Source organism: Rutilus rutilus (genome assembly GCF_951802725.1).
Source record: "Rutilus rutilus genome assembly, chromosome: 3".
NCBI classification, from domain to species: Eukaryota; Metazoa; Chordata; class Actinopteri; order Cypriniformes; family Leuciscidae; genus Rutilus; species Rutilus rutilus.
In genome coordinates this window covers 19,644,927-19,789,105 of record NC_140211.1, presented here as the reverse complement: position 1 = coordinate 19,789,105, position 144,179 = coordinate 19,644,927, and the positions used below count along the sequence as shown (strand labels likewise).

General features: G+C 37.2%; 2 protein-coding genes across 8 annotated transcripts; one reads left to right on the top strand and one right to left on the bottom strand.

The window, feature by feature from the left end:
- The first annotated feature begins 51,114 nt into the window (after positions 1-51,114).
- Positions 51,115-58,127, top strand: ric3a (RIC3 acetylcholine receptor chaperone a). 2 transcript variants are annotated; one of them, XM_084406145.1, is made up of 6 exons: positions 51,115-51,334; positions 53,650-53,858; positions 54,642-54,720; positions 55,320-55,407; positions 56,510-56,670; positions 56,761-58,127. In XM_084406145.1, the coding sequence occupies exons 1-6, from the start codon at positions 51,217-51,219 to the stop codon at positions 57,570-57,572; spliced, it is 1,467 nt and encodes a 488-aa protein (XP_084262271.1). In that variant the 5' UTR covers positions 51,115-51,216; the 3' UTR covers positions 57,573-58,127. The 2 variants fall into 2 exon arrangements, with proteins under 2 accessions (XP_084262271.1, XP_084262272.1); XM_084406146.1 differs by having other exon boundaries at positions 51,126-51,334; positions 56,525-56,670.
- Positions 58,128-61,188: 3,061 nt separating this feature from the next.
- Positions 61,189-143,968, bottom strand: tub (TUB bipartite transcription factor). 6 transcript variants are annotated; one of them, XM_084405327.1, is made up of 12 exons: positions 143,800-143,968; positions 93,101-93,152; positions 83,122-83,284; positions 75,716-75,850; positions 70,656-70,832; positions 69,977-70,098; positions 64,246-64,437; positions 63,636-63,748; positions 63,052-63,166; positions 62,686-62,784; positions 61,676-61,847; positions 61,189-61,545 (listed from the first exon to the last, which is right to left on the bottom strand). In XM_084405327.1, the coding sequence occupies exons 1-12, from the start codon at positions 143,859-143,861 to the stop codon at positions 61,412-61,414; spliced, it is 1,536 nt and encodes a 511-aa protein (XP_084261453.1). In that variant the 5' UTR covers positions 143,862-143,968; the 3' UTR covers positions 61,189-61,411. The 6 variants fall into 6 exon arrangements, with proteins under 6 accessions (XP_084261453.1, XP_084261454.1, XP_084261456.1 ...); XM_084405328.1 differs by lacking the exon at positions 143,800-143,968 and adding an exon at positions 100,481-101,009; XM_084405330.1 differs by lacking the exon at positions 143,800-143,968 and adding an exon at positions 100,465-100,575.
- Positions 143,969-144,179: the final 211 nt, after the last annotated feature.

The following is a 144,179-nucleotide window of genomic DNA, read 5'->3' as shown; positions in this document are numbered from 1 at the left end:
GAGTAGAGCGAGCATTTTCAATTTATTCCTATGGATGTAGGAATTAACTAAAACATTTTATTTATGTTTTTGTGTCCACTGTTCAACCGCAACCGCGTCACACACACACACACACATTCCAGAATTGCAATCTTGACATCGCAGCCTGTTCATTATAGCCCTAATACAATATAATAATAAAAATAGTCAACCTAACATAAACGAATTACACTGCTCTGTTTAAATAGTCAGTAGTACAATCTGTACCATTCACAGTAAGCAGAGCTCCACTGTGATGTTTCCAAGAACATTTTTGCGCGTGTGAAGAGGATGATTTTTTCCATCGATATTGGAACACGAGTGAAGTACAAAGCCTATAATAAAGAATAGTTTAGCATCCAAATACATCGCAAATATTGAAACATTTTGATTCTAATGAGAGGGTTACGTGAGACCAACACTGCTTACTTTCGTTTTTATTTTTACATTAAATTTAAAGGATTTGTTGTGGAATATTTTGGGTGTATCATAAAATCAGAATAAGGTAAAACAAGTAAAATTTTCTGTCTTATATTTATTTATATATATATATATATACGTATATATATATATAAGTATATATATATATATATATATATATATATATATATATATATATATATATATATATGTGTATGTGTGTGTGTGTGTGTGTGTATATATAGATATTTATATACATATATATATATGTATATATATAGATATTTATATATATATATATATATATATATATATATATATATAGATATTTATATACATATATATATATGTATATATATAGATATTTATATATATATATATATATATATATATATATATATATATATATATATATATATATATATATAAATATAGCTGCGAGCAGCGATGGAGGGCCAAAGCCGGTGGCACCGCCATCCCCGGTGCCTTTAGGTAACTAAAGGCACCGGGGTGGCGGTGCCACCGGCTTGGGCCCGCAATCGCTGCTCGCAGCTATATTTATTAGGGCCCAAGCCCTGAAGGGGCGAAGGCCCTATTGTTTTCGTTAGGATTATTAGGGCCCAAGCCCTGAAAGGGCGAAGGCCCTATTGTTTTCGTTAGGATTATTATTATTATTAGGGCCCAAGCCCTGAAAGGGCGAAGGCCCTATTGTTTCCGGTAGGATTATTTATTATTATTATTATTATTATTATTATTATTATTTTGTCAACCTTTCGGGCACTTTTGGGGCTCTTAACATGCTCGAAAACTCTTGAAATTTTGCACACACGTCAGAACCCGCGGCCATCAGGTCCGGACTGAAGCTGGTACCCGGGCGTGGCAGGGGGGCTCGACAGCGCCCCCTGGAACGGGATCCGAACACGTGTCCATAAATCAAACACGCTTGCATGTAATAATATGAAACTCGGTACACATATAGATCTCATCGGGCCGAACAACTTTCATGCTCTAAGTTTTACGCCAGCCAAACAGGAAGTTGGCTATTTAGCGTTGTTTGGAAACGCATGCTGTGGAATTTAATGTACTCCTCCTAGGGAATTCATCGATTCGCCTCCAAACTCGGTGTGCATGAAGTCAAGACATTGAGGATGCTAAATTGCGGACGGATTTTTGATATCTCGAACGGTTTGGCCGTGGCGAGGAAACAAATTTATGGCGAAAAAATGAAACAGGAAGTGTGTTATAACTTCTGCATACATTAACTGATCTTGATGAAACTTCAGCAGTGTGTTCGTTGTAAGAGGCCGATCGCACAGATGTGACTATTGTGAGTCAAAGTTATAGCGCCACCAACTGGCAGCAGGAATATGTCACTTTCAAAATGCTTTGAAATCACCCTCTTATTTTTACCCGATTTGCTTCAAACTTTATGTGTACAATGTAGACACACGGCAGATGTAAACCTGTGAAAGGATTATTGATATCTTAGATACTGTTGCCGTGGCAACGCATCAAACTTTAATATTCTTTTTTGATGCTTTTGAGACTCTTAACATACTTGAAATTGCATGAAACTCGACAGACACATCACATTTATTAGCCAGTAGACATGTGCAAAGTTTCAGAAACGGGCGTGGTGAGGGGCTCAGTAGCGCCACCTTTAGTCAAAAATGGGGGCTTAGTTTTACATAGAGTCACTAAACTCGCTATGTATATTGTTCTCATTAAACCGGACAACTTTCTAATTCACACTTATTAGCTGAGAGCAACAGGAAGTCAGATATTTTGGTTTGAATGTGATTTTTTGGAGAATTTTCTCTCTCTCTCTCTCTGTCTCTGTGTGTGTGAGGGGTGGGAGGGAATTTCCAATTGATTTCAGTGTGTTTCAAGGTTTCAGGGGCTTTTGGGGCCCTTAACGTGCTCGAAAACTCTTGAAACTTTGCACACAGGTCAGAACCTGCGGCCATCAGGGCCGGGCTGAAGCTGGTACCCGGGCGTGGCAGCGGGGCTCAACAGCGCCCCCTGGAACGGGATCCGAACACTTGTCCATAAATCAAACACACTTGCATGTAATGATATGAAACTCGGTACACATATAGATCTCATCGGGCCGAACAACTTTCATGCTCTAAGTTTTACGCCAGCCAAACAGGAAGTTGGCTATTTAGCGTTGTTTGGAAACGCATGCTGTGGAATTTAATGTACTCCTCCTAGGGAATTCATCGATTCGCCTCCAAGCTCGGTGTGCATGAAGTCAAGACATTGAGGATGCTAAATTGCGGACGGATTTTTGATATCTCGAACGGTTTGGCCGTGGCGAGGAAACAAATTTATGGCGAAAAAATGAAACAGGAAGTGTGTTATAACTTCTGCATACATTAACTGATCTTGATGAAACTTCAGCAGTGTGTTCGTTGTAAGAGGCCGATCGCACAGATGTGACTATTGTGAGTCAAAGTTATAGCGCCACCAACAGGCAGCAGGAAGTACATCACTTTCAAAATGCTTTGAAATCAGTGTCTTATTTTTACCCGATTTGCTTCAAACTTTATGTGTACAATGTAGACACACGGCAGATGTAAACCTGTGAAAGGATTATTGATATCTTAGATACTGTTGCCGTGGCAACGCATCAAACTTTAATATTCTTTTTTGATGCTTTTGAGACTCTTAACATACTTGAAATTGCATGAAACTCAACAGACACATCACATTTATTAGCCAGTAGACATGTGCAAAGTTTCAGAAACGGGGGTGGTGGAATGGCTCAGTAGCGCCACCTTTAGTCAAAAATGGGGGTTTAGTTTTTCCTAGAATCACAAAACTTGGTATGTGTATTGTTCTCATCAAGACGGACAACTTTCTAATTTACATGAACCATCTCTGACCAACAGGAAGAGAGATATTTTGGTTTGAATGTGGATTTTCTGAAGAATTTTCTCTCCCTCTCTCTGTGTCTGTGTGTGTGAGAGGGGAGGGGGGGATTTGACTATTGCTTTTATATTGTTAATCAAGGTTTCAGGGGCTTTTGGGGTCCTTAACGTGCTCAAAAACTCTTGAAACTTTGCACACAGGTCAGAACGCACGGCCATCAGGGCCGGGCTGAAGCTGGTACCCGGGCGTGGCTGGGGGGCTCAACAGCGCCCCCTTGAACGGGGTTCTAAAACTTGATCCATATATCAAACACGCTCGCATGAATTAATATGAAACTCGGTACACATATAGATCTCATCGGGCTGAACAACTTTACCCCGGTCAAGTTTTACCCCAGCCCAACAGGAAGTCGGCTATTATGGGTTGTTTGGAAAACGCTTGCTGTGGAATGTGAAATACTCCTCCTAGAAAATTCACCGTGTCCCCTTCAAACTCGGTGGGCATGTAGTCAAGACTTTGAGGATGCTAAATTGCGGACAGATTTTTGATATCTCGAACGGTTTGGCTGTGGCGAGGAATCGAATTTATGGCGAGAAAAGAGAAACACGGAAGTGGAATAACTTCTGCATACATTAACTGATCTTGATGAAACTTCAGCAGTGTGTTCGTGGTAAGAGGCCGATCAGATGGATGTAGCTATTGTGAGTCAAAGTTATAGCGCCACCAACTGGCAGCAGGAAGTGTGTCACTTTCAACATGCTTTTGACAAAAGTGGGGGGGTTACTTTTAACTACAGTAAAGAAAAAATTGTTTCTATATTGTTCTCATCAAGCCGGACAACTTTCTAATTTACATTCAATAGCTCTGGCCATCAGGAAGTCAGATATTTTGGTCTGAATGTGAATTTTTTTGCAAAATCAGCCTCTGAATTTTTAGCCACTCCTCTTAAACTATTTATTTTATTCGTACCAAACTTTTTCAACATGATGAAACTACATTAAATATGCTAAATTGTGAATGGATAATAAATATCTCAAACGGTTTTGCTATGGCGAGGGATTAAAGTAAAAATCTTCTAAAAATGTAATTATATACCATTTATTTCTATATAAAAGTATACAAATATCACAACTAAACCCATTTTATTCTGTTTTTGCAATTCAAGAAGAATGAAAAAGTTAAAAACAGGCTATTTAGTGCTATTTGGTTCAACAAAAAAGCAAACATAGGGCTATACTGCCCTCTTGTGTCCAAAAGGACATCAAAATAGTATATTAAACTTTTTACCAGGTAGGCCAATATTGTATTTAAATATACATTTATTAGGTATGTGTCTGAGGATATTTTCCCACCGGTTAATCGACGTGTGACACGAGTGGGTGCTTTTAAATCGCTAATATAATAGTGAAAGAAAAATAATGATAATGTTGCACACACAAATCACACACATGTGGGAAAGAATGATGCTTTTAAACAACACTAAACCGCCATTAGGTGTCGCCAGGCATCCATCTTAATAAGCGAGTCATTGATTCATTCGTTCAAACGATTCGTTCGAATGAGTCGATCATGATTAAGACAGATGTTTATGGATTGATCATTCAATCTTTGAGTCAACCGATTTGTTAAAAATGCTGAATCGTTCAGCTATGAGAAAACACGTGATGCGTGATGGTTCTGCCGTGATCTTTGTTTAACTATTTTCGCTGCTGAAACAGAACAAAAACAGTCAACATTGCATCTAAAATGTAAGTGACTTAATTGTAACTGTTTATTAACCTGTTGTATGAAATCTAGGGGTGGGAGAAAAAATTGATTCTTAGATGCATCGCGATGCGGACGTGGACGATTCTGAATCGATTCACAAATGTCAAAAAATCGATTCTCTAAAAAAATATTTTTCTAATAACGTAATATTGACGGAAGGCAAAAGGCGGAACTCTAAGCGGACGTGCGTGCAGTCTGTGGCGCGCACATAACAGAGAAGTTTCTTCTGCTCACCAAGGCTGCATTTATTTGATTAAAAATACAAACAAAAACAGTAATATTGTAAAATAGTATTCCAATTTAAAACAGCTGCTTTCTATTTTAATATATTTTAAAATGTTATTTATTCCTGTGATCAAAGCTGAGTTTTCAGCATCATTACTCCAGTCGTCACTGTCACATGATCCTTGAGAAATTATTCTAATATGATGATTGATGCTCAAGAAACATTCATTATTATTTTAAATGTCGAAAACAGTTGTGTACAGTCTTTGATGAATAGAAAGTTCAAAAGAACAGCATTTATCTGAAATCTAAAGCTTTTGTAACATTAAACACTACCGTTCAGAAGTTTGGGGTCAATAATAATTTTAATTTTAATTATGGGGGAAAGAAATAAAATAAATCAGTACTTTTATTTATGAAGGATGAGTTAAACTGATCAACAGTTACAGTACAGACATTTATAATGTTAAAAAATATATATATTTGAAATAAATGCTGTTCTTTTGAACTTTACATTCATCAACGCATTTTGAAAAAAAATCTGTACACAACTGTTTTCAACATTGAAAATAATAATTAATATTTATTGACCATCAATCATCATATTAGAATGGTTTCTGAAGGATCATGTGACACTGAAGACGGGAGTAATGATGCTGAAAACTCAGCTTTGATCACATAAATTAATTACAGTGTAAAATATTTTAAAATAGAAAACAGCTGTTTTAAATTGGAATAATATTTCACAATATTACTGTTTTTGTTTGTATTTTTAATCAAATAAATGCAGCCTTGGTGAGCAGAAGAGACTTCTCCTAAAAACATTAAAAATCTTCCTTACCCCAAACTTTTGAACGGTATATATATATATATATATATATATATATATATATATGTTTGTATAATATTATATATGTTTGTATAATATATATATATATATATATATATATATATATATATATAAATATATAAATATATAAATATAGCTGCGAGCAGCGATGGAGGGCCAAAGCCGGCGGTACCGCCACCCCGGTGCCTTTAGGTAACTAAAGGCACCGGGGTTGCGGTGCCACCGGCTTGGGCCCGTAATCGCTGCTCGCAGCTATATTTATTATTATTATTATTGTTCAAGGGTTCGGGGGCTTTTGGGGCCTTTAACGTGCTCAAAAACTCATGAAACTTTGCACACAGGTCAGAAGCTGCGGCCATTAGGGCCGGGCTGAAGATGGTCCCTGGGCGTGGCAGGGGGGCTCGACAGCGCCCCCTTGAATGGGGTCCGAGTGCGGTCCGAAAACTTGGTCCATATACCAAACATTCTTGCATGAATTAATATGAAACTCGGTACACATATAGATCTTATTGGGCTGAACAACTTTCGTGCTCTAAGTTTTACGCCAGCCCAACAGGAAGTCGGCTATTATGGGTTGTTTGGAAAACGCATGCTGTGGAATTTGATGTACTCCTCCTAGGAAATTCATCCATTCGCCTCAAAACTCGGTGTGCATGAAGTCAAGACATTGAGGATGATAAATTGCGGACGGATTTTTGATATCTCGAACGGTTTGGCCAAGGCGAGGAAACGAATTTATGGCGAATAATGGGACACAGGAAGTGTATTATAACTTCTGCATACATTGACTGATCTTGATAAAACTTCAGCAGTGTGTTCGTGGTCAGAGGCCGATCACATTGATGTGACTATTGTGAGTCAAAGTTATAGCGCCACCAACTGGCAGCAGGAAGTGTGTCACTTTCAAAATGCTTTGAAATCACCCTCTTATTTTTACCCGATTTGCTTCAAACTTTATGTGTATAATGTAAACACACGGCAGATGTAGACCTGTGAAAGGATTTTTGATATCTTTAATACTGTTGCCATGGCAACGCTTCAAACTTTAATATTCTTTTTTGATGCTTTTGAGACTATTAACATACTTGAAATTGGATGAAACTCGACAGACACATCACATTTATTAGCCCGTAGACATGTGCAAAGTTTCAGAAACGGGCGTGGTGAGGGGCTCAGTAGCGCCACCTTTAGTCATAAATGGGGCGGTTAGTTTTATCAACAGCAACAAAACTTTGTATGTGTATTGTTCTCATCAAGACGGACAACTTTCTAATTGACATTAACCATCTCCGACCAACAGGAAGAGAGATATTTTGGTTTGAATGTGGATTTTCTGAAGAATTTTCTCTCCCTCTCTCTGTGTCTGTGAGGGGAGGGGGGATTTGAATATTGCTTTTATATTGTTAATCAAGGTTTCAGGGGCTTTTGGGGTCCTTAACGTGCTCAAAAACTCTTGAAACTTTGCACACAAGTCAGAACCCACGGCCATCAGGGCCGGGCTGAAGCTGGTACCCGGGCGTGGCTGGGGGGCTCAACAGCGCCCCCTTGAACGGGGTTCTAAAACTTGATCCATATATCAAACACGCTCGCATGAATTAATATGAAACTCGGTACACATATAGATCTCATCGGGCCGAACAACTTTACCCCGGTCAAGTTTTACGCCAGCCCAACAGGAAGTCGGCTATTATGGGTTGTTTGGAAAACGCTTGCTGTGGAATGTGAAATACTCCTCCTAGAAAATTCACCGTGTCCCCTTCAAACTCGGTGTGCATGTAGTCAAGACTTTGAGGATGCTAAATTGCGGACGGATTTTTGATATCTCGAACGGTTTGGCTGTGGCGAGGAATCGAATTTATGGCGAGAAAAGAGAAACACGGAAGTGGAATAACTTCTGCATACATTAACTGATCTTGATGAAACTTCAGCAGTGTGTTCGTGGTAAGAGGCCGATCAGATGGATGTAGCTATTGTGAGTCAAAGTTATAGCGCCACCAACTGGCAGCAGGAAGTGTGTCACTTTCAACATGCTTTTGACAAAAGTGGGGGGGTTACTTTTAACTACAGTAAAGAAAAAATAGTTTCTATATTGTACTCATCAAGCCGGACAACTTTCTAATTTACATTCAATAGCTCTGGCCATCAGGAAGTCAGATATTTTGGTCTGAATGTGAATTTTTTTGCAAAATCAGCCTCTGAATTTTTAGCCACTCCTCTTAAACTATTTATTTTATTCGTACCAAACTTTTTCAACATGATGAAACTACATTAAATATGCTAAATTGTGAATGGATAATAAATATCTCAAACGGTTTTGCTATGGCGAGGGATTAAAGTAAAAATCTTCTAAAAATGTAATTATATACCATTTATTTCTATATAAAAGTATACAAATATCACAACTAAACCCATTTTATTCTGTTTTTGCAATTCAAGAAGAATGAAAAAGTTAAAAACAGGCTATTTAGTGCTATTTGGTTCAACAAAAAAGCAAACATAGGGCTATACTGCCCTCTTGTGTCCAAAAGGACATCAAAATAGTATATAAAACTTTTTACCAGGTAGGCCAATATTGTATTTAAATATACATTTATTAGGTATGTGTCTGAAGATATTTTCCCACCGGTTAATCGACGTGTGACACGAGTGGGTGCTTTTAAATCGCTAATATAATAGTGAAAGAAAAATAATGATAATGTTGCACACACAAATCACACACATGTGGGAAAGAATGATGCTTTTAAACAACACTAAACCGCCATTAGGTGTCGCCAGGCATCCATCTTAATAAGCGAGTCATTGATTCGTTCGTTCAAACGATTCGTTCGAATGAGTCGATCATGATTAAGACAGATGTTTATGGATTGATCATTCAATCTTTGAGTCAACCGATTCGTTAAAAATGCTGAATCGTTCAGTTATGAGAAAACACGTGATGCTGAAACAGAACAAAAACAGTCAACATTGCATCCAAAATGTAAGTGACTTAATTGTAACTGTTTATTAACCTGTTGTATGAAATCTAGGGGTGGGAGAAAAAATTGATTCTTAGATGCATCGCGATGCGGACGTGGACGATTCTGAATCGATTCACAAATGTAAAAAAATCGATTCTCTAAAAAAATATTTTTTCTAATAACGTAATATTGACGGAAGGCAAAAGGCGGAACTCTAAGCGGACGTGCGTGCAGTCTGTGGCGCGCACATAACAGAGAAGTTTCTTCTGCTCACCAAGGCTGCATTTATTTGATTAAAAATACAAACAAAAACAGTAATATTGTAAAATAGTATTCCAATTTAAAACAGCTGCTTTCTATTTTAATATATTTTAAACTGTTATTTATTCCTGTGATCAAAGCTGAGTTTTCAGCATCATTACTCCAGTCGTCACTGTCACATGATCCTTCAGAAATTATTCTAATATGATGATTGATACTCAAGAAACATTCATTATTATTTTAAATGTCGAAAACAGTTGTGTACAGTCTTTGATGAATAGAAAGTTCAAAAGAACAGCATTTATCTGAAATCTAAAGCTTTTGTAACGTTAAACACTACCGCTCAAAAGTTTGTGGTTAGTAATATTTAAAATGTTATTTTTGGGGGAAATAAATAAAATAAATCAGTACTTTTATTTATGAAGGATGAGTTAAACTGATCAACAGTTACAGTAAAGACATTTATAATGTTAAAAATATATATATTTGAAATATATGCTGTTCTTTTGAACTTTACATTCATCAAAGCATTTTGAAAAAAAAAAAAATCTGTACACAACTGTTTTCAACATTGAAAATAATAATGAATATTTATTGAGCATCAATCATCATATTAGTATGATTTCTGAAGGATCATGTGACACTGAAGACTTGAGTAATGATGCTGAAAACTCAACTTTGATCACAGAAATGAATTACTATGTAAAATATTTTAAAATTGAAAACAGCTGTTTTAAATTGGAATAATATTTCACAATATTACTGTTTTTGTTTGTATTTTTAATCAATAAATGCAGCCTTGGTGAGCAGAAGAGACTTCTCCTAAAAACATTAAAAATCTTACTGACCCCAAACTTTTGAACAATAATATATATATATATATATATATATACATACATATATATGTATGTGTATGTATGTATGTATATATATATATATATATATATATATATATATATATATAAATATAGCTGCGAGCAGCGATGGAGGGCCAAAGCCGGCGGTACCGCCACCCCGGTGCCTTTAGGTAACTAAAGGCACCGGGGTTGCGGTGCCACCGGCTTGGGCCCGTAATCGCTGCTCGCAGCTATATTTATTATTATTATTATTATTGTTCTTCAAGGGTTCGGGGGCTTTTGGGGCCTTTAACGTGCTCAAAAACTCATGAAACTTTGCACGCAGGTCAGAACCCGCGGCCATTAGGGCCGGGCTGAAGCTGGTACCCGGGCGTGGCAGGGGGGCTCAACAGCGCCCCCTAGAACACAATCTTAAATCTTGGACACATACAAGAACGTATTAGTATGAAACTCGGTACACATATAGATCTCATCGGGCCGAACAACTTTCGCACTCTAAGTTATTAGCTCTGCCCAACAGGAAGTCAGCTATTATGGGTTGTTTGAAAAACGCATGCTGTGGAATTTAATGTACTCCTCCGAGGGAATTGATCCGATCCACACCAAACTCGGTCAGCATGAAGTCAAGCCATTGAGGATGCTAAATTGCGGACGGATTTTTGATATCTCGAACGGTTTGGCCGTGGCGATGAAACGAATTTATAGCGAGAAAAGATAAACAGGAAGTGTGTTATAACTTCTGCATACATTAACTGATCTTGATGAAACTTCCGCAGTGTGTTCGTTGTAAGAGACCGATCACATGGATGTGACTATTGTGAGTCAAAGTTATAGCGCCACCAACTGGCAGCAGGAAGTGTGTCACTTTCAAAATGCTTTGAAATCACCCTCTTATTTTTACCCGATTTGCTTCAAACTTTATGTGTATAATGTAAACACACGGCAGATGTAGACTTGTGAAAGGATTTTTGATATCTTTAATACTGTTGCCGTGGCAACGCTTCAAACTTTAATATTCTTTTTTGATGCTTTTGAGACTCTTAACATACTTGAAATTGGATGAAACTCGACAGACACATCACATTTATTAGCCAGTAGACATGTGCAAAGTTTCAGAAACGGGCATGGTGAGGGGCTCAGTAGCGCCACCTTTAGTCAAAAATGGGGGCTTAGTTTTAAGTAGAGTCACAAAAATCGTTATGTATATTGTTCTCATCAAGCCGGACAACTTTCTAATTTATAGTCATAAGCTGTGACCAACAGGAAGTGAGATATTTTGGTTTGAATGTGATTTTTTGTAGAATTCTCTCCCTCTCTCTCTCTGCCTCTGCGTCTCTGTGTGTGTGAGGGGTGGGGGGATTTGTCTTTTGAGTGAGATTTGTTTAAAATTCCTGTTTTTCAAGGTTTCAGGGGCTTTTGGGGCCTTTAACGTGCTCGAAAACTCTTGAAACTTTGCACACAGGTCAGACCCCGCGGCCATCAGGGCCGGGCTGAAGCTGGTACCCGGGCGTGGCAGGGGGGCTCAACAGCGCCCCCTGGAATGGGATCCGAACACTTGTCCATAAATCAAACACACTTGCATGTAATGATATGAAACTCGGTACACATATAGATCACATCGGGCTGAACAACTTTCGTGCTCTAAGTTTTACGCCAGCCCAACAGGAAGTCGGCAATTATGGGTTGTTTGGAGAACGCTTGCTGTGGAATGCGAAGTACTCCTCCTAGAGAATTCATCCAATCCCCACCAAACTCGGTGTTCATGAAGTCAAGACATTGAGGATTCTAAATTGCGGACGGATTTTTGATATCTCGAACGGTTTGGCCGTGGCGAGGAAACGAATTTATGGCGAGAAAAGAGAAACACGAAGTGGTATAACTTCTGCATACATTAACGGATCTTGATGAAACTTCACCAGTGTGTTCGTGGTAAGAAGCCGATCAGATGGATGTAACTATTGTGAGTCAAAGTTATAGCGCCACCAACTGGCAGCAGGAAGTGTGTCACTTTCAAAATGTTTTTGACAAAAGTGGGGGGGTTAGGTTTACCCACAATTACAAAAATCAGTAAGTATATTGGTCTCATTGAGCTGGACAACTTTCTAATTTGAGGTCATTAGCTTGGACCAACAGGAAGTCAGATATTTTGGTTTGAATGTGGATTTATTTGCAAATTCAGCCTCTGCTTTTTACCCACTCCTGCTAAGTGTTTTTTTTTTTTATTCACACCAAACTTTTTCAACATGATGAAAATACATTAAAGATGCTAAATTGAGAACGGATATTGAATATCTCAAACGGTTTTGACATGGCGAGGGATTAAAATAATGTCAAAAAAGGAATCAGAAAACATCTCATATATTCTTAAAATTTAATTATACACCATTTATTTTTATATAAAATAATACAAATATTAGAACTAAACCTATTTTATTCTGTTTTTGCAATTCAAGAAGTATGAAAAAGTTAAAAACAGGCTATTTAGTGCTATTTGTTTCAACAAAAAAGCAAACATAGGGCTATACTGCCCTCTTGTGTCCAAAAGGATATCAAAATAGTATATAAAACGTTTTACTAGGTAGGCCTATTGTATTTAAATATAAATTTATTAGGTATATGACTGTGAGGATATTTTCCCATCGGTTAAGCGACGTGTGACACGAGCGGGTGCTTTTAAATCGCTAATATAAAAGTGAAAGTAAAAAAACGGACGTCCGCACGGACATTGATAATGGTGCACGTTGGAAAGAATGATACTTTTAAACATAACACTAAACCGCCATTAGGTGTCGCCAGGCGACCATCTTAATGAGCGAGTCATTGATTCATTCGTTCAAACGATTCATTCCAATGACTGAGTCATTCATGATTGAGACAGATGTTTATGGATTGACCATTGAATCTTTGAGTCAAGCGATTCGTTTCAAAATGCTGAATCATTCAGTAATGAGAAAACAAGTTGCTGTGATCTTTGTTTAACTATTTTTGCTGCTGAAACAGAACAAAAACAGTCAATATTGCATCTAAAATGTAAGTGACTTAATTGTAACTGTTTATTAACCTGTTGTATGAAATCAATGTCACAGTTTCAATTGTGATTGTATTCAGGAAATAGTTGCCTACTCGTCAAGTGAGGTTGCTTAACTCTATCATATGTTATAAAATATATAAAAACTCCATATTTGTAATTTTTATAGTCAGTATGTTGTTAACTGGGTTGCTTTTTTGTGTGCTGCGCTCATTTGTTTACAATTCTCCTGGAGAAGCAGCATGAGCCTCAGCAGTGCAACCTTGTTACCATTGATCAGTAATACATTTATTATTAACTGCTGATTGCAACTTAAAATGAATGTAATGAAATTAGAATAATCTCTCGTTTTAGTGATTCCCAAGTTATTTTTTTGTTATTGACGTTCTAATCAGGCTATACTTTGGTCGCGCAAGTAAAATTCTCTTTCAGGTAGGCCTATTGTATTTATATATAAATATATTAGGGATGTGACTGTGATAACATTTTCCCACCGGTTAATCGACATGTGACACCGCTGAGGGCTTTTAAATCGCTAACTATAGTATACTATATACTAGTAAAATACAGATGTCCGCACAGACATTGATAATGGTGCGGAGTAGAGCGAGCATTTTCAATGTATTCCTATGGATGTAGGAATTAACTAAAACATTTTATTTATGTTTTTGTGTCCACTGCTCAACCGCAACCGCGTCACACACACATTCCAGAATTGCAATCTTGACATTCATTATAGCCCTAATACAATATAATAATAAAAATAGTCAACCTAACATAAACGAATTACACTGCTCTGTTTAAATAGTCAGTAGTACAATCTGTACCATTCACAGTAAGCAGAGCTCCACTGTGATGTTTCCAAGCACATTTTTGCGCGCGTGAAGAGGATGATTTTTTCCATCGATATTGGAACACGAGTGAAGTACAAAGCCTATAATAAAGAATAGTTTAGCATCCAAATACATCGCAAAAATTGAAACATTTTGATTCTAATGAGAGGGTTACGTGAGACCAACACTGCTTACTTTCGTTTTTATTTTTACATTAAATTTAAAGGATTTGTTGTGGAATATTTTGAGTGTATCATAAAATCAGAATAAGGTAATACAAGTAATATTTTCTGTCTTATAAATATATATATATATATATATATATATATATATATATATATATATATATATATATGTGTGTGTGTGTGTGTGTGTGTGTGTGTGTGTGTGTATATATATATATATATATAAATATAGCTGCGAGCAGCGATGGAGGGCCAAAGCCGGTGGCACCGCCATCCCCGGTGCCTTTAGGTAACTAAAGGCACCGGGGTGGCGGTGCCACCGGCTTGGGCCCGCAATCGCTGCTCGCAGCTATATTTATTATTATTATTATTATTGTTCTTCAAGGGTTCGGGGGCTTTTGGGGCCTTTAACGTGCTCAAAAACTCATGAAACTTTGCACACAGGTCAGAAGCTGCGGCCATTAGGGCCGGGCTGAAGATGGTACCTGGGCGTGGCAGGGGGGCTCGACAGCGCCCCCTTGAATGGGGTCCGAGTGCGGTCCGAAAACTTGGTCCATATACCAAACACTCTTGCATGAATTAATATGAAACTCGGTACACATATAGATCTTATTGGGCTGAACAACTTTCGTGCTCTAAGTTTTACGCCAGCCCAACAGGAAGTCGGCTATTATGGGTTGTTTGGAAAACGCATGCTGTGGAATTTGATGTACTCCTCCTAGGAAATGCATCCATTCGCCTCCAAACTCGGTGTGCATGAAGTCAAGACATTGAGGATGATAAATTGCGGACGGATTTTTGATATCTCGAACGGTTTGGCCGAGGCGAGGAAACGAATTTATGGCGAATAATGGGACACAGGAAGTGTATTATAACTTCTGCATACATTGACTGATCTTGATAAAACTTCAGCAGTGTGTTCGTGGTCAGAGGCCGATCACATGGATGTGACTATTGTGAGTCAAAGTTATAGCGCCACCAACTGGCAGCAGGAAGTGTGTCACTTTCAAAATGCTTTGAAATCACCCTCTTATTTTTACCCGATTTGCTTCAAACTTTATGTGTATAATGTAAACACACGGCAGATGTAGACCTGTGAAAGGATTTTTGATATCTTTAATACTGTTGCCATGGCAACGCTTCAAACTTTAATATTCTTTTTTGATGCTTTTGAGACTCTTAACATACTTGAAATTGCATGAAACTCGACAGACACATCACATTTATTTGCACGTAGACATGTGCAAAGTTTCAGAAACGGGTGTGGTGAGGGGCTCAGTAGCGCCACCTTTAGTCATAAGGGGGGCGGTTAGTTTTATCAACAGTAACAAAACTTGGTATGTGTATTGTTCTCATCAAGACGGACAACTTTCTAATTGACATTAACCATCTCCGACCAACAGGAAGAGAGATATTTTGGTTTGAATGTGGATTTTCTGAAGAATTTTCTCTCCCTCTCTCTGTGTCTCTGTGTGTGTGAGGGGAGGGGGGGATTTGACTATTGCTTTTATATTGTTAATCAAGGTTTCAGGGGCTTTTGGGGTCCTTAACATGCTCAAAAACTCTTGAAACTTTGCACACAGGTCAGAACCCACGGCCATCAGGGCCGGGCTGAAGCTGGTACCCGGGCGTGGCTGGGGGGCTCAACAGCGCCCCCTTGAACGGGGTTCTAAAACTTGGTCCATATATCAAACACGCTTGCATGAATTAATTTGAAACTCGGTACACATATAGATCTCATCGTGCCGAACAACTTTCCCCTGGTCAAGTTTTACGCCAGCCCAACAGGAAGTCGGCTATTATGGGTTGTTTGGAAAACGCTTGCTGTGGAATGTGAAATACTCCTCCTAGAAAATTCACCGTGTCCCCTCCAAACTCGGTGTGCATGTAGTCAAGACTTTGAGGATGCTAAATTGCGGACGGATTTTTGATATCTCGAACGGTTTGGCCATGGCGAGGAATCGAATTTATGGCGAGAAAAGAGAAACACGAAGTGGAATAACTTCTGCATACATTAACTGATCTTGATGAAACTTCAGCAGTGTGTTCGTGGTAAGAGGCCGATCAGATGGATGTAACTATTGTGATTCAAAGTTATAGCGCCACCAACTGGCAGCAGGAAGTGTGTCACTTTCAACATGCTTTTGACAAAAGCGGGGGGGTTAGTTTTAACTCCAGTAAAAAAAACTCAGTTCATATATTGATCTCATCGACCCGGACAACTTTCTAATTTAAAGTCATTAGCTCTGACCATCAGGAAGTCAGATATTTTGGTCTGAATGTGGATTTTTTTGCAAAATCAGCCTCTGAATTTTTAGCCACCTTTATCTAAGTGGTTATTTTATTCCCACCAAACTTTTTCAACATGATAAAAATATATTAATGATGCTAAATTGTGAACGGATAATAAATATCTCAAACGGTTTTGCTATGGCGAGGGATTAAAGTAATGTCAAAAAAGTAAACACTAAAAGGCTCATATATTCTAAAAATGTAATTATACACCATTTATTACTACATAAAAGTATACAAATATCAGAACTTAACTCATTTTATTCTTTTTTTTTTCAATTTAAGAATGAAGTTTAAGTTTAAAAACTGCCAGAATGGTTGTTTAGTCTAAACAATAAATAAATAAAGTCAAACATAGTGCTATACTGCCCTCTTGTGTTCAAAATCAGGTAGGCCTATTATATCTATATAAAAATATACTAGGTATGTGACGGTGAGAATATTTTACCACCGGTTAACTGACGTGTGACACTGCTGGGGGCTTTTTAATCGCTAACTTAAAAACGAAAGTAAAATATGTTCGTCCGCACGGACATTGATAATGGTGCGGAGCAGAGCGAGCGTTTTCAATAAATTCCTATGGAAGGAGGAATGACCTAAGAAACGTTGACTCTGTTCTGCTCGTTCCTCGCTGAGGACGCGCACCATTATGAATGCCTGTGCAGCCGTGAGCATTTTAGTTTCATTTTCGGGGCGGATTGCTTGAATGTATTTAAAAAAAGCACAATGTTGTGTTTTATTGCTACTGTACAAAAATATAAGTTAACACTTTGCAGTTTGAATGATGTTCTGCACAAAATGACAGAGTATGTTTTTATGTGTCCACTGTTCAATCGCGCCCTCGTTTTAGTGATTCCCAAGTTATTTTTTCATTTAAGTTTTTTTCATTATTCTAATCAGGTCAGGCAAGTAAAATGATCTGTCTTATCCCTTACATTTTTATATAATTATATAAATATATAATACACTACTGTTCAAAAATTTGGCGTCAGTAAGATTTTTAAGCTAAGTTTCTTCTGCTCACCAAGGCTGCATTTATTTGATTAAAAATACAAACAAAAACAGTAATATTGTAAAATAGTATTCCAATTTAAAACAGCTGCTTTCTATTTTAATATATTTTAAACTGTTATTTATTCCTGTGATCAAAGCTGAGTTTTCAGCATCATTATTCCAGTCGTCACTGTCACATGATCCTTCAGAAATTATTCTAATATGATGATTGATGCTCAAGAAACATTCATTATTATTTTAAATGTCGAAAACAGTTATGTACAGTCTTTGATGAATAGAAAGTTCAAAAGAACAGCATTTATCTGAAATCTAAAGCTTTTGTAACATTAAACACTACCGTTCAGAAGTTTGGGGTCAGTAATAATTTTAATTTTATTTTTGGGGGAAATAAATAAATAAATCAATACTTTTATTCATCGAGAATGAGTTAAACTGATAAAAAGTTACAGTACAGACATTTATAATGTTAAAAAAAATTATATTTGAAATAAATGCTGTTCTTTTGAACTTTACATTCATCAACGCATTTTGAAAAAAAATCTGTACACAACTGTTTTCAACATTGAAAATAATAATTAATATTTATTGACCATCAATCATCATATTAGAATGGTTTCTGAAGGATCATGTGACACTGAAGACGGGAGTAATGATGCTGCAAACTCAGCTCTGATCACATAAATTAATTACAGTGTAAAATATTTTAAAATAGAAAACAGCTGTTTTAAATTGGAATAATATTTCACAATATTACTGTTTTTGTTTGTATTTTTAATCAAATTAATGCAGCCTTGGTGAGCAGAAGAGACTTCTCCTAAAAACATTAAAAATCTTCCTTACCCCAAACTTTTGAACGGTATATATATATATATATATATATATATATATATATATATATGTTTGTATAATATATATATATATATATATATAAATATAGCTGCGAGCAGCGATGGAGGGCCAAAGCCGGCGGTACCGCCACCCCGGTGCCTTTAGGTAACTAAAGGCACCGGGGTTGCGGTGCCACCGGCTTGGGCCCGTAATCGCTGCTCGCAGCTATATTTATTATTATTATTATTATTATTATTGTTCTTCAAGGGTTCGGGGGCTTTTGGGGCCTTTAACGTGCTCAAAAACTCATGAAACTTTGCACGCAGGTCAGAACCCCCGGCCATTAGGGCCGGGCTGAAGCTGGTACCCGGGCGTGGCAGGGGGGCTCAACAGCGCCCCCTGGTACGGAATCCGAACACTTGTCCATAAATCAAACACACTTGCATGTAATAATATGAAACTCGGAACACATATAGATCTCATCGGGCCGAACAACTTTCGTGCTCTAAGTTTTACGCCAGCCCAACAGGAAGTCGGCTATTATGGGTTGTTTGGAAACGCATGCTGTGGAATTTAATGTACTCCTCCTAGGGAATTCATCCAATCGCCTCCAAACTCGGTCAGCATGAAGTCAAGACATTGAGGATGCTAAATTGCGGACGGATTTTTGATATCTCGAACGGTTTGGCTGTGGCGAGGACACGAATTTATGGCGAATAATGGAAACAGGAAGTGTGTTATAACTTCTGCATACATTAACTGATCTTGATTAAACTTCAGCAGTGTGTTCGTTGTAAGAGGCCGATCACATGGATGTGACTACTGTGAGTCAAAGTTATAGCGCCACCAACTGGCAGCAGGAAGTGTGTCCCTTTCAAAATGCTTTAAAATCACCCTCTTATTTTTACCCAATTTGCTTCAAACTTTATGTGTATAATGTAAACACACGGCAGATGTAGACCTGTGAAAGGATTTTTGATATCTTTAATAATGTTGCCATGGCAACGCTTCAAACTTTAATATTCTTTTTTGATGCTTTTGAGACTCTTAACATACTTGAAATTGCATGAAACTCGACAGACACATCACATTTATTAGCCCGTAGACATGTGCAAAGTTTCAGAAACGGGCGTGGTGAGGGGCTCAGTAGCGCCACCTTTAGTCATAAGTGGGGGGGTTAGTTTTATCAACAGCAACAAAACTTGGTATGTGTATTGTTCTCATCAAGACGGACAACTTTCTAATTTACATGAACCATCTCCGACCAACAGGAAGAGAGATATTTTGGTTTGAATGTGGATTTTCTGAAGAATTTTCTCTCCCTCTCTCTGTGTCTGTGTGTGTGTGAGGGGAGGGGGGGATTTGACTATTGCTTTTATATTGTTAATCAAGGTTTCAGGGGCTTTTGGGGTCCTTAACGTGCTCAAAAACTCTTGAAACTTTGCACACAGGTCAGAACCCACGGCCATCAGGGCCGGGCTGAAGCTGGTACCCGGGCGTGGCTGGGGTGCTCAACAGCGCCCCCTTGAACGGGGTTCTAAAACTTGATCCATATATCAAACACGCTCGCATGAATTAATATGAAACTCGGTACACATATAGATCTCATCGGGCCGAACAACTTTACCCCGCTCAAGTTTTACGCCAGCCCAACAGGAAGTCGGCTATTATGGGTTGTTTGGAAAACGCTTGCTGTGGAATGTGAAATACTCCTCCTAGAAAATTCACCGTGTCCCCTTCAAACTCGGTGTGCATGTAGTCAAGACTTTGAGGATGCTAAATTGCGGACGGATTTTTGATATCTCGAACGGTTTGGCTGTGGCGAGGAATCGAATTTATGGCGAGAAAAGAGAAACACGGAAGTGGAATAACTTCTGCATACATTAACTGATCTTGATGAAACTTCAGCAGTGTGTTCGTTGTAAGAGGCCGATCAGATGGATGTAGCTATTGTGAGTCAAAGTTATAGCGCCACCAACTGGCAGCAGGAAGTGTGTCACTTTCAACATGCTTTTGACAAAAGTGGGGGGGTTACTTTTAACTACAGTAAAGAAAAAATAGTTTCTATATTGTTCTCATCAAGCCGGACAACTTTCTAATTTACATTCAATAGCTCTGGCCATCAGGAAGTCAGATATTTTGGTCTGAATGTGAATTTTTTTGCAAAATCAGCCTCTGAATTTTTAGCCACTCCTCTTAAACTATTTATTTTATTCGTACCAAACTTTTTCAACATGATGAAACTACATTAAATATGCTAAATTGTGAATGGATAATAAATATCTCAAACGGTTTTGCTATGGCGAGGGATTAAAGTAAAAATCTTCTAAAAATGTAATTATATACCATTTATTTCTATATAAAAGTATACAAATATCACAACTAAACCATTTTATTCTGTTTTTGCAATTCAAGAAGAATGAAAAAGTTAAAAACAGGCTATTTAGTGCTATTTGGTTCAACAAAAAGCAAACATAGGGCTATACTGCCCTCTTGTGTCCAAAAGGACATCAAAATAGTATATAAAACTTTTTACCAGGTAGGCCAATATTGTATTTAAATATACATTTATTAGGTATGTGTCTGAGGATATTTTCCCACCGGTTAATCGACGTGTGACACGAGTGGGTGCTTTTAAATCGCTAATATAATAGTGAAAGAAAAATAATGATAATGTTGCACACACAAATCACACACATGTGGGAAAGAATGATGCTTTTAAACAACACTAAACCGCCATTAGGTGTCGCCAGGCATCCATCTTAATAAGCAAGTCATTGATTCATTCGTTCAAACGATTCGTTCGAATGAGTCGATCATGATTAAGACAGATGTTTATGGATTGATCATTCAATCTTTGAGTCAACCGATTCGTTAAAAATGCTGAATCGTGCAGTTATGAGAAAACACGTGATGCGTGATGGTTCTGCCATGATCTTTGTTTAACTATTTTCGCTGCTGAAACAGAACAAAAACAGTCAACATTGCATCTAAAATGTAAGTGACTTAATTGTAACTGTTTATTAACCTGTTGTATGAAATCTAGGGGTGGGAGAAAAAATTGATTCTTAGATGCATCGCGATGCGGACGTGGACGATTCTGAATCGATTCACAAATGTCAAAAAATCGATTCTCTAAAAAATTTTTTTTCTAATAACGTAATATTGACGGAAGGCAAAAGGCGGAACTCTAAGCGGACATGCGTGCAGTCTGTGGCGCGCACATAACAGAGAAGTTTCTTCTGCTCACCAAGGCTGCATTTATTTGATTAAAAATACAAACAAAAACAGTAATATTGTAAAATAGTATTCCAATTTAAAACAGCTGCTTTCTATTTTAATATATTTTAAACTGTTATTTATTCCTGTGATCAAAGCTGAGTTTTCAGCATCATTACTCCAGTCGTCACTGTCACATGATCCTTCAGAAATTATTCTAATATGATGATTGATACTCAGGAAACATTCATTATTATTTTAAATGTCGAAAACAGTTGTGTACAGTCTTTGATGAATAGAAAGTTCAAAAGAACAGCATTTATCTGAAATCTAAAGCTTTTGTAACGTTAAACACTACCGCTCAAAAGTTTGTGGTTAGTAATAATTAAAATTTTATTTTTGGGGGAAAGAAATAAAATAAATCAGTACTTTTATTTATGAAGGATGAGTTAAACTGATCAACAGTTACAGTAAAGACATTTATAATGTTAAAAATATATATATTTGAAATATATGCTGTTCTTTTGAACTTTACATTCATCAAAGCATTTAAAAAAAAAAAAATCTGTACACAACTGTTTTCAACATTGAAAATAATAATGAATATTTATTGAGCATCAATCATCATATTAGTATGATTTCTGAAGGATCATGTGACACTGAAGACTGGAGTAATGATGCTGAAAACTCAACTTTGATCACAGAAATGAATTACTATGTAAAATATTTTAAAATTGAAAACAGCTGTTTTAAATTGGAATAATATTTCACAATATTACTGTTTTTGTTTGTATTTTTAATCAATAAATGCAGCCTTGGTGAGCAGAAGAGACTTCTCCTAAAAACATTAAAAATCTTACTGACCCCAAACTTTTGAACAATAATATATATATGTGTGTGTGTATGTATATATATATATATATATATATATATATATATATAAATATAGCTGCGAGCAGCAATGGAGGGCCAAAGCCGGCGGTACCGCCACCCCGGTGCCTTTAGGTAACTAAAGGCACCGGGGTTGCGGTGCCACCGGCTTGGGCCCGTAATCGCTGCTTGCAGCTATATTTATTATTATTATTATTCTTCTCCGCATTTAATTGCATTTTTGAGGGCCTAAACATGCTCGAAAACTCACAAAACTTTGCACACGCGTCAGAACTGGCGAAAATTTACATCTGATATAGGTTTCAGAATTGGACGGGGCAAAATGGCTCGATAGCGCCACCTATAAAAGTTCAACGGAGTGCGCCTCCCGCAACGTTCCACGTACGTGCACGAAATTCGGTACATACATGTAATGACCTAATACCTACAAAAAAGTCTCTTGGAGCATAGCCCTAAACACAACAGGAAGTCAGCCATTTTGAACTTCCTCTCAGATTTTTGTGCAGTTTTTGCCATTTTCAGGCCTCGTACTTTAACGAACTCCTCCTACAGTTTTAATCTGATCATCTTCAAATTTGGTGAGTGTAATCTTAAGGCCTTTGCGACGTTAAATTGCGAAGATCTTGAGTTTTCGTCGAAGGGCGGGTCCTCGGCGGCCTGACAAATTTCGATGTTTCGCCATGAAACAGGAAGTTGCTGTAACTCAGGCATGGAATGTCCAATCTGCCCCAAACTTCACACGTTTGATAAGAGTTCTGTCCTGAACACATGACCATGCTCATATTCAGTTATAGTCATAGCGCCACCTGCTGGCAACAGGAAGTGACATGTTTAACACTGTTATGGACTCCTAATAACATATAAAAAAGTGCCAGCAAGTGCTAAACATGCTAACAACATACTAGAAGCATGCTAAAACATGCTAGCAAACTCTTAGCTAAGTGCTAAAGCATGCTATTATTGCAATTAAATAGGAATTTGCTGTAACTCAGGCATGGAATGTCCAATCTTCCCCAAACTTCACACTTTTGATAAGCGTTCTGTCCTGAACACATCTACATGAGAATATTCAGTTATAGTAATAGCGCCACCTACTGGTAACAGGAAGTGTCATGTTTAACACGTTGATGCCATTCTAGCAACATGTTAAAAATGCCATTGAGTTCTAAACATGCTAGAAACATGTTAAAACATGCTAGCAATACTTAGCTAAGTGCTAAAGCATGCTAATTCAATGAAACAGGATGTTGTTGTTACGCAAGAAGGCAATGTCCATTCTGCACCAAACTTCACACTTTTAATAAACGTTCTGTCCTGAACACATGACCATGCTCATATTCAGTTACAGTCATAGTGCCACCTGCTGGCAACAGGAAGTGACATGTTAAACACTGTTGTGGACATATAAAAACATATAAAAAAAGTGCCATCAAGTGCTAAACATGCTAACAACATACTAGAAACATGCTAAAACATGCTAGCAAACACTTAGCTAAGTGCTAAAGCATGCTATTGCTGCAATTAAATAGGAATTTGCTGTAACACAGGCATGGAATGTCCAATCTGCCCCAAACGTCACACGTTTGATAAGAGTCATGGCCTGAACACATCTACATGAGAATATTCAGTTATAGTAATAGCGCCACCTACTGGTAACAGGAAGTGTCATGTTTAACACGTTGATGCCATTCTAGCAAGATGTTAAAAATGCCATTGACTTCTAAACATGCTAGAAACATGTTAAAACATACTAGCAAAACTTAGCTGAGTGCTAAAGCATGCTAATTCAATGAAACAGGATGTTGTTGTTACTCAAGAAGGCAATGTCCAATCTGCCCCAAACTTCACACTTTTGATAAGCGTTCTGTCCTGAACACATGACCATGCTCATATTCAGTTACAGTCATAGCGCCACCTGCTGGCAACAGGAAGTGACATGTTAAACACTGTTGTGGACTCCTAATAACATATAAAAAAGTGCCAGCATGTGCTAAACATGCTAACAACATACTAGAAACATGCTAAAACATGCTATCAATCACTTAGATAAGTGCTAAATCATGATATTACTGCAATTAAATGGGAATTTGTTGTAACACAGGCATGGGATGTTCAATCTACCCCAAACTTAATATGTAACATGCAAAAAACATGCTAGCAACACTTAGCTAAGTTCTAAAGCATGCTATAAAAGCTCAAGGAAGTTGTTGTAACTTAAGCATAAAATGTCCAATCTACCCCAAACTTCACACGTTTGATAAGAGTTATCTTTTGAACACATGTCCATGCTCATATTCAGTTATAGTCATAGCGCCGCCTGCTGGCAAAAGGAAGTGACGTTTAACACTGTTCTGGACTCCTAATAACATATAAAAAAATGCCAGTAGGTGCTAAATATCCTACCAACATACTAGAGACATGCTAAAACATACTAGCAAACACTTAGCTAAGTGCTAAAGCATGATATTACTGCAATTAAATATGAATTTGCTGTAACTCAGGAATGCAATGTCCAATCTACCCCAAAATGAATATGTAAAATGCTAGAAACATCATAAAACATGCTAGAAATGCTAAAGGAAGTTGTTGTAACTCAAGCATACAATGTCCAATCTGCCCCAAACTTCACATGTTTGATAAAAGTCCTGCACTGAACACATCTACATAGCAATATTCAGATATAGACATAGCCCCAACTACTGGCAACAGAAACTGACATGGTTAACACAGTTATGCAGTACTAACAACATAATTATTGTGTACTAAGCATGCTAGAAACATACTAAACATGCTAGCAACACTTAGCTGAGTCATGAAGCATGCTATTATCACCATTATACAAAACATTTTGTAACTGACTTTGACATACTCTTACTATATATACCTCCTTAAATGTACATTGCCCAACCATGCTCTGTCTTCCTAAAGCCACCGAGTGTTGATGGCACGGGTGCGAGGGCCCTTTCATCGCTGCTTGCAGCTTTAATTTAAGATGTTTTTTTCACCATGGAGTCCTTGCTCCGAATGACAGGGCCACCCTGACGTTAGCATGGGGCAACGGGTCCAGACTCAAGGGTCCACACAGCTGCTGTTTTACAACATATCCATCTCTATCCCTGCTCCAGGCCTCATGTCCACATTCATTACCCTCACTTTTATAATCCTTTAAACATACTTCATGGTGTTTTCGTGGAAATTTAATTACTTTTACAAGGTGACAAGACTTTCCAAAGTAGTTTGATTACCTGGATATACGAGATATACAGGAGCTGCAAGATGGCAAAAATATGGTAGAAACATTGTCGCCATATGAGGGCCCACAACAATACCTCCACATCAGCTTCCAACCAGGTCAGTCAACTGCAAATAAAGCCTGTAAAGCAATAAGACACATGCACTCCTTAAAACTCAAGATAGATTAGATAGATAGAAAATAGATTCAGACTTCTCCATCTCATTTTCCAGAAGTCTCCAGATTAAAAAAAAATGGATATGGTTAATATGGAGAGTTTGTGAGATCTTTAAAAAGAGTTGACATTTTCCTATTTTCCCTCAAAAATGCAGTTCATCAAAAAGCTCAACAAACCAGAGATGGAAAAGTCTGTTGACAGGCGCTTTTGCATTGATATTCTCGCCGTCAGTGAATTTTACAGGCTAATTATAAAATAATGTTTGCTTTGAAGCAGATATGCCTTTCATTTTTTTTCTTACAGAGAGACGCACACATAATGTGCATATCTTCTGTTTTTATATCCCTCAGGTACACGACTAACGGGCCTAAAATGAAATTCAAGCCATACATCTAGGGTAAGCACCAGCAATGTTATTCAATAAGAGCCAAGTCAAATGAGAATCTGTCAGTCAGAGGGGGATAAGGAGGTTCAAAGGCTGCACGCTGCCACAACTTTTACAATACAGTTTACCAAGCACTAACTACGCTTGGCACTTTTCGCACAAATGAAAGAAGTTTTTTAACTGCAGGTCTTTTTTCTGTAGACAAATACTGAGGTACATCGAGATCCAAATTAGATCTCGGTAGCACTGACATACTTTCCGCTCACAGGTACTGGATGCTTCATATATGATTAATTAATCGAGGCAGGCTGCCATCTGTGTTTTAACTGATTAAATAGTGCACAAAGTGGGATGCACCTTTTGATGTGATCCTTTGGGGAACCTGTGCCGGCTTTGTGTTTCTACCTTGATTAAGCACAATACTCCAGCATCTTCCTCAGCCAGTTCAAAGTCTCTTTAATTTGCGAAGAAAGGGCACAGAGGCATTAGATGTGCTTTAAAATCCTGCCCATCTCCATCGGCTCTGGTGGAATCCTTTTATGAGAGCATTTTTCACAAAGATCCAGGCTATTCTTTCACTCGCTCATGCATTCATTCACTTGCTCACTCGCTCATTTGTTCGTTCATTTCCTTTTTTGTGCGGGGGCCTCAATCTGTCTGAGTATAAAAAATTGATTCCAGTAAAATCTCACCTGAGATCTGTAATGGGGAAAGGCTTTTAAAGGTCACACGTGTAATAAGTTCCGACGGTCTCACTCACTCAGATAATGGCTCTTTAGTCCATCTTGCATTGCTGCTGTCCTGAAATAATGGAGCAATCTGTGGACCAATCAGTACAGGAGTGCTCGAGCTGTAAGGCAGGCAAGCATACAAGTTGGCTTGTGCTTGGGGAATGGTAACCCCAAGAGGAAGCAGAGCTCTGGCCCAACACTTCCCTCTGCATAGCTATGGTTCACGTATATTCAGTGGCTTTACATGAGCCTCATTCAGTCCCCGCACTCCGACTGAGTGAACAAAATTAGGATAAAGGGGGGAGAAAAAGCTTCCAGTACAGTGCTAAATGATGAGCTCCCCGATAATTGTCCTCACTGCAAATTAATTAGCTTTCAATAGGCGCCCAGTATAGTCGTAAACCATGTTCATAATCGAATGGAAATTGCACTCTGATTGCTCTAAAATAGAATCACTGTGTGATGATATATTCCATTTTATGTTAATTATGAGGGATAAGCTACCATTCTTGATGAAGTCCGTAATTGAAATGTTAGCCCTAAATCCAAGTGTATTGCTTTCTTCCCCCTCCCTGATACTTACAAGGCAATGACAGAGCAACGATTGTGTTGCAATTCCAAATAACGTTTTGGATCACATTTAGTGATGCACCAATCATGATTTTTCATGGCCAATTCCGATTTTTTTTTAAAGCAAATTGGCCGAATGGCTGATTGGCAATTCTCATACCGGTTGCCGTTTTTTTTTTATTTAAGCTAATTTATTTGTTGTTTATTTGCTCTATTACTGGCCTTAAAGGGGTCATATAATGCCATTTTTGTACAAGTTAGTATGATTCTTTAGGGTCTAAATGAAAAATTTGTAATACACTTTAATTAAAAATTTTACCTGGTCAAAAACAGCTCTGTTTTCAGCACGCCATTTAAGTGCATGTGTCTTTAAATGATAATGAGCTTTGCTCACCCCGCCCCTCTGTTCTGTGCGTACACAGTTTGTAATAACACAATAACCATAACACGTTGTTCATTATAAACTTGGAATTATGAATTATATTGAGAACGTTGTACATAGAAAACATGGCGTAATGTACCCTGAGTGTAAACCTTAGCTGCATTCATCGTGAAGCGTGCAAACGATTTGCAAAGATTAATATAAAGGTTAATAAAACGTTACACTCTACTTCTTCTGGAGGTGCATCAGGAACACGAATAGTTGGTACCGATCCTTTTTTCAGGAGCAGCTTCTTAGCAAAACCAGCTTTATACTGACCCTCGTTTGTAAAGCAGTCTGGTGAGAAATGAGTTGCGCAAACATGAAAGCATTGACATTGATCGTGGGGAATATTCCCTTCGAAAACAAAACTCAGCCACTGCGTCTTCAGCGGTTCGGATTTAGGAACATCAAAATGACTGCTGTGTTCGTTATTACACCCAAGAACAGAACACCACGATCGCTTAGACGCCATTCTGCTCCAGCGTATCAACAATGTCCGTGCGTACTATGATGACAGCTCGCTCAGGGCGGGTCTGTGTTGAAACGCAGTTGAACCAATCGTGGGAGGGGCGTCCGACCGTGTGACGTCACACGGTCAGACGGCTCGATTTGAGACAGGGGAAAACATATAAGGAGATTAAAAAAAGACCACTGGATGGATTTTTATCATTTTATGATGGTTGAGTACAGGCACTGCCAACACACATTTCAGTACAATCAACTTGTAAAAGTGCATGTACCATTATATGACCCCTTTAAAAAAATATCTGTAGCCATTTGACATTAGAGGCAATCACTGCATTTTAATCACGATCCAAATAAAGATGCTACACACGTGTAGCATAAGCAGTTGTTTATGATTTGAATTAGATTGCATAATTTCAAGCAAGCAAAAACAGAATAGTTTATTTTTATTTTGGCCGATCTCTATTGTGGAATTGCACACAAACTGCATTGCACAGATGCACCAGCAGAGCAATACTATACCAAGCACATTACAATACACGAAGATCAGTCGCTACTTCTGCGACTTTAAAATACTCAAAGAGTAGTATAGTCACATGACATTGAAAATGTGTGTTAACATGATTTTAGTGAGAAAAGAAAAAAATCCTGGTAACACCATTTTAAGGTGACAGTTACACGTAACTACCAAATTTAGGTAACACTTTATTTTTCTGTGTCCTTGTTACCATAGTAATAATAAGAGTAAATTATGCATAATTACATGCAACTAATATATATCTAAACTTCTTACTATCTTACTAACTATTAAGGAGTTTAGGAGTTTATTGAGGCAAAAGTAACAGTTAATAGTTAGTTAATAGTGGGAATTGGACCCTAATATAAAGTGTGACCAAAATAATTTTACATAAAAAAAATTGTTTTATGTTAAATATAAGTTTTAACAAAAGAATGAATGTGCTTTTATAGAATTATAAGCCCATTTACTTATATTGTAAGTGCCTCAGTCAAACTTTTGCGGTAGTCAAAATTATGCCACAAATCCTATCGATTGAGCTAAATTGTATTGAATTTGGAATATTCCTTTAGAACTGAAGGCCTTAGAACTGAATCTCTGCACCAACGTCCACTGATTACATTTAACATAACAGCTGTTTGAATTAATCCTAAAATTTAATTTAATATAGGAGTGTGGGCTCATAATTGGTGCATCCAAAGGCATAATTTCCAGGGTCTAATATTAACCCAAAAGTTGTGCCAGAACACTGTGGCATGGTGAAGTCAGGAATTTACTGGTCCCAGCAATACATTTGGCAAGACATTCTTGAGTTCGCATTGCAAATTAGTGGTGGAACGTTCCAATGTCAGCCAACCAGCACAGAGAGCATGAAACTGCCTTATATAGCTCTATTTGCCTTCAGACTACAATCATGACCTTAGCCAGAGTATGGACATTTCTTTGAGAGAGGACCAGAGCCACAACAGACATCTTAAAAAAAGTAATTCAAAAATAACAAAAGTAATAAAAAAAAACACATAGTAATTCATTCTGCATAATGGGACCAAAAAGCCCTGTTTTATCCTCATTTCCTCTATTGTGAGGAAGCCTGCATTATAATCACAACTTTGAAGCTCAACTACTCCATGTTTCAATGTTCCCTATGAATATATTGTATGATATTTGAAAGAGGGTTGTTTAGCAGACTGTACAGAATGTGAAAAACTAACAAAAAGGGGAAATGTATTGTAATTGATTGTTACCAAAGATTACTTTCTGTGAGACAACACACAATGATTGCAGAACTGCATCTGGCTGCTGGGAGTGCTGTGTGGAAGAAAGCATTGCTTTTAGCATCACACATTCCCGCTGGCATTCAGCTCGAAAAACAATTATTGCACTTTGTTGTTTTGTCTCCAACTCTTGACTTGCCAAGGTACAGCTTTAGTAGCTCTTCTTTCCAGACACATGCTTAAACTCTCTCCTAACTCTGGCAATTACAGCCAAATTTTTCGACACCTTCTTCAAGCGATTTCACATCAACAACAGATGCATGTCATCGCTCTCACTATCCGCTCCTCACCACCCAACACAAAGAACTATGACAAACTGTCAAGAACCAAGCAGCCTGCTACATGGAAATGAAGCAATTAAAATAATGCCACATTACAGTTTTCACTGAGGACCAACATCTGGCGTTTTAATAGACATTAGCTTACATGAGCAGGGGTGGTTCTAAACCCTTTGTCTGTCATCTCAGCCCGCCTAAAACTATAATCACCTATCTGAACGATCAGGTCAGTGATGCTTCCTCCAGAAATTTTGCAATTTTAATTTTTATCGTTTTTTAAGTCTTGTTATTTTAAAGCCAATTCATGCGCTGTGGTAGATCCTTTCTGTGCGCGCACACATCGGAAGCGTGCACACAGAAAGCCGCCTCTCAGACAGCACGTGAGTACCAAATTAAGTTAATCTTCTTGAATCTTGAGCAAATACATACAAAATAATGTCAGAATTAGGGCTGTGCCAGTAAACTTGACAACCGCACCACAGCAGTGGCTGAGTAGCACTGGTGGTGATACACTTATTTTGATTGTGAATGCTGTTTTACGTGAATATTACCACACGGGTGAAGCACAAAGCTTTTACAAAAGAAATTAATTCAGGAACTTACTACAAGTAATCTTGTAATCTATGTCCATATACAAACGGTCAACACAGAAACTGTTCAAAAGTTTGAGATCAGTAAGATTTTTTTAAATAAATAAATTTTTAGACAGATTTTTTAATTGAATTTTAATTTAAACTGATGAAAACAGAGTAAATAAATGTATAATGTTACAAAAGATTTCTATTTTTATCAACTTACTATTCATCAAAGAATTCTGGAAAAAATTTATTGCGGTTTCCACAAAAACTATTAAAGCAGCACCAACTGTTTTCAACATTGAAAAAATGTAACCCAGTTCATTGATAAGGGAAGGAGGAGGTGGTCACCGGCGAACCGAAGTCGGTCCTTTTGACAACACTAATGTGTGTACAAACAGCATTTTACAATGATTTCTGAAGGATCATGTGACTGAAGACTGGAGTAATGATGCTGAAATTTCAGCTTTGCCATCACAGGAATGAATTACATTTTAAATGATATTAAAATAGAAAACAGCTCTTTAAAATTGTAATAATATTTTACAATATTATAGCTTTTTCTGTGTTTTTGATCAAATAAATGCAGCCTTGGTGAGCATAAGTGACTTCTTTCAAAAACATAAAACAAATTAAAAAGATTGTGTATACATATGTATTGAATTGATGGGGTCTAGAGAATTAGACGAGAGAAAGACTACTGTTATAGTTGATGGAAAAGAAAAGGGCTACCACTGAAATTCAGGTTTAACAGAAGCAAGCTAGAAACCCTAATGTCTATGGAAATCATGAACAATCAGAAATGATTTTTTTAATCAGCTTCTTCTATATGGTTGATTCATCAGAGACTCCTTTTTTAGAGGAGACATGTGAAGCCACAGGGCTGGCTTCTGCAACTTCTCAACCTTTTTGGTGACAGGTTTTATGAGCCTAATGCAGTTTGTGATGTATAGCATAATAACCTCTCTGACTGTAGGGCCCGGCTCCTAATATCAGCTGGCTTGTGTATCAGGCAAAATTATTGTAATGAGACCCTATTTCCATATAACAGTGAAATGAGTTCATTATTCTAAGTTATATTGGTGGAGTATTCGAAAGAAATTGATGCTTTTATTTGGGCGAAATTGGATTCTGGGCATAAATAGAATTAAGTAAAGTTGCAGATAGAAAAAAAAATGCAATAATAATTATACTGTAGTTATCAAAAGGTCATCACCGGCGGCCCCCCTCCCTCGCATGTCCCTCCAATCTCTCCCCGCATATTTCAAACGGAGGTGCGCTTGTCAGAACATTTGCGATTATTCCGGTCGCTATGCCCGTACAGTTATTGAAATTCTGTTGCATGTCAATTTCAACACAAAAAAAAGCAATTGTTAGACTGTGTCCTTGCATCGAACACCATTTCAAACATCTCCTTTGAAACACAAAACATTCGCATGAGTATGCCATCCATCACCGACATGCCGACATGAGCAAGATTTGGTGGATTCCACGGAAGGCTTGCGGTCCCCCTTTATCACCCGTGTTGATCATTCGCATTCCTAATTGCATTTATTTCTTTCAAGGTAACCTTTACATCAACCCGGTGTGTGGCTGCAGCAGCACAATTCAAAAAGCCAGTCGAGAGCAGCGCTGCAGTGTATCCTCTTCATCAGCTGATTATGCTATCTATCAGCCACAGCTGTCAATGCTCATTTAAGAGCCCTGCCAGACCCTCCGAGTGATGCAGTCGAGTGTAACCCTGCTGATTGCTGTTTTGTAATCCAACACCTCACCCTGTTCCTTCCTGGAACAAACATCGTAGCCCCTTTAAATATAAAATTCATAGGCCTAAGCTCTGCTGTAGAAGATGGGGGGTGCAGGGGGTAAAGCCTAATTACAAACACATTGCCATCGAAGAAAACATTGTTTTTGTTGTTGTTGGGGAAAGAACAGAGTAGTGGAGGTGAAGAGAGAGAGAGGGAGGGAGGGAGGGAGAGAGAGAGAAACACAAGTCCAAATTCTTTTCTGTGTTGCCAAGGCACGCTTGGGATGCTGGCAGCTACAAAGATTCAATTATACAAAGTGCAAAAAATAATTAGAAAAAAATAATAGCACTTAAAAAAACAGGCCCCTCCAGAAATTGCGTAGAACAATAAATCTGTTAATTAGCTCATTAATATTCAATTGGGGTCAGTGGACTTAATGGAACCTTTTTCATGGGCCAAGGAAATGTTTAACACTCAGTTCTTCCTCCGCTGGCTCCTATTATCAACTATGCACAGGCGAGTCTTATCAGCGCTCCAGATGGTGGAGAACAATGCCGACTCATTATCGTCCCACCGCAGCGTGTGTGCCTTGTAACCGGTGTGTGGTTGAGACAGTGAAGTATAGATACTGAGGCATTTAGTGTAATTGATATGTGGTATATATCGTATTGTTTAGGCCCTGTTTGTTTGCTCCACCGCTATTCGAGGCGAAAAGGGAAGGCAAAGATGGATTCTCAGCGCTGCAGTTTCAGGGGGTTCTCTCTACAGGTCACAGATAACTTGTCAACATCGAGGCTTGTGTAAAATGCATCAAAGCTAAAACTCCTGGGCGCAGAAAAGAGTGAAAACGAGAGAGACAGAGTAAGGTTTTGTTTGTGCAAAACAGAGAAGCCATTGTCAGCCATTAGCATGCGCTCAAGCCTGATGTTTTATTCAACAAGTGTGATGAGGAAAGTTGTCTAGGCGCAGATTGAGCTCCTCAGCGCTGTTGAACTGTTTTAAAGGCTATTATGAGCGTATTGTCTGCCTTCCTCTTAGTCAATCGCATTGCGCACCAACGGCAAAAGGTCAAAGAAAAAGTAATAACGGTGCCAAAGTGACGTGAAACGTTCGAATGCTTCGAAAAGTAATATTTTTCATACTCTCTGCTTATGAAAGCTCTCCTGATGTCTCCAGCATGGAGACAAATCTTTGAGAAAACGCAAGCTAAATGAATCAATAAGGGCCGAGAACACAACCGGGTTAGATGACACGTATTAATAGCAACTGGTTATTTGGTGTAGGACATAAAAAAGTCAAACTTTTGCACAGCTCAATAAACAGCAAATGTAGTAACAGAGCATCGTGTTCATTATTTCTGATGTGAGAATATGAGAAGACCATGAATTTTCTTAGAAACACAGCGGCTTCTTTCAATCGGCTCCGTTTCTCACTCAGAACAGAGAGACATTTTTATCATTGGCTCTTGACACTAAAGAGAGAAGGCACCATCATCAAATCTTCTATCTTGCCACCAGATAACTAGTCTTTGATGAGGTCACTTTCTGTGTCAGGTGCTCTGAACTCATGAGGACCTTCACTTCACTTTCACTTATTAAGAGCTGACAGACTCACAGCACTTGAAGTGTATTTGCAGAAACCTTTGTGATCCCATTTCATATTGAGCTGGGAGAGTAAGCATCTAATGTTTGGTATTCTGTCATGTTTGATTAGACATGTAACCACCTTACACCACTAACTGTACTGCCATTAACTAAATGCACTGAAAGAGTGTTGTAACACAAGGCGATTTCTCTAATTTGATGTGTAACATCGTCCACAAAATGAAATATCATGGCTGACTATTTGGAGAGGATTGTAATGCTTTCTAATGTACTGGGTCAAAAACATCAATCGGTAGAGAGTGCTACAACGGTGGAAACAGTTATAAGTTCATGGTGCTCTAAGGAGAGGTCACAAGGGATAAAAAAAGACCACCATACACAAAAGCCTTTCGGGAAAAAAACGTTATTTAGGGAAGCTGAAACCAGAATAGTGCGCTAGCATACTACTCTTACTATTTATGCCTTTTATCCATAGATGCCACCTACGTCACTACAAATAGAACGCCGCCATATTTGCGACCGACTCGCCCGGTATGGCCGCCCAAACTGCCCATTTGAATGAGAGAGAGAGACAGAGATACCTGGAGAAAATTTCTATTTAGGCTCCTCCGATCCTTATTTGTTACCGCCAGTTTTCTTTATTATCTCCCCCAGGCTTGCCCCAATTGGCCTTTCATGATGTAGAAAGTCATAAAAAAGTCTTAAAGTCATAGAGCTTCATGGCGCGCGTTCATGAGAGTCGAGGCAATGTCATGAATGAATCTATGAATCTGCAGCTGTTCGGCATGAATTAATCTATCTAATCCGTCCATCAGCACAGCCAGAGACATCAGCCGAATATCATAAAAGACTGCCATATCTGTCCGAAAGAACAGATGTTCAATTACAGAGAGAAGGTTTAATACACACAAATATCGAAAGAATCTTTTGAGTCGAATCTTTTTGAATGATTCGGCTGCGATTAAAAGCTATCAAGAGGTAAGCTCACCAGTGATTATAATATAACGACTTAAATTGCAGTTTGTTCGTCACATAAAGCTATCATATGAATAAATAACGCTATTAATATAACGGACGAGTCGTATTAGATCACTTTTATGATACTTTAGTGATGTTTTTTTGTCTTTTATTATTATAATTTTTTGCGTGACAGCCCCCAGTAGGCTAATGTTACTCATTCACTTTCATTACATCGACAAGAAGAGTCTCCATTAGGCTACATATTCAAAAATGTCCCTTTGTCTTCCACGGAAAGTAAACAAGGATTTGCGCATGAAGGCGAGTAAATGACGGCAGAATTATCATTTTTGGAAGAACTAGTCCTTTAATATGCATTTCAAGGCTGAGATTATGCATCGTCTGCAGAGCTAACGTTAACGTTACTTACACAAAATAACATCTAAAGCGCATGTGACGAAGACAATTTATGAACTTCATAAAAATATTTATTAGATTTAGGTAGGTATTAACTAACAGACAGACAGACAGACAGACAGACAGACAGTTATATTCAAAACAACCCCAAATCTTACTAACTTACCATGATAAAATGCATTTAAACAGATCCAACAATAAAATGAAGACAAAACATTATCTGTCGATATCTGTCTGTATAATGTTGGCCACTGAGAGTATAATGGAAATATAATTAACCACAAACCAACATGAGACTTCAAGTCTTTTAAATAAATTATTCTCTCTTCTCTCTTATTTTGGTATAGAATAAAATACCAGTTCAGGGTTCCTCTTTCGGCTGTTGTTGCAGCCAACTGCACAACATATTGCAGGCATTACTGAGATCGGTCGCAAAGACGGCGGCGCAAAGCTACAGTGACGTCACGTGAACCGAATGAATAGATAAGACGTATAGTAATAGTAAGAATAGTAAAATAGTAAGAGTAGTATAATGGCAGTATACTATTTCAAATTCAGCCATACAGTCTCACAACACAATTCACACAGCTGACATTAAGAAACATCATCAACCGGATCACATGATCACTTTCCAAAGTCAAAACCTAAAACTGAAACAAAAATAAATTAAAGATAAATTTAAATTAAAATTGAAAAGAAAAGAGACAAAAAGCACATTACAAAATGTGACATTTGACACAATTGTGAGTGACAAACGTGCACACACAAACAAACACATTGTCTGCTGGATGTATTTCTATACTCGTTTCCAATTTAATTTGGCTGTTTTAAATGGAAAAGTTTCCTATTTGTGTACCTTTTTAATTAAAATGTTTGAAATGAAATGAAGGTCGGGAGTGGTGATCAGAATGGAATAACAATGATTTTCAACAGATGAATAACACAATAAATTCATGCAAAAAATGAAAGCACCTATGTTTCCCCTTTCAAGTCATTAGGAACATTATTAAAAGTAAAACTGACCTGAATCAAATTAAACTCGAAATATAAATAATATAACATATCTTTAACTTTTTTTGCTTCGTCTTTTTTAAGTTGAACAAATTTTTTTTTAAAGCATTTAACGCTCTTAATTATAAGCTAAATACATAAATGCGCATCCATTCCTGCCACGAGATTATAGTTGTCCTGCCGAGTGAATAAACTGTCTGCTCTGTAAGATTAGCATGGCGCTTACTCTCTATTAACTTTCTCTTTCCTCCATCCCTCACATGTGCAAGATAAATGTCAACCATAAGAAGGCATGCCTCTCAAATCCCAAATGGGGTCTCACTTTTGAGAAAAACAAGGTGAAACATAAAAGCAACAACCACTTTACCTCTGTCTCAGCTTGAAGTAAAGACTTTATGGATTTTTCACCGAGATAAAAGCGGGAGCATTTTGTTCTAAGCATGCTTGTTTATTGACACCGTTCAGCATGCACAGTAAGATTATTTCAAACTGTATTATCTTTTTAGTCGCTTGTAAAATTTCAATTTTACTTTGCTTTATCTCTGTGGAGAATATCTATGAGGGTTGCGCAGAAGGTGAAGGACTTAGTGGAGATTTTCGCTCACCCTTTTGCTCAGGCAGCTTAGTGAAATGAAATACAAAAACAACAACAGGGAGTCAGTGGGCATGGCAGTGACCAGTAATGCCGAAGCTTCTCTGAGGAAGATTGAAGTGGCCTGCCATTGCTTTATAACTCAGATATGATGGAGAGATATCGCTCACACACAATGTGTTCGATCTAGTGTTAGCATTGGAAAAAAAACGTTTACTCGGCCCAGTGGATTTAATATGAAAAGTCTTTCACAAGCCAAAGTAATATTCTGAAACATATATACAGTTGCAATCGAAATGATTCAACCCCCATTGCAAATCAGGTTTATTGGCAAAATGTACAGACTTTCAGCTGTTTGCAGTGAACAAATCAAACAAAAGTAATTGAAATAGCTCAATACAACAAATGTTTCAAGTGGTTTCCCCAAATTAAACTGAAAATTTAACTTCTAATGACTTCCGCAGTTTAAAAATTATTCAACCCCTTCATGGTGAGCATCTTCAGTACTTGGTAGAACACCCTTTTGCTGTTATGACCTGCTGCATGACCAGACACCAGCTTCTGGCAGCGATTCTGAGGAATCTTAGCCCATTCCTCAAGAGCAATGGCCTCCAGTTCAGTAATATTCTTGGGTTTGCGTGCTGCAACCGCCTTCTTCAAATCCCACCAGAGATTTTCTATGGGGTTCAAGCCAAATGACTGTAATGGCCACTGTGGAATATTCCAGGACTTCTTCTGAAACGAAGGTGGAATTTGAGGAATGCTTGGGATCATTGTCCTGTTGGAAGGTCCAATGACGCCCGAAGCTTCAGCTTCCTCACTGACAGCATGCAAAGCAGCCGCAGAGCATCACCGAGCACCACAATGCGGAACTGTAGACAGTGTTCTTTTCAGAATATGCTTAATTCTTCTTCCTCCAGACATACCGCTGATCCATAAGGCCGAAAAGTTCCAGTTTTGTTTCATCGCTAAACAGAACAGAATCCCAACACTTATTTATATGATTTTGAGCAAATTGGAGCCAAATTTACTTGTACTTTTGTAGGTTGCAGAAATTGATAGCTGCCTTTTTCTGCCCCGTCCAAGTAGTGTAACCACTGTTCCTTTAACTTTGAACTTGATTATGCTTCCAACTGTGTCTCAAGGAACATTTAGTGCCTTCGCTATATTTTTGTATCCCGTTCCTTGTTTGTGAAGGGCGATGAAATCTTCTCTTAACTTTTTGGACCATTCTTTTGACTTCCAACATGCAGTCAAACGTGACCCTCAACAAACCTAGCCAGTTCAGATAGCCTATTTCATGTGTTCTAGCTCAAGCACACCTGGTGCAACTAATGAAGCCCTTGATTAGTTGCATCAGGTGTGCTTGAGACAACACCTTTTTTGCAGATGTGCTGTTGTGAAGGATTCTATTTAAGAGGTTGAATAACTTTGAAATGGCAGAAGTCATTAAAAGTTGCATTTTCAGTTAAATTTGGGGAAACCACCTGAAATATTTGTTGTGTTGAGCTATTTCAATTACTTTTGTTTAATTTGTTCATTGCAAACAGCTGAAAGTCTGTACATTTTGCCAATAAACCTGATTTGCAATGGGGGTTGAATAATTTTGATTGCAACTGTATAAATAAAAATATTGCATGTCTATGGATTATTTAATTGTTCAAATTAGTTAAGTATGAAATTCAGTAATTCCACATATAATATGCAATTTCGACTTCTCACATTCCAATATCTCACTTGCAATTGTGACTTTGTTTCCCAAAACTTCATCTGTATCATACAATGTAACTTAAATACTGCCTTGAAGTGCACCTCTAAATTAGGCACTTGTTATCATGACATTTCCCAGATTCAGATGGAAACATCTTAAACAAAATTATATCCTGTAACATTTAATCTAGGATCTATGTCTGAAAATTATGACATAGATTTCTATCACTTATTTTTTTGCATATTTGCATCAAGCAAACTGTGAAAGGTGATTTGTATATAGCTACCTAATATAATTGAAATATCACATAGGAAATGAAAGTAAGTAACTTTGCAAAACATTCATTAGCCTACCATTAAACAGACATGTTTGCCACCATGTTTCACATCAACACACAATGTCACCAGTCGGGTATAATCTAAAAATGTCCTATTTTACAAGTTGCCTATGCAACTTCGCTTGGTAATTAATGTGCTCGGAACAATATTTCCCACTACAGTTTAAGGCTGAAAATATATATAACTGTTGAATAAAACAGAGCCAATCCTTCCGTCATTACCCGAGCACCTATGAGTTTTCTTGAGCTTAAGGATCATTAAAGCTGTGTTTTCGGTTTCTCTTCATGTCCTAGCTCACTTTCACCTCTCTGACAGCAGAGCCATTATCCAATCAATCCTCTAGTGCTCCGACCCCTAACATACACACACATTTAGGATCCAGACACAGGAGCAACCTAGAGAGCAGAGCTGTAGGCAAAAAAGGAGACCCCCTCCTGCTGAGTGCAATTGGGATTTGAGAAAGTTAAACACTTCCCAAGCACAAATTCCAGCCTGGGCAGCAGTGTGGAGATCCCATTCTCCTCACAGCACACTTCAGCCTATCAGAGGTCATCTCCATCACCAGCACTCCTCTCAAACACACACTAACATATACAGACTTCTCCTTCTCCTGCTGGTGTGGTGGTCCTGAGCCCTCAAACACTGCTGTCAACACTTTTACAGCCGCCCTTGACTTTCACACGACTTGCAGATGCTGAAGGAGTTGAAGGACAGAGACATCAAAAGTGAAAAGGTGATATCAGACAGAACGAATGGCAGAAAAGGGATGCATCTAGTGTTATTACTTTGGGAATGACTATAATTAGAGGGTACAGGTGATTTTTATGGCAGAACAAGTCTAGCCTATGTTACATCAATTGTGCATGTCAATCACCTCTTCATTTTAAAACAAGGTATAGAGAGACTGGTAGTCTGGAGAATCACAGTTTGTGAAATAAGGTAAATATATAGAATCAAAAGATGGATTAAAATCTGTTTCTAAAGGTCAGGCAGATGCTAGCAAGTTTTCAGTGGCTACCTTCACTGTAAAAATGTTAACCTAAAAATGTGCTTCATGTGGGAACATCTAAATCAATATTTTTGAAGTTAATTTAAGTAAAAAAAATAGATCAATCCTAGACTACAGTTAAAACGTTTGTGGTCAGTAAGTAACAGAAAGTTACAATGATTTCTATTTCAAATCAATGCTGTCCTTTTGGACTTTCTATTCGTCAAACAATCTTAATTTATTTCTCCATTTACACAAAATTACATGTGAATATGTACATGTGATGTGTACAGCGAAGACTGGAGTAATGCTGCAGAAAAGTATCTTTTTCATCACAGGATTAAATTATATTTTAAATATATATCAAAATAGAAAACAGTTATTTTAAATTGCAATAATATTTCACAATATTACTGTTTTTACTGTATTTTGATCAAATAAATGCAGCCTTGGTAAGCATAAACTTTTGAATGGAAGTGTGTTCACAGTCAGAGATTGACAATTTGACATCCATGTTTGCTAAAAGGTGTGACTGGTCATTTGGGTGGGACAGTCTTAGGACAACTCAACATAGTCAAGCCCCATTTCTATTTTCTTTTCTAGCAATAGCTGTGAATAATAACTTAATATGTATCAAATATGGCAACTTCCATTACACTGGCAAATCTCATCATAGTTGACACGTATTATATCCAATCCACAAAGTTCATGCATCAAATCTTAATTAACCCGACAACACCTTTAATGCTTTTTAAAATTGCACATGCACAGAGCTCAAACCTACTGGATCTAAAAGCTTTGGATATCACACAAATCTCCATCTGTGTGGGCAAACAAAAGTACAAATAGTAACACACTAGAGACAAAAACGACAAAAATTACAAGTCCTTAATGTTTTCTATAATATATGTGGCAAGCAAGGCAAGGCCGAGAGCCATGAGAACAGAGCGAGGACGGTGGCGCGAGTGTTAATGAGTGTCGCCTGCGCACCACACCGGTCTCGAGTCCCACGGAGGAGCTCCAGAAGGATGAAAGGAGGAGTGACGACAGTGAAGGAGTAGAGGGGACCAGGCCTGGACTTTATGTTGTTGTTTTGTTTTAGTTTATGCGGCAGTCATCTGCGAGGGACTGCTTTACTTTTGTTTTGTTGTTTATTTTATTATTAAAGTTTACGTTTACTGTTCGACCTCCTTCTTCCTTGAACTTGAACTTTGTTACATTATATAAACCGGGCTCTCACAATCACTTATCTGTTATCTCTTCATATACACTCAACTCATCTGAAAGATTTACACTCTGTACATCATATAGCACTTTAAAATAACCAATCAACAAACTGGTGATTTTTAATTATGAATGAAAAGCCCTTGAGAGGGCCACTGCTGAATTTTACAAAAGGCCCCACATTTTATATTGAATAATCATCATATTCAAGTATCATGGTATTTTTATCAGGTAGTACAATGCTTCTAAAAACGAAAGTACCATGGTATCACATTAAACAGAACATGTTGGTAGCATGACACAATATGTTATTAATGATATCATCAGTAGCCTCTCATTTAATGGAAGACAGAAGATTGCCTGATGCTCTACTTCGACTTCCATTGTCTGCTAGCCTCAGGCTTTCCTCTCAGGCAATCTGATCAGGTCTTGATATAAAATATCACTGTTAGCCCATCACGCCTCCGTGTGTACAAACCTGTGCTGCTCCAGCAGAAAAATCTACACAGGAAGGGGGTGGCATTACTAAAACAAAGAGAAGCGTGTTTACAAGTACAAAAACAAGCACATTACATTCAAACAATGCCACATCAGCTCCAATCCCCCTGTCAAGCTCACTCTCCCCAGCACATGCCCCTGGGGGATCCCAGACCTTCCTTCATGTTCAAAGATTATCAGTTAATCCAAAATGTGCCTGAAACACAGAAAGAAAAAAAAGCAGGAACGGGCCAAGAATCGGAGGGGGGCTCATATGGAGGCACAGGGTGTTTGGACTTTATTTATTTGTTGGCTTTCATATTAATCCATTGGAACAACACACCATTTTTTCTTTTCTTCTTTTTTTGGGGGTGGGGGGAGGGGGGATGGGGCATGTGTAAACGTTTCAGAGCCATTAAACGGGAGATGAAAGTTTCAATGGATAGCATGCGAGAGTATTAATTGTAAAGGCCATTATTTGGTGTCCATGAGGCTGAATCAGCTTACCCACTCCATTCCCCCATTTGCATACAAAATGCTTTATTTTGGCAATCAATGAAAGTGCTCCACTGTATGTGTGGCTTATCACATGCTTGCAGGGAATGGATTCCTTCGCCATCTCGTTAAATTCTGTTGATGCAGAACAATTTGAAACATGGCACAGGCTGCAATGACATTTAAAGATGCCTCGGCTTAATTATATTTTGCAAACATTTGGGTTGTTTGTCCTCGGGGATAAAGTGTCTCCACTACAAAGTTAACTTGTTAATAATTGCATGAAGAAGCACTCTCTCCTTCTTTCTCTCTCTCTTTTTTATCCGTTATTTCGTTCCCTCTTTTTTGTGAAGCACTAATCATTATCACCTATTAAAGCTGGTTAAGGCCATTCAAGGTGCCTGCCGTACACAAGGTACACACCGATGATTTTCTGTTCATGTCACTTTCAAAATAAGGGCTCGGATGACTGAGATCCATCAGGTACTGAAGCAAATCAGCTCTCCTGAGGTGCGTGACAACTGAACCACACCATATGCTAGTGCTGCACGATTAATCGTTAAAAAGATCTTGATCTCGATTCAACCACCCACATGATCTGATTCCTAAATGACAATGATTCGGCTATGTCTATTCAACTTTTGACAAGTACGATCACAGCGAACATTCAAATCTGCATTGGTGCTGCCGTTGACCGCAGTTTTAATGTTTGAAACAGCTTCACAAACACAGTATCATTATTTCTCTATTACAACAATTCAAATTATCACGGAAGTACTGGGATAAAAGTTTATAGTTTGGATATAAACACTGATATAGGGTAGCGAACAAAATAGAGTGACTCACCTTTTCAAAGTACTTGACACTGAAAATAAAGGTTGTATCACTACATCATTCCACCAGAAGGTGGCGACAATTTTATTAAATTTAATAAAATAGCCTTTTTTTTTTATTCCTCATTGTTTTTATTATTATTTTTTTATAATTTTTTGTTATTTTGTTCAGATGTCTATTCAGATTCATGGGAGAATCGTGACCTCTATTTTAAACAAAACCAAAATGTGATTATTTTACTTTTATGGTTTTAATATATTTGCTTGTTCAGTGTAGTATGTGTATCACACACTCATCTGATTCATGCGGAAATTCACTTTCTATGTACGTTGTAAACTTTTAATGCCAAAGCAATCATGTCCTGTTCTATTTATTAATTAAACATCAAACAGTATGCATGCAGGAATAGAGCTTTTACATCAGAAAGTCATAAAGTGGGTATCTTATGTAAAGCCATATGTTCAAGACAGAGTGACTCACGTTCTGTGTTTGATTTATATTGCACATTAAAACTGCCTTGAGTTGCTCAGTCAGAAAAGAAGGACATCCTCAGGACAGAGCTTGTGCAACAAACACTATTCACTTTCCTATCATTTGTTTGTGATGTTGTGTTTTGACAGCAGAAATTATCTCTCACAAACATTCAGCCAAAAATGAAAATGTGAAATTGTCAACATACAATGACAATTCATACTGACCATCGAAGACTGAAGCCCTATGATAGCTTTGTCAGAAGAGCAGACTAAAATGTCAGCAGCCTATTTCACCTGTAATCTATAAAAAAAGGTCTTTCATAAAACAATATGCATTTAATTTTTTTTTTTTTTTACTGTTAAAAACTTTCTGTGGGTATAGAAATTGGAAAACAGAATAAAAAATGAAATAATAATATAGGTAATAATATTTATTTGTGAATGAACTATTTATTTTATTTTATTAATAATGTAATTGTATCATACAATTTATAATAATTGTATCACAAGAAGTGTATTGGAATTGTAAAAACATTTTTTTATATATACATATATATAGCCTATATATATAATAAAATGGTGGGGGGGCAAATCTGTCAACTGTAAACTATGGGAACACTGTCTGGTACATTACATAAACAATTTTATATATATATATAATATATATATATATATATATATATCAAATTTTTTTTTGGGGGGGGGGGGCAAATCTGTCAACTAATACTGTAAACTATGGGAACACTGTCTGGTACATTACATAAAGGTTACAATTAACAACTCGTCAACGTCAAGGCCATTTTTATAATGTTATAATAATGACTTTTTAATGGTAAAAGTAAAAATAGAATGAATGTAATATTATTATTATTTTTTGCAAAACGCTCCCCACTACAGTTATTTTTTGTAAAATCTTATGGTCCTGAGTAAATGTAACCTAAGTTGTGACATAAGCTGTTTTATTGACGACTTTTCTCAGTTGAAACATTGATTGAGCTATTACATGAGACATGATCAATTTAAGTAAGTTGTACCGTTTCTTATAACGTAGCCTACCTTCAGATGTTCATTCGTGTTTATTTCGTGCTGTAACTAGAAGATGAAGATGAAGATGAAGAGATGATCCATTCATCTCGTGTGGCTTGAACTGAGGCACTAGAGATATGTCACGGAAGCACTCAGGTCTGCTGCACAACAAAAGCCGTCCAATTGCAGAGCTACGTTAATCAAAACTAGCACATACAAAACTAGCCCACACAGGTTCTGGGAGGGTCGTGTCCCCCAGTAAAAGTCTCTTTCCGGAGGGTACACATCGCGTTCCGAGGGTACAAAAACTCGCGACATTGACAACAGTGTAAAAGAAGCCCAATTCCGCGGGAAAACCACCAAACGGTATTGTTTGAACCAAATTTGAAAACGGAGACTTTGTTTAATATCCAAAAGCCGCTTTTCCACCGTCGGGCTGAACGGTTCTCATTTTGTAACCGTTCCATTCCATTCCATTCCGTGCCGATCCAGGCAGCTCTGGAATGTAATACAAAAGCGTCAGTCGTTGCCTTGGTAACGCAAGTGTTTATTACAGACGAAATGAGATGAATTTCGATATAAAACTGACAAAATTTGAAAACGGAGACTTTGTTTAATATCCAAAGTAACCTGCTCTGTCTAGTCTGCCTGCACATTGTCAGTGTCCTCTTTGCTCCTCGATGTGTGTGTGTGTGTGTGTGTTTGTTAATCATCTTTTGACCTTTTGGCGTTATTATACCAATTTCTGTCATTTTATTTAACATTGCTCCATTTAAGTGCAGGACGATCCAGCAAATATATTTGAAAAAACAATCAGCAATAACCTACTTAGGCTACTGATGCTTGTGCTGTTATATTTCTATCAGAAATTATGTGATCAGGGACCTGAGCACACAGGGGAAACTATCAATTGCTTGCCTAAAATGGATATTTTATCCATTAGACCTATAATGGGAATGGGATATGAAAATACCATTCCATGCAAGATCATTTGGTTTGTTTAAACGTACAGTATGGGATTTTTTCTCCACTAGGGGTCGCTAACCTATTTACAATAACAAAGGCGTAGTTTGATGACGCAACATTTGCTAAGAATTATGGATTTTGTCGTCAACGTCAAGCCGACCGATCTAATAATGTATATGGATTACTGAATACATCGATGCTTTTATCATGACTGTGATATGAAGCAGTTCGGGATTGCTAAGAGACAGCTATCAGCTCCAAACGCGATGCGAGTCCCACGGATATAAAAGGAATATGGACATTTCATTCTACCGAACTACACGCAGAATTACTACTCACAGGTCAGTTTATTAGACAAATTAAACTTGTGAGGTAACGCAGCGCTGTTTCACTTGGTCTAACATTACACTATCACACTAAACTGCATTTGAATATGTTGAAATGTATGTGTTAACGTTAGTTTGTCTGTATGAGACTAGCAGTGAGCTAGATCAACATTAGAATAACATACAGATCATATTCTAACATTTTATCATTGTTGAACTATATAACATTGATTCGTTTTATGTAAATGTGCTCACCTGTTTAATAAAGTACATGTAGGAGTTGTCGAAGTCTCGGACGTGGAGCTCTCGGCATCTCGAAAACACCGCGCTGATATTGATTCTCGGTTTAGTTCTCCTTTTTTATCCAAAGTCTGCTTGCCATGGTCCATAATGTTTGAACGAAACAACAACAGCGTTCAAATAGACATTGCGAACTACACAGTTGTCCGCGTCAGTTTGGTTACTATCAGAGGGCTCTGGTTCATAGCTCTGGTTGCCATGGCAGCACGAGCGGAAACCAGAGACAACACGGATATGACGGCATTGACGGCGACAAAACGGAAATAAAGACACGGTCCGTGTCTTCGAATTAAAATATTAATTTCTCTGGATTTAGAAGTTAATTGGAACTGTCGGGATAATGTAAATACACAACTTTAAAAAATATATAACATAGATATAGTGATTTTTTATATTTTTAAAGCAAAAAAAAATACATATTGTGCCTTTAAGTTCCTGGATTCATATTAGTATGCATGCATCTGGGGTTGGTCATTGTTACCCGTAGATTAATATATTATGCTGATGTCATGATTGTCATTACAGTGGCAAACTAAATAAATATCCAATCTAAACTTTTTCCAAGTCTGAATTCTCTTTCGTCCGTCCTAATCTTCTGAATTCATGGCCAGGCATCCACTCTGAGTGAGCCCATGTAAAAACAAACTGCTCTCTGTCACACTTGAAGGGTCCACATGTATTTGAAGCATTTACATTCCTCACAGTGAGGCATGTGTGCGCTTGTGATGCCGACTCGCCTGTGGCTGGCTTTTCTGCTAATATGCTTGTCTGTGTGTTTATGCACAAGTGTGTGTGTGTCCGGCATCTCAACCATGTGCAACTGAACCTGCAATTTCACAGAGCATCTCTCGCTGTGCTGCAGTGTCGTGCTGGTGAGGCACCTTAAATAATGTCATTTCCCCCCTGCTGTTTGAGATCAAAGCTTCTATCAGCTGAACCTCTGCACCTTCTCCACCCTCACAGTGGCCCTCTCCGCCTGCCCACACTGTCTCCACCACATACAGCGTCCACAACAAAGATGCAGCGCACTGGCAAACAACTCTAGATGTCAAACAAAGCCAATCAATTGCTTGTTTCCTGCATGTGTGAAAACACAATCGGTTATGGCTTACCTTTAAAACGATAGGCCGGGCATATAATTACCTTGCTGGGAGGAATTTGCACCACTGTTATAATATACTGACATTTGTGCCATAGACTGTATGTAGTTTGTCACTAAGCAGTTTAATGAAAACTGACACTGGCTTCATAAACAGCAATTTCAATGCAAATGCAGCACTAGCTGTGGTAATTAGTATATTTCTTTTCCTCCTTGAATAATGTTTGTAGTGTATGCAGGCACTCGCAAATATCTGAATTCCAATATAAGGGAGACCGTGGCTAGATCAATGTCATTTTTATTCCAGTGAATTTTTGAAGTCTTATATACACTAGGCTACCTTTTTTTTCTTTTTTCTTTTTTTAAGAAATTAATTTTGTTCAGCATTAAATTAATCAAAAGTGACTGTAAAGACATTTATAATCTTACAAATGTTTATATTTCAGAGGAAAGATTTTTCAACTGTGATAATCATAAAAAAAAAAAATTCTTGGGCACCAAATCTTGCATAAGAATGATTTTTGAAGGGTCATGTGACACTAAAGACTGAGGTAATGATGCTGAGAATTCAGCTTAAAATCATTACCTCAGCCTTTGGTGTCACATGACCCTTCAGAAATCAATCTTATATATATATATATATATATATATATATATATATATATATATATATATATATATATATATATATATATATATATATATATTAACAGTTATTTTAAATTGTAATAATATTTCACAATATTACTGTTTTTACTATATATTTTTACTGTTTTTACTTACCAACCCCCCAAAAAAACAATAAAAAAAAAACAATTTAAGCACAAAACAATACAAATATTGTGATTAATGTATAAAATGACAAATCAATATTGTCATGAGAACACATTTCCACCTTCCATTAACATCATCCTAATAATATAAATGAACCTGGACTGATCTCTTCTTTACTCGAGTGCTTTATTAGGTTATGATTATTGGAGGATACAATTCACAAACCAATATTCAAATACCGTACAAAACGCTTGCTAACAACCATTCATGCATTTTGACCTTTGACCCCTCACCCTCTGTCTGAGTCAGGGGCGCAGCAGCGAGTGATGTGACGTCTTGTGCTGGGATAGGACATCGGTGCTCTCTGGCCAAAACCCAAGCTGCTTTCCCACAGGCACGACACTACAGATCAGATTACTATTTACACTGCGTTTCAGCCTTAATCAGGATCCCCATCTGCTTCCTCTCTTCACCGCATAATACTGTACATCATCAGCACGTTCGCAGTACTGTCCAGTTATGTTTTACTCTTAAACACTCACACGCTTCCCCATTCCACAATAAGAAGACCTGGCAAGCATTTTAAGTCAGATTCTCAACCTTCTTTTGAGCATTCATCTGACAATATATCAGTTCCAGAAGCGCTCCAGATTATTCAAAGCCTCATATTTGCGGCCCTGCTCTCCTCATGATAATAAATGAAGGATGACAACTGGCCAGCGTCTCAAGGCCTGGCCCACACCGCCAAGCTTCCTCAGGTCCGCATTAATCCAGCACATTCACTCACCATCACTGTCTCTCCTTCATGAATATAAAGGCCCCTGGATTTGCAACAGTATGTCCTTCATGACACTCAAAGCCAGCTTCATTCCCATCAATATTAAATAAAAAAATTAAAGCCCACTCGACATATGGGAGTGTGCATTGATTTAATATTTCACCCCAGCAGTGAAAGAAGCCCTTGCTCCCGCACTCAACTTGCAATTTGGAAATAAATTGACTGATTTAGACAAAGCCAGAAAGAGAGAGAGAGATCGAAAAGGGGTTCGATGCGAACCTGGTCCGCCACCACTGAGTAAGGTGACATTGCACAACAAATCACTTGCATGAATATAGAGAAAGAAAACGATTGCTATTTCTGAAAGCAATTTTGTTTGGTGAAGGTGTGTTGATTGCCATGTATGTGAATCTATTGCTCACACGACAGGAAGGGGCACAAGCATTTCATAAGAGTCAATGGCATATTTTCCTGTTTGCATAAACAATACGAGGACTAAGACTTTCATAGAAAAGCAGACAAAATCATTTTATTTATTTGGAACAAATAACTATGCACAGGCCTTGTGTGAGGTGTCAGACACAGTGCGACTTATGTGGCAGTGCATCTGCGGTACTTAAATTGAGCCTAATGAAGAATAATTAGGTTGTTAAAACGTTGATAACAGAGCAGCTCAGTAAACAGATAAAAGATGAGCTGGCCTCGAGGAAGAGTTTGAGCTCTGCAGGAAATATCAGCTCACACACACACACACACACTCACATTACATCCACATGCCAAACTTAAGGACCAATTCACTTTTCCAATTTCCTCTAGTCCTTTGAAAACTGGAAATGCTTTTTCCACGAGCTCATTAAAGCTGCATGCGGTAAAACTCAAAACTTTAATTAGGAATTATTGAAAATGTAAATGAATTATGAATATTTATTTAGCTTAGCAACAAGGTATTTTCACATTAAGGTGGAGCATGTTATGCGCTCAAAGGTCTTAGAGAACGCCACGAACGGATTATTTTAAAAACACAGAACAGATTAACATAAAAATGGAAATGACTGTGTAGCCTTTTCATGACTGGTTCTACATAAATAGCAGGGGAAAAGAACTAGGATAGAATTAGATACTGATAATATTTTACATATCTTATTAATACATCTAATTAAATTAGATAAATATATCTATATAAGTGTATCTCTCTCTCTCTCTCTCTATATATATATATATATATATGGGGTAAGTCAGTAAAACTGTTGATATTACTGTATGCTGCTCTGATTATCAGATTGTTCTTACGATGTGGCAGAAATGCATCAGTAGATCATTGTTAGCTCAATAATATGTGGTGACATTTAATGTTTTCTTTAGGAAATACATTTTAATTTTATACAAAATAAAATGAATTGTTTTATTATTAATTGAATTACAAACTAGAATGTATGTCATAGCGAGATAGTCCACAACCAAAAGGTTCTATAAATTCCCTCATGTGTACGAGGCTTTTGATGAGTCCTCATGAGCGCTAAAATCATTACAGTACTGCCATCTACCGGACAAACAGGTGAATAACAACCAGATGAACACCAACAACATTACATTTGTGAAATTCAATTTTGAAATATTTTTACGGACAGATCCCCAGTATTCATGTAAAGACAGCAAAAATAAATAAATAAATAAATAAATAAAAATACAATAAAGAGCGAAAGACTAAATCATCTCATAAAACAGGTTAATAACAGGTCACGAATGCGATTGATGATTCTGAGTGAGCTGATTTAATGAGTCGTCAGTCTAATCTCAACCGGATGTCGGATTAATGTTTTCAGTCATTTCCGCTTCAGCGAATCAACAGGAAATTTCGTAAAAGTGATGTCGTGATGTTGACGCTTGTCAACATTTGATCTACATCATATTTTTCCTCTCACGTATCGATATGGCTGTTTCAACATGTCAGAAGATCACCTTCGTCTCTTGCATCGTCCTCTGCATGTCTTTATTCCTACCCAAATTATTTTTGCCCAGAGTGAAGAAAGAAACAGTGCAGTCGAATGGTAAGATGATGATCATGAGACATAAATATAATCCTTCACCCCTCATTGACTGTTTCAGTAATTTCAGCGCTGATTTGACCATCCCTGTGATCTCTGTGCTCAGGTCCCGTTGACCTCAACCTCCTCCTCCCCGTGTGTGGATTCATAATGTGAGGATCACTTTTCCCAATGTCATTTCCACAACAAATCTATCCTAATTTATTCCCTTATGACATCTTTGACACTTTAGCACGGTAACCATAGTGACAATCATTAAATATTATAATATTTAATGTCTTTATGAGATCATTAATCAAAACGTTAGCCAATAAGGAGCTTTCAGAATCTTTGTCAATTTGCTTAATTTCGGTTTATTTATTTATTTGGTAACACTTTAGAATACTGTATCTTACTTACTGCATAACTAATAAGGAATTATTGAGGAACTAATAGATAATTATTTATTAACACTTAAGTCACTACTGTTAACTACCAAGGAAGATGTGTTAACTAATTAGTATGTAGTAGAATTGTATGATTGTGTTAAGTTTCAGTTAGTTAATCAATAACTAATGAATTATGTCATAACTCTTGAAGACCTATTATTAATTATCTATTAATTAATGTGCAAGAAAAATAACTAAGAAGTAACTACTAATGAACAGTCATACACAGTGACAATAAACCGTTTTATTTTAGCAGTGGAGTGGTGGATGAAGTACACAAATCAAGTACTTGAGTAAAAGTACAGATAACCCAATAAAATATTACTCCAGTAAAATGATAAACTATTGGCCTATTCATTTTCAAAATTACCTTAGTAAATGTACAAAGGTAATTACTTGAAAAGTAAAAAGCACTGATCAATGTTTTTTATTTTATTTTCTAGCCAGTTTTAGTCATTCTTCAGCACTAATAAGAAAGATAAGTGCAGACATTTACTAGGCTATATATTGATCTGCAAATAAGCAAACTTTTTATTTAATTAGCAAAATGTATCATAATGTATGATAACTTATCTATTTTACAAAGGTTTAGATAATACCGTTAATAATGTGTTTTTTTCAGTAAGTTTGATTTGAGTCAGAAGTATGTGGTAATTCTGTATTAATTACTAATGAGTTTCCTATATTCTCACTTTAGAATACTGTTCCAGGTTCCAAGTAATTCCTGAAGAATTATCTAATAATTATTTGTTAATTGCCAATTAATTTCCTTATATGTTCACTTTAGAATACTGTTTCAGGTTATAAGTAGCCTAATTCCTGGATAATTATTTGATAATTCTGTATTAATTACTAATGAGTTCCCTATATTCTCACTTTAGAATACTGTTCCAGGTTCCAAGTAATTCCTGAAGAATTATCTAATAATTATTTGTTAATTACCAATTAATTTCCTTATATGTTCACTTTAGAATACTGTTTCAGGTTATAAGTAGCCTAATTCCTGGATAATTATTTGATAATTATTTATTAATTACTAATGAGTTCCCTATATTCTCACTTTAGAATACTGTTCCAGGTTCCAAGTAATTCCTGAAGAATTATCTAATAATTATTTGTTAATTACCAATTAATTTCCTTATATGTTCACTTTAGAATACTGTTTCAGGTTATAAGTAGCCTAATTCCTGGATAATTATTTATTAATTACTAATGAGTTCCCTATATTCTCACTTTAGAATACTGTTCCAGGTTCTAAGTAATTCCTGCAGAATTATTTGATAATTATTTATGAATTACAAATAAGTTCCCTATATTTTCAGTTTCCCTCAGTCATTGCCTCAAACATGAATTTACTCAATGGCATTCTATGCTGAGGAAAACAGACACACACAGTACTGTATATAAAATATAAATCTAATCTGAGGTTAGTTTTGTATGACTGTTCATTAGTAGTTACTTCTTAGTTATTTTTCTTGAACCTTAATTAGTAGATAATTAGTAGTAGTTCTTCAAGAGTTATGACAGAATTCATTATTTATTGATTAACTAACTGTTACTTAACACAATCATAAAAATATATTACATACTGATTAGTTAACACATCTTCCTTAGTAGTTAACAGTAGTGAAGAAGTAGTTAATGAATAATTACCTATTAGTTCTTCAATAATTACTTATTAGTTATGCAGTAAGTAAGATACAGTATTCTAAAGTGTTACCCATGTTTTTTTTTTTTTTTTTAATTGTGACTTTCCATGTCTGAAAAAATATATAAATTATTATACTGCATGTTAAAATTTTCAATTATGTTTCACTGACTAGAAATTGCTCTTTTTGAGTGCAGTCTCTGTAAATGTATTTTTTATTTTATTTTATTTTTGCTTTGAAGTTGGGCCAGGGCATTTTCCTCCCTCACGACACAGACATTCATTCCCTGAAGATCATGATCACTGGGACACTGACTCTCATTACATCGAGCATTACAATCCTGAGGCAATTGCCAGAGCCAAGGGTGTACGCAAGCCGAATCTGCTGGGCCAGGTCATCCCTGTCTATGGCTTTGGAATTTTCCTTTATATCATCTATCTGTTCGTCAAGGTGAGTCTTATCAGAAGCTATTTGGACATCTGCTGTGTTCAGCAGCTATCCTGTAATAATAGTTCCCCTGGGTGCAAATCTAACAGGTGCTTTAATATACACAGTACACACTTATCATATGTGCCGCTCTGCTCTTTTGAATGGTAGAGTAATTAGAGATTTTAAATGTGTGTCAGAATGTCTGTTTTTGTTTTGGTCTGTGTGATCTCACCCATTGCCAATTTATCCAATAGTATTTTGACACCACGGGTTGCCAGTTGGTGGAAAACACAGCATTTTGCAGCCATGTAATCAGGCAAATTAACTGGGTCAGAGAATGCAGATTGTATGCGACCTAAAAAGCCTCGGCATCCATCTAAAAAGCTCTGTGACCAGAGGCATATACAAAAACATGGATAAATCAACTCATCAACTTACAGTGTAAGGCTTGTTGCCTACCATTGTCGCATGCGCTCATTCCTGTTGCTTGTCCTCAATCTGGCAACCAGCGTGAGCATCGAGTCTGAAGAGGCGGGGGAAACGACTCTCTCCAATACTGCACCATTAATATATTTGAACATGTCATTTATTTCTGTGATGGCCACGCTGAATTTTCAGCAGCCATTACCCCAGTCTTCAGTGTAACATGATCCTTCAGAAATCATTCTTATCATCAGTGCTGAAAACTGTTGTGCTGCTTAATATTTTTGTGGAAACCATGATACATTTTTTTTTGCCATTATTTTTTTTTTTATGTGGTTATGAGTAGCAAAATCAGTGTAATTTACCTTGATCTTTCAACAGCTGACCTCTAAGGACAAACCTCATCAACAAGAGTGCAGATTCCCTATGCTGCAGTCAGAATGCACGTTTGAAGAGATGCGTGAGTTTGCATATACATCAACTCTAGTTGGACAACTTTATATACCTAACAAAGATGCTAGATCATCTTAATAGCAGCACCATATATTGTCAAGTTGTGACCCTTTTTAAACCACATGTCTGTTTATTCATTACATGCATTCTCAACATATCAGTAGCTTAATGACATGCAACTCCAGATAAGGTAGATTAAGATCCTGTCTAAGCTTTGTTCTCTCCCTTTTATTCGACCCGGATTAGCAATCAGAAGTAATGTTTTATAAGCCTAGCAGCTCCTAACACCAATTAACTGCATGTCTTTTGGATCAGTAGTAAGAGGTTTAGCTCTATTCATGAAATGGATGCCAAAGGGTGGAGGGAGTAACCGATTGAGCATCGGCACAGCACTCACTCCCTGTACCAGCATGTGTATAAAATGATCAAACTATTCTTACTAATTCTGTGGAGTCTAGAAAAAGTTTGTGTAAAATATTTCTCATTCTCATGCATCCCAGTTTTTGGCACATGCCACAATGAGACTGCAGAAGTGTGGCGGACACATTTGAGTGAATCTCTGTATCAAACATGATTCTAAACCTCATCCAATTGTCTCCCTGACAGCTACTTGTCAGCTGGTGCAGCTGCAGGCCAGAATGAGTGAAAAAGTCAGAGAAAAGAGAATATCTAAAGTTGTCCACCCATCTGCCAGGTATACAGATCATATTTCTCTCCTTCCACCATCCATCATCTTTTTGATCAAAGAGCTGACAGTGCACTGACATGATTTGCATGACACTCTGAAATGGAATCCTTTGAAAAGGAAAAGAGCAAATTCACAGCCTTATTCGTCTGTGATTATCCTTCAGCTACTGTTTTAGCTGTAGCTGATACCATCTTTTAAATTACATGAAAATATTATATCATTTTTTTTATACAAAACAATTGTTGCTCAGTCAGTAGAGCTTGGTGCGAGCAACGCTAGCAGGGAATGCACATTATACCAGTTTAATAATTTAATAATAACTCTAATTTAACTTTAATAATACCAGTTACAGCGCGAAATAAACATGAATGAGCATCTGAAAGTGTGTTAAAAGATAAAGTACAACTTATCGAAATCCGTATCATGTCACATGGAATCGCTTAATCAGTGTTTTATCCGTGGAAAGACGTCATTAAAACACCTTGTAAACAATGTCACATTTACCTCAAAAAACCATATCCAGTGACCATAAACTCGTTAGTCAGCTAGAAAAATGAACTCTAGGGAGGAGCATTTTGCTAAATATATGCACTATATTACATATTCATTATCATTTTTAATGTTCTTCAATATTTAATGCATGTTTGAATAAATCTGGAAAGTTTTTATGACAGCCACCATTTAAATGTTTATATTTCATATAACTTTATTATTATAAAAGTGTAATTTAAGTGTTTGTATACAAATCAGTTAATTTTTACCTTCAATATTATAGTAGGCTACAACTGACTCCCATAGTTTACAGCATTAGTTAAGAGATTTGTTTTCCTTGAGAAAATTTGCCATGTATTATACCTGAGATCCAAAATAATCAATATTGAATCGTATCGAAATCGAAACGAATTGCAAGCTTGTGAATCGAAATCGAATCGAATTGTGAAATTTGTGTCAATCAATACCCAGCCCTATTAAAAGCATCTACCAAATTGTATTTGTATATTCACAGAACATACTTCTTGCACATTTTAGATCCAATAAAGTACAATTTTGCTTCCTGATTATTGTTTGAAATGTTTTAACGGTGGTTGTGATTTGTGATTTTTATTAGTTGTTTTGATTTCAGGTCACGCCGGGGCACACGGCGGCGTGAGGAGAGAAAGCTCAAACAGTTGAAGGAGATCACTCAAATGATGAAGGAGAGACAGTTGCGAGAGGGAGCCACGCCAGAGGAGGAGGCTGAGGAGGCGCCCTATACTGCAGACTGGGAAGGTATACCTCAAGGTTTTATGTCGGGTCTGTTGCCGTTTCAATTGATCGTTCCTTGAATTTTGCGTCTAATTTTATTCACTGCTTCCCAAGGATATCCAGATGAGACCTACCCAGAGTTTGACATGACCTCCCGCAGGCGCAGATTTCCTAGTGTTATACTAGAAGAGCCAGACCAAGCCATACCCACAGCTGAGGAGCTTGCTGAAAGAATGGAGAAAGAAGAAGAGGATGAGCTTGTTGATGATGCACGTATTAACGAGGAGGTGAACATGGAGAGTAATGAAGAAGAAAAAGAAGAGGAAGACAAAGATGATGAGGAAGATGAAGAGGAAGATGATGAAGAGGAGGAGGAGGAAGATGAGGAAGATGTTGGAGAGGACCAGCCCTGCCTTCCTAAAGGAATCGATGAGGATGCTGACAGACTAGAGTGCCCAAGTGAAGGAGAAGAGAAACAGAAACCAAGCAGAAGGCGACAAATCACTTTCAGTGATCACAGACACGTTTTCCATTATCCAAAGGGTGGTGCTGTTGGCTGCAAATATGAGAAAGAGGAGGAAGAAGAACATGAAAGAGAAGAAGAGGAGGGGAATGAAGAGGAAGAAACTAGTGAGGAAGACTGTGAAGAGGAAGAAAATGGTGATGAAGAGGAGGGAGATCAACTTAATGAAGAAAGGGAGGGTGAGACGGAAGAGAAGGAGGAGGACCCACTGATGGAAGCTGAGAGCCTGGGATTTAATGATGATGTGGAATGTGATCCCGAGGAACAGGAGGTAGACCTCCTTGACTTCCTACAATCATACCAACCTGAAGTAACCGTCATCTCCAATAGGTCAGAGTCTCCCAAAGATCAAGCCTCTGGGACTCTTAGAATGCGTCACAAGAAACAAAAGGTGAAGAAGTGACCCGCCAGTCAAAATAAAACAATGGTGTTCTGTTTAGTTACCCTCTAGACCTCTATATAAACATACCTTACTGTGAATCTTTCTCACTTTGCTTAAGGAGGCTTAAAGGAATAGTTCATTTAAAAATGAAAATTCTGTCATTTACTCACCCTCAAGTTGTTTTCTTTCTTCTGCTAAACACAGGAATATATTTTGAAGAATGTCGGTAACCAGACAGTTGATGGATCCCGTTGACTTCCATAGTAAGAAAAAAAAATACTATGAAAGTCAATGGGGTCCATCAACTGTTCGGTTACTGACATTCTTCAAAATATCATCTTTTGTGTTCAGCAGGAGAAAGAAATTCATACGGGTTTGGAACAACTTGAGGGTGAGTAAATGATGACAGAATTATTTTATTTTTACTTTGAGTTTCTCTGTAATCATTTAGGCTTGTCTAGTAAAATCAAATGTAAAGTTTCTATAAAATGTTTCAAAGAACATTTTTCAGAGTATGTTATGTTATAATAAACACTTTTTTTTCTCCAAAGGAAATCTTTGCCAATAAAAAGTTTGAACAAAATGCTTGTATGGACATTATTTCATGAGCATTGAAGTACAGCAAATAAAATGATTTAATCTTAAATATTTGAGATGCGAAAATTCACGTTCAGATTTATTTTTTTCATATCTTGAGTACAAACACTGTATATTGACCAATGTACACATTTTACAAAACAGTGTGACATAACAGTTATACGTTATCACTTTAACACAAGAGTGGTGAGATTTTTTCAAACATATAAAAAATAGCAGAAAAACACATTAATTTTCAGTGTTTTTAACCATTTAGAGCAAACCCAAAACTGTTAGAGCATTACATAAAGTATAGAAAGTGCTGGAATGGTATCACGAGGCAGTTAAAAAACAAACTTTAATAACTTACACATATTTCTTTGCAATTTGGCCAAAGAATTTAATATACACTTTATATTCTTATCTAAAAAAGTAACGGTAAAAATACTTTTCTGGAGGGAAAGATATATATTTAAAAATGTGATGTCTGAAGCCACAACATTATTTATGACCAAAGAGAATAGTAACAAAAAAGGTATGCCATTTGCAGCACGTTTCTTGCCTTTATTTTGGATTGATAAGACATACAAACATTCTAAATATTAGTAGATGATTTTTAACTTAAAATGCACTGCACTGTGAAATTAAGAAGGTTTTTTTCCCGTTTGATGGACAACAAACTTGAAAGGGCACTCAACAGAGAATAAAATGATAGGATTATTTAATTTCTTGAACATTCATCCAATATTAATGTTATTATATTTTACTCAATGACCAACATTATTTGATTTATCCAATTTCCAAGACTTTGTTGTGACATTCAACTGGAATGAAAAATGGCATGATAAAAATCAACTACAAGGCATGCTAATGCGTAATGGAGCAGAGCTAGTAAATCAGTGTGGCCATCTGAAGACTTCTCCACTGCTTTATAATTTGGCTTTAAGGGCAGTTGGTACGACTGGACTTTGGATTTTGTCAGTTAAATTGCCACACTGATAATACAACTTCACTTATTTCCCTTCTTCATTCATCATCATTGTTTAGCAAAGACACAGAAGTGTACAAGCTATAGCACAATTAAGGATGATGATTTGAGTCGTGTTAATTCCACAGACACTTTGTTCAGCCGCATATTTCACAACTACTGTATCTTCATGCAGCAGGACATTTTATAGACGACTTGAACAAAATGCCTCTAAGCATGTTTACATGCACATTTATAATCCAGCTACAATCACGTTATCAAGGACTGTCAGTCTGACTTTGCAGTGTAATTTCAATTGGCAAATCATCATTTTAGGCCGGCAGAAATCGAACTTTTAAAGTGCATGTAAACATACTCGTCTCATTGTGTCAAATAAGCAGTTTCTCTGTTCTGGAAAATCATCTACTCCACAAGCAGGCAACTAAACCTGATCTATCTGGAAATGTACAGCCCAGTATACTGCAAATATACAGGTTGTTCTCAAGAACAACGACAGAAGCTTATAAGTAGCTGCATGATAAACAACACTGTCTTAAGAAAACAGTGTATCATCTCGCCAACTTCAAGCATCACAAGTGTCTCTCTCATCCAAAGGCACAATATTTACAGCTTTTCACCATTAACCTCTGAATAAAGTGCTCCATTCAGTACATTCCCCTACAGATGTAGTGGGTCAGTATGAGATGATAATGTACTTACCCTGATATTGACCCTCACATAAAAATACACATTTACTACACACTTCTGCCACTGTTTGGGTCTTTCACACTCGAGCTTACTGGTGAACCATTCATTTTGGTTGCTTCTAATGACATTACAACTGTTTTAGGATCTCATGTCCACTCAAAAACTGTAGATAAACTGTTTTAAAGTGCCCCTATTATGCTTTTTCGTATATATTTCCTTTCATGTAGTGTGTAATATAGCTGTTTGTAAATGTAATAGGTCTACAAAGTTCCAAAGATTAAAATGCACGATAAATGGAGTTGTTGTCTCCCAAAAGAAAGAACCGATTCTGAACTGCCTGAAATGAGTCGTCAGTAATTCCAATCTTACTTTCTGCACGAACCTTTGTAGGTTTGAACCAAATTTGCATAATCAACATCTATCCAAGTCTAGGGTCTTCATTGGCTGCCTGCGAACACTGACGCCATCATTAGCCTACTATTCATATCACCATGTATACAAGTGCTGAAGAAGCCTCTGGAGCTGAAATTCAAATATGGTAATGTGCGTTTTGTTGGGCGAATTGAACCATTTCAGACACTGTGAGAAATGAGGCGATGCTGCAATGCATATTATGAGAAAATTAAAGTTTTTTTTTTTTTTTTTTTTTACCCTGATTTATGTAAACCTATTGCAGGAGACCTCCAAAACAAAATTAAGAATCTTTAAAATAGCATAATTGAGGCAGCTTAAGTGCAGAAACACATTAACTGATAATGATAATGAACTATTTCGTGGAAGTGTCGCACATTCATCAGTTGAATTGTAATGAATCCGCACCAAAAGTTCAGATGTGAAGGCGCCCTGGTCAAGTTTTGTGCTTGAAGCACAGTGAATTATGGGCATGGGGTAAGACATAAGCAGAAGATGGTATGGAAATCTATAAATACATAAATAGTGGATAAATATGTTAGTCTGTCATACTTCATACTGGCTTTGGAGTCCTTGTGAAGCATGAATCGATACATTAAATGACACATATGACACAAGTGACATGTATAACTGAAGAAATGTCACATTTGAAAATCATTAAATCATTAAAAGTTCATTAAATAAAATATCCAGAAATATGTTAGTGAACATTAATTTTTTTTTTTTTTAATTACGACCATGGCAAAATTATGGTTTTGATTTTAATCTTAGGGACAAAAGTACTACTGTAAAAGATCCTTATTTTAACATTAGCAAAATGTTAGTGTTACCTTGTCGGTTAAGTAAAGAAAGCGACTAGGGGATTTTTTTTGACTGTCGATTTAAATGAATGCACCATCTTCCGAAAATCTCCACCCTCTTGAATTGTGAAGTCTTTGTGCTTTCCCCCAACTGTGATGCCCTTTTTTTTAAAAAAAAGGAAAAAGCAGAAACCTCGCTCACACACACACACACACACACACACAAACCTTGCTCACACATTCACACAAACTCTATACGCATTCATGCCTCCAAAAGGAGGATCTTGAGAGAGGGACTCTGCTGCCTTGGAGTTCACCGCAGCCCTTGACTCAGTGATTCAGCTTGTAAAGCAGTCTGGCTGGGTTCTTTCGTGGTTGTGGCTGGCAGAGAGACACGGCTACTCACAGGCTAGCTTGCTGTCAAAGCTGGACAGAGCAATAGCAAACGCCTGCAGGGCACACATGGGGTAGTTGTAATCCATTGTGAAGACATCCTCTGCTACGCGACCAAACTGCATCACAATGTAATCCGCTGTATACAGAAAAGAGCGAGAATACAGAATAATTAAATAAAATCCATCTCTAGAGTATGTGTGTGTATATATATCTCCAGATATATAGTGGAATTTATCTTTAAAAAAAAAAGGTTTTGTTTCACTCACGGTCATTGTCATGAATGATCTGAAAGTTTTTGACAGATGCTTGTGTGACTCTGCCATGGAAGTTGAGCACATATGATTGAGTGTCATCGTTCCACACAGGCGTCTTGTTGTGGAGCTCTATCACACTCTCAGTGCTTTTGTTCTGCCATCGAGCCAGTAGAGACTCATGGTCCTGCGATAGACAGATGTGGGGGAGGATAAGCTTTCCATTAGAGCATGTAACTTTGCTGCTAATACTAACATCTGTATGTAATATATAGGTCAACGACTCAACGTTTATTGGTTTCATCTGCCTATTGTTCTGCACTGGCCCAAAACAGACATTACATAATATTTTACTGCTCATGTAACATAAATGATACATAAATACTGTAATTGATTTAAGTAAAATGCAAATTAATAATAACGTCTTCAATGATATTATCATGTGCACATTTGAACTGCCTCTCCTTCTTCCTCCAAAGGTTTTTGTATTTTCATAGTGCTAGTCATTTCACATTGATGACACCAGTAAAACATTATTTTTATGTTATTCATATTATAAAAAAATAATTTTTTGCACTCGTTAGATGTAGTACTAATGCTGAGTGAATGAATAAACAAACAAACAAACAAACGCATGTCATACAAGTATTTTGCAGTATATTAAGCACCTGGCAAATTGAACAAAATATATTTTAAAATCTTTTTCATTTCTAGAATTAAGTGATTGTCACCATATTTTGAGAACTACCTTTACCCTTTTGAGATTCTGGCTCAAATACTGAAACATTGCAGTATTTTTTATAAATGATATATCTGTAGACATCTTTTTTTATTATTATTCATGTGCCCTTATAATCAATTCCCTATGGACAAAATCAAGTCCTGCCCTAGATTTTTCTTGTCCGAGAAGCCGTTTCACTCGGATATCCGTCACGACAGGGACTAAAAGACTATCACAACTTCTGTTTCAAGTTTATTTTTCATATTTATACACACAAAGGCATTCTAAACAGCCCTGCACTCACATTTCGAGGCCTGATGGAGACTCTTTCATGGTCCATGTTCATTCCAGGAATAATGACACTCATCTTTCGAGGCCCCTTGAACCCTAAAACATTAGTTTCCTGTAGAACAGAAGACAAACAATCAATCACATCTAAATTAGCCACCATGTTTACATACTTGTCATTTATCACATTTAAATAATAATAATAAATTCTTTTAACCCGGTTTCCCTTTATCAGTGGTATTGCTATGTACAAAACCAACCAGCAGAGGTCAGACTTGGCTCATCATTGCTCGTGGCTCTAAGATCTATTGGCCACTGTGCCCTTAGGGCTGGGTGATGGCTCTCTGATGGCCACTGACCAACACCATGCTCACAAACTCACATAGCAGATCGCTGCAAGCTCCTGTCGTAGATTCCCTGCTTCTAGGCTGGAGGTGGTCTTGACTGGGTTCAAACCGCTGTCATATACTGTAAACTTGGTACCCATAAGGTTTGATCTGTGGGGATGACATTGCGCTTATTAGGAAACTCTTACAATTAAGACTGCATCCTGTCACAGAAAAAGGGTGAGTCTACCAAAGACTGTCAAGACAATGTCTATCCATATTTCACCCCCAAATCAAAAGAGAAAAAAAATTAAAGCAATTTTTGTACTAATAAGAATTATGGCATTTTAACATATTTCATATTAAGTTTGTTTTTAAAAGTGCCGTATTGAGACTCAGACATCAACATGCATGCAGTTGCTCTCTCCTCATATGAATGAGGACACTCTAGCACACCAGCAATGAACCCAATTACAGTTTTAAATAGGTTCAGCAGTGCACACATGCACATGAACTCATTAAAGCTCCCTCTTGAATGTTTAGAAAGAGACACGTTTCTCTTATCTCTACAAGAACAGCATAGATTTAGGTTACGCTACCTTATGAATCACACGACACGATGAATCATCTTTAACTATACCTCAGTTTGCCAATAAAGCTCTCGCCACCTCGTGATAGGTCAGTTGGGTCGATGGAGATGAGGTAATTGGATGTTTTGCTCTTCTTTCTCTTCCTCCCGGCTAAAAGGAAAACCTAAAGTGTGACAGAATTTAATTGGGCACCGAACGGCAGCACAAAACTGACATCAAAAAGATCCATCAGAGAAAGAGACCTTATATAAACATTCTGAGAAAGCGTTATTTTTTACCCATATTTTGAGGAATGGCATAAACAACTAACACACACACACACACACACACATATATATATATATGTATATATTCTATTTGGTAAATAAGATGCATAGAACCCATTGTTTTTATGTGATTTACAAATAGCCATGATATTTTTAAGATAAACATTTGCCCAGGGAAGCAATATTATGATTAATTGTCATATATAGCTAAATATCCCTGTGGGCTAAATTTGGTTCCTTCCATCAGAATCAATCATTTCAAGCACTTCAGCAAATTGGAGGAATCGAGTATCACTGATAGGTCTTGATTGCTGGTGCACAACAATGATGAATTACAAATAAGCCAAAACTCTTTAGAAAAATTTGGAATAATCAGTGTTTCGGTGTGTCTGACCTTCTTGCCGTCCTCCCTCTCCAGATGGAGGTAGTAGGTGGGGTACATGCCCCTGTCCATGCCCTTCTTATCTCGTGTGATCCTGCATTTCACAGTCACCCCTTGGGGGGCGGGTCTGAGAATGAACTCCTCCAGGTCATCCACGTCGATGGATGGCTCATTGGCCAATGGGGTGGAAGCTGAGGTTGCCTCCTTTTGCAATGATAAAGCAGAAAGAAATCGTTCCTCATTAAAGCTCCCTCTCGAATGTTTAGAAAGAGACATGTTTCTCTTATCTCTACAAGAACAGCATAGATTTAGGTTACGCTACCTTTTTATATATATATATATATATATATATATATATATATATATATATATATATTTCTGTCAGGACCACTACCGTCAAATATGATAAATTAGCATACAGTTTGGATTGGCAGTATGGTTCCGTTCTGGGCGAGAACTCCCTGCGCATCCATGCAGCCTAGCATGGATAAGAGCAGGGAGAGCAGCAATAATCCCCCTTGGGGTAAACAGAACAGAACCAACATGAAAATTTGCAAATATATTTAATTTAAGATTTTAAAAGTACAACATATTCGATAATTATTCTGATTCAAGGGGAATCAGAATAATTGATTCCCCTCCCCTCAAAAAAAATTAAATAAAACAAAGAAAATTATAATGTAAAACAAGGAAAAAAATGGATGAATGGATACATACAATAGTCTGAAACGTCATTGAAAATGAAGACATTTGTTATATTTAACCCTGGAAGAAAGTAATGAATTTTGAAAAATGTAAAATAAAAAAAAGTTGATGTAAAATAAGGACAGAATGTAAGCCTCAAGAAAAATATTGTACTTTATTTCTAATCAAATGTTTCACAGTAAGTACATGACCTCCAGATATGCTTGCTTTTAATAAATTATAAAAATGCATAACAGAGGTATTTTCATTAGTGCACTCAGACGTTTGGACCCCACTGCAAATGAATCAAATGTCCCTGTGGTCTGAAATGTAAGCAGTGCAGCTGGGATTAAAACTGAAATGTTAAAGAGCAACACAGCAGCCCAATGACGTTAGCAAGGTCAGGCCCAGGAGACATGGATGAGCCACTACACTCAAATAAATAACAGACACATTTAGACTTGATGACTTAAGTTTACTGGAATATCTTGGAGAGCTGACAAATAACATCCTCAACATTAATACTGCAAGTTAAAATGTATGTATATGCAAAAGTAAAAAAAAATATTAGTGATCACTATGTCTTTCAAGTTTACTGTGTTAATAATATTTGTTTTTATGCATTTCTCTTTATTTGTACCAGGATTTTGTAAATACTGTACATTTTTAAAAGTGCAAATAGTCTGTCACGATTACCTTGTTTCTATTTTCACTATTTAGATTTTCTTTTGTCTTGTTGTGCCTATGTTCAGTTCCTGTGTTTTTAGTTCCTGTTTCCCATGTCTCATTTGTTATCTTGTTAGTTTCCATAGTTTGCCTGGTTTGTTACTATGTTAACTAATCACCTGTCCTTCATTTAGCCCCTTGTCATCATTTTAGGTCATCCTCTGTTCATTGTCTTGTGTTAACGTTTCGTGCTGGTGTTTCTCATTATTGTTCCTAAATGTTATTTCGAAAAGCGAGATAAAATACATAATGGCCTGGTTTCACAGCCATGGCTTAGATTAAGCCAGGATTAGGCCTTATCCACAGTTCAATTAAGGCATCTAAGTAGCTTTTATAAATGTGCCTTAGAAAAAAAAAGAAAGACAAAAAAAACATTACTGATGTGCATCTTGAGACAAAACAATGGCACTAACATATTTTGAGATATGTCAGTGCAAGTTGCTTTCAGTTAAAATGGCTCAAACATGCCTTTTCGTCTGGGATTAGTTTAAGCCTCGTCTGTGAAACCAGGGGGGAATTTGTTTTATTAATAAACTGTATACAACAATAGCAATAATTATTATACATTTCTATAAAACACCATACAGACTACAGAGAAATCACCAATGAGACATTGGCAAGAAAAGGGGCTTCAAACAGGCACGGTTTCTATCAGGTTATTTTAAGAAAGTAATCATTTCACTGTTGCCATAGGAAACAACAGGACTATGACCCTCCATTTCCAGCATTGCAGGTTTTGTGGCAAGATAGACACAAGAGAATACATCCTAGTATGACAAAACACAGACTGCTTGTGTCAGCACTGTACATGTAACACAACTGAGGAGTTCACATTTGGAGCTAACGCACAGAGACTGCTTAAAATAACAGCCAACCTTCAATTTAAATATCTCAGAAAAGACAGGAATGAACAAGCATTGACCTTCACCTTGTAAAAAAAAATTGAGAGTTGCATATTGAGTATGGCCTATCATGACTTGCTTATAGACCTTATGCGCCAGAGAAACGAACGCGCAGCCATTTTTAGAGTATTTTCTTTGACCTTCCGTTTTCGCAGTAGCTCTGTATATTTTCGATGGCATCGCTGTCAAAGAGTAAGTAGCTGTTGAAGTGGATTTACTTACTGTGGAGTTAACCGTATGGAGTACTGTGGAGTATTAAATTGGTCACATTCTGTGACCGTTGAGCAAGAAAAATAAAGATGGCGTCTGAAAGTTAAGGTTGGTGGTCAGTTTGTGTGTAAACGTTTTTCACTTTTGATGTCATTTCATGTGAGAAATTACTATTGTAGTCAGGGCCGGATCTATCATATGGGCAATCTGGGCACGTGCCCAGGGGCCCTTGCGCAGAGAGGGGCCCTCCGTGATCGGAGTTTTTTTTTTTTTTTGTGCGCCACCTACGCTGCTACATAAAAATAGTATAGCCTACACAAGGCTTGGCCTCGATCTTGATAATTATCCAATCAGAATAAAAAAAAAGTGTATATTACATTATATGATCTCTTATTCATGCAAATGCTTTTAAACAATTCATGTGCGACAAGACAAAAGTGTGACTGTGACACACACACACAGAATGACACACACACGCCAGTATCGTGCGCACAGACAGCACGCCAAAATACAGTTATCTTTCGTGCTTGAACTTACAATAACACACACAATTATGCCAAAATGTCCGTTTTGTCGAGTATCTTCATAACATAAGAGCTGTCTTATGATAAACGTGAAGAGTTGTGAGAGAATGAGGCGCGTGTGAGATCCGCGTCTCCGTCAGCTGGTCTTAAAGAGACAGCAGCCAATAAAGCTTTCTGTCAGTAAAGTTAATCAAAGAATAAAAAGAACAGAGAAAATGACTCACTGCTGTTGACTAAAGTTTTTTTTTTATTTATTTTTTTGCTATAATAAGGATTAGTCTATATTTAATTTATAATTTATGCAGTGCGGTTTGATAACTTTATTCAATTTCGGTATATGTCCTAGGTCTACCTGTTAGGCAGGCACAGGTAAATATGACATTTATTTTTAACTCTTGTATTATTGAGACAAATAACAATATTTAATTTAAAAAAATATATATTTTAATTTGAAAACACAGTGCATTTAGTTGTTGTTTCTAGTTTGAGTTGAGAAATAGGCTACAAATTTCAGCATTGTCACTAATCTGTGTGTGCATTTTACTTGAGAAATAAGCAAGTTAACTCATGAAACCATTTGTTTACTATGTCGCAATCGCATATCGCAATATTGACCCTCAATAATCACAATATGACATTTTCCCCAAATCGTGCAGCCCTACTTTTCAGAAAAATTTATTTTGTATCATTGTCTTGTGAACTAGTCATTCAGCTTTTGATCAATAGTGATTGCCATGTTAAATCCCACACCTGGTGGGCCACCTGTGTGTGCGTGTGTTCCTTTGGAGGGTGTGGTTGTCAGGTAGGGGAGGGGGGCCCATGAGCTTCAGTGCCCAGGGGCCCCTGGGGGTACTAATCCAGCCTTGATTGTAGTAATTAAATATTTGCTTAATTTTCACCAAAGCTCTCTCTATTTTGCTGTAGATCATTAAACCATTACGATGCCTCAGAAGTCTGTTCGAAATCAGTTTCGCAAGGTACCTTCATGCGCAAACCGCTGCCTTCATTGCCTCATAAGGCAACAAGTCGGCTGCCTAAGTTTTTGGACACTGCCCATGTCTTGTGCTTTCCTAGTCCAGAGATTGTCTTATTATAGGGAGATATGAGGGTCTGTGGCTCTTACCATTAGCGTAACGGCTAACTTGGATCACGTTATAGGCACCTCACCTTATCATAAAATGGCATTGATGTCAGTGGCCAGCGTTCAGAGTTTTATGATAGTCAGTTACAGTTTACATTACACACAGTTTCTTTGTGTATTAGCGCGTTTGTCTTGTGAATAATGTTCTATATTTGGTGTTATATCTCTAGTAAACGTACAGTAGGATTGCAATGTTTGTGAAATGTGCTTTACTGCGGAAAAAAAGAACACAAATTGCTCTATTAGCTGCAGATTACTGGTCACTACAGTGTGCATTAAACCACATTTAAGATTAAATTTGTATCTGTTCATTAAAAAACAGCTTTATTGGGCATACATAGCAGTGATACTAGTCACTAAAAATGTAATTGTAATTTAACTGTGGAAATCTGAAAGCCGTAGAAAGAATACTTTTTTTAACATTAAACTCTTTGCATTTTGTTGCCTTCATTCATTATAAAGTGTTATGTCATTATTAGGCATACACAGCAGTCATAAATCATTAAAATTCAATTCTAATTCATTTGTTGAAACCTTTAAGCCATAAAGAGAACACATTATTTTATTTAATTTTTAATTAAACAACAATATAATACAATATTTATAATTAAATTGTTAATTTTCTCTTTATTCATTAAAATGTGACCAAAAAAAAAAATAGTGCATGGCACTAATAGTCATTCAAGTCTTATAATTGAAAAAAATCTGAAAGCTAAAGAAAGAAAACATTGATATTGTTTTTGTTATTGTTTTGATATTGTCTTTAGAAAATATACAATATCACTAAACACTGTAAAAACGTTTCAACTTAAAAATGTAAGTGTTTGTGCCGCCTTAAAATTTTAAGTTTAGTCAACTCAAATATCCAAGTTGTCACTTAGTACAACTTCACATTTCAAGTTGACTAAACGTTAAATTAAGGCAGCACGAAAAGTTTTTAAGTTGAAAATTTTACAGTGAATATTTGCTGGTGGTAATGGCATTTATGAGTCCTACCTGTCGCGACATTCCCTACTCTGCCTTCTCTTAAAAAAACAGCCTCTTGTCTCCTTTGCTGCGTGCCACCAAAGCTGCAGTGTTAACATTAGCCATTAAGCTTTTTTGGCTAAAGGTTGCAGGCTTGCCTTCCAGTGTTTTTGCCCAAGTCTCGTGTAAATATGGAGATACAAAGTTTCTGCCTGACAGTGACGATATTTAAATGTTTTATTTTACAAAGTAATTGTCTTACAGAGTTTTAGCATTAGAATGAAATAATAATAATAATAATAATAATAATAATTGTAAAAAACATTGTAATTGGGCCATGCGAGCATAGGCACGTGCCTAGAATGCCTATGCATAAATCCGCCGGTTCTTCAAATTTGCCTTCAGTGGACATAAATATTTCTCTTTATTCGCCTCAGAGCAATGAATTGGTAACTGTGGTAACCATGATTTGTTTCCCTCCATGCCTCCTTGCTGTCTGCATCTATAGTTCACATTGTGTAAAACTGAAAAATCAACTTAATTTACTGAAGACATTAATGAACACTTCTAAATAAGCAGAGAAATGCTACCTTGCTGGACTTTTTGCTGGTGGCAGAGCCAGGTCTTGTGTTGCTGTTGAGCTGAGATGAACTTGAGCTGACCAAATCGTCTTCATCCTCCTCCTCATCGAAGTTCATGCTACTGGAGATTCCTTCGAACAAGAAAATTAGTTTGAGGTGCTAATCAAATAATGCGTTGATAACAGAACATGAGGAGAGAACAGCAGCAGGCATGAAGCAAACATCATGGAGGCATTACGCACTGCAAACAACACTGTAAATAACTGCACTCTAATGCCAAAAGAGCATATGGCATATGTACCCAAGAGTACATTTGGGTAAAAAAAACTATTCACTTTTAGTCTGTTCAACAAATTAGCAGAAAACGAGATGCAAATGATTGTCCACAGCCCAGTTCGGCTCAAACCAGCTCTAAAAAGTCATGCAGACAGTAAAGACATGATCTAATCTACAAATGTCACAGAAGGAGGAGAGAGAGGCAGACACTGAATATAAATGCTATAGCATGTAAGTAGATCTTAAAGTGTTAGTCACCATATGATGATATTACAAGAACATGTTTTTTTTTGCATGTCAGGAGAACAATCAGCGAATGTGCATGGCTTAGTCGTCATGATCATAGTGGCCTCTCCATCCGTCTCTCTCTCCACTCTCGTTTGTGTTACTCCGAGGACTATCGCTGGTGTACCTTTCTTCAGCATGGTGACCCGTAGGTCCTGTTTGCCCTGTGACTGTGTGTTGCCCACTGCCTCACCCTGGCCCTCTGCCTCGCTCTCCTGGGCAGGTGAGTGGCCCACTGTCAGGATCTGAATCTGGTTGCCCAGCTCCTGACCCTCATCCTGGAAGGCAGCGGGCCCATCAATTCCTTTGGGACCACCACAACACAGTAACACCGTTAACTCGACTATATCAACCATCCCGTTTCCAGTTTGCTGTCACAAAATAATGGTGTTTATGGAAATATGGAAACAGACATTCAAATATGAATAAATGAATCCCTCTGCATAGAATTACTTTGTGACACATACACTACCAGTCAAAAGTCAAATCTAATTATGATTTTTTTTTTAAACTGCTTTTAAAAGAAGTCTCTAATGCTCGCCAAGGCTGCATTTATTTGGTCAAAAATACAATAATATTGTGAAATATTTGAGGCGCAATAAATATCTCAAGAAATATAGCTGTCGAGATATTTCTTTGCTCTTTAACGTGTCATGATCGATCGCTCTAGTGAGCGCTTTACTAGTTATAGCACGAAATAAACATGTTTGAACATCAGAAAGTATTTTGAAAGAAACAGTACAATTAAATGAATGTATATGTCTTATGTAATCACTCAATCAATGCTTCAACCAGAAAGACGTCAATTAAACATTTACCTCAGAAAAGCCATTCAATGTCCAAAAAACTCATGTCAGCAAGAAAAAATGTACTTCAATTAAGATCAATTTGCTAAATATATGCATTGCATATTCATTGTATTTTTTTTACTTAACCTGTTCTTCAATATTTAATGTATGTTTGAATAAATCCATTTTATTACAGCCACCATTTAAATGTTTATAGATAAAAAATGCATAGAAACATCATTATTATTACGTTATTATAAAACTTCTAGCCTATGAATCAGTTAATTTGGTAACATTTTACAATAAGGTATCATTTGTTAACATTAGTTAATGTAATAACTAACATGAATTAACAATGAGCAATAGATTTGTTACAGTAATTATTAATCTTTGTTAATGCTAGTTAACAATTGTTTCGTTCAGTCGTTCATTGTTTGTTCATGTTAGTTCACAGTGCATTAACCAATGTTAACAAATACAACTTTTGATTTTAATAATGTATTAGTAAATGTAGAAATTAACATTAACAAAGATTAATAAATGCTGTAGAAGTATTGTTCATTCTCAGTTCATGACAAGTTAAAAGTTAACAAATTTTAACCTTTAAAGGTGCTCTAAGCGATGTCACGCGTTTTTTAGGCCAAAACATTTTTTGTTACATACAGCAAACATCTCCTCACTATCCGCTAGCTACCTGTCTCCTGAACACACTGTAACAAAACGTGGTCTCTGCAGACACCACAGGCTCCACAAACGGCAACAAAAACAAACTGGGCTAACCCGCACCATGAAACATAACAAACTGTTCCAGCCAATAACCGACAAGAAGGATTTGGGATGGGGTTTGGGGAGTGCGCGGATGAGGAGGAGGGAGGGTCTAGCTAGCCGCCGTTTTGTTTGACAATACTTTAAACGTCAACAAGAAGTGACGTCACCCAACATCACTTAGAGCACCTTTAATATTATGATATCTGGGGTTCCCTGAACAGTTTACAGCATTAATTGAGAGAAAAATTCTTTGAGGAAATTTACCATGTACTGAACCTGTAACAAATTGAAATAAACCAAACTTGAATCAAATTGCAAGCTTGTGAATCGAAATCAAATCTCAAATAGAATTTTTTGCTTTAAGCAAATGTTGTATTTTCCCTCTATTTTCTTGTCAGAGTGCACCAGAACGTTTTGTTTAAATGTTAAAATCACAAAAATGAAACCGAATCATGTGACACTGAAGACTGAGTAATGACTGCTGAAAATTCTGCTTTGTCACCACAAGAATAAACTACACTGCAATAAAGGAATACATTTTAAACTATTTACAAATATTACTGTTTTTCTGTATTTTTTATCAAATACATGCAGCCTTGGTGAGCATAAGAGACTTCTTTCAAAAACATTAAACAAATCTTCATTATTCCAAACTTTTGAACAATAGTGTATGCATTATAAAACCTTCTCAGTGAACATGTGCTGACGCTTTTAAGTGCCCTTGGGGTTTCAAGAATTTGCTATCATCTATTTATAGATGCTCTTATGTCAGTCTGGGTTTTATATTTCATCCAATTAGTCACTATCAGGGGAAAAACATGTTGTCCTATGTCAAACACAGCAACATGCACCCATTCAACTATCCATCCATCCATGCATCCAACCAGGCCAAATCAAATCATTATAGCAACAGAGACCCTTCACCCCCCTTCAGGGATTCGTCTGCTGAACAATGTCAGGGAATTAGCTCTGACTAGATGGCCGAGAGGCATGAGTGCTCGTGGTTGCACAATAATAACTATTGCATTTAGACTGTGATTGTCATTGAGGTTAAAGTGCCCTGTGACGGGGCTCTTTGACCAGGTGAGTAATCATCAAAGAAAGAGCCAGAGAGACAGAGAGTATCTTAATCAATCAAGAATAGTCTTCATAGCATGAACAAAACATGTGTATCAGCTTATTCTTTCAAAGCTTGGGGTCCAGAAATAGCATATTTGATTTGAAATCATCATTTGCGAGTCACAGATCTGTTTGTGTTGGTTATGTCACGTATAAACCACCATGACCTATGTCGAGGTTTGTTACATGAGTGCGGGGACATAATGATGGTTTAGCTGTCGCAGTCTCAGAAGACGACTAGCAGAATTGTAATAAAAGATAAAAAGGTGAAGAAATGGCTGTGTTCAGACAAGAAGCAAAAGCCCAACTTTTGTTTATAGCCTGACGTTAGCTTTTGGAGATTGTATTTAGTGTCAAAATTCATTAAAGTTGTGTTCATTTGTGAGGGTTCTTGATCTTGATGGACAAAATATGTAAGAATACTAAACTTTTGTTTGTCACAGAGCTTATTTTCTGAAATAATCCAAAAGCTTTTTTTGTCAAGAGAAGTGCTACCTTCTGGGTTGACCTACAAAAATATTATTCCTGCAGCACTCTATTAAACTCGACTTTACTCATTTATCGAATTGTAGGCTTGTTTATAGCGATGACAGCTGCTCAAATAGAAGTCACACCTTCAGTGAATAAAAAGCAAAAAATACATTCGCCCCCAGAAAGAAATCCAAATGCCTTGTGTGAGTCACAACGGTGCTGACGTTGAACTAAAAGCATCACTACTGCTGCTGCTTGATGGATCGAGCCCATGTGTCTAATATCCAGGGCATTATAGAGAGACAGCATTTGTCTGTTTCATGAATGTTTGTGTCTTGTAGTGATGAAGGCTGCAGTAGGTCATGGCAGGCGGACAGCAGCTGCTCCTACAGTATAAACAGTATTAGAGGGGATTTTGTTATTCCTTGAGGAAGGATTGGCAGTAGAGCAGCGGTTTGGTCTATCTCCAGGGGTACGTTCATTAACGTTGTGTGCCATGCTGTCATTGTCATTTGAGAAAGCAGTAAAAATAAAAATAAAAAAATCAACACCCTCACAAGGAGATGGACTTAGATGAGGAGGAATAGAAAAATAACAGTATGGAGAACATAAAGACATGAGAAGATTGTATATAGCTGTGGTGTAGTTTAAGCAAACACACCACATGCAAATTACATTATCTGCTGTTTGACTGGAATGATGTGCTTTTTACATGTTTACTTTTTTCCAATTAGGAAGCAAATTAACACTGTTCCATCATTTCGTGGCTTTCTTTCTTCTGTGGAACAGAAGAAGAACTTATTTTGAAAGCCAATGGGGTTCACTGTCAGCTATATATAAAAAAAAAAAAAACACTAAGAAATGTTTCAATACTATCTTCTTTTGTATTTCACAGAAGGAAGAGTCATACAAGTTTGGAACAACATGAGAGTAAGAAAACGATGACAGAAAAAGCAGTACTGTTAAGGTCATTAAGGTCAATGTCACAATTCAGCAGGAGAGCTCAAAACAATAGAAATGCTAACTGGCATTGCTGTTTTACATGTCAACAGACAAAGGGTAAGAAACACACAACCTTTACGTGCATGGCAAAAGGGCAGTGTTGAAATCGATGTGAAACTGAGTGTTGAAATTGATGTGGAAACCATAAAAAAATGTAAATAAATGAATACATTAATACTGTTTAAGTGTTTGGGGTCAGTAAGAATTTTTTCTATCTTTTTGAAAGAAGTCTCTTATGCTCAACAAATCATTTATTTGATCACAAATACAGTAATATTACAAAAAATTTATATATTTTAAATGTAATTTATTCCTGTGATGGCAAAGCTGAATTTTGAAACCATAATACATTTTTTCAGGATTAAATGAAGTTCAAAACGTAGGTTCGGGAGGAGCCTAAACATTCAGTCCTGTCAATCATCATTAAAAGCATATAAGCAGAAGACACAACGTCATTTCATTGACAAATTCTTCCGGCAGCCCTCCTCCTCCCCTTCTCCTCCAGTAAATCATCTTTATCCTCTTATGCGCAATTTCATCATGGGGGGGGTTTAACTCGGAGCTCAAGCCAAACCTCGGGTTCGAGCCTCCTCCACGGACAGCAAGCCAAGTTAGTTTACTATTAACCTTTAAGGCTGAATGGGCAGGCGAACTAGTGAATTGATAAAAAGTTCAAAAGAACAGATTTATTTTATTTTTTTTACATTATAAATGACTTTACTGTCAATTTAATGCATCTTTGCTGAATAAATTTCTATATATATATATATATATATATAAAAAAAAAATCTTACTGGCCTAAAACTTTTGAATGGTAGTGTACATTCATAAAGAGCAAACATTGCTGTCATGAAGCATGTGATCATCCTCAATCAATTTTTTTTTTTTTTTTTTTTTTTGTACAGTGCAGGTAATGCTGATCATGACACAAAATGAATCACTGGATGACACAAATGTCCTTCACACACTCAGACACAAGCGCACACACAGATTTTCGTGCACATGCTGGGCCTGACGGTTAGTAGGCTGCTCAGCTGACCTTTGTGCTTGCCCTTTTTCTCCTTCTTGGCGCTGCCAGTCTGAGGAGTGGAGGTAGGCGGCTTGGTTTTTTTAGCCGAGCGAGGGGCCTGAACCTCTGCTATGGCTTTAACTTCTTCCTGTTCCGCTTCTTGTACTAAACGAGGAGGTGCAGGAGGAGCCAGCAGGAGCAGAGAAGATAGTGTGAGAGAACACAAAAAAGGGAGGAAATAAAGAAAAGGGTTAAAATGAATGAGAGGAAAGAGAGTTAGCAAAGACACAAAGCAAAAACTAAGCTTACGTATTCAGCGCACACACAGGAGATGGCTGCAAGCTCAAAAAAACACTACATCCCACTGCTCTCGTATATGGAGATAGGTCAGTCTCATTATTATTTCACGCAAAAAACATAAAGCACACATGCGTAGCCAGTTTCACACGCAGGGAACCTAATTTTTTTCACAAAAAGCAATTCATGTGCGCAAAATACAATTATATATTCATAAAATACATTTCACAAATGCAAAACACAATTCTGTGCACAAAAAGTTTTAAATGATTAAAATGTATGAGTTTATCCTTGAATCTGAATGTGCAAATTATCATTCGCATGTGAATCGCCGTGGATTTGTGTGTGTGTGTATTTTTGAGACTTTCCTGGCAGCGCTCTCCTCCCACCTGGGTCAGTCGTACTCTTTAGCCAATCAGATTTAAGCTTAACAATCGACCAATCATAATCATGTGAGGGTATGCCAACCTGGAGTTAAAGGAACAATCAATCGCTCTTGCGTGCGGCAACACTTTGATAGCACTTAGCTTAGCCCAGTTCATTCATTAGGGACCAAACAGAGCAGAGGTATACAAGTCAATTTCTGTGTTAGAAAGTTAGAGATCAGTTAAAGCGTTTAACAGATGTAAGCAACTGCTGTGGGAATCAGATGTCCAAGATGTCCCATACTTTGTCCAAAATGAAGAGGAAATGATGTATTTTTGTTGTATTTTAGTGGCAAAGCCCCTCAGACAGCTCCCTCACTTAAAACCACTCAAATGCTATAGGGTGAGCAAAACAATAATCTTGGTGGCCAATGCCCACCTAGCTCCCTGGACTTAGTGCTGACCCTGGCCTAAATAGTGAATAGACCTATTTTTATGAGCACTCAATATTTAGTGATGACGATATTTGTACAAGCCATTTGTGCAACAGTATGCAGTGCTACATTATTATTGTTTCCTTGCATTTTTTCAGGATTAAACACCTTTGGCGTGACATCTGGATAGCAGTCACAAACATCTTAATTCATGTTGTTTCTTTATTCTCTTTTATACTTTATCTTTATATTAATGTCTTAATATAGTTAAGTGCTGTATTGTCATCTCAGAATTTTTTATGTCACAGGACAATGTTGTGAAGCATTCATTTTACTTTGCCTGGTAAAAAAAGCAGTTTTTATGCTGATCAGACAAAAGCACATCATCGAGATGCAAATAAGATCATGCAACTAAAATTACTTTGTAAACTCCATTCAATGATTTTACCATCACTTAATCTCCTGTTTCCTGCTCTTCCTCTGTCTGCACCTCTTATACTAGGTGTTTACTGCTTTAAATATAATACCAAATCTGATATGTCCTGACAGAGAAAGAGAGAGGTCCATTGATGACTGGATTCAACACATTTCATCTTTCCACCTGATGTATTGCACTTACATTTATCATTTGGCCATAAACATGTTTCAACTTTGAAAGAAAAGAAGATGGAATAGAATGGAATTGTGGTTCCCCAGTAGAATGGCCTTTGACTGAAGAACTTGTAGCCCAGCTTCAAACTGTTAGTCAGCTGATCTCACAACTATGGAGAAGACATATATTTCTCTGTACTAAATGTTGTGCTCCTTCATATTTGAGAGTGTCAGTTCATGATCTTCGTATGTAACAGGAACAATACAATTAATCTTAATTTTACATAGATTTTATTCACAAAGGATTCAGAAATGTTCAAATTAAAACTTATGTAACAAATGTATTTTTACAAAGGAACATTTAATAATTTAAGAGAACATTTAATAATGCAGGGCTTTATTCCTTGAGCGTGTACAGTACAGTACAGTACAGTGTGAATACAGTAACAATGCATGACTTTCAACCTCTTGTTAAAACAACTGTCAAAATGGATGGCTTGAAACATGACTATTAAATTACAATAGGAATGGTAAGGTCACGGTACTGGGTGTCTGCAACTTTATAACATCATCTGTCTCAGAAATCTGAAACAATAAAACTACATATATATGTAGCTTAAAACAACACAGAAATGAAACGTAAATGGTCTCCAATGTATGCACATCATTACATACATTATCATCATCCGTTGAATGTGCGGTGGACAAGACGTGACATGCAGGTACAAACACACTGCTGTGACCGCTCTTTCCTATCTTCATTAAATAAAACATCAAGAGACAGCGTGAAAAATATCCCAAAACATTATATTTTCTTAATCGTCTATTTATATAGAACATTTCTCATGTCTCTTCAGTCAAAACATTGTTATGCTTTCTATGGAGTTTATGAATCTAAAATCCTAAAGTTGTATGGTATGCACATGAATAAAAATTATTTATGAAGTAAAAATAAAATAAATGTTGATGTTCACATGTGGACTTAAGTTACTATTGTTTTAACTGATCTCTAAATTGAACTTAAAGTCCCCCTGTAGTCGATCATTTTATCCCTTAAAACTCATATTTATCAGCCAAAATGACATATTTAAAAGTTTTTCCTTGAAAAAAATTCATCATGCCTTAAAATTGCTTGAGGAACTCTACACCCTTGCATCATTTATTATACGTGGTTCTATGAATATACAAATCAGCCCCGCCTCCACACACTCACACCAGCTCAGAGATCCACTCGTTGATGTTCACACGTTGACGTTTGGTTTCTGTTTTCCTTTGTTCTGTTCCCAGCACTCGTTTGTCGTCTTAGTTAGCGGCCAAGCACTGAAAGTACGTAGGCACCTATTGAAATTGTTGGCATTCTTATTATTCTTCTTCTTCCGTTTCTTCTTCCGTATGGAAGTCTATGGCAGCCCATAGAACCGCTTGCGGAAAAGTTATGAAATTTGGCATACTGATAGAGGACAGTCTGAACAGTCACCATAGCGAATTTGGAGTCTCTAACTCAATCCCTCTAGTGCCACCAACTGTCCAAAGTTTCACTCATGTTAATGCTAATAACCGATTTAACCGTTAATCCGATTTTCACGAAAATTTAAACAGATAATCTTCAGACCAGGCCGACAAAAAGTTATGGTCTTACCATTTACAAAACTTGGTATGGGTCATCGGCACGATGCTCTGAAAGAGTCTGAGAAGTTTCGGACCAAATTATTCGGAAAAAAATTATTTACATGCTTATAACTTTGGATTTGGTTTACTTATTTTCATGGGAGTCATCTCCTTACATTCCTGAATCCTTGCCGAGTCTAGCGATACCAAACATTCTAGGTTTTGCCTTATGGTTAGCGCAATGTTGAAAATTAGCGCTTAAAAATATTTGCAAATATCTTCAAAACCGTTAGACCGATTGAGATGAAATCACTGTAGGAAGTTTGGAATCATAGGTCGTTGGCAACATGCTAATGCCCAAATGTCAAATTTTTTATAGTAAGCAGCAAAAAAATCCAATCAAAGTTGATCATGGGTCATTTGTTATGCTCTCATACATATAAATGTCTATAACTCCAAAACAAAATGAAATATTTTCACCAAATTTGACACGCACATGTATGGTCTCACTCCGAGGACACATAAAAGAAGCGGTGGAACTGCACCACGTGGTGGCGCTATAATAGAACAAAACAAGGACATTGCCATTGTAATTTCATGATATTAAATGCAACACTTTACGAATACATTGGTGTAACGTTACAAAACTCTGCATGTGTCTTGATTACCCATTAAATCATATTTTTAGTTACTGTACATATGATTTTTCAGCCATTTTGTCTAAAATCATCTTTAAATGTCTCTAATTTCTCATTGTTTCAGTTGATCTGACACTCCCAGCCATGTTGGCATGTCTTATTGTCTTCTTTGCGCTTGGCCCCAATAATTGCTGCTAGCAGCTAGATAATATGATTTGTCATTCTGTTCAGCTGTGTTCACCTTATCATCATCAGTATATAAGTTCCTGTGTTTTCAGTGTTCTTTGTCCGGTCTCGTTAATGCCCGAGTTTGCCTGCCTGTATTAGAGTTGACTCTTGTGCAGAAAGCGATGCATAAGGATGTAGTGTAACGACGAATTATAATTTTTTACGAAGTGTTGACAACTTAGTGTTAACTAATAATTGTTGCAAAATATTAGTGTTTTCCTGAAACTGGGTGTCGTTACAATACATCCTTATGCATGCCAGGACTTTTACATGCTTTTCCCAAATCACGGAAGTGACCTCGACATCCGGGTTAGCAGTAGCATGAGCCGTCAGGCAAGTGTTATTTAAATAAACTCCTGATGTGCTTACAAACTTTCCAATGCCTCGTTTTATGAGTACAGAACCTATTTGTACTACTGTAGAAGTTTGGTACCATTCTGGGCATTATTAGTGGGGTACTTTACGAGGTACATCCTTGGATCCATTAGCGCCTGCACTAAGCCATAAGGCTGATATCTCTAAATAAGCTCTAACTTTAATAATGTTTGACCAAGGGAAAAAAGGCCTCTTGGGGGGGTGGGGGGGAGTGTTTGGCTCGAGGTCATGGTGCAAAGGACCCTAGGTTGATTTTACTCTGAACCATCCTTTTAAGCAACGGATCAGGGAGGGTTCCTCTGAGTCTGTGCCCCCTGACAATACTCACAAAAGTGCATATCACTGTCAGTTCGAAGCTTGTCGATAGATGGAGTACATCACTAACACTGAAAGGCTTAAAAAGACAAGCCTGTCAGACAGAGTGAGATAAAAGTGATCAATGGTTTAGTTATTGGAAAGACACAACAGAGATGTTGCTATTTTTAAAAGACGAAGTGACTCAGAAGGAAACAATGAAGCTGTTTTTTCTTACTCATGCTTTGAGAGACAGAAGGCATCAATTCACAGGTGAGTAAAACTCTTCACTGCTCAAGCTTCACTTGTCTGCATTAAATTCTGTAAAGACGCAATGCTGCAAAAATATGCAGCTTTGACCCACCCTAGTCCCTAAATGGTTCTGATGCTGCTTTGCTTCTGTGACAACGAAACCCTCAAATGTTTTTTGCTGTCATTTCAAAATATACATGTAACTGAATCATTATCAAAGCTTAACGGGTGAAATAAAATCATGCAAATAAATATTAAAGCAAACACTGGTTGAGAGCAGGATTTTACACATGTAAGATTATAAAGTATTAGAAATTTGATAAATTCATACTAAAATAATGTTTTATCATTACATTAGAAATTATCATATTGTGTTTGCATTTTCCATGAAATGAGTGTCATCCACACAAATTACCAAACCTAATAATTACACAAAGGCCTGTTACTTAGCTTTCTTGGAACTGAATACAACATAACTATGCCTTCAATTGCGATTAAAACATTTGAATCAATTTGCCAACAAATTTAATATTTTTAGCCATCATTTTATGCAATAACATTACTTCTGCATTGATGCCCCTTTGTGCAGCAAAATTGTATCTTGTTGAGGTATGCCACTTCAGATGCAGCATCTGTGTTGCCTTTACAGTGTAAAGATGGCATAATAAATTGAAAACATCCAAATAGGGCTGACAAACACAAATGTACAAAGAAGGAAATAATATGCACAGCATAATCGATTACAGTTTTACAATTCGCTGAAGCTCAGGCTGGATGAGAGCCAAAGGTGCTCTCTCTTTGATGAGACAGCACAACACCGAGGGAAACACAGTAAATTATTCATAATACTGTAAACCGCTATCAACAGACATTCCTCTCTTTCATAACACAACACAAGCCTGTGAGGATTAGTATAGTCCCAGAGTACAGGTGATCAGTATCAACTGATTTACTGGAATGTCTTGGACTCAGTACAAGTTCAACTCTATCGACAGTATCTGTGGCATCATGTCACCTGAAAACAATCTAGTTCCTCAGCTTGTAAAAAATAAATAAAGGAAAAACTCCTTCTGGTTCTTCATTAGACAAATGTCATAGGAGCAGTCACATGCAGGAATGTGACCACAAACTTCTGACACGGTCAGAACTTCATCAGAGGCATTGGCATATCAAAACAAACATTTAAAGACTGCTTACAGTGTGCATAGAAGTGATGTTACTGTAAACTAAAATGAAAACTATTAAAAGTTTGTAGTAATTGAAAAAAAGAGCTCAAATAAAATCAAATATAAACCTTCGATGAAAAAACAAAACTTAAAAACGTACATGAAAATTAGAATGGAAATGTTGCCTTGGCAACTAACTGAAATAAAAAAAAATTAAGTTGAAGTACTAAAAATAAAAATATAGTTTTAAAAATAAAACTAAATAGAATACTAATAAAATAGCTAAATCACATAATCAAATGATTTAAACCAAATAAATAGCTGAAAATATAAAAACAAATTGGTCACACTTTAGTTTATGGTCCAATTACTACTGTTAACTGTTAACTACAACTTTTGCCTCAATAAACTCCTGATGACTGCTTATTAATAGGTAGTAAGGTGGTTGTAAGATTAGGTATTGGGTGGGAATTGGGTAGGATTAAGGGATGTAGAATATGATCATGCAGAATAAGGCATTAATATGTACTTTATAAGTACTAATAAAAAGCCAATATGCATGCTAATAAACAACTAGTTAATAGTGAGAATTGGACCCTAAGCTAAAGTGTTACCAACCAATTTTATTTCAAAATACTGGGAAATATATAAATAATTCTAAAATAGCACTGGTGCACAAGGCTTTAAACAAACAAAATATATAAGATGTTGTTAAATATATTGTTAAACTCTATAATGTAGATCCATAACACACATCACAGTTCTTTATTACTCTGCCATTTTCTCCAGAATAGGCTATTTCATTCTGTAGAGCTTAGCCATAATGCCAAACAGATGTTTTAATATAGATGATTGAGGTCTGCAGTGACATTGTAGGAAGGGTTTATCTAACACTGAGCAGTCTGGGACAGAGATCAATAGAGTAACTCAAGCCAGTACCGCTGGCAGTGCGAAGAATGGCAGCATTGTTTGCCGAACAATCAGCAAACAAGCATTTCCATTTTCAATCACCGGCCTTTGTGGGCCGCTCTGTTTGAGCAGCTTGGGTCGATATTGGCATGTCAGTGTAAAGACAGCTTGGAATAACGTCTCATGCCCTCGAGATTGAACCTGACCCTTGAGTCTCTGTGGCACTATGGTTATGTGATATTTTATGAAAGTGTTTTTTTGCTATGTGGCTATGTGTACCGTGGTAGATGGTGCTGCTGTTGCCGCTGAGGTAGCTCTCCACGAGGGGAGCCTGTTCCTCCGACTGTCGGGTCCTGCGCACCCGAGACCGCCCGTCCAGATTAGACTGCACCATCAGGGGCTCCTGACGTTTCTTTTTCTGCTTCTGTTCCAGTAAAGCTCGCTACAAACACACATTAACAGACACACAATACAGTACAATAGGTCAAAACAGTTTTGAGATTTTAGTTACAGTACTTGTGCTCAATGATACTCGATGCAATATATAATCAAAGAACATAATGATGTTCAAAAACTGTATGAACATTCAAAATATGCACAGTCTGAAGAGAAAACCGATCAATGACTACATGTAACGTCTAGGGCTTCCCCCTAATAGTGAAAGTGACATGTGAAGGCCAAGTATGGTAACCCATACTCGGAATTTGTCCCCTGCATTTAACCCATCCAAGTTAGTGCACACACTAGGAGTAATGAGTAGTGAACACACACACACACACACACTGCAAACCGTGAACAACCGGAGCAGTGGGCAGCCATTTTTGCTGTGGCGCCCAGGGAGCGATTGGGGGTATTGGGGCATAAATATGAAGAAATATTGAAATGAAATGTGAACACAAATAACTGGCACAAAATATATTTATTTCGGAGAGAACTGCCTCTTAATTCTAATTTATCCGCCAAAAAACAAACATCCGCAAAGTTGCTTAAAATGACTGCAGTATTACAGCAAGTATCTGTATTATTAAAGGGGTTTCATAGTACATAGCACTGCTTCTGTACTTCTGGCAATTTTATTCAGCTTATTTCCATGTTCTGAAAAGTTTTTGTTGTGTGTGTGGAAAAATAGAGCTGGAGATGAGGACCGGATCCACTGCATGTTTTAACCTCAGGGATGCATTTATCTGTTGTAATATTTCCACATAAATAATGCAGATCTTTCAATATCAAAAACTCACTTTCACTTTCACAAAAGGATACCACTGTGCATGGATGTGAAATGCATCTGCTGTGTTTTCTGAAAACCTAAAAAATCTATGTTAAAAATCGTAATAATAATCGTAGTATTGACCGTTTGTGTAATTAATTATCGTATTGTTACGAATATAAGACGACCCTGATGATAATATGCCCCCCCCCCCCCCCCCTTTTTTTTTTTTACATGTACCTTTTTGAGGACCAAATCTTGTCTTTTATAAAGAAAATTATTTTATTTGAAAATAATTTTCATATTGGATATTTTTCATATTAAATTTTTTATATCGAAAGTATGGTAAATACTAGTAAAATGTACCAACAATCACATTTAAAAATAAACACTTTATGGCATACTATAAAAATAACCTGTAGTTCTCATTTCCAGTAGATTTCACTTTTTTTTTTATGTACAGTGACAGATGTTGACATGTCAAAAAAAAACAAATGTGTTTGATCCTTCTCATCTCACTAATGCGCCAGTGGGCGGGGCCAAAGATGTAGGGGTGGTCTTTCGTCGCACTATTGCATCATAATGTGACCAAACTGAAAAAACAAATAGTTTTCAGAGCTTGGTTTCAGTAAAAGCTGTTTTTGGACTAACGAGGAACTTTTGAGTTCTGAAACTTACAGGATGTTTTTATAGTACAATGACCTCTTACATGTCAAAAGATCAAGGAAAATTTGATTTCTAAATTCATGATCCCTTTAAAGGGATAGTTCACTTTGAAATTAATTTTTGATATGTTTTAGCTTACCTCAAGGGCATCCAAGATGTAGGTGTCTTTGTTTCCGCAGTAGTTTCAATTTTGATATTTTTAGGTCAAACCGTTCTTGTCTGTCAGTCATATAAGGTCTATGGTCACTGGATCAAAACACAAGCACAGAGTCCAAATTAAAACAATTCCCCATCGTCCAAATGAAACAATTCCCCATCATAAGTACACATTGATGGCCTAAGACACGAAACGAGCGGTTTGTGTGAGAAAACGAACAGTATTTATATCGTTGTTATCTCTTGAAAACAGCACACGTCCAAATGATCTGACGGCGCGGGCGGGTATAGATATATACATAGATGTCGCCTTGGCTACGGTTTCGTTCCAATGAACTGCAGTAGCGAAGGCGACATCTAGTGTATACATCTATACCCGCCAGCGGGCGGGTATAGGTATATACACTAGATGTCGCTTGGCTACGGTTTCGTTCCAATGAACTGCAGTAGCCAAGGCGACATCTATGTATATATCTATACCCGCCCGCACCGTCAGATCATTTGGACGTGTGCTGTTTTCAAGAGATAACAACGATATAAATACTGTTCGTTTTATCACACAAACCGCTCGTTTCGTGTCTTAGGCCATCAATGTGTACTTATGATGGGGAATTGTTTCATTTGGACGATGGGGAATTGTTTTAATTTGGACTCTGTGCTTGTGTTTTGATCCAGTGACCATCGACATGCATTATATGACTGACAGACAAAAACGGTTTGACCTAAAAATATCAAAATTGAAACTACTGTGGAAACAAAGACACCTACATCTTGGATGCCCTTGAGGTAAGCTAAAACATATCAAAAATTAATTTCAAAGTGAACTATCCCTTTAATATTCTGCATTATAGCATCAATCTGAATCTACATAATATACAAAACTTATGAAGGAAAATAAATTTATAGTAAACCTGACCAAAAATAGTATCAAGAGAAAAACTAAATTATTAAAACTTAAACTAAAATGAAAACAATATTATATACATTTAATTATAACTATATATCTAAAAAGGTCCAAGGCAACTAAAGAGGTGAGCTTTCTCAGTCGCTCAACTGAAGCTCCATGACTCACAGCACTGACATCACCATTCTGTTTAGTTTTGTTCATGGACTTTCAGTTTGTTTTTTATTTGTCACGTGTTTCCTTGTTCTGACTCCCGCCACTCGTCTGTCTCCATAGTTATCGTCATTATTAGATTGGTTTCAGTTGTGTTCTATTAATTATCCTCGTTTGTGTATAAGTTGATCACTCACATTCATTCTCTGTTCATGAAATTTTTAACTTAATTTAAAAGGAAAGAAGTGCAACATAACACATCTTCAAATCTGGAAACTTTTGAGTTTTGACTAAGGCTGTAATCTCCCAGTCGATTAGTCGATTATTTGGTCGATACGTTCTGGCTCGACCAAAATTCTGATTGGTCGATTTTTTGCCGCGTTCATTTCATCAGGTGGAAAGCACTAATTGCTAATGGGGGTGTTTTCAGAGCACCCCTGTTTCACAGGTAACAGTCTGTCTTCAGAACACCCCCCTTGTTTTCACTTCTTTTGGATTAGCCCAACCCACTGGAGAAGAGAGACACTAGAGAAGAAAGTAGGCTAGGCTACTAGAAGGTTTGCTGAATATTATTTATTTAATTGTGATTGTGTTTAATTCATAGTCAGTCAAACCTCTTCTACCATGTCAACAAAGACATCGGCAGTGTGGCAGCATTTTTTTAAAAGTTAATAGTCTATTCGTGTCTCAGCCGCGAAGCTGAGCTGCACAGAGCGGCTGAAATGATAGTGTCTGTCAGTTATTATAATACATATGACAAAAACAACTGTCTAAATTATTTTGCATATTCCTCAAAAGTTATTGTGATGATATCACTAGTTGACAACATAGTAGCCTACTATTTTCGGAAATCATAGGCTATGATATTGCGCAGGTGCACGTGATGCAACGCTGTCAGAGCCGGCAGACTCGTGTGTTAGACTCATTTCAGTGCAAAATAATTAACTTAGGACAAAAACTGCAAATAGCCTACTAGTTTTTTATGTTTATTTATAATTCATTTAGGCGGACAACAAGGCTACCAAGTACTGCGCACAGTGCGCAGCTAATTCATTTAACGGGTTTTTTTCCTAACGTAATTTTAATCGATTTTTAGTCGAAAATTTCAGGACTTCAGTCGACCAAGATTTTCTTTGGTTGATTACAGCCCTAGTTTTGACAACAATGGAACAGAGCCACACAAAGAATAACTTGGAGCACAGGGAATGTGTCTCTTTAGTCCTAGAGCTAAAACCAGCCACTACAACACGCCTTCTCTTCACACATGACCGCATGTTCAACTCAGCATGGGTTTCACCACACAACATTCTTCACTTTCGCAGCAACCTGACATCATGTAAAGCTATAGTCAAGAGTTCTGGGGAGATCACAGTGCTGGAGTCTATTAAACATTAAAGGAATCCGTTAGCAAATAGTGGGCTTGAGACCAGGTCTGTCCACTCAGGGAGATAAGAGACCCTCCCCTGTGCTAGTGGGTGGTGTGCAAATGAGAAAGGAACCTATTATCACAGATTATGCAAGCAGAAAAATGCCGTTAGCTGCTATATCCATAAATAAAAAAGCATTTTCTTACATTTTATTAGAGCTACTGAATAAATCTTCATTTTGATGAACCAATATTGATTCTTAAATTCCAAAATAGATTTTTTAGTCTGTGCTGCTTTCTGTTGATGTGTGAAAAAAAGCATTATACTTCACTAGCATTAGTTGTAGAGTGCCTACTGTCCAATATCCACAATAAGCTTTGTGCTTTGTAGTTTTGTTCAGCTTTCTCATTCTTTCAATTTTAGCACAAAATGTGAACAATAAATGTGGTTTTGGCACTCTTTAATGTGGTGTGACAGATCACTGTTGCGCCTCAGTTCAAGCAGCAGCGTGGAGCACAAGTCAATGATCATCTCTAGCTATTTACTAGTTATTTCATGAAATAAACATGAATGAGCATCAGAAGGTATTTTGAAAGAAACAGTACAACTAACTAGCCTGGCTAACGCCAGACCACTTTCTCTTTGAGACGTGGTCTGGGAACTACATGTTCATTTTCTCGTATTTGAGGCGTGGTTTACGAATGCCCAGAGCCGTTTATTGGGCGCTACAAATGTCTATCAAATGCGCCTGTACGTAGCTCATAGCCAATCGTTTCAATTATACCAGATGACGTATGTAGAGCGACAGATATTCAACGAAGAAGACGACGATGGGTCAGAGATTTATGTGTACACCAGAGTCCTGCACGGGTCCGATTTTGTAAATCCGCACCCGCCCATACCCGCAGTGCTTAAAACAGCACCCGACCAGTTTTCCGACAGCAGCACTAATTAAAATCTTCACCTGACCCGCTTAAAATAGAACCGACACCCGAAATAAAATCAGTTTAGACTATCACATTATAGACACACTTACAAAAATGTTTATTGCCAGGTCATACAGAAGTTATTACACGACAATTAACACAAGGACAACTTCAGCCGAAGCTGTCAAAAGGCCGGTACATGAAGAACATGGCTAACGTTACCACAAAACTGAGTAGCCTAATAACAGACGCGGCTACAACACTATATCTGCCACGCAATTTCGTCTAGCCTACATCTGACAATTCTGGGTTCAAACACGCCCTGCAGTGCACACCACACATACTTAACAGTGTTAAATATGAAAAATACTGTTCGATAGAACTGCTTTGTTACCACAGTTTCTGCGTGCTTCCTCAGGGATGAAGTTCCACATTTGCGGCTATCCAACACGAAAATGTTTGCAGCAAAGCCTTTCACAATATTTTCTTCAGATAACTCCAAATTTCTCCCACACACTGGACTTGATTTTTGATGACGTATTGTCGACAACTTTACAATCTCGACTAGCTATTCTTTTCTTCAACTCCTCAGCATCCATCTCGACGACTGCAAGCAGATCGCGCGCGCGCGCAGTTATGATGAATTTTTAAAAGTGAAAGTAGCCTAGGTAACGTTATAGATCCTGGGAGAGCGTGGTAAATAATAAACTGATGTGGATTTTTAATTATTTTATCAACTTGAAATACAGGCATATTTTTGTAGATGTGTTCCTAAAAATATGCATATATTTTTACGTCTGTCATGTTGGAGCCATAGATATAAACAAACTGCTTCGGTGTGTCGCATAGATGTCGTCATCGTCTTGCTGCTCCCTCCCCGTTCTGTGATTGGTTCCCTAGCTGAGGGGAAAATCTGGTCCATGGTATCCAGACTGCCTAGCAGCGTGAATAAAATTGTGCTGCGCTCAAGGCAGCATGGGGAAACCCAGGCTAACAACTAACAATGTATCATGTCTCATGTAATCGCTCAATCAGTATATTCATTATATTTTTATTGTTAATGATGCTGTAACGTGTATGCTTTGCTTTGATTTCGTTTTCATTGTGTTTTGGTTCTGTTTTCCCTGTGCCTGCTTGCCTGTGTGACCCAGTTTCGGTTCCTTTGATTAATGACTCAGTTCACCTGTTGTCCAATTAATTTTCTCATCAGTACCTCTGTGTATTTAAGTCCTGTGTTTATTCAGTTCTTTGTTCGGTGTCATCAGTGTTAAAGTGGTTGTGAAGTCTGTTTCCCTGAGTGTTCCTGTGTATTTTTGGATGAAAGACTGTTTACTTGGATTATTCCTGTCGTGTGCTTCCTTGCTACAGCCAGTACGTGACAGATGTCTTATTTATTGTATCTATGTTTGAATAAATCTGACATGAAAATAAGTTGACACCTTTTAAATGTTGTACATTCTGGAATGTAGAAACGTAATTATATCATTAAGAAGTTAAAGGGTTAGTTCACCCAAAAATGTGAACCCATAAGACCTTTGTTCATCTTCAGAACACAAATGAAGATATTCTTGAAGAATCTGAGAGCTTTCTCGAATTTTAATTAATTTTCTTCATTTTAACCTTTAAAGGTGCAGTGTGTGATTTTTAGCGGCATCTAGTGGTGAGGTTACAAATTGCAACCATCAAAAGTTACGGTGGCCGACAGGAGATGTCGTCGTCTGAGACCGCAGAGAGTAGCCAGTTAAGCAATGAGGTTTCTTTACAACGATAAATTAAGAAATGATGATTACTTTATTATTCAGTAAAACGATGTTATTGCGAATATTATTGTTACTTGTTCATCATTGTGTCAGTGTTTTATTCGCTGACTTTAGCTTGCTTCTTTGCATGAAGAACAACATAGTGACGAAATGCGTTTGTCCGTTTAGGGCGACTGTAGAAACATGTCGGCGCAAAATGGCTATTTCAATGTAAGGGGACCTGCAGTGTATGCAGATAGAAATGGCTCAATCTAAGGTAATAAAAACATAACGGTTCATTAAGTAAGCTCTTTATACACCACTGAAAACATAGTTATGTATACTATATTGCATTTCAGTCTTCAGATCCTCCTAAATATTACACAATGCACCTTTAAAGGGGTGGTTGATTATGATTTCACTTTTCTAACTTTATTTAGTGCGTAATGTTGCTGTTTGAGCACAAACAACATCTGCAAAGTCACGACGCTCAAAGTTAAAAGCAAAGGGAGATATTTTCTTTTAAAGAAATTGCTTTTTAAGGACTACAACAAAGGGCTGGTAGGGACTACACAACATTCCTCCCGGGTTAGTGACATCACAAACCCTAACATTTACATAAACCCCGCCCCCGGGAACGCGATTTGTAGATTATCATGACAGAATTTGCTAATCAATGATGTTGATTAGCTTCTATGTTGTCACTTCTTCTTGAGGCTCTCCATCTTTGTCTGACTTCAGTTTGAACATAAAGGCTTTAGTTTAACATAAAAGTTTTTTGTGTTAAAAAGTTTTTCTCCGCCCCCTGTGCTGGGAGCAGTAGCTCATTTGCAAAAAGTGACAATTTTAACAAGCTATATAAAAATATCTGTGGGGTACTTTGAGCTAAAACTTCACATACACACTCTGGGGACATCAGATATTTATTTTACATCTTGTGAAAAGGGCATTATACCACTCCTTTAATATTATAGTAATGCACAGCATTAAATGAGAGATTGTTTTCCCAAAACAAATTTACATGCACTTGACATGCACTGTACCTGATACATATCCAAACAAATCGATATCGAATAGAATTAAAATCAAATCAAATCAAATCAAGAGCTTGTGAATCAGAAACGATGTTAATTCCAAGCCCTATATGTGAATACCCTACTTTTCATTGTATCATAGAGATAGCATTAAAACAAGAGATTTAACACATTCTATGCTTTTGTTAAACTCTAAAATGTGTCATCTTCACAGAGACACAATGAATTCATGCATTTTTAATAATGCTTTGTGTTCCTCTAAGATCACGTCTCCCTCAGAGGTTTCTATACAAAGCTCATTCTATTGGCGGTACCTTGTTGCTTGGGGAGACATGCCTTTGCACAGCGCGCACAGATCTCCATATTGATGTTCTAATAAAAAGTTGTTTATCTGCATACACATTGCCTAAACACGTTCACCGTCTGTGCTCTCCTCTGTTCTAAGAACTGATGCGGTGCCAAATAAGCATTTTCAGTATCATTGAAACAGATCGCTCGGAAATATGTGCTCACACAGCACCTTAAAATTCATTGAAATGCAGTGGTCAAAGACTCCTGAAGCTATAGAGAGCACAAAGAGGCTGGCTAAGGTGATGCTCAACAATTTCAGGCTTGGCTCCTTCAAGGTTATTATGTAAAGCAGTCAGGCAATAAACATGGTAATTTGATCTCATGGTCTTGTGATGAGAGTAGGAGGTTTATTAAAGAGCAGCCGAGAGCTGTGGGCTAAACCTATTGGCTTGATTCGAAATTTGGAGCAAGTTATGCTTGTCTCCCTATCCAGCTGCAGGAACCACTGATGTTTACAGCACAATAGCAGACAAACCGATGCAAAGTACCCTCGAGGAAATAACCTCCAAACTCCCTCACTGCACGGAACATGGAGGCTTGCTTTCCTAATATTCGCACCTCATTAAAATCCTATCTCCCATCTACAGTCCACCTCCAGATATTTTGGACAGCTAAAGAGAGCAAGGACTTAGACTAAGAATTCTGAGCTGTCAGTTTTCTCTGGAAAAAAACCCATTAAGGTTGAGGCGGATGCTCTTTCTGTCTCCTCTAACACCCTAAATCTTTCCCAGCTCTGTAGTTCTGATACTCCGGGAATGCTTCACTGAATCTTTCTATATCTGTCTGGATTTTAGAGTAAACCCACTAAATCTGTATGAATAACTGTGAGAAGACAAACTAAAAGTCCATGATAATGACACTAACAGAACATAATGGTAACAGTCACAAGTTTTTAAATTATGTTGAATTATGAACTACATCTCATGATAATTATGTTAAATTATGAAATTCAATTCCTATAAAATTGGTCACAACATACTGTAGTAAAAATGGCCTTGAAGGATATGCTACCATTTAAAAATTTGGGGCCAGTAGCATTTAACGAGGACACATTAAATTGACCAAAAGTGAGAGTGAGACTTTTATATTGTTACAAAACATTTAAAAATGAAATGCTGTTCTTTTGAATTTTGAACAACAACCATTTACAACATTGATAATACCGGTAATAAGAAATGTTTTTTATTTTATTTTTGAGCATCAAATCAGCATATTAGAATGAATATCTGAAGGATCATGTGACACTGAAGTTAAGACTTTAAAACACTTTCAACTTGAATAAAAAGTATGCCTTATGCCACATTTTGTCTGAAAATCCTTTCTGAACAAATGTGTGGCAAATATGCTTGTGGCAAAGAATAACTAACAGTTATAATTAACTAACATGTACTGTCCAAAAACTTTGTGAAGCTTTCCAGGGAACCCACCTGTTCTCCTTAGAATCCAGAGTGTTTAATAACAAAGGATTATCAGATTATCAGAATACAAACCACAAGGCTAATGAACTCCTGCTAACTGTAAGAATAACAATCTTGGCATAAGTTTTCAAAGTTATCTGGGGCAAGTCTACTGAAGTAACAGCACATTAAACCGTCTTGAGAATATGTTTCTGTGATGTGATTCCTCAATGAATGGTTTCTCTCTCATTGTTCTACTTCTGCCTGTTTTTTTCTTTTCATTCTTTTCAATTGATCTCATTTATTTGAGCAGAGCCTTCTGCCCACAGTGCTGAAAATAAACCAAAGGAAGACTCACCTGTCTGTCCAGCTTCTGTTGTCGCAGGGTCGTCCCCTCATCATCCAAGGTGCTGCCGAAGGACAAAAACAAGATTCAATGGGGAAAGCTCACAAAAAAGATGTGCCACAGCAAGAGTAGCGCAGAGATACGATTCAAACAAGCTTTTGTGTACACAAAAATCCAGTCCACTATATACAATTCCCTATTGTTCATGTCCTTCACTAAAGTCTGCTGCACAAAACATGGCATCAGTATTCAGTATTTAACTTATCTCATACAGCATCATTAAAAGAGCTGATGTCTAGCGACTCCAATATAATCATATAAATAAATCAGTGATTTGGTCTCCATTTACTGGCCATTAAACCTAGAATATGGGCAGAAGAACAGTATGTAAATGGTATGTGAACATTATTTTTTCAAAGGACACAGACAGTGCGCTGCTGTGTTGATCATGCCTCTTTGTCCTCTTTCAGGTCCTGTGAGGATGGAGGTCTCTGGTGAGACCTTTGTGCTCTGCCTGTCCCTCCTCTCCTTCCCTTTAATCAGCTATGACACATTCACTCCAGATCCCCTTATGCATTTCTGCCGCCTGTTATTGCTCAGCCAAAAGCTGTGTTAATTAAATGGCAATGGAGGGCTTCCTCTGTGGCTGTGGTGGGTCATGCGGAGAGAAGAAGTGTGACAGATCAAGGGTGGTGTGGAAAAGGATTTGTGTTCTGTAATCTGTAATGCACAACCAGGGTGTAGCTTTCAACATGTGGTAGGAACATATGTTACAGTCAGAATAGAGAGATGCACATGTACAAATACTGTTTAGAAATCAAGAATTCTGCTATCTTTTATATCTGGTTTGATTTGGCTTCCCTCTGGATGTCATCAGACAATACAAAAGATTTATAAAAGATTTACAGCAGTTTGGGTTCAGAACACCACAGGCATTTTACTCATTTTTTTGTTGACATTATAAAACACACACAAACATGCTAATTAGATGCTCTTATTTTTACTTTCACTATAAAAAAAATAAGTTCAAATACAAAAATGTGAAGAATATGAAAAGGTCTTTGACAGCTAGTTTATTTAATACAGATTTTTTTTTTTTTTTTTATATATTATTGGGGCAGTTGTTATTTTCACCCCAAGTAACATAAAAGGTATAATAATAGTAGATAATAATAGTAGGAAATATATAGTACAAAAAAACATATTATGTTGTGTTTTTGAGAGGACAACAGAATGACATTTAGAACAACAGATAGCTAGAATGACATACATACAAACTAGACAGACAGAGTGAGCGACTTACAGAAAGATACAAAAATAGTTAGAACTATAGATAAAATGACAGAACGATAGATAGAATGGCAGAATGATAGGTACAACAATAGACAGAAACATAGATAGAACAACAGAATGACAGAAGGAGATTGACAGGGCAGACAGACAGACAGACAGATAGATAGATAGATAGATAGATATAATAATATAATTAAACATAATCAACCACCCCTTTAAAGGTGCATTGTGTAATATTTAGGAGGATCTGTAGACTGAAATGCAATATAGTATACATAACTATGTTTTCAGTGGTGTATAAAGACAGACAGACAGACAGACAGACAGACAGACAGGAAAACAGTATGGCTACGTTGGCTACTTTCAAACCAGTAGCATAACAACCAGCATGGAAATTCATGTCGCTCTAAGCTTGTCTTTTCAAGAGGATTATCTCTTTCTCCCTCTCTCGCTCAGAAGGATCTTCCAGCGCCCAACTAAAAGTCTCTACTTTCCTATTTAAACCTGAGAAATTTCACTCTTTATAGACTGCCAACACTGACACCATTTCTATCACACATGCACACAGGCACGAAAATACATGCCCACGAGCAGACACTCATTCAGAAATACAGACACCTATTATTCAGTGCACTCACAAACTGACACAAACCGCAGGAATTTACAGAAATAGTAATGAGTACTTGTACACATTCATGTTCCCCCTCCCAAAGCTAAAATACATGCACACATGCACAAAGCATAGTGCCTAATGTCAGCAGTCGAGGGTGTCAGTTCCCATCAGATTGGCAGATAATGACATAAACAGAGCGCTTCTAATGAGGGTCAACAAGGGATGAGAGATAAATTGATATGTGCTGACAGCTGTCTGCAATGTGTGGGAGAATTTCTCTCCCTCACCATCAAGCTTCACTGATGACAGTGACAATTCACTTTGTGTGTCTTTGTGTGTGTATATGCATGTGGGCGTTTCACTGTATGTGTGTATTGGAATCAGAAAGTAATGTTTGCCGATTTGTATTCTTTACTTTTACCTGTTAATTCTCAAACAAAACAAAGTACAAATGCACTACAGCAGGGTTTCCCAAAAGTGGTTCATTATAGTTGATAAAAAGCGAATTAAATTAAAATAAAAAAAGCGGCTGAACAATTCATCAAAATAAAACTAAATTAGTGATATAGCTTCGTGTGATTATCATACCAAAGGCTGCGAAATAATTAAGTATAGTCTGTTGTGCTGCGTGTTTCAGAGTGAAAAGCAGCACTTACAAAACAGCGATGACCTGAAGGAATGTTCAGGCATTAAAGTGCCCCTATAATGGTTTTTCGAATATTCCCTTCCATGCAGTGTGTAATATAGCTGTTTGTGAATGTAAACGTTCTGCAAAGTGGTAAAGTCGAAAGTGCACGATAAATAAAGTTAGTGTCTCCCAAAAGAAAGAATCGCCTCTGAACCGCCTATAGACCTTATGTAGCCCCGCCCCTTTTCAGCGCTGCGCTCGTTGTCTTTTGACTTCCGGTCTGTATTTTCACAGTGATATTGCGTATTTATGAATGAACGGCTTGTTTTAAAATCTTCCCGGTCTACTGACATTTGTTAAGACATCTGCTTTAAACATTACAATCCTCATGATAACTTTCGTTAACTTTACATTAAGTAAATCCACTTAAAAAGCTAATTACTCCTGGACAGCAATGCCATAGGAATATACAGAGCGACCGCAAAAACGGAAGTTCAAAGACAATATTCTAAAGATGGCGGCACCCTCGTTTCTCTGGCGCATAAGGTCTATGCGAGTTGTTTTTGTTTTGAATCCTACTGCATGACGGTTCTACGTCACAAGAAGACACATTTGCATGATGCCCGCCTATGTTGTACATTGTCCGCCCGCGAACAACTTGGGATTCGCAAAACACTTGATCGTGAAAGATGGGCTGTACCCAGTTTATTTGGACCAGCTTGCTTCTCAGAATCACAACTTGTAAGTATGAATAATTATTGATGCATATATTTTCTACCGGGTGTTCAAAATACGTAGTTTTGTGTTTTATATTGTGTAATGCTCCGGTTAACTGGATAACTCACGTTATTACTGTCTTACTGAAATACTATTACCTAAAATTGTGTCTAGTAATGCAGATTGTCTGTTGTTTTTACAACTTTAAGTAAAGATAAAAGATGGAGCAAGATTTGTATTACAAACGTTTGTTACATCAGTCATTCACGTTAGTGCTGGGCGTACGTATGCACCGTTATTGATACAGTTCCCGCATGTGCACCGCAATAAATTAGAAATTTGTTTGTTGATGGACATATACTTGTTAACGCTGATGGTGAGGAATTACAGTTGCAATATCATAACCGAAACACGCACTGTGGTATGCATATGCAATATGCCTGGGGGGGTGGGGGTGGGTGGGTGATGATATAAATTTAAGGAGTATGGATGCATTTACACAGCACTACTGCACAGTTCAAATATGAAGAAGGTCAATGAAACTTTCAAGGTAGTTTTAAAGACTTTCTTTACGCAAGTTTTTTTTTTTCTCAGCACCACATCTTTCTGCATCTTTTTTCCTCAGTGCTTTCCACCTGCAATGAGACTCTTATTTTGATCTTCTCTTTTCACAACTATTTGCTGCAATTTACTAAGTGCATCACAGAACATCAAAAAATGTAAAACTCTACATTGATCAATTTAAGGCTCTGGACAATTGCCTCAGACTGTTAATTTTTTCAGTCTATACAAGGACATTTTGACTGAGGAAAAACTTAAAACATCTATCCATCTATCTAATATAATAAAAAAAAAATGCTGCTGTTGTTTAGAGAACATTTTTCTGATCTGGACAAAATTCTTAGACTGTAGCAGTATGTGGACATTGTAAGGACTCTTTAAAAATGCATGTGTTCTTTATGTACGAGCACGCTAGCATGACAGCACTCAAATGGAAAACAGGCAATGGAACTTATCTTTCCATGCTTGTGGATAACAAGGTCCTTAACCTCCAGTGAGCTCTGTGTATGACAGTATGTGTGTGTGTCCATGTGTAGGGCCTGTGTCCTAACAGAGCAGACTGGCCCTCAAATAAACTGGACAAGGCTGTGGAATTAGTGCGTGTGATGCAGAAGGTCCAGCTGAGGCAACCTCAGCTCTGCCAGCACGATCTTTAAGCTCCATACATTTTTCATCGCAAGCCCCATCTGCAGGGGAGGAGATGTTCATCACACCAGGAAAAAAAATACCATGAAGGGCCCAACGGCCCTTCTGACTGAGGGAGAGATAAGAGAAGGACACATTTTCTGCCTGCTCTCACTGCTACCACAAAGACCAAGATCCAGATCTGGCTGCATTACCAATCTGCCTGTAAGCAAGCCACTTAATAGCAGATCGCCCTACTGCTGCTCCTCTATTGACCTACTTTCTTTTTTGGATGGAAATCATTGCCTGAAATTCACATATGATTAATTCAAATGTTACTTTGCAGCTAACCACAACTCTAATGTACAATATGGAAGACACACAGTATTTAATCTATGAGATCACCTCGTTATTCATTTGGCAAGAGGAGGACTGGACCACCGACTGAGCTCCAAAGTTTTTTTTCCATTTCTGTCACCTGATGGAGCTTGTCTTCCTTGCCACTGTCACCTTTGGCTTGCTTAGTCTGTGTTTAAAAGAATATTTAAAATAATGTTCAATAATATTATTGATTTGACTACACTGATACTATCAGATGAGAACAAAACCTGAACTGAATTGATCTGAATAAATGACAGTATTGTCATTTTAGAGCTGCTTTTCAGCATAATTTGAATGTCACATATTTGATAGTTTGCATCACTGATTCAGTTATTTTTCTGTTTATTAAAAAAAAAAAAACCACTACAATAAATTTGAAATAAAGTGCTACAATAAATTAAGGTGACCTGACTTGCAAAGCTAATCTGTTCCTGATTCCTAACCGTTTAGCATAAATTCGAGTCACGAACCGCTCCGAGTATAACGTCACAGGTTTCCATTTCTTCCAAATGACAGTAGTTATGACGCGAATGCAGCATAAGCTCGTTGTTTTGGTTCAGGAGTAATTGTTAAAGTTGGCTGCTGTTTCGGTTGTGGTGCTCGGTGACTGACATCTGTCTAACTCATAGCATGAAACGCGCCGATGACGGGTGATGTCTGCGTGAGCAGGGTGCACGGAGGTATGGAAATACATTCGCTGACAGGCAGCTAGGACAAAGTATCATTGCATTCAGACTGTAATTCAATAATTGGATGAACATTTTATGGTCCTACGCCTTCCACATACGGCCACTTAACTTAGTGATTGTTATCAAGATGTGAAGAGACTCTCAACCAGCATAACAAAAGAAAAAAAAAAGAACTCTGGAACAAATCACCTACCCTGCTTTAATGGAGTTGTCAGTTATGTTTCTATATTTAAAATAGATACAAATGAGACCACAAAGTATATGATGTCAATGGGTTCCAAACATCTTGTTCTGTGTTCCTTAGAAGAAAGAAAGTGTAGAGAGACATGAGAGTGAGTAAAGGACAGTATTTTCAAAAGGTTCAAATCACCCTCTTAATCCCACTACTGCCTATGACAAATAAGTAAGAGCAACTGTCTCATTTGAGTTTTTTTTTGTTTTTTTTTTGGGTTCAGATAAAACAAACGACTCATGTATGCATCTCTCAAAACAAGAATTTCCGTTACTGTTTCCTTGAGCTCATCCAGTGCCAAAGCTCGTTAGATTTCTCAAATCCATTCAGGTCACAATCACAGACCTCACACACAGGAAACTGGGGTGTGGGAGAGGGCAGATCTTCACAAACAAAACACACTCCCATAGAGACAGCCTAAGACCCTCCGGGGTAGGTTGAGCGGTACCTTTAGCTCCCTGCAACAAGCGGCAAGTGCTCCCTGATGTAATCTTTCAAAGAAAGAGTGGAGGAAAGTAGGCTTGTAACTTATAGCAACCAAGAGCCAATGAGAGAGCAGAGGAGGCAGTGCAGCCATGACAATGAGGCAGCAGCAAGACTGCCTCCAACAGCAAACATAAACCAAAAGCATGGCTATGTTCCTATATACAGTGATAATCACTTACCACCATACCGGATGGAAATAAAGACAGTCAGTAAAAATATAAAGCAAAATATATGCAAAGAATTTTTAATGATGAGATATTAGCCATATTAGGGAAAATATGGAATTAAAATAATACTAACATATTAAGATTTTTCTTTAAATATATTAATAATATTCAGCAAGCGTGCATTAAACGGATAAAAAGTAAAGAAGTTTACAGTGCTGTTAAATAAATGCTGTTCTTTTGGACTTTCTATTCCATCAAATAATCCAGTTTTCACAAAAATATTAAGCAGCACAACTGTTTTCAACGTTAATGAAAATAAATATTTCTTGAGCACCAAATCAGCATATTAGACTGATTTCTGAAGGATCATGTAACACTGAAGACTGAAGTGATGGATACATTTCATTTTATAGTTCAACAGTTATATAGATTGTTACAATATTACTGTTTTAATGTATTTTTGATCAAATAAATGCAGCAGCTATATTTATTATAATTTATAAATTCATAAGCACACCTTTTTGGAAAATATACCACAATATAGTACAAAACATAACTAAAACGTTACCCATTCTAACTTATACTCCAAATTCTCACAATCTCAACAAAATTTCATCTATGCTAGCCAGCTAAATAGCATTTTAGTCTCAAAATTGTTTCAAAAAGCTCTCAAAACACTTAAAAAAAACATATACAAGATCACCATAAACAGTCATAAGATAATGTATAGTGATAATGCACCAGTGACAGTTACGTCAACTGGCTCCGGTAGCCATCGGCCCATCTTTATCGTTGAGTCCTGTAATAGATATTGTATCAGACCAGCTGATATAAACAAAAACCTCAGAAGCAACTACACAAACCCAAGAGTACAAGGACGAGAGAATCACCTTTGTCACCTTTGCAGCCCTGCCAGCATTATCCATTCATCATCCTCGATCCCCTATCACATTTATCTTCTCCAACCAAACACATGCAAGCTCACCGATAAACAGATGTACCTGTAAGGGATCCAGTCCGATGAGTGTTTGGAGCTCATATCTGAGCGTGTTGAAAGGGTTTCGAGTGTAGCGGTGTAGGACAGCAGCAGTGATGCCAACAACAGAGCCCATGCAGCCCAACCATCCCCTGCACTTCTGTCTCCACTATCTACAGATCTAGTGTCTCTTCCATTCACACAACCCCTGCCTGCAGTCTGCAACGGATCCTTTTCATCATGAGCCGGACTCAGCTGCCTTGCTGTGAATCCAGTTCCCTCGTCATGCGCCGTTTTCTTTCTGCTTGTTCACAATCCCTCGTGTTTTATTCTTCCGTTCACCTTCACTGCGTGTCTCTCGTCATCATCTTTTATGCTGCTCTGTATACTGTGGCTCTCGCTCTCCTCAACTGCGCCTTGTACCGACTGCTTTATTCCCTCCCTTTTCTTTCTCTCTCTCTCTCTCTCACTCTTTCTCTCGCTCTCATTTGCGCTCTCTCTATCTCTCTTTCAGACCACTGTCATTATAACCTTACACACGGCCCTAAGAAGGGGAGAACATATAAGAGTGAATCCCTTTTGTCTAGCTGCTTTGATGTTTGTCGCGATGCTCCGCTGGTCTATCAACACACACACACACACATACACACACACACACACACACAGGGCTCTAGCTCTGAAAAGCGGGAGCCTCAAATGTGTTTTCTGAACCATGATTTATTCATCCCTTCATTCAGAGCTGGGCTCATTAACATGGGACAGAGCAGCGCAGTTGTAATTGTCTTTGATTTAACATGCTGAATCCAAACTCAGCACACCATTTTGTCTTTGTTTATTGGCTTTGCGCTTTGTTTTAGTCCCCTTGGTACTTCACTCAGCAAAATGAGGGTATGACTTCATATACATATTTTAATATCAGCATCATCACGCAACGGCCTTCATTAGCTGCCATCAAGAACAAAGGTAAATGAACTCATCACTATTGTGGATGTTGTATTTTTAATGCTAAAATGTCTAAATGGTATTCAGAATTCAAGAACGCTACATGACTTCTGCTGCAATATTTATGCTGGCTTTAAGTTAACATAATGCGGTGGTTCCTAAATGAAAAACTATTTTCTTCAGCTTCCTATGGTTATTTGTCCTACCGTATTTGTCTCAAGCGCACTCCTGCGAGCCTTGGTGTTTCTCTGTAATATCCTCAAGCAGCCTGAAGCGTATTTCTGTTTTACTGTATATCAGCTTTCTCATCTTTCCTCTGGACTCCCTCATCTTCCTTAGTGTCACACTTAGTCATGTTGATTTAGCTCATGGCTCAGGCGTGCACTCTTCCTTGCTCATAAAATGCTCCTGGTGCTTTGTGTGCATGTTGTTTTTGCTGTTAATATTAAGTAAAACTGGAGCACATTATTTCAGGAACGAACCACGCTTATAGTCTCATGTAGCAGCACATTTGACTAACAGGCAAAAGGTCTGGTCCATATCGTAACTTATTCTGGCCTGCTCAGACAGGAAGAGTATAATGTATGACATGTAAAGCTAGGGGTGGGCGATATTTAAAATATATCGAGATATTTTTAAACACGATATGGATTTTGACATATCGATATATTGTTTATATTTATAAAAATTGTGTTATTTCAAATGTAGGCGCGTTGCGCGTGGCAAGCACGCTCATAATGTAGAGACGCCGGCGCGACCACAACATTGCCCAACATCAAATGGCAAACGTAATGCAAGCGGAACGAAACTGCTCGTTATTGTGTGGTTGAAGGACCGTTTATCAGTTTGGACCAAAGCAGCGCGAGCCGATCGTTCGTGATCATGCGACACTGTTACTACACAGCGCTAATGATCCAGTAAAGAAAGCATTTGAATTCGCCACAGAAGTAATAACATCGCTGCGAGATCTAGTGAGAAACATTCACATTTCAACAGATCAAACAGCGCTGACGTGGAAACCAGGAAGAAACATTGTGCCATGAATGAACTATCCAGTGTCCACAGATCAGCAACATTCACCATGGATATACTGTAGTAACACTAACTGCAACCATGGAAGTTTGGCAGGAATAGTAGGCTATAATGCCTTCAAGTAACATTACGTCGGTTTAATTTTGACATTATGAATACAATTGCCTCAAATGTTAATCTGAACTAAAAATAAACCTTTGTTTATAACTAGGCTACTACAATATTACATTTAATTTTTTCCAAGGAGCTGTTTTGTTTTATATGCTCCTAGAGTCAATTATAGCTCCAGAATTGCTCAAAGTAAAAAAAAATTGCATGATGTTTATGATGTTAGTTTTAATTATAAAAAAAGAATAAAAAAATATATTATTTAAAAATGTCACAGAAGCACTTGTTCCTACATGAACTGCCTACCTCTTTGCACTTCAATAAAAAATACTTGGTGGTATTTGGCATATTTGTTTTTGCAGTAGTTTTTGGGGGGTTCTTTTTCCTGTAAAGATATCGAGATATATATCGTATATCGAGATATAGCAAAATATATCGAAATATATTTTTTGCTCCATATCGCCCAGCCCTATGTAAAGCGATTAATCACAATTTGTTTAGGGTACATTTTATGCAATGCAAAGCGCCTGCTGACAATGATAGACTGATGATGTGGACAAAAAAATAAAAAAATAAATAATATAGCATGTCAGAAAACAGCCAAATTAAGTAGAGACATTGGAATGAAATGAAAATTCCCCCTATCTATTTTTTTAAATGCATGCTAATGATTGTATTGTGAATATACGTTTTGTTGTCCACATTTTTGTGATGTTGTAATGTTTAATCAAAATGTCATAACTGGATCTTCAGGTGAAAAAGACAGACTTCCCTCTGATAAAATGATTGGTGATGAACATGAAGCAGAGCAACAACCCACTGCATGATGTAGATTCTCAAATGCAGTTAGAATGCCCTTAAAATTCAAGATATCAGGGCAAAAATGCCCCTTTCTGTCTCATATTTATATCATGAAATAGTTAAAGGGGTGGTTCAGAATTTTAGACATCGGACCTCATTTACAAGTTAGCCTGTGTGTTATTTATCAGTGGAGACAGTTTTCAAAAATGTTCACCCAGTCCTTCCAGTTGCATAGTTCGCCGGTGCTAGGCTAGCGCGAGTCAACGGTATCTGTTATCCGGTATCAGAATTTTACTTTGCTCCGGTTAGTACTGCGCCGAAAAGTAAACACAGAACAGAAGCGCACTACAGTCGGGACGTCTAGCTAGCTATATGTAGCTATACATTTTCTGCACTGGCACCACCGGTCTCTTGTAAATGAGGTCCGATGTCCAAAATTCTGAACCACCCCTTTAAATAATATCACATGAGTAACAAGTGCAATATCACTCGAGTGATGTTTTTGTCCTGAGCAGTGCAAATGTGATATTGATTTATTACAATAGTTCAATAAATAAGTTAATATTGTGTTATATTTTAGACACAATATTGCCTGCTTTTACTCAGTTTTGCCAACGAAAATATTACCTATAAAGCGAGAGCAGAACTGTTGCGTTTAATTTATGAATGAATCCACGTTTTGAGCGAATCAATCGGGTGAACCAATGATTCAATTCAATGAAGCCCATTCACAAAGAGAGCCATTTATTTATTTATTTCCTGAATTGAGTATCATTGACAGTAATTTATTTACATTAGGTTTAGCCTACTTCTCTAAGAAACATACATTTCCCAAAGGCAGCTTTGTATTTCTTGTTATCGGAGTATGAGACCATACGATTTCAAACATTTACCTGAAAAAAGGTACTCAAATCAATGCAATTATTTTGATTTGGACCACATTACACCATTTTATTATATCTCTCTGAAAGGAAGTCACTGCTATTTTGCTTTCAGACAAAAGAACTGAAGCCAAAGACCAGCAGAATATCTGCCCTGTTCTCAACAGGTGCTCAAAAAAGAAACAGATACTATCACGCCACATATTCTGTGGCCAAAGTTGTTTATAACAGACCAGCAAACCGCCCCTGCACGGGAACCGAGGTCAACACTCTTCCTAGCAGCGGTCAAAAACAGCGAACGCGGTGGGATGTTGCTGGATCACATGCACTCCGCTACGCTCCAGCAGAGGGAGAGCAGGTGGAAAAGCAGCATGGCTGGTAAATATTTGATGCTACTGCAAGCCGTTTGAAGTCACACTATACCGAGCTCATCGCTTGGGCAGATCCATTAGTGAAACCTACGGCCACCGTGCCTAAAATTATGTAGCCCCCCATCAAGCTGAGCTAACAGCACGCACCCGCCGCTAACTCGATTGGCCAAGTCCCAAAGATAGTCAATAAAGTGTGACACTGGCACAAATGCTAAGTAGTTATTGGCTTTTTTGATGCACTGTAGCGCTTCAGTGCTGAGAAGAGCTATGACAGGGGGTCTCTGTGTAGCATGGGGCTAGCTAGCATTGCCAAGGCCGGCGTGCGGGCAGCTGCAGAGCCACAGTATGAAGAGCTTTGTTAATAATGCAGAGACTCCATTAGCCATGCAGGTCACGAGGTGCCAACGGTCGCCGATGAATGAACATAAATCTACACCGCTTTGTGTGTGGGCGAGTATGTGAATGTAAGATCTTTCTTTATTATTCTGATCAAATGACACTGTCATTGACAAGTGAGTATGTGTGTAGCAAAATGTGCTTATTTTTTTTTTATCCTTTTTTGACAGTCAAATTGCAGTCAAATTTCATCACTTTCACATATTCTGGCCTCTCAGCATTGGCTACCAGTTTTTTTTTTTTGGCTACCTTTTTTTTATTCAAAACTGAAAAGAAAGTATAATATAATAATAATAATAATAATAAACATTTGCAAATTATTATTATTTTGTATTATTATTATCAGTAGAATTGAATAAGTCGTCATGGGGTTCTGTGGTTTTCTTGGATCTGCACTTTGAAATAAGATGGTTACTGTGCAGAAGGACAGAAGATATATAGGGAGGTGAAGAGTCTTTCTCACTCTCATCTTGAGTGCTAGTGAAGTGATTATGCAGGCAGCACATCTGACGACACATCCTGACGTCCCCTTTGATTACATTATATATTCCTGCTTCTGCACACTACTTTAAACCAATCCCAAGGATTTCCATTTTAATTGGGGGATCAATTGATGTTCCATCCGCTCCTAGGTTGTGTTTTTTTTAATCAGTAAGGGACGAAGATTCACAAAATTACATTAAAATTACAAGGAATCAATACAAAGTTAAACTAAACCTCCACGATACTCTTCAAGGCTTTCTCTCTTCTCGTTTTATGTCAGTGGGTCCTAGATTTAAGCAGAAACTGGATCACTGAACCACAAGTGATTTCAAGCCCATCAATTCTAATCTAAAACAATCTAATGACCTCTTCATTAAAAAACAGTCAGACGGCAGCGGTTCTCAATGACCTTTTGTCATTACTGCTACAATTGTGAGGATAAATATTTACTGACATCTAATTGAGATTGCATTAGCAGTGGCTGGAAATCCCAAATGGGCAGCTGGGCAGTTTGTAGAGGAGGGTCTATGCAAACAGAGGAGTCTTTATTCTAAAAGGAGGAGTAAATCTTTATGTGGTGAAGAGCGGCGAGAGATGGGGAAGGGCAAAGAGGAAGTATGAGAAATGTTGGCTGATGGTCTGCAGTCTCGTCTATAGGGTGACATTTAGATCTCATTCACAGATTACTCATGATAAAAGAGACAGACGCTGGAGGTGTAAGCATTGAAAAATACAAAACCAGAAAGTACTTCAGTATTTCCAATTCTGTCCACAAGGTAACGGTTTGTTTAGCATGGCTGCATTAGCTTCTGCTGATAACTACATAGTCTGGCAGCAAAAAGCATATCCATGTCTTCTGCTGAAATCAAACATTTTACAAGGAAATAGTTTGTTATATAGAAGATATTTTCACCAGTACCTGATTTGTTTTAACAGGGCTCTTAAACTGTGTGGACTGTGTGTATTTTTCCCAAGAAAACATGTTCACGTATAGGAGTTCCAGGTCAAGTTACATGTGTAAATTTCAAATTCCTTTTTGTCAACAATTCATTTTCTACATGCTACAGTATTACAAAACCTTCTGCAAGGCACTTAATTTCATAAAAAAATGTATTATAAGAGGAATTTGATCATTAAATTATACTTATCCAAGAGAAAATAGCTTGAATCAAAAGAATTTTATCTGTAATACCATTTACTATTAAAATGAATAACAGCAATGCGGCTACCATTAAAAATTAATGAGAATGGCAACAAATACTTGATGATATACTAAAATCTAAGACTGAAATATTTCCCTTACAGACAGAAAAGATTAATCTTCTCTTTTATAAGGCTTCACAGCTCTGTCATTACTTTCTTTACAATACACAATCAGATATTTATAATATACTTTAAAAAAAATCTATTTAATATTAAAGTCAGCCTTCATGCTACCAGTTCAAGGTCGCAAATGCTCTGTGCGACTTATGGTTTTTAAAAAAATTTTTTTTAATAATTTTAAGTAACTGCCACTGCATTTAATGTGAGCATAATATGGTTATTGTGTCAACACTTTAAGATTTTCTGTCTGGATGGTGACAATTCAACAAAGGGTCTACATTAGCTCTCTTAATGAGGCCAAGTCTTTATCCCAAATCGCATGCTCCCTCATTCATTTCATTTAGTGGAGCAGAGCTTCAGGTTAATATGCCCGAATTAGAAACATGTTTCAGCTCTGGAGAGCACTATGACATGGCTAATAAGCCAGAGATGTTCCTTAGGGAAGTGAGTATGAACAGACTATTCACTATTGCATTTAAAAAAAAAAATCATGTATGTTCTGTCATCATTCACTGACCGTCATGTGGTTCCAAATTCGTATGACCAATAAACCTCCCTTCCACTGTAGCTCTCATATCTAATTTGCTTTTCTGCAAAGTACTCCGTACATTGTGATTGATCATGATTGACATGCAAAAGCAAAAGCCATTTGACATCAATTTGGGATAATTAAGATGAATGTTTTTGATAGCATAAGAGATCGAAATGGGATGCTTTGAATAGGATCGTCATTAGTGCCATTTGTTCTGAGCTAACTGATTTTCAGAGAAGGTCATGGAGTTTTCAGGTGATGTACAGGAGCTGAAGACGCAATGCAATGGATGCCAAACTAAAGCAGTGCTTGACACTCCCAGGCAAGTAAAATGAACATTCACAAATACAAATACTTCAGTGCAGTAGTTCAGACAAGAGGAAGAGACACACAAGGATGTCTGGAACCTCAGGGTTAATGACTGCGCACAAGCACTCGCCCTAGTTCTGCAACAGAACTTATGTAATGTGTATGAATGAGTATTTACGCTTGAAGGCAAGTATGATGCCATGAACTTTTATGCTAACTTAGGGGTGAAGCAGAAATAATCCTTCTAGTATACTGATTTAGTGCTCGAGAAACATCTCTTAATATTATTAATATTATAAAATATTAATATTACTGAAATTGTGGTGTGCTGCTTAATACAGCTTTTGTTTGCTTAATTACATGATCAATTTAATGCATCCTTGTCGATTAAAAGTATACATTTTTTTAAGGTATATGACCTCAAACTTTTGAGGGGTAGTGTATTTTCATGAACAAAGACCCATTTTATATATATATATATATATATATATATATATATATATATGTTTAAAATGTTATCTGGAAAATATTTCATTTCCAGGGCCTAGGCTAGTTGTTAAAAAAAAAAAAAAAGTTTAATATGGATCAGAATTATCTTGCCATGTTTTAAAACCAGGAAATACCATGTTTTCTATCCAGGACCAGGTAATCCATACTTTTGTGCTATCTTTATGTAAAGAACGACAGTAACCAACCAGTCCTTAGAATTAAATAGTAATAGTGTCAAGATTATCTAGCACCCTCTTCTCTTGCAGCCCCTTTGAAAACACCTGCTGTAGAGTTTCATAAGAATGCCACAAACCATGTTCAGATTTGCAAATATATCAAAGTTTGCAATCAAAAGTCTGAGATTTATTTGGAGAATACATTCTCATACTGTAACGGTCACCAGCTGGAGTGCCCTTGAGAGCCACCAGAGGGCACTCCACACCGGACTATCATATTCACTCACAGACTACATTTCCCATTCTGCATCTACCTGCACTGATTACTTCATACACCTGCACTGCACTGATTACACACACCTGCACCTCATTCACACACACATAAAAGCCGCTTCCACACTCCACTTCTCTGCGAAGTATTGCATTGCCCTGGCGTACAATCGCTGAGCGTTTTCCCTGTGTTTGCTGAACTGTTACTGACCTTGGATTGTTTATACTGACTTCTGATTCTTCTGCTGCCTGTCTTGACCCGGATTGTTCTTTGGACTGTGATTCCTGCCGCCTGCCTCGACCCTTGCCTGTTATCTGTTTCTGCTTTGAGATTATCTCCATTGTTCTGATTGCCCCTGATTTACCCTGCCTGTTGATTATTCTAATAAAGCTGCAAATGGATCTTACTGCGTCCTCCACTTCATAACACATACTCATTCAATATAATTATTTCTCACCAGAATAGTCCAATAAAAATGACAAGTTCTGTGCTATACTCTTTCTGTATGATGTCAACAATTGTCTCATGTGTCTATTTTCATTTCTCCAAAGAAATTTCATGAGAAACATCTGAGACAAAGCTGATACTTACAGTAAAAGAAACATACAACCGAGACTCAATCAAGTCTCCTGAGGTATGAATGCAATAATAGTTTTCCGATTCAATTTATGTTTGTCACACCTAACATACTATTTCTAGTAGCTGAAAAAATTAACAAGTCAACTGAAGCTGGAACAGTACTTGGCTTTCTTGTCTCATTCCAGTGTCCAGAATGCTCAGAATTTTAAATGAAAGTTCATTTCCATTTCATCAAAGGAGCAGCGTAACACACAGCAGCTGTGGCAGTCGTGTAAAGCGCAGGTGCATGAACCAGAAGGCACAAGGTGATGCAACACTACTCTCCACACTTTTAAGCAATTCAGCCTCACTGCGGTCCACAATTCCCCAGCTCCACTCCAGCACCATGCTGAAACATGCGCATACATCGAAAGTGATCTGAGGTTGAAAACGTCAGCATGGTCAAGCCACTGGTGCAGTAGACCTGGAGAGATCCCATCTGTCATTCTGATAACTGTAGCAAAAGATGACTAAACAATGTGGATCCCAATGTGCCTTATATACAAGATTTTCATGAAGGATCTGCAGTGGCTAAATGACATACTGGTGGTTAAATAAAATAATAAACAGAAAACTAAAACATGTTCAGAATTACAATAATTCCGGGTTCTAGATACACAGCTAGTAAATGTGTTTGCAGGGGTGAGTGATGAGCACTGTCATGCATCATTCCTCTTTAGTGTAGGAAAACATTACAAAATGCTTTGAATCTGAATCTAGCTCAGTGATATCATCTGACAACCACACAGCTCTCCGAAATGCCACAGCTAAAATCACCTTCATTTTTCACTGTCAATGCAATCAATAAAGAGTCTTTTAAGTGAACGATATAGTGACTAGTAGTGAGGTGACGACCAGTGACCTTAATAACTTAATAACTCAAAATGTCCAAGTCAAAATCCAAAGGAGGAAAAAGGGACTACAGTTATTTGTCTCTGGTAGTGCTCAATCAATCAAACATCTTTGCTCAAGGCAATGGACGAATACCAAACTATCAAAATATCAATATGTGATGCATGAAATGTTCTTCTTATCAATAATCCACTAGGACAGTATCCAATTATCATAGATAATGTGATTAATTCTGAAAATATATATGGAAACATACAAAGTTGCCCTTGCTTGTCTACCTTGTGAACCTAATCTTTGGCAAGTACAAAGAGCCCCTCCAAGGTGCAGCTAATTTTAGTTACCATGGTAACATCTATGTGTGCATGGTTGTCAAGGTAATGTAATTACGTCAAGCAGGTGATGAAGAACAAAAAGCACTCTAAGAAGATTCAATTTTCAATGTTCAAGATGTTAAATTTTCACATTGATTCAAGATTCAATGTGACCCTGGGCCACAAAATCAATTTTTTTTTTATTGAGATTTATACATAATAATCTGAAAGCTGAATAAATAAGCTTTCCATTGATGTATGGTTTGTTAGGATAGGACAATATTTAGCCGAGATCCAACTATTTTGAAATCTGGAATCTGAGGGTGCAAAAAAAAAGAAAGTTGTCCATTTATGTTCACAATTATACTGCATTCACTCACAAAAATAAATGTTTTATATATTTACTGTAGGAAATTTACAAAATATCTTCATGGAACATGATCTTTACTTAATATCCTAATGATTTTTGGCATAAAAGAAAAAGATCATTTTGACCCATACAATGTATTTGTTACAAACTGCTCTGAGACACAAAGGTTGAGGATCCAAATGCAGTATTTATTGAACAGACGTAATCCAAAGTACAGGCAAGGTCAAACACAGGCAGGCAGTCCATACAAACACAACAAGGCAGGGAACACGGGAAAAAGAGACCAAGAGACATGAAACCAGGGAGAATGCTCGGAATTGCAGTGTAACACTAAACAAGACTTTGCAGATAATGAATGAGAAAACCAGGCTTATATGGGGTGAGCTAAACAAGATAATGAGACCATTATATTTGCATGTGATAATGGATGAAGAGTCCAGGCAAGTGAGTTATGGGAAATGTAGTTTGTGAGGGAATGGCAATAGTCTGATGTGGAGTGCCCTCTGGTGGCTCTCAAGGGCACTCCAGCTGGTGACAGCTATTGTTGGTTATTGCCACAAATATACCCGAGCTACTTGTGACTGGTTTTGAAAAGAATGAGGATTCAGTGAAGCAGATTATTTGACTAAGTATGAAGGTCATGTTAAAGATTAGTAATAATATTATTTTCTTTTTTACTATGATTGCATTATCACTATTAGTAGATAAAGTTAAAGACAGCGTTTTAAAATGAAGTTTGTCATCTTCACAAACACTCTCCTGTTTCTTATGTGAAAATATTTCTAGCACCCCATGGTGGACAGTAAAGTCTGTTACAGCCCAACTTCACTGAAACAATACTGACATGCCACAGTTATTTTAGTATTATCTTATATAATATACAAGAAATAAATTCTTATATATTAAAATTTTCAGTTTTCATTTTATTTTTGTTTTCAGTTTTAGTAATGTTAGCATTTCATCTCAAACTTAAAGTTAATTACAGAGGCAGCATTTATAATTTAGTTTAAGTTTAAGAATATCATCTAATATTTCTATTTGATTGCATTTTTATTTCAGTTACCAAAAAATTTTCATAAATGAACCATTATAAATAAGCAGGACATGATTGAAGTCTTTGTTAAAGTCTGTTCGCCCGTCCCGTTTTGCGAGATAATTAATACATATGTCTAAATAAATGTTTTCCCCCATAAACTTCTGGTGACACTTTTAATTACAGGACCAAAATACCACATCTAATCCTTCTTAAACAGCAGCTCTGAATGAGAACCAAAGAATCCCAAGTATTACAGGTTACTTTATGACATTTCTGTGATTACGCACGCACGAGTGTGTCTGCGTTTCACACTGTCGCGACTGCTACTAATGAAATGACGTCTTTTCAACGTCTGGCTGCTTCATCTAACACAAGCACTGCAACACTGTAGCCCACAACCATAGCAACAAGAGACTAATTACTGCCAAAAAAAGCCAGAACAAAATGGTACACAGTGTCAGCCTATGAAGTACATCATGTGCAGTGCAGCCCTCAGCTCTGCTTTTGTAGTCGTACTCGCATACGCCAATGAGCTATGAAAGGAGATGCCTTATCACTACACTGCAGAGAGGCAACACGACAACAGAGAGAAGAGCCATGCTGATATAAATCTGTCTGCATTTACAATCTATACATTATACTTCCATATAGAAAAAATACAACCAATCATAGATATAAAAACAGACCAATTTTGGAAAGCATCCAGTTGGTTTTCATTATTTCAACAAGCCACATGCTATGGAGTTCAATGAACGGATTTACACTGACATCTAGTGGAAAATAATATGATATGACCTCCAGCATTATCAGTTTTTGTCCTGTTTTCTTCTAAATTAACATCGTACCATGAAATAAAATTTCAGACATATAAATTCCAAGAAGACACTGAAATTTATGTATATGAAAAATAGCTATATACATTACCGTTCAAAAGTTTGGGGTTGGTAATATTTTTTTATGTTTGCAAAATAAGTTTCTTCTGCTCACCAAGGCTACATGTATTGGATTAAAAGTACAGTAAAAATCATTTTAATATCACTACAATTTAAAATAACAGTTTTCTATTTTTATATATTTTAAAATGTAATTTATTCCTGTGATTGCAAAGCTGAATTTTCTGAATTATTGAATTAGAATGAGTCTTCTGTGTCACATGATCCTTCAGAAGTCATTCAATATGCTGATTTGCTGCTGAATGAAACATTTCTTATTAATGTCATTGTAGGATAGATAGATAGATAGATAGATAGATAGATAGATAGATAGATAGATAGATAGATAGATAGATAGATAGATAGATAGATAGATAGATAGATAGATAGATAGATAGATAGATAGATAATCAATATCAGACGTTTTTAGTTCTATGGTCATGAACAGTAAAACAACAGAATGAGAGTCTTCTTAATATACCAATTAAACTTACATTTAACCAGTAACCCATGTGTTTACGCCAATACCTAGCAATAGCAGTTAGCATTCCCATTCCCCTCAAAGGCTGTTGTCCATTACCCTGGACATGAGTAGGCTACAGTATGTATTTTTGCTCATTGGATGCAGGAAAATGATTTCCTGACATGCTGACAATGCTGATTCATTGATCGCACGACAAGACTGCACACAATCCCAAGTGACAATGCTATGCTGTGAAGTGGCAGGCAGCAGACTGGCTAAGTCATTTTCGTGCTTTTAAGAGCCATCAAAAAACAGTCACTCACTGAAAAAAGGTTTTACGACAATATAAAGAAATATTGGACATTTAAATGTTGCTTTTTAAAAAATAAAATAAAATAGCAAACATGCTAACCAGCCCAACACTGGCCTACTGGTTTAAGCTACTGTATAAAGCCACAAGATGGAGCACTAGTCTTGAATAAAAGTCTCAGCAACACACTCGTATAAAAACATCTGATGTATCCATCTTTTCATTCTGATGTACAGATGTATAGGCAACAACAACAGCATATATAATATTTATTTTAGTACAATCTTAGAACTCAAAGAATAAAAAGAATTGAATCACCCACAATCTGAACTAAACACAATTTATATAATGTCAGAACAACTTGACAGATAGAAAAGGTTAGTTTTAGAGTTCATAGTTCATATAAATTGTGTCCGTTTATTTAATCAGCAAGCCTACTAACCCACTTACAGCCTACAGCTTTACTAAAACAACATTCATTAATCATTCTTTCATGCCTTCACACATATACATAGCCTACACGAAGCTTCACACCATACAGCACCTGTGGTGTTCCTTCATTTATATTCATGGGGATGTGTGCCGGTCTATAAGCTGCTCTGCACTTAGTACAGAATGTACAAGTAATCTATGTGAAACTCTGTCCTCAGACTGAGTCTCCATTTTCTGTGAACATATATGATGGGTTTCTTTGTTGCAAATCTACTCTTAAATCCTCTAAAGGTGCATGTAGCGTCATAATCAAAGCATATTCTCTTAACTCAGTATGGATCTCTAGTCTATATGAGGGCCAGTGCTTCAAATAGCACCACAGGGTCTGTTCAAAAACCAAGCAAATTACCTCAGCTTTCAATGGCCATATTACATATTCAACTAACATATAGCTGAGTGCATAAGAATCTAAAAAAAATTATTGGTGCACATGCGGAACATGGAATGAAAAGATAATATAACAAAACAACATCATAAAGATCGGTTTACCAGGTTTAAGCTAATGCAGTGTTTCCCAATCTTTTTTTGCCTTGTGTACCCCCAAATCCCCAGTCCCGTCCTGTGGGTTTGTGGGTCATGAAAATGGGCCCCATTAGTATTTTAATGGACTTTTAACGGACATAACTTTAAAAAGCGCTGCTTATGTGTGTAGTTGACAAGTAACAATAACTACTTTTCCCCATTTTCAGCATCTAACAGTATACTGAAATAGTAGTGAGACAAATTAATTCACATAGTGTCATGAAAACTGTATGATAATTACAGAATTAACAAAATCATGTTTAAAATGGTTTTAGCTTGAAATTAAAAAAAAAAAAAAAAAAAAAAAAACTACACAGAACTTTGAATGTTTCACGACTTCACACAAATAATCGGATAGAATAAAAGAGTATGCATATTGAGTGTGCTCTCTGAGGGGAGGGCTAGAGGTCGGAATTTGGCCCGAACCCAGAGTGGGACAGGAACCAGTCGAGAGTGAGTCGTCGGGGTAAAATTGTCGAAGAACATAGGTGATATATATATGCCCCGTCTCATGCTGAGTGGGTAGATCATTTGAACGTGATCCTCCCGAACTTTGTTAATAAAACATCATTCATATATGAATATATACTATAGTATACTATAATATACACTATAGTATGAATCACGTAATCACTGTAAACAAAACATGGGACAGAACTGTGCAAAGTGAATAAAAGCTTAAACATCAATGAAAATCCAGTACAGCAAAATATTATAAATGAAATTAATCATTTTACAAATAAAAAACACATCTCACAATATATTTAAAATAAACAAATAAAAATATAATAAGGCATGGCACATACCTACGAGATAGCAGAGGAAGTTGTAGATACACTGGGTTAACTGGTGTGTGCAGGTTCATTGCTTATATTTTCACACCATGTGATTTTTTGCAGTTTGATTCTTTATTCTGATGGTGATTAAATTCATTGCGCAGATTAATTTGAGAAAACGCGATAAGATTAAACATTAGGAAGCGCTGCCATCCAACGTGCGTTAAACAGAGTAAGCGCCTTTGCTGTGAGTTTCTGACGAACTTGAGAACAGAGGAAGTTGCTGAATTGTGGATAACAATACTGAGTTCCCAATAATGCACTGCAACATGAATACATTATTTCTATGTTCATAATTTCTATGTTATTGCTTTCATTTACACAGTTGTTGTATTTGCAGTCACCTTCAGTTCTTTTAGTGAATAACTGATGAAATCATTTGTTGACAACTAAGAGCTTCTTTTTTTTACTTATAAGTTGTTTTCGGTTGTCAGTGTCACTATAGGGTTGCCACCTTCAGTGTGGCAAAATAAGGGACACACATTCATAAAAAAAGTACATTATCAATTTGTAACATGCCACTTAAATAGCTACCTAAATTCTAACTTGGTTTGGCCCATAAAAAAATTAATAAATTGCCAAGCACACACTGTTCGCTCCACGACTGTTTTACAACCAAAAAAAAAAAAAGCCTTGAACTCTCACAAAATAAATGAAACAGTGTCAGAAGCCTTACAGAAAGAACATGTGGATAAATCAATTCTATTAAATTTAGAAACAAAGATGTTTGTAGCCAACACACTGAAGTATTCTCCACTGTAGATCTCCACATTTCTTAGGAATAGGAGGCTTATACAACAGCCTCCATCAGGGATTTACATGTATATTCAAATGAGTCAAATTAGCACAGAAAGGCAAGTCCTCCATTTAGTATCCACACTAAAAAAAATGATTCGTTGAATTTAATTAAAAAAAATCTATGGTAAGTGGTTGCACACAACTGATTTTAGCTACATTTAAACAAATGCATTACGTTGAACTAAAATTGATTAGGTTCAACTTAATGCATTTGTTTTAATGTAGCTAAAATCAATTGTGTGCAACCACTTACCATATTTTTTTTTATTAAATTCAACGAATCATTTTTTTTACTTCGACTAATTTAACACAAATATGATAAACCATTTTCTTCACCATACTTTGGAAATCCAAAAATTCAAACCCCTACATTCAAAACAAAAAATCTCAACAAAATGGGACAACTTTTAATGCAGGAAATGTCTTTGATAGCAAGCCATTAATTAAAGAAAAATATATAAATGAAGTGAATTCAGGGGGAAACAAAGGTTCTGAACATCCATCATTTTCATCACCCACTTTTGAAGAGAAGAGAACAATACACATTTTCAACATAAGGCTTCTCAATTAAAAATAACTCTTTGTAAAGATCTTGTTCCTCCAAGATCTTTAAAAATGTACAAACAATAATGTACAAAGCAGTACATAGTTTTTGCAATATTTTTAGTCTCATTGCTGCAATTATTTTTTTCAACATGTATAAGGCCTTGACCTCGCTCTGCAAAGGGGAAGATAGAGCACCCCAGGAGGAAGCCAATGTTGGCCATTCCAAAACAACAACAACAACAAACGCTCTTTGAACCTTTAAAAGCACTGTAACCTTATGCCACATCATTGAAGCTGCCAGATTAATAATTACCAGGCATTGTCCTCTATATGAGAGCTGTGAGAGAATCCACTTCCACTTTTGAATTTTACCAATAACCCGGTCAACCATTCCTTCCCAGTTCTTTTCCATATACTGGTCAGTTCCAAAATAAATGCCAAGAACTTTTAAAACATCCTCGGACCATTTACACTGCTTTGGCAACTGATGAAGTTATTTTTTCCCAATTTATAAATGCAGAGGTGCTTGCTGAAAAAATTCAAACATAAAATTATACAATCAGTATCATTTGAATTCCTAATTATCAGATTTAGATCATCTGATATGCTATAATTTTCTTGCTATAAAAGTCTTTTTCTCAGCAGACTTAAAAAAGTCTCAACAGAAATAGCATAGAGTGAACCTGAGAGAGGACACCCTTGTCGTATTCCAAACGTCACTGAAAAGGGCCTTGTTAATGTGCCATTTACTCTTAATATGTTATAAATATCACTATACATGAGCTTAATAAAGGACACAAAATTATAACCAAATCCAAAAGCCTCAAAAGTCTTAAAGGTATAGCGGAGGATTTTCTTTTTCCAGGTGGATCATCAAGACTATTGGTCCTCCTAAGTGTCAATCATTATAGTGATATGTTTACGTAAGGCCGTCGTACGTGCTCGTGCACACGATTCACACGATGGCGTGCGCTCAAAACACAGGTTGGGCTTCCCACTGATGCCTCAGTCGCGAAGTTTCTACTTGACAGGTAAAGTTTGGCATGCTATTTGGAGAAATCCATTTAAAATCACTGCTAGTAAAAGTTAATGTAAGCTATGATTAGCTCGTGCATGCTCTCTCCTGCATGCTCTCTCCTGTACACGTTTAATAGGCGTTCCCTCTCGGGAGCAGGTAGAGTGTTGCGCATGTGCATTTTTTTCAAAAAGTGGAGAGGGCGGTTCTTTTCTAAAATTCGGGAAAATCCTCCGCTATACCTTTAAATCAATAATGATAGTCCACTCTATCAAAGGCTTTTTCTTGGTCCAAAGAGAGAAGACCTTTTTTTTTTACACTGTAATAATATCTCAAACCAAAAAAGGTTGTTAAATATAGTTCGGTAAGGGATATAGTAAAGACTGATCGTTATAAATTACAGTTTTTATATAGCCCTTCAGTCTGTTGGACCAACAGACTGAAGGGCTGTATAAAAACTGTAATTTATAACGATCAGTCTTTACTGAGGGGTTAGGCAGTGGCAAAACCGTTAGCCAGTGGCAAAACCAACAGTGTTGATTAAGGCTTTTGAAAAGATTTTGAGATCAACACAAAGCAAGCAAGGAGAAGGGATGCCAGTTCTTCAAACAGCCAATGTCTTCTTTTTGGGAGATTAAAACCCCGCTTTCTGACAGCTTAGAGGAGGGGTCTCTCTTTAAATACTTTCCAACAAAGCAATTAACTTCCAAAAAGCCTTATTAAACTCAGCTGGAAGACCATCCAAATCAGGTGACTTTCCAGAATTCAACTCCTGGACAGCTCTCGAAAGTTCAGCCATTGTCAAAGGACTCTCAAGATCCATCTTGTCCTTAGATAATTGTGCTAAGTCACTCAGAAGTACATCAGCTTCTACTCCATTATATGGCTCAGAAAGGTATAAATCTTCATAAAAAGAAATGGCAAAAGCATTCATTTCCGTTTGTGCTGTTGATTCTCTTCTATCTGGAAGTTTCAGTTGACGCTCTCTTGGCTTTTCTTTCCAAGTCCAAAGAAAAAAGCAGTAGGAGAATCCATATCAAACTTTGTTTTGCCTTGTTCTTCCACTAAACTGCATATATAGAAGAAATATATTTCAGAAGGGTCAGTGGAAATAAATGAAACCTGTAGTACTATGACTGTTTTGTCCAAAGATTTCTTGTCCAAGAGCTTTCTTTTTTTTTTTCTACTAGGGCACCCTTGCTATGTGCAGTAAACTGCTGACTTAAAGATGGTAAATTTAATCTCTCCTCTCTCCAAGAATAAAAAAAAAAAACTCTCCACTGTTAGGTAAAGCAATGGTTTCATCTTACTGTACTTTATCAACATTTTCTGCATTATTATTATCCAGAGAAGTATACTGCCCTACAAAGGCAAAAGACCTTAACTCACCAGAGTGTCAAACTGAGAAAAATGACTTTAAAGTTTTTTTGTTGTCCAGCCAATTGTATGATAGGTAGGACACTGAAAATTTGCCAAGTAGTTGTCATAATGAATATATTTATCTACATAAAAAAAAAGAGCTCAAACTTGACCTTTGACCCTTATTCGGAAGTTACTGCATTCTGCCTTTGCATTATCTGCAAAACAATAATGGCTCATACAAAGGCAAAGTACCTTAACTTCTAATTTATTGACCATTTTGACTTTTATCACTCTATAAAAACATTTCTATGATAACAATGATAGTCTTAAAACAACATTTAGTGAGTTCTGTTTAGAAGGCTTAATATTACATCAATAGAATATTACAAAATAAAAAATAATGAGAAGGCTACCTGTACTGGATCGTTTTAAAACTTTATCAGTGTTCTTAATTTAAGTAAAATAACACTTTAAGAAGTTAAAGTAACCTTTCACAAGTATTTCTTACATTTGAAAAATTTTAATTTGACACACACACACACACACACACACACACACACACACACACACACACACACACACAGAGGCCTCTGTTTTCTGACGTGCTCTCTGCTTACCGTTGCGGATTGAGGAACGCGCTGATTAGCCGGTTTCATATGTTGTGTGTGCAAAGATAAGCGCCAGTAAATTTAAAGTATATGCTTACCGGCCCAAAAAACAGGATTTTAACTGTTTAACCGGACGTCTGCCTAGTAATAGCCTACGCACAGCGACACTTAAAATGTCAACCTCCGGACAACTTGCACTTTGATAGATTAGGTTAGCCAGCCGGCACATGATGGATTAAAACACATGATGGATTGTCTTCTCAGTGGATGTCGTTTTCCATGGATTTTGAGTTTGACCATGTTAAAAAAAAGGTAAGCTGCAACCTAAGTTATATCTGCTGGGTTCGTTTGTTTGCGTGGTAATGTTTTCTCCTCCCCTTAAGTTACTTCGTGAGGCGTCCCCAACCCACTCGCGTTGTTTTCTGTCAGTGAGTGCATGGACTGTCAGATTGGCTGGATAGTATCCAAGCTTTGATTTATGGTGTCTTACAGCTGACACACCATCTATTAACATTAGGCTATTTTTGGATCAGGAATAGTTGTGTTTTGTGTGTCAAGTAGCCTATCTTAGCCCAAGTTTGCATCGCTAGCTAGCTAACTAGGCTACCAGTATCCTAGCTGAATTTCACAAAATCTGAAGTAAATTGCTTATCTAAAAAAAAAAAAAAAAAATTATTCATGTAAGTTATCCATATCATCCTTACCTTGATCTTGGTGTTTGCGTTTCAAAACCATCTCCACTATCATTTTCCCGCGAGGATAGGCCATTATTAATGTTAGATAAAGTTAAAAACAACCACTGCAACAATTTTATTTTCACTTTATTTATTTAATGGTTGTGGCAAAAGTGCTTCAATTACATATAGGCATTAACGTTACACCGTAACTTCAGCGCGGCAAAAATTTTACGTTGGTAAAACAAAGGCAGAGTGCCTTAACTCCAACTGTAACTTGATTCCAGCATTCTAGAGTGCAGCGGAACCAAGCTAAAAGACCGTAACTGATGTTAAGGGCTTCTGCCTTTGCTTTACCTCTGCTTTTGGAAGTTATGACAAAAACAACATCTTATTTTTAGCAGAAAAGAACAAAATTGACTCAAGATATTTTTCCACATGATAAAACTGATGTCCATTGTTCCAAAAATGGCAATAACTAATTTTGACCAAAATTGAAGTTAAGGTCTTTTGCCTTTGCACGGCAGTATTCACCTGTTCTGTTACGGAATTACACTCCTTCTCCTTTTTCAGCCTTCATATTCAAAGGACACGATTGTCTCACATGACCCTGTTTTCTGCAAGTGGAGCATTTCATTGAATCAACAGTGATAAAGATCGTATAATCTTTCCAATTCAATATCAGTTTTACAGCAACTTCCAGGTTTTGAAATTCAGTATTTAAAATCATGAACATGTGACCTCTGAATGACATGATATGCTTTAATTCTGGGGAGTTTAAACCAAGCAGAAGCATTTTGATCGGTCCAATTAGTTTGCCATAAAAGGATAAAGTGAAAGGATAACTTTTTTCGAGGGGTTAGGCAGTGGCAAAACCAGATCAACCAAATCAAAACCATAGATGTTTCCCTCAGAAAAACAACTGCCTTGTTCATTCTCGATGGTGAATATACTGTATATATATTTCCATGACTGACACAGCTGAACTCAATATGTGAAATTTTAATGATGCCGTTATGAAGACTTTCTTGGCTCTTGACATAATTAAAGCTCTTTACAACAGCGTTCTTGAATTTGCATATTTCCTTTACATTGTCATGCATGTATGCATCCTATCAAAAATGACATATCTACAAAGTATTGCAACGTCAAGCTCACATATAAAGCTGTCACTATCCATCCCTTTATACACCTGTGCTGAGAGTGGATTCTAATTACTAAGGCAGTCTTATTGCCCACAGCCGTGCTTCCTCCTGTCAACTCCTATCTCCACCATGATTGTTCACCATAGCAACAAGCCACATGGGTTCCTCATGTGGGCCAGAGCTGGTGAGACTCAAGAATGCAGTTCTCCTTTCAACTATTACAATTAGCAACCGCTCCTCAGTTCTCAAACCTCTCTGATTCATCATCAGAGCAGTGATGAAATGGCACTGCCACCTACACCACTCATTTCAGGAATCCTGTCAAGACATGAAGAGCAGTGAAGGGGGTGTTACTGCGGAGGTTTTGCATACAAAAGACATCTAATCAGTGCCAAGGGAGACAGATCGGCCACGAAAATTGACCTTTGAAACGAGAGCTTTAGCGTTTAATTAGACCGACCCTTCATGTAATGTCAAGCTACGTGCTGGTGCAATGTGCTTAGTAAAATCCCAAATGTCAGAACCGCTTTGTACCTTGGCAAACAAATGGAGGGAAGCATGTTTTCTTTGAGTATTTTTAGAGTTCAGGTAGGGTTGCATCAGCCGTTCGTAAGTTCTTTCTTAAATTGGAACGTAAAGTCCACACTAGAGGCTTAGTAACTACTAGCTAGTTTGTAACTAACTCTGTACTTTGTTCCGTTGCACCATTTGTTAGTAAGATCCAATAGCAGCCATCAAATACATGAGCAGAAGTTGTGTTGAAATGCCGTGAATTTCAGTTTATCCTTCATTCTAACTTCTTTTGCCTCGCGTTACTAACGGTAAAAATACGTTTCCATTAAATACGATAGCCTACTTGATCATGAATAACATAAGTGTTTTTATATGTAAATAACATTCAGAAACTATTTGAAATGAAATTAATAAGGATCAATAAATAAATATTGATACAAAAAACATAAGAAATTACATTTATTGATTATGACTGATATTTGACGTTGCACACAGCGGCGCGCTGTTTAGGACGGGTTTGAGTTAAAGAGCCGCTAACAAAGTAATCTTTTCATATAATGTTCTTTCTCTTAAAATGTAAGCGAGTGTAAATGTCAGCATTATCAAGTGTCTAAAGAATTGACGTCTGTCAGGTAAAAGAAGAGCTTATTGATGCAGTTCAGTCTGTCTGCTATTTTAGTCCTACCGTTACTCCTGATTGGAGGCTGCCGTAAATATTTAGTTTATACGTAGTTGCGCTTCAACTTAATGGTGTAACGCAAAAATATTTAGAAGTGCGTAAGTCGTAACTTAGTGTCCATTTACGTCAAAACTAGGCTAAGTTGTAACTTACGCACAGCTGGTGCAACCGACCCCAGGTAAATTGGTCTGTGAAATTCATCTATTCTATATAAATGCATTTTCATGCTTTTGCAGAGACAGTCGACAGTAAAGAGAAGCATCTTACAAAATGTTTACACATTTAAAATAAAATGTGAGATGTCAGTACGGGAAGCTCTTATTTCAGTCTGAACAAAACAAAAACCAGAAAAAAAAAAAAAAAAAAAAACTGAAATAATAATAAAATAAATAATGTCATTTCAGGAAGTACACTTGATAGGCAGAATCCTACAGACACTGATGGTCTATGGTCATAAATTACCTGAGCTGCTATATTTGTTTAAGTGCCGTTTAGACTACATTGTGGTGAATGTCAGATGACGCAGAACATGAATAGCTCCGTTGGAGATTATCGTGACAGAGAGCTTTAAGCAACGCCCTCACTTCAAAGAGCATGTCGCAGTGTACAAAATTATGATGTTGCATGCGGTGCATCAATGAGAAAATTTGGAAAAAGTTAATCACAGGACATTTTTAAACAAATTATGAGCATGTAATGTCTGGAAAAGTCTTAATCTGTTATTTATAAGGCCATGTTTGACACAGAAGTCATGTTTTTGTTTGAAAGCACCTCTGAATAACATGATCTAGAACAAAGTCAAGTGAAAATAGGTTAAAAAAAAAAAAAAAAAAAAAGAAATCAACATGACCATTTAAAGCTATTACCAAATTTCCAAACAGACTTTCTCAAGAGTAACCAATGTATATTTTCCAGTCTCATAAGATTTTCACATCAGAGAAAGCAGAGTAACACTGTAACAGCAGGCTCACCACCCACCCTTCACTGACTGCTGCTGCGGCTAAAATATATGGTTAAGATGAATCACACATTTGTCATTGTATTACAGCACTTATTAGATGACTGCATGTTCAAGGCCTGTGGAAATATCATCAGAGAGACCTATCAGCACAGATGACTTTACACGGTGCTAAAATGTTTGACTTCATTTTGGATATTATTGAGGCGAGCTTGCATTTAATATTATAACAAATTAAATAGAGTAAAATACAGAAAATATTAAAGGAAATATAAAGAAAGAATAGTTGAAAGTACATTCATCTCTACTTATTTGCATTCAGAAGAAAAGAAAAAGGAATTAAAATAGGAATTAAATGATGCTAAAGTGGGTGAAATAATAAAATAAAATAAAATAAAACCTTTTGAAGTAGTGAATAATACACTTGCCACCGGTTTCACAGACATGGCTTAAGCCTAGTCCCAGACTAAAAAGTATGTTTGAGCGGTTTTAACTGAAAGTAACTTGCACTGACATATCTTAAAATACCACTGTTATTGTCTCAAGATGCACAGTAGTAATGTTTTTTGTTTTGTTTTGTTTTCTAAGGCACATTTAAAAAAGCTACTTAAATGCCCTGAATGAACTAAGGCCAAATCCTGGCTTAATCTAAGCCCTGTCTGTGAAACCGGGCATCGATTCGTCAAGCAACAAATCATTTGCGGATGCAAAAAAAAAAAACAACAACAATGTTTAGGGCAATGGCTCTTGTGCCAGAAATGGGACCTTAATTTATGCTGCAAGCTGTTTCCATGTTTTTTTTTTGTTTTTTTTCTTAGGAATGTACTAAACAATTGATTGTAATCTGCTTTCATCTGCTGTCAAAGAGTCCCAAAATTGTCACAGTGTCTGTCAAAAAGTTTAGTACTTTGCAAGTGATTCATTATACCTGCTGTATACCTGTCCTCACCAGCAGTCTTAATCTAATCCATAAAGGTTTGTTGGTGTAAAGGCAAGTTGATCTGGTGAAATTAAATTTTTGCTCAAAAAAGAAAATGTACACTGAAAAATGTTGACATAAAATGGGCTTAATGTGGTAATGTAAATTAACTGGTTTGACTCAAGTTATCATGTTTGAATCAAACTGACTACATTATCGTTAGCTCATTTTAAGGGTTCAGGACAGGTAACAAAATAGCTCCTTACAGTATAACACATACCACTTTTTACTGTGTAGAATACATACTGTAACTAAAAATACATTACAAGACCTGTAAACCATTAAATTGTTCTGTTTCAAGCCAATATCTGGGCTCCTTAAAACATATGGCCATGAACTACTATGGATACATAGATCATAAGCCATTACTATAGTTTATTTTGGGACACTTTTGCCTCTGGTTAACTTGGAATGAGAATGCAAAAATGAGAAAGATTTGTGTACTATATGTCGAATGTAATGGTCTAATTGTCTAAGTGGTCTCTAAGGCTCTGGTTAATTTACAAATGGTTCAATTGATCTTACTACTAAACAACGATGGTTTATTGCTGAATTGAGCTCATTTCCAAATTGATGAACTTTATTGAACGGATTTGAATAGACACTAAACAGACTTCAGTTGAACAATGACACCATTATCTTTTTGGAGCTCTATTGAAGCGTTGAACTGTTTGCATCACTGAATCATTATTTTATAAATTCCATGCATACAGAAAATGCACATACTATTCACAGTATACACATTGCATACTCCAATATGTAGTAGGAGTTGTATGGTAGTATGCCATTACGAACACAGCTTCCATACTGATTTATGTGTTCTTGAGTTGTATTTTAGCCTGACGTCGTCATACTCAATTCTAGTCAGAATGTGAGTCTGATACTTCTCCATTGAGCTTTGATTATGGGGCGTGTTTCAACCGAACCAGGAAAAAAAAATCCTCTGCACTCAATTGGATAGACCTACAACCAATCAGAGCAACGGAGTAAGTGACGTATGTTTTTCATTCATGTTTCCGATCGCGGTTCTCTGTTCCTCTTTTAAAATTAATGCGCTGTCGATATCTTCTATAACAGACGCGATGGCGGAATCTACACATGATGTTTTATAAACAAATTTCAGGAGGAGCACATTCAAATAATCAATCCAATCAACCGTCTATCAGCATGAGAGGAAAGCATATATTTATTCACTCGGTCAACTCACCTAACATGACAGTTTTCAGCATCCCTGCACTCACTCTTGGCTTGTTCTTCCACAGCCAGGAATACGGGGGGAGTACTTTGGGTTCGGGCCGAATACCGAGCCCGAAGCCTCTCCTCAGACAGCACGCCAAATATGCATTTATTCTCTCTGACTTATTTGTAAGCGTGAACTCGTGAAATCTCAATTCTTCAGCGGCAGTCATTTGAATTCAACCCAAGCGCTCGTTGATGACGTGGATGATGACGTTACCGTTGCTTATCTGTCCATCATCGTATAAAGCCTGCCCTGACAATTTGATTGGTCCGAACAATTTTTGTTCGGGCATAATAGCTCCTCAACGGAGCGAGTCCAGACCGAACTTCCCGACCAAAAAATATTGTGGGCGGGGTTCGGGCTGGCACCCAGGCTAGTTGTATTTAGCAGATGCTGGCAAATATGGTAGGTCATCTGGGTATTCCATGCATACAGAAAATTATGCCATTTCAAACACAGTCAGTGTTAGTGAGAAGCTAACTTCATGAAGATCTATCAAATACCCATTCTTCACTGTTAAGACTGTCTGTCAAAGGGACACCATGTATTTGTACATATTATAGTAAACAGTTTTCACAAAGAAAAAAAGCTTTAATGCAACTATAAGACAAAAGCCATTTACTGTATTAGTATCATCAATGTTACATTTAAAAAAGGTTTAGCATAAAACTTAAAAAAATTGCAGGCATTTTATTAAAAACTTTTTATTTTTTTTTACATGAACATTGTTATTAAGTGTTACAATTATCCCTGCTCTCCCTACTGCAAAAAATAAATAAAAATTAAATACAAATAATCACTTCACAAACGTAATATAAATGCTGTCACCATGGGATAAATGGATACTGTGATGTATAATCCAATTTTCCAATAAAAAAAAAATTCTTTCAAGAACATTTGCTATCCGCAGCTGTGCATCACCGTCACAGCAGCATGTGTCACCTTGAAAGTAATAAGCAGCAGTCGGTGCTAGGTTACTGAATCAGAGCTGTCCTAAGGTCAACTATCATGCTGTACTCTAATGCAGTCTACAGTGTGACTTGTCACATTGATTTATAGCAGTCATGACCAATGAAAACAGCTTCTACATTATTCTCGACAGGCTATTGTATAATTTGGTTTAAATGTGAAAAAATTACATTGTGGTGTGATTTTGTAAAGGTAGCCATGAAGTCTCACAAGGGTGACAATAAGTGACTCATGTGCCAGCAGAACACACACCGTTTAGATTGATATGAATGCTAACAAACATCTTTCTCTTAGTATTATAAACCAAAAAAATCTTTTGACATGTTAAATGAGATACAGTGCAGTGCTGCACTTATTAGTTACACAGTTTTTTTTTTTTTTAACTGCCTCTTTTCGTCTATATATCTGAAAAAAATCTTATTTCATTCATACTGTTTAAGACAAAAATCAGACATCAATGTCACCAAGTAACCAGAGCAGCTTGTGTTATTTTATGTGGTTTGCTGCAAAAGAGCAGAGGAAAAGGAAAAGCACTACATTTTGAAATACTCATTAAAATGAGTAAAACAAATGTTTTATATTTGAGCATAATAATGGAGTTTGCTGTTAGCAGGTTGCTAAGCCAACAAAAATGTAATGTATTTAAAATGATCAGTTTTAAATACAAAAAAAAAAAAAAGCTAAATCTGCTACTTCTCAGTATTTACTGAAATATATTATCACCATTTTTCTTGTCTGCGATTTTGGATTATTTTATTTTATTTCATTTTTTTACACTTTGGCTTGCCACATTACATCATGGACTTGCCTTCTCCATTAAATAATAATTAAAAAAAAATCATAAAATTATTATTACAGTCTAGGTCATTATTATCACATTATGAAATAAATGTTTCTACACGTTGGCTACAATTATTGGTATTTATACAAAATTCTTATGAGTAAAATATATCTGAAGTATATTCCCCTTCATATTTACAATTTGTAGCACACCAGGGTGACTAGGAACATGAAATTGTCTAGCTATGACTATAAGCTATAAAAATGAGGAAACACAAAGGCCAAATTCCAACCCAATCTCCTGATTCTGCATATCTATAGCATGAGTTTATGCTTTCATTTGGCGCACTCTTTATACGCAAACGTCATCTACTACTGTACATAGGCTTCAGCAACGGTAGTCCTGACTCACACTGTGCAGCTAGGTGAGCTCCTCAAATCCGATACAAAGCTGCTCGGATCAGAATTCGTTTACAGTGAGTGGCAAAGGGGAACAGAAATCAGGTAAATATTACCGGACTTCCACTAGAGGAGAAATAATATCACAAAGCTTTCAAGACACAATTAAGTTCGGGTGTGGAGTGTGGTCAGTTATTAAATAACTAATTTTCTTAAACTTAAACCTTTTTCTGTATTGATTTAAAAAAAAGCATTTAAATTTAACTGGGTATTGCGTATCAGATGCATGCAAAAGTGGATGATGTTTGCTTATAAAGAGCACGCCAAATGAAAGCATGAACTCGTGCTATAAATAACACAGTGCAGGGAGATCGGGTAGCAAATTCCTTTACTCATCCATCACAATAGGTAAAACCAAAGAATATAGTTCTGATGTGAAACAAAATATTGTTGAGCTTCACAAAATAGAAAGTGGCTGTAAGAAAATAGCTAAAGCATTGAAAAATCACATTTGCACCATTATTGCAATAATTAAAAAGTTCCAATGAACAGGAAATGAATCTGCCTGGAAGAGGACGTGTGTCTATATTGTCTTAATGCACGGCGATGAGGATAGTTTGAGTAGCCGAAGACTCTGTCCAAAAATCACATTTGGAGAATTGCAGAAAATAAAAAGGTTTTTGGGTCAGAAATCCTTATATATATCAAACAGCACATACATCACTACATGTTGTCTGAAGGGTTTCAAGAAAAATCTTCTGCTCTTGTCTAAAAACACACTCCAGCATATATTCAGTTGTCAGACACTACTGGAACTTCAAACAGGACCGGGTTCTATGGTCAGATTAAACAAAAAAAAACAAGCTTTTTGGCAGAAAACCCATGAGAATGGTTTGGTGCACACAGGGATAAAAAAGTACCCCATGTGTATGATTAAATATACTGCTGGATCTTTAATGTTGTGGGCCTATTTTTCTGCTGAACTTCTTGTTCAGATACATGGCATCATGGATTCTATCAAATACCAACAGATAAAATCAAATATAAGTACCAAGGAACAGTTTTTGATAAGTTAAAGTTTGACCAAAATTCTGATGCAATTATCAAAAAGTCACACCAAAGACTGTTCGTGCTGAGAAAGCTTAATTCTTTTAATGTACAGAGAGTTGTTCTTAAGTCATTTTATAATTCATTTGTTGAAAGGATCCTGTCTTTTTCTTTTATTTGTTGGTTTTCATCATTGTCTACAATAAACAAAAATCGGTTGCAGAGTATTGTTAACGTGCTCTAAAATTATGGCTGTTCCCTTACGAAGCCTTACATTTTATTACGAACAGCAGGTGCTGAGGATGGCTCATAAAATAATAGGAGATAGTACACACCCGCTGCATTTGGACTTTGAGTGGATGCCCCTGGGGCGACGTTTAAGGGCAATTAAATGTTCAACAAATCGCTATAAATTTACTTTTGTGCCTGAAGCAATATGTCTATGTAATAAATTTACATAGGTATTTATGTATTTGAATGTATGTGATCAGTGTTTTATGTGAGGCACCATGTAACCTCAAACTAATTGCCCCACGGGGATAAATAAAGCTCTAAACTAAAACCTGACGGCCTCTGCTAGAAATCTTATAATGGGCCGTGGTTGGATCTTCCATCAGGACAATGATCCAAAACAAACATCAAAATCAACACAAAAATGAGTCACTGAGCACACAATTAAGGTTCTGCCATGGCCATTTCCAGTTCCCTGAACCCTAAAGAAAATTGAGTAGGAGAGTGTATCAACATGGACCTGGGAATTTGAAGGATCTGAAGAGATTCTGTATGGCGTAATGGCCCCTGATCGTCTTTTTTTGGACTTTGTGTCTAATCTATCGTCATGGACACTAATGTGATTTGTTATTCAGTTCAGGTGTGTGTCTCTAATTATCCTCATTTACCTGTGTATTTAAGTTCCATTGTTTCAGTTCGGTGTGGTCGGATCTTGTCAATTTTATGGTTGTGTTTGCTGTGGATACTAATAAAGTCTTGGATCTTTATCGTGTGTTAGTATGTGACACTGATCTCTTGTCAGGTGTTTTCCAAACTCATCTGAAATTACAGAAGAAAACTCTGAGCTGTTATCTTGGCAAATGGAGGTTGCAAAAAGTATTGAATTAAAGGGTGCCAATAATTGTGGCCAATGTGTATTAGAGAAAAAAAAAAAATCATAATGAGATTTTCCCCCTGTTTTCAATTCTTTTACTTCAATGAAAGGTTAGAATTTTTTGCATTTTTTGAATAAAAGGTCAGAAGCATTAACAATTCAGATTTATTTTCACAGGCTTCTTTGTTCACATTTACCAAGGGATAATTCTGACCACGACTGTATTATTGTTACTATTATTATTATATAATTAAAATGGCTTTTGGATCAGCCTATGGAAGCACGTTTATGATGCTATAAAATGTGTCCCCCATAGAATTTGGAACAGAGCTACTGAGAAAACATTTTCACTCAAAACCCTATCGAATTGTATTGCTTATTCATCAAACCAGATCAAACATATTTAAAATGCCATTGCTTTCCCTCAATATTTCATATAGAACAAAACCCCCTAATTGGTCCATCTGCACGAGCAGAAAGACTCCATATGCTTCATAATCAAACATAACCAAGTACTGTGTCTTCAGAAAAAAAACATTGCTCATGTATCCGTCTTCACATGCTGTCCTACATGTCTTGATATATAATGTGGGGCTATACTGCACCATTTTTCAACAAATACAGCAACAAGAAATGTATTTGATAAGAAATAACTCGCACATTATGCTCAACAACCAAATCATCTATGCAAGAATTGACACAGATCCTCCAAAAACCAACTGCACATAATTTTCAAACATTTAATATTTACCACTATAACATCCCTGCCAGTCCCCCACCATGTTTATAGGGTTAGTTCACCCAAAAATGAAAATTCTGTCAGTAATTACTCACCCTCATGTTGTTCCAACCCCGTAAGACCGTTCATCTTCGGAACACAAATTAAGATATTTTTGATGAAATCTGAGTGCTGGATCACTCCTCCATAGACTTCTAGGTGACCGAAACTTGCTGGCCCAGAAAATGTATTAAAGAGATCGTTAATATAGTCCAAGTGACTACAGTGGCTCAATCTTAAGTATATCAAGCGACGAGAATACTTTTTGTCCGCAAAAAACAACAAAAATAACGACTTAATTAGTTTATTCCACTATTAATTTCCTTCTATCTGGGCCTCGAGTTAGTTTACGTAGTGTTTTTGCGCAGCGCGTCTGTGTTACATGTCACCACGTAGGCTCACTATTGGCCGACGCTGGTCATGTGTGTGATGCGTGTGACGCACAACACAGACGCGCTGCGCAAAAACACTACGTAAACTAACTCGAGGCCCAGATAGAAGGAAATTAATAGTGGAATAAACTAATAAAGTCGTTATTTTTGTTGTTTTTTGCGGACAAAAAGTATTCTCGTCGCTTGATATACTTAAGATTGAGCCACTGGAGTCACTTGGACTATATTAACGATCTCTTTAATACATTTTCTGGGCCAGCAAGTTTTGGTCACCTAGAGGGAGGAGTGAGCCAGCTCTCAGATTTCATCAAAAATATCTTAATTTGTGTTCCGAAGATGAACGAAGGTCTTACGGGGTTGGAACAACATGAGGGTGAGTAATTACTGACAGAATTTTCATTTTTGGGTGAACTAACCCTTTAACAGCTGCTAAAATTATGTGTTGAAGGCATCCTTTGTCTTTCTACTAATATTCTGCTACAACTGTCCGAACGTACAAAATGACGTCTGACAGATGACTCATCAGACTACATTACATTTTTCCATTGCCCAGGGGTCCAGGGTTTGTTCTCCTCACACCAGGTCATGAATCTCTATAATGCAAGCACTTTCTGAATAACAGATTCTAGCTTTGTGAAGCTCACAGTTTTCTTGTTGACCAGATTATTGGCATTCATCAGCTGTTTGTATCTAATGTGTGTGTGTGTGTGTGTGTGTACTCTGTTAAACCAAATTTATATTAAATGTAAATAAGATTTAAGAATTTCACTGCCGATGAGTCTTCTAACATCATGCAGTACAATACAAGACACAAAATCAATGCAAATGCACCCTTAAACTTCTATGTATGTATGACATGCAATTTGTCTTCATTACTAGAATTACTACTGTAAATCTAAGAAAACTAAGCTCCAAAACATGAAGGATTCACCAGCATTTCTGTGAGAATCAACTGAGAATCTCATTGAACGGCATATCATTTTAGTATTTAAATGTTGTTCAAAAGAAAAAAGAGAAACTTTTAATTGTGTGATTAATGGCCTTGAGCATTGTGACTCAATAAAAATGAACTTTGCAAATGAAATACAAGTTCACAGAAACATTAAAGATGTAGCAGCTTTCTTTAACATAGAAACATAGTTTTAGTTATCTTGAGTTAAATATAGTCTTATATGCTTGTATTAGGGTGAAACAAACATAACCTCACAGTACACACCACTAAACTATTGCTAATTTTTGTTACCTTAAATACCCAATAAGTTACTTCCTTTCAGCAGACACTTTTTAATAATTATTCTATTGCAAGAACAGTCGATGAGAAGCACAGTTGGGTGAGGTGACTAACTTTTGAGCAAACTGCTGAGTCTGACAGAGTGAAACAGAGTGCTCATTTATGTAATAATTGAACCAGCTACACATGTTCTAGCACCCCAGATAACCACTAAAGTAGACTTCTTTACAATTTCTTTACAAGTCTTAATATGTTTGCTTTATATATTGGTTTTCTTGGTTGAAAAGTTTCTTTGTTGAAATAAAAGTTTATGTAATTTAACTTTTCATGAAAGGCTGTGGAAAAATAATAAGATACCCTTTCCACTACCTCCGGGAGTCCGGGGCTTGGGACAGCCCTGGATGCATTTAAATGAATTGTGAAATGGCTACTGGCAACCTAGAAGTGACAGATTAAAGAGACTGCAGCTCTTAAATAATAATGTCAATAACCTCCTTCCTTGTATAACTAGGAAGATTGATGAATGAGAAGGGATCTTTAAAAGTAAACACCCACAAGGCTTATGTGAGCAATTTTACTAAACTAAATGTATGGCTCTCGCTTTCCTTTAACAAGACTAAAAGATGCAATAATGCTTCCTATGTCTTCCACTTGCTCATCTGTTTACCTGGCTTTTTTTCCTGCAGCAAAATGACTCAGCATTTAAGCTAACTTAAATTGCTAGAAAAATCTCTACCTTTTTTCAGCCAAAAAAAGCTTTTGAAATGCACCTCTTGTTTTAGGTTTACCTGAAGGAATGTCTAATGGAGTCTAGAGGAAAATAAATCCTCAAATTAAATGGTGTGCTAGAAAAAAATACAAGAAAGCACTTTCACCTTGTTCTGAATAACATTGGCATGTTACATTTCAATTACTCAACACAATCTTTTAACAACACTGCATTCATATCTACAGCTAGTGAATGTCAAAAATAAACTAAAACAATGAACAATTTTTTTTAAAGCAGTAACGCCAGGTTCACACATACTATGTTTGCAGTACGTATGCAATTGCAGGAGCAGCACGCTATTGTGCTTTCTCATATGCCATGTTTGTAGTGACCAACAGATCCCAAGTAGGGCTCACAGCATCCTGCAGTGGACATCCAACCCCGCTAACATCCAAGAGTGATGTCAGAAGCCGATTTGATGTATGTAAGTTTCAGGCTGAAAGGGTTTTTAGGCGTAAGGGTAGGTTTTGAGTAGGATTCAGGCATAAGGGTAGGTTTTGAGTGGGTTTCAGTCCAGTCTGTTATAAAAAGAGAAATAAATGAAGTAAATGAAAAAGAAATGGTGTAGACAATCAGGACTGTGATTGACATGACCAATAAAATCGTACGATTCGGCTGCAAGGAGGAGTTTCCAAAAAAAAAAAAAAAAAAAAAAAAAAATCACGCCAAAGCCTGGAACACACCAAGCCGACGGTCGGCCGTCGGGCAGTTTCCGTGCGTCGGCCGACTAAATCTTCTCAGTGTGTTCCGCACCGTCGGCTGAAGTTGGTCCTCGTTGGCTTTTTTTCGGCCGATTCGACATGTTGAATCGGCGTCGGGCCGTCGGTGAAAGAGGGAACTCTGATTGGCTGTTCAGCTTAGTGAACGAGTCAGTGCACGAGAATAATAGCAAAACAGCAAGCAAAGTCAAAACGGGACAGACACGCTGTTCTAATGTTACGTCATCTTACCTGAGTGTTCTTTGGTGAATATTTCAATATTAAAGGAGACATATCATGCGTTTAAATCGTTTCTTTTTACAAATAAATCATACATTTGTGGTCTATATAAAGCGGAACTGCAATGCTTAGGTCTGAATTCCTCATTATTATAGCTCCACAGGCCCCTTTTCTACCCCTTTTCTGATGTGCGTCTGAAAGCAACTCGTTTTGGTGCGGTCTCTTTAAATGCAAATGAGACACGTCATACCCCGCCCGCTCCCCAGTCTGCAGAGGTGACACTCGGTTCAACTCCACCCCGTCCGGCCATTTTTGTAGTTTGATAGCAGAGATACGATTATCTAGCAGCACAGAAACTTTTGGACATCCAAGATTTGTGTCAACACAGAAAACATTTCATCGTTGGATAGTTTTTTCGTTTTATTAAAGTGTTGTTTTATGTCAGCTTAATGCCCGGAACGCTTTTCAGAAAAGATAAGGCAACTTATTTAGCACAATTCACACGGTAATTCAGGAAAAAAATATCTCCGAATGCTGCACATGAAACTTTGGTCTTCCGACCTTTTACCACTGTGCCGATTTATTTTGATTAATATGTGCGAGGGAGAGAGAGCAAGAGAGCAAGACAGCGCTTAGTTTGGAGACGGTGAAGTCTTGTTTACACTTTCGCCTGGCTCGGAAGAGAGAGAGAGAGCGCGCGCGCGACCGGGTCTCTCTCTGCTCTGCCCTGTCACAAGCGCGGCAGTTCATCTACATTACTCTCACCGATCAAATAAGACTTTGGCGGGTGCTAAAACAAGTTCAATGCAGGAAAAACCCTGTTGTTGTTGCTGAAGTAGTTATCCTTGAAGTGCTTCGCGTTCGCGCACACAGAAATGACTATGGGTACATTTCCGTTAAAAATAAAACTCAACCAGGCACTTCGAAGAGGTTCTGATGCTGGGAGACGGTGTAATGAAGCGTGTGGGTTACTACATCCAACAAGCAAACATTTTGACTTACCCTCTCGTAACTTCTGCATCCTTGAGCTTAGACTACAAAATCACAGCGAGAAATAAATATGGCGGATTGCTCGAAGTGTTGAGCCGGTAGTCGATGTCCTTATTTGGCAGTTCCGCTGCAAATACTGTGACGTAATAGTTCACAAAACGTCATAGATAATAGAAAAATCGGAACCGGTTGAAAAAATATGACCAAAACAGAATATAAAGATATCAACGAAACACCTGAAGAGACTAATTTGAAATTTTCTATACTTCTAAACACTAAAAATATACAACAAAATGCATTTAAGGGCTAAAAAAGTGGATTTAGCATGATATGTCCCCTTTAACACGAGAGGAGTGGAATAAAGAAAGTGTTTAGCAGGATTGATATTCAAAATGGTAAGCGCGCACTGCTTTGTTTACGTTTGTGTATCTGCAGCGTCGGTTTCCCTTTTTGAATGACGAATATAGACGAATATATCTGCAGCAAAAGACAGTTGTCACATTTACACGCAGCCGCAGAACGCGCATTCTAGCTGACAGTCGGCTGTAGTTCTCTCAGTGTGTTCAAGTGCAGCTTTTTACCCCGACGCGAGGCGACAACACAGTCGGCTTTCATCAGCGCTAGTTCGTCGGCAACGGCTTGGTGTGTTCCAGGCTTTATGTGCATGTGATGTATTTGGACATGGGTGTGGCTTCTGACGTCACACTTGGATGTGGGCCGGGTTGGATGTCCACCGCAGCCTGCAGCGGGACGCTTCTCACTGATCCACAGCTGTACCACAAACATTTATTCATTCGTTTTATTTCAAATCCAAAAGTTGTTACTAAAGTTTTGTCTGCATTGCGATTCTCTTTGTACACAGTAGCCCAGTTATACAATCCTTCATAGACCTATTCACGTTTAAACATACTAAATTTAAACAACATATTATTCAATGCATTACTTCTATATAGAAGTATATGGGGTTGACCCGAGGTTGGCCACTTTCGTTCCAACAGAGGATGAAATGTGTCGTTATCTTTGAGAGTTAAGTGACGTAACATCCCTTTCAAGTAGACGCGTGAAAGCGGCGTGAGACTGAATGCACTGAAAAGCCCTCGCGCTACTCATATGCTGAGAGAGAGATGAGACAATAGAGCTGCAAGATTCATCTTTAAAAGACTGTGATCTCGATTCAAACACCTACTCGATCTTCTTCCATTTCGTCTGTCTATTAAACCTTTGACAAATCATATCGCAACATTCAAATCTGTGTTGGTACTGCTGCTGACTCAGAGAGAGTAGTCATGAAACAGCAGTCTTTTCAACCTCATAGTATCATTATTTATGTGATACAAAAGTTCACATTATCATAGAAGTACTGGGATAAAAGTTTAAAGTTCAAATATAAACACTGATGTCTACGATAGCGATCAAAATAGAGTAAATCAGCTTTTGATGTGGCGCTTAAAATAACGCATTTATCGATTACATTGTTTTGCCACAAGGTGGCGACAAGTGACTGTTAAAACAATTATTTGTTATTGAATCATTTATTCAAGAGAATGTAGTACTGTATGATGATTTTGAAATAAGTCAGAAAGATGTGATGAATTGTTTTTGTAAATATGATTAATCTGTACAGTCTGTATAAGTGAATGATTTAACTTTTCCCCATGGCCTAGTGTTAAAAAAAATTGCAATATCGAATCGCAATACATATCGTATCGGCACCCAAGTATCGTGACAGTATCGAATCGGGAGATAGGTGTATCGTCCCAGCCCTACTAAACAACCAAGAGAAATATATGTCAACCTCAAATGTAACATTGATCTGTACATCCGCATCGGGGGAATAACATTATAATCTCGTTCACAGTAGAGAAAGATGCATGTAGGCTACACAGGAAAAGTAACCGTGAAGACACTGAATTTAACATAAAACAGCCGTCATAATAAATCACAAATAGCCTACACTTACATTGCTGTAAATGAGTTTTTATGAATGAATGGCTTGCTCTAACTGTTGCACTGGTCTTCGTCAACAACACGCGTGAGGTCGATTAACAGCAGATAGAAATTATGCTCGTAATCTACTGCTTTTCCTGCAGTTCCTGGATTGTCAACGTTGAATTCACTGTCAAATTTGAACCACTGAATTTGTGGAAGCGAAATAAAATGGACCGAAAATTGCGTATTTTTAAACCGTTTGAATATTTTGGAAGTGAAATATGAAAGGTGAATATGGATTATTGAATTTTTAATAATGAAAATGTGTTTGAAATGTTTTGAATTGAAATATTCACAGCTTAAATATTCAACCACGCTGAATTTCAGCCCATAAAAATGCAAGCCCTAAAAATACAATGTATTAAAATGCAAGCATGGTTAATGAAATGCATTTTTTTTTTTCCAAGTAGTGCAATTCAACAGGCTTATTTGTTTCAAAAACATTTGGCATTATTTTACTTCCATATTCAACCTAATGCCTTTTTATTTTAGAAAGCTGTTTACTCCCACACAAGTGACTACCTTCCAGCAGAGAACATTAATCAGGGCCCTCAGATTTAATGGGCAGAAAGGGTTCTGAGGTGAACTGAAAGAATAAAAAATAAATAAACAATTAACACTACTCAACATGCCTTCAGCCTGGTTTGGCTTAATTATCATCTATCATAATAATTATCTATTTTTTCCCCTGTCTTACAGTTAATGTGTGGATGAGTAACTGGTCGTAATGAAATCAAAACCAGAGTATTTATAATAAAGTTGCATTTCAGACACAATCAGACAATTAGAACCGATTTTGAAGCAGACAGAAGTAGACTAGGTGCTGGAGTAACTTTACTCATATTTTATGTGTTACAGGGACGTTAGGGTGAGATCTTCTATCTATCTCTCTCTCTGCGGCTTTAAACAATTCTGTTTTAAAATATTCCAGCCTGCGAATGCATTTCCCTTGCGAACTCCACATCTCTGACTATTGAGACAGTAATTAGAGCAGTGCAGTAGTCTCTGTTCTGTGCCCCTTTTCAGCCCATTAGGGAGAAAGGGCTTTTGCTCACAGCTTACAGAGGAAATCAAAAGAACAGCGTATGTTTCCTTTGTGTGTTTTCCACAAGAAACACTTATAACACTTTTAAGTGAGATAACATATTTATTAATATAGTTATTTGATTGTGTAAATAATATTGATATATATAATCTCTTGCTAATAATAATGTAAAAACCTTAAATGTCACATTTGAAAAATTGTATAATAATAAAAAAAAATAAAAAAAACTACAGATGTTAAATGATTGAACCTGGTGCAAAATAACATTTTCTTTCTAGTTTTTATATAATCTTTCAAAAACACAATGATAAAATGTACTCTGTACTCTGTGTAGTAAATGCCGCTCCATCTGAAAGCAGGTGATGGCGATTTACTACTAAACAAGGTACCGGCTTTACTGACGAGATGCGCATAATGTCATAAGATATATCGCCCAGCCCTAGGTCAATGTTACCACAGAAACCGGTCTCAAATGTTTCATATATAGGCTGAGTATATGTCAGGGGTCACATCTCCAAGGGCCAGACCTGACGGACAACACTTATTACTGTTTAAAACAAAACAACAGATTTGCACTCACACATACACACAGACACGGCAATGTGCTCTCCTCGCAGTATAGATCAGAGTTGCATTGTGAGCAGAATCAACAAAAAGCCTTATAAAGCCTTATAAATCTGCTCCCCTGTGCCAGACTAAGGTCTCTAAGCTCCAAAAAGTCGATAGGAAGTGAGAACACTTTATTTACCTAGCCTTTAGGTTGACCGGCATGGACATCCTGTAATTAACCCTACGCTATCTCACGACCAATTCATACGAATTCGTACGAGTGAGTAAAATGTGACTGATTCGATGTGTCTAAACCCCAGTGACGGTTACGTTTAGGGGGCGGGGTCAGAGGTAGGTCATTCGTACGAATTCATACGAATTGGGCAACTCGTAAAATATGTACGATTTAGCAAAAATCGTACAAATTCGTACGCGTGAAATCGTATGAATTCGTACGGATTAGCCACCTCGTAAAATTTGTCAAATGACGAAGATCAAAAACTTAGCCTAGTCATTAAAAAAAAGGTATTTGTTCTGGGATTCTGACACAATGTCCAATAGGGCTGTAATCAACCAAAGAAAATCTTGGTCGACTGAAGTCCTGAAATTTTCGACTAAAAATTACGTTAGGAAAAAACCCCGTTAAATTAATTAGCTGCGCACTGTGCGCAGTAGGCTATTGGTAGCCTTGTTGTCTGCCTAAATGAATTATAAATAAACATAAAAAACCAGTAGGCTATTTGCATATTAAATCGTTTTTGACCTAATTATTTTGCACTGAAATGAGTCTAACACACGAGTCTGTCGGCTCTGACAGCGTTGCATCACGTGCACCTGCGCAATATCATAGCCTATGATTTCCGAAAATAGTACTATGTTGTCAACTAGTGATATCATCACAATAACTTTTGAGGAATATGCAACATAATTTAGACAATTGTTTTTGTCATATGTATTATAATAACTGACAGACACTATCATTTCAGCCGCTCTGTGCAGCTCAGCTTCGCGGCTGAGACACGAATAGACTGTTAACTTTAAAAAAATGCTGCCACACTGCCGATGTCTTTGTTGACATGGTAGAAGAGGTCTGACTGACTATGAATTAAACGCTCTCACAATTAAATAAATAATATTCAGCAAACCTTCTAGTAGCCTACTTTCTTCTGTCTCTCTTCTCCAGTGGGTTGGGCTAATCCAAAAGAAGTGAAAACAAGGGGGGTGTTCTGAAAACAGACTGTTACCTGTGAAACAGGGGTGCTCTGAAAACACCCCCATTAGCAATTAGTGCTTTCCACCTGATGAAATGAACGCGGCAAAAAATCGGAATTTTGGTCGAGCCAGAACGTATCGACCAAATAATCGACTAATCGACTGGGAGATTACAGCCCTAATGTCCAACCACAAGGAACATTTTCTATCATGTTGTTAGCAGACGTGTCAAACAGCATTTATTTTTTATTTTTTTGATTGCAAAGATTTCCTCAGCAGGTACCAATAACAAATCAGAATCAATATGATTGTAGTGCCATCAGTGCAACTCATTTTTTAAGTGGGCCTTGGGCTACTAAACCTCTCACTAAACCAACCAGGGGGTCAGAAAAAGGATAGTACTTCTGGGGGTTCAAGCACAAGCCAACAACTGCCACTGAGATGAATGAAAATGCTAACGATAGCTCTCTCTCTCTCTCTCCAGGTAACATAGACCTTTTCTGAGGTGAAAAAATTGAGAAAATCTTCCCCCAAGCAATCTCAACAATCCTACTGGCTCTGAGCAGAGATGCGAAATTAATCCCACAAATCAAGCATCTGCCTTATAGAGAGAGCGTGGCTTTACATAAGTCATGCAATGGTTCCACTTATCTGTCAGAATAACACAGTAGATGTTCTGTGTAATTCACTGAGCGATTCAACCCCTATTGGAATTCAGTCAGTGTGCTGCAGTGAATGATATGAAATGTGTGTGCCTCCCACCGATTCTGCACCATCACAGTCCTCATATTTTTTACTATAGTAAATCTTATGTTATTCTGACAGATAAGTGGAACCATTGCATGACTTATGTAAAGCCATGAAAAAAGAATCAGACAACTGCACCTTCGCTAAGCGCTGCCTTAACAACTGTTGCCATCCGACATTTTCTCAGTCCATGGAAGAACTGCATGTTTGTATAGTTTTAAACTAAAAATGATGGTACAATGGTATTAGGTCACTTATAATAGTGACAAAAGGCACCCTGAGAGGATATAAGCAGTATTTTATTTTCCTTACTCCACATTGTTATAGTTAACTAAAACAAAAATATTTTTGTTAATTGAAATAAAATAAAATATTACATTCAAAACTTAAATTAGAAATGTTAGCAATTAGACTCTCAGCTGATCCACATCTACCTATAGGAATACAGCACCTATCACAGCATAAGGTCCATTCAGTATTATCAGCAGCTTTATCGTGTTGCTCAGGAACTGATTACCCTCCTCCATCCCCAGCTCCTCTTGTCCACAGTCAGGACTTGAAAATCACAGAGGCTGCATTTGAAATGGCATACTCTTTGAGCAGGTACTTCTTTTGAATAAATATTTACTTTGCGACCATTAAAAAAAAAGTATGTTTTATGAAATATAAATGTATGTAGTGTATGTAATCCGGACATATTGGTCATGTTGTCATTGTCATGTGACTTACAGTTTCAATGTGGTTCACAACCGCTGCCTCATGGGATAGTAAAGTGTTTAGTTTTTTCGCCTGATATATAGACCTTAAGCGCCAGAGAAACAAGCGCACAGCCATCTTTAGAATTTTGTCTTTGCAGTAGCTCTGTGTATTTCTAGTGCATTGCTGTTGAAGAGTAATTAGATGGTGATGTGGATTGAATTATTGTAGAGTTAACGAAAGGTTTTAAAACGAGCCGTTCATTCATAAATCCGTAAGATCGTACCTTCAAACTGGAAGACAACACAACAAGTGCAGCACTGAAAAGGGGTAGGGCCACATAAGGTCAATAGTTGGGAAGTGTTCGGATGCGTTCGGATGCAGCCAGTGTTGGATGTTCTGTAAAGCTGGCTGGAGTTAGCAACAGTAACAAAGCAGGCTGAGCTTAGCAAAGGGTCAATTACATGCATTGATTGCATACTCCTATGGCTACTGTGGAAAGGGAAAAAAGCATGAATAAATTATCACCAGGTCTGCCTAACAGCCATCGTGAGACATCTTATCAGCTTCCTAATGAGATCACTTGACATTTATTTGGATAATTGGAGCAGACTCCCCTCCCTTTAACAGAAATATAAAAGTGCTTAACTACATCTATTGAAGTTTGCCTGTGTGCTGAAAACAATCTGCACCAAACACCTGGGTGTTACAGCTGTGTTAATGGGGACACAGGGTTGTTGATTAGACTGCCTGAGAGCAGTTCCAGACCTGATGAGGACGGCTGACAACTGTAATGCCTGCATGATCTGTGAACTGTAATCAGCGCCATACTTCCATTAAATCCCAAATCAGCTCAAGGCATCATTCTGGAGCTGATCTAATGGCAGGTAGAGGCTAAATTAAAAAGGGTGAGAGGAATGTTTTACTGCATAGTTGAAAGGATTACTGTCAGCTGAACAAAACATTGTGCTGCTTTGTCGCTGCGCATCATACAAGAACTATGATCTGGGATGTACTCCAGCCTGATGTTCTGGCAGGTATTGTCTCTTTTATCCATTCATAATAGACGGTGCTCACTGCTCAGTGATGGATAGTATTCCCTTTGTTTGGAGGAGAAGCACCAGCTGTTCTCTGAAGCGCTGTCTTTGCCATAGGAACACTTCCTCCATTTAGCCTACCTCTGTACCCTATCACCCACGTGCATCCGCAGACTCTGAACTATGCCAAAAGGGTCTTGGAGGAGAGAGATGGAGGGTCAGATGCTGCGTCCGAAATCGTGTACTTTCAGAGTATGTATACCCCTCGATACTGATGAAGAGTGGGTTTTTGGTATGCGGGTGTGTATACATAAATACAATCCCAGACTTACTACATCTGCCATAGTGGCATTGTCCTTTAACCAAAGACGTACTCATAACAACTTAATTATAACAATTTATGTCAGTTGGCAAATATTACAATGTCACCATTGTTGATTAAATTGGTAAAAACCAAATTAAAAATCAGATATGACTCTTTGTCATCTATATGGTAATGATCAAAATTATGAATGGCTTATTGTAATGGCCAGAATTGTATTATCCTATAGTTATTTATTTATTTATTATTTACTATTTTGCATAGAGGATCTTTCTGTAGTTCCTCTGGGGAGCAGTGAGAGAGCAGTCATAGCATACCAATCACATCCTGGGTTTTCAAATGTGTCACCTACTGCAGACATGATGATCTCAAGTATCTTCCTCTGGTTCATAAGGAGAGGCACTGAGGCAGATTTCATGATGCCTGTAGAGAATTGGGATGCTGACAGTGGAGCTGAGAGGATGCTGAAGCTAGACTAATAAATACACGAGAGATGCGCTGGAAAAAGCACGTGTTGAAATAGAACCGAGACATTTGGCTCACCGAAGCAATGTTGATACGTGGTAACCGTTTTTAAAACAAAAACGACCGTTAGGTTTCAGTCATGTCTCATGTGGTGATTGACTGAAGACCTGTGGTCAATTCTCCATTCAGCTGTCAAATCAGAAAAATTCTACTCGCTGTTACAAGCGCCTTTGTGAACAGGAAAACCAAAATACAGCATCAGGTTAGCAAACAATAACTCTTTTTCACTAAAAGAAGCCATTTGTTGTTTTTCCTCTGACAAATCACGAACTTTGTACACAACTTGTGTCGTTAAAATCAGCGTCTTCTGTCACCGTTAAGAACGACAGGGTTGCTGGTTTGGCTGCTCGCGTTTCTCGTCTCGTCGCGTTTACTTTGATAATACGAATTATTTAACACGCACATAAACACAGATTTGTACCGTCTGTTTACATGCTGAAGGCGTGCTTACCTGTCATAACTCCATCGACTGTATGACATGCTCTTATTGTTGCTCAGTCCGTCCATGGCCATCTGCGGTCAACAACTGCTCGATTACACAGCGACGCCGAGCCGTATAATATTGTTGGTGTCTTGTGTTAAATCCTCGTCTTCGCTACAGTGAACGTCTTTAGATGCTTCTAGTGGGGAGCTGTTTGGTTGAGGGGTTTAAAATAGGTGGACTGAACCACTGGCTGTGAGAGGGGAAATGTCAGTTGTTAAAATGAGCGCACACGTTTAGATTTTCTTTCTTGAACGAAATATCGCAGATATCCGATTTAAAAAAAAAAAAAAAAAAAAAAAATTGGGGTTGGCAGAGTAGGCTATCAGGAACCTCGCGTCTATTAAAAA

What these genes read in the sequence shown, in the direction of transcription:
- ric3a (XM_084406145.1), top strand. Translation starts at nt 51,217, where the DNA reads ATGGCTGTTTCAACATGTCAGAAGATCACCTTCGTCTCTTGCATCGTC. An exon ending in TCATCTATCTGTTCGTCAAG is followed by an intron (nt 53,859 to 54,641) that starts GTGAGTCTTATC and finishes ATCTTTCAACAG; the next exon opens with CTGACCTCTAAGGACAAACC. An exon ending in GTTGTCCACCCATCTGCCAG is followed by an intron (nt 55,408 to 56,509) that starts GTATACAGATCA and finishes GATTTTTATTAG; the next exon opens with TTGTTTTGATTTCAGGTCAC.
- tub (XM_084405327.1), bottom strand. Translation starts at nt 143,861, where the DNA reads ATGGCCATGGACGGACTGAGCAACAATAAGAGCATGTCATACAGTCGA. An exon ending in AGAGGGAGGACGGCAAGAAG is followed by an intron (nt 63,749 to 64,245) that starts GTCAGACACACC and finishes GTCACACTTTAG; the next exon opens with GTTTTCCTTTTAGCCGGGAG. An exon ending in AGCTTGCAGCGATCTGCTAT is followed by an intron (nt 62,785 to 63,051) that starts GTGAGTTTGTGA and finishes TCTGTTCTACAG; the next exon opens with GAAACTAATGTTTTAGGGTT.